This window comes from Culex pipiens, chromosome 1 (assembly GCF_016801865.2).
Source record: "Culex pipiens pallens isolate TS chromosome 1, TS_CPP_V2, whole genome shotgun sequence".
Lineage (NCBI taxonomy): Eukaryota > Metazoa > Arthropoda > Insecta > Diptera > Culicidae > Culex > Culex pipiens.
In genome coordinates, this window is record NC_068937.1 from 109,626,010 (window position 1) to 109,770,188 (window position 144,179).

At 38.1% G+C, this 144,179-nt stretch overlaps 1 protein-coding gene and 1 long non-coding RNA gene across 10 annotated transcripts; both read right to left on the minus strand.

Annotated features, from left to right (window-relative positions):
• Window positions 1–12,331: 12,331 nt before the first annotated feature.
• On the minus strand, window positions 12,332–66,846 carry LOC120425714 (uncharacterized). Of its 9 annotated transcripts, none has more exons than XM_039590313.2 (16): window positions 66,780–66,823; window positions 65,744–66,650; window positions 51,926–52,016; window positions 50,659–50,715; window positions 46,195–46,352; window positions 41,376–41,522; window positions 37,634–37,886; window positions 36,178–36,241; window positions 35,064–35,238; window positions 34,864–34,979; window positions 34,414–34,790; window positions 34,103–34,324; window positions 27,410–27,991; window positions 19,267–19,536; window positions 17,427–17,537; window positions 12,332–17,364 (listed from the first exon to the last, which is right to left on the minus strand). In XM_039590313.2, exons 2-16 carry the CDS (start codon window positions 65,798–65,800, stop codon window positions 16,937–16,939), a joined length of 3,108 nt encoding a protein of 1,035 aa, XP_039446247.1. In that variant the 5' UTR covers window positions 65,801–66,650; window positions 66,780–66,823; the 3' UTR covers window positions 12,332–16,936. The 9 variants fall into 9 exon arrangements, with proteins under 9 accessions (XP_039446247.1, XP_052562179.1, XP_052562181.1 ...); XM_052706219.1 differs by having other exon boundaries at window positions 65,744–66,396; window positions 66,780–66,808; XM_052706221.1 differs by having other exon boundaries at window positions 19,306–19,536; window positions 34,103–34,309; window positions 65,744–66,846.
• A 12,243-nt stretch (window positions 66,847–79,089) lies between these two features.
• Window positions 79,090–80,855, minus strand: LOC120425718 (uncharacterized). The gene is made up of 2 exons (XR_005606578.2): window positions 80,117–80,855; window positions 79,090–80,049 (listed from the first exon to the last, which is right to left on the minus strand). It is a non-coding gene; the product is annotated as an uncharacterized LOC120425718 (long non-coding RNA).
• Between the last annotated feature and the right edge of the window lie 63,324 nt (window positions 80,856–144,179).

Sequence of the window (144,179 nt, forward strand, 5' to 3'; positions counted from 1 at the left end):
GAATTAATCTTCTGACTTGTAGCTTGATTGTAAAAAGTTACTTTGAATGGTGTTTACCTTTTTTGGGGTGGCTTAAGCACGCAAAGTTGTCATCAATCTGAACGGAGATTTGAAAAAAAAATACGGTTTACTGTCGTCTGACTGTCTGGGAGCTAGCAAAAAAAAAAAAAAAAAAAACAGAATCGAGCATAATGTATTAGGTTAAATGGAATCATCACGATAAATTCAATCGATGTGAAATGCCGTTAGTGTAATTGCCGTATATACCTTTATTTCTATTTCAGTATGTGAAATTTCCCTTATATTTGCCCTAATTGATTATAACGGTGAATACAATTCAAATTGGGATAATTTCAAATGTCAGGCAACCATTTTATTGACTGGTTCTATCACTTCGGAAAGTGATAATTTAAAGCAAGATACTACTACCTAAGTTCGCATAAATGTCCAACTTAAAAAAAAAACAGCAAATTGAGAAACTCCAGGCATGTTTATCACACACATTAAGCTACGTGTAAAGTTTTCACGATAGTATAACTAATTTCATATAATATGTGAAAAAAAAAATAATTTCATAAAATATGTGAAAATGTATCATCCTTTTTTGATTTTGTTATCGTTATCAATACCCGATGTTTATTCCAGTGATAACGTTATCGGTTGAAATTCTTGCAAAAGCTATTAAACTTAACCTTTAAAAAAATATTTCATCATAAATTTTTAAGCTTTTAAAAACAGCCATGTTTTTTCACACTAATATGAGTTTAATTATTTAAAAAATCCGAACTGCTGATTTCTGTAACCGGAAAAGCAACACTGAATTATAAATAAATTTTCAAAACATTAGAGTTTTCAGTTCAAAATGCTCAAATTTTCACTAATCAACCATTTCTTGAACTTATGCTTTTATAATTTGCAACGATGCGTAATTTATATGGGGTTTTCTAACAAAATATTTCCCTACAATTGAAAATTCTTTCTTGTCTTATGCCCTTTTTCCTATGTTTACAGGGCCTCGTGACGCGGTGGTTAACGACTCCGATCCCTAAGATGCAGTGGCGCGGGTTCGATTCCCGCCTTATCATCCTGGAGCTTTCCGTTCAATGTTTGTCCCGTTAATATTAGTATTCAGGCTGCAAAGACGGTGTGACTGTCTTTTTTTTGAATTAAATATACTTTATTGAATCTTTCTTATAATAATTACATTTGATTTACATAATAAGTGGTCAGCTGTGGCTCTTCAGCTTAAGTTTGTTTTCGTGACTTAAACACTTTTCATTTTTATAACTTTAAAAGTATATGATTTATCATTTTTGTAACACTAGGTACAATGAAGAAAAAAATGTTAAGAAAACAGAACTTAACCTAAAACTAACTTAAACTTACAATAAACTAAACCCAGCCTTGAATCAAGGGGTATTCAGAAAAAGCACATTTTTCCCTGAATTTCAGACATTTCTATTGAATCTTCTGATCCAACATTTTTACTTCTGCTAATTCATGAACCTCATTTGATCTTGTCCAGCCAGGAACATTCAAAACCATTTTGAGTACCTTGTTTTGGACACGCTGGAGCTTCAATTCATGAGTTCTAGCGCAACACTCCCAAACAGGTACTGCATACTCAATTACGGGGTAAATTACTTGTTTGTAAACTGCTAGCTAATTTTTCAAAGAAAACTCTGATTTTCTGTTAATTAAAGGGTAAAAGCACCTGATGAGAATGCTGCACTTGTTCAATATTTTGTCTACATGCTGCCGAAACAAAAGTTTCGAGTCAAGTATGAGACCTAAGTAGACAACTTCCTTTGACCAGGGTATCGAAACATCATTCATTTTTATCAAAACATCATCCTTTGGGGCAAATCTGGCCGATTTGGAAAGAGGAAAAATGATGGGTTTGAGTTTTGGCTGCATTTATGCGAATTTTCCAGTCGTCAAAGTATTCGGAAAGAACGTTTAGACCCTTCCAAAGACGGCCAACTAAATATCTGGTTATTTTACCCTTATAAATAACGGCAGTGTCATCAGCAAAAAGTGACAACACACCATTACCAGGAGGAGTAGGCAAATCAGATGTAAAAATATTGTACAGAAGTGGGCCAATAATACTTCCGTGGGGAACCCCAGCATCTTACTTACTTTACTTTACTTTATCAGCAACAGGTCTATCGACCCAACGCTGAACTAATCGAAGATTTCCAGGATGCTCGATCTTGGGCCGCTCGTCTCCAGTCGCCCACAATGTTGGCCGCTCTTGCATCTTCGTCGACTGCACACAGCCAACGCGTACGAGGCCTTCCACGAAGCCGACGACCCCGTCCAGGTTCGCTGCTGAATATCGTTTTTGCCGCCCGCTCGTCCGACATTCTGGCTACATGTCCAGCCCACTTTAGCCTGTCGTGCTTGATGACTTTTACGATATCAGCATGTTTGTAGTCTTGGTACAGCTCGAAGTTCATGCGCCTGCGCCACCGGTCTCCTACTTGCTTGCCGCCGAAGATAGAACGCAGGATTCTCCGCTCGAAGACCCCAAGTGCTCTCTGGTCAGCCTCCTTTAGCGTCCACGACTCGTGACCGTAAAGAGCTACAGGGAGTATCAAGGTCCTGTACAGCGTGATTTTCGTAGGCGTCCTTAGGCTGCGGGACCTTAGCTGGCTACGGAGACCGTAGAAGGCCCTGTTTGCAGCACTAATCCGCCGTTTCACTTCGCAGCTCACATCGTTGTCGCACGTCACGAGTGTACCAAGATATACAAATTCATCCACCACCTCATATCTTTCTCCATCTATTTCCACCTCCGAAACACCATCACATGCACTGCCACGCGCTCTGCCAGCAACCAGATACTTGGTCTTGGCAGTGTTGATGGTCAGTCCGATCTTCGCAGCTTCCCGCTTGAAAGGGACGAACGCCTCCTCCACTGAACGACGATCAATACCAATGATGTCGATGTCGTCAGCGTATCCAAGCAGCATGTGTGATTTAGTGATGAGTGTTCCGTTTCTTTGCACGCCTGCCCTTCGAGCAGCACTTCAACGCTATGATGAACAGTAAGTTCGAGAGAGCATCGCCCTGCTTCAATCCATCCAACGTAACGAAAGCTTCAGATGTCTCGTTAGCTATTCGCACGCTTGATTTTGCTCCGTCGAGCGTTGCACGAATCAGTCTAATTAGCTTCGCCGGAAAGCCGTGTTCTACCATAATTTTCCAGAGTTCGTTTCTTTTGACTGAATCGTACGCCGCCTTGAAGTCGATTAACAAATGGTGTGTTTGCAGGTTGTACTCCCGGAACTTGTCGAGGATTTGTCGCAGAGTGAACATTTGGTCCGTCGTTGACCGACCCGCTCGAAAACCGCACTGGTATTCGCCGACAAAGGTCTCGGTCAACGGTCTCAGCTTGCTCCACAGGATTCGGGATAGTACTTTGTACGCTGAGTTGAGGATTGTGATGCCTCGATATTTGGCACAATCGAGTCTTTGCCCTTTCTTGTAGATTGGGGTGATGAGCCCGTCTAACCAGTCGGTCGGAAGCTGTACTTCGCACCAAATTCGCTGGACGATTTGATGCAGAATCTCGATCATCCGCGCGCTCCCGTGCTTGAAAAGTTCGGCCGGAAGTCCGTCCTTTCCCGCGGATTTCGCGTTCTTGAGCTCCTTTACGGCTTTTTCCACGTCCTCCAACGTAGGCGGGTCCACAGCTATTCCATCATCCTCAACGTTCATCCTGTCCTCGACGATTCCCTCTCGCGTCTCACCGTTCAACAGCTGTTGGAAGTGCTCTTTCCACCTGGCCGCTACCGCTGTCTTATCTGTCAACAGGTTACCTTCCCTGTCGTTGCACATAACAGGGGAAGGCGTCGCTTTCTTTCTTACACCGTTGACAGTTGCATAAAACCTCCGCTTATCGTTCGCGTTGTACTGTGCTTGAGCTTCGGCAAGTACCCCAGCATCAATGTTGAATAATCCAGGTGCAATCCCATTCAGAAAAACCCTGAACGATCTCTCCGAGGATAGTCCCGAGCAGACAGTAATAACAAAATTCATGTGATTTCAATAACAAATATTGTTAAAATAACAGAAAGTGTTATGGAATCTTCTTGAAAATTCCATTTTCCATAAAGGTTCAATAACTGCTTATGTTATCATAACAAAATTTGTTATTGGTCTGAAACTAACACTCCCACGACACGATAATGTTGAGAACCGCTCGGATTGCCTTCAGCTTAGGAAGCGTCGTCGATCCCTTAGCCAAATGCAGCAGGTAGAGCTGGTCACGGTATTGATGTCTTCGTTGCGTCGGCTCATTTTGTGCACGGCCAACACACCCAGTTTCAAAACTTTTAGTTTTTTTGAAGGGACTGACAAATTTATTGACAGCCAAAGCAATAATGATATCGAGAAGATCGAAAGCCAGAGAATCCACTGTAGTTTGTGAATTGGACTTTTTGGAAAAAAATAGGTACACAGAAAAAATCGGATTTTGTATTAAGTTTTTATCACTTAAAGTTGAAGTCTCACAATACTTATATTTTATTTTCGATTTTTCTGTTTATGGTACTTAAAAAAATCTTACACAAACTGGATAATCCGGAGGATGGAGAAGCGTCAACAAGTTGATGCCGTCTACATCGATTTCTGCAAGGCCTTCGATCGAGTCCCCACTAGCCAACTATCGCCAAACTAACAGCGCTTGGCCTACCTGACTGGGTTACTCGTTGGCTCAACTCGTAGCTGGTCAACCGTTCCGCCGATGTGAAGATCGCTGGTACTCTCTCGGCCTGCTACGAAATTCCTTCCGATGTTCTCCAAAAAAGCCACATCGGGCCGTTAATTTTTGAGCTGTTTATCAATGACCTGTGTTCCCGTCTCCAGTCATGCAAGCTGCTGACGACGTTCATGCTCTCCAGGAAGACATCAACATGCTTCTTCGCTGGTGCGTTCAGAACGGAAAAAGTGCAAGCTGATCTCGTTCTACAGGATTCGGAGTCCAAATCATGCGGAGTACAACATGGGCCGAACCAAACTCGAACGCGTTCACTCTATACGTGGACAATACTCCTAAGGACCTATAGCTTGTGAGTCTTGTGCTCCATGGACTGCAGTCACCAGTGCGCGGTCAGATTGATCCACACAGGCCGACAAACTTTTGCTTTAAAGATATCCTTTTTAGTCACGTTAAACATATAACAAAAAATCGAAAAATAAATAATTATGTATTCTGGGAATTCAATTTTAAGTATAAAAAAGTTATGTCTAGATGATCCTAGAACTTTGCAGAACTCAATTTGATCAAATCTGTAAATTTTGCGATCAAAAACATCGTTCCAACTTTTTTTTTCGCGTGTGAAAAAAATTCGTTAAAAATTCTGTGGAGGCAGTCGTTTAAAAAAAAGGTGGAACGATGTTTTCGGTCGCAGAAATTACAGATTTGTTTAAATCAAGTTCTCTGAAATTTTAGAATCATCTAGACATTCTTACAAATCACTGGAAACAAGAATCGTCCCGATTGGTCGAGTAGTGCCCGAGAACCAGCGAGTTGAAGTCACCTTTTTTGGGAGGCTTGGGTGTCCGTGTAAGTTTGACATGCTTTGGGCGGTCCAGTGTTAAGAAATGAGATTTTTCAAAGAGTATAACTTTTTTATGAATAGTGCTACACTTTGCAAAAGAAACCAAATCGATCACAAAATTCCATCTCAAGATACATATTTTCATATATTTACATACCCATGGGGTCGATTTGCGAGATCGTAGAGAACAACTCAGTAACAAGCAACATTATTGAATAGAATCTTGATTTAATTATTGAAAACTGCAAATGAGATATCAATAGTTCGCTTTTGGTTCGCTTTTTTGCTGTCTTGCACCATATAACTACTTTTTATTATAAAAGTTCAACTGGTTATTAATGTTTATCACAACTAACTGAGTACGAATCCGCTTTTATATGGGAAAATAACATTGAGGTGAGAAAACCTGTTTTTTTATCTTTTTGTTGGCAACATACCCACCGTTTTATTAAATACTTGAAAAAGTTAAAATAAATTCCTCGATACCGCCCGAGTCGGTATGGGTGTTCTTTCAAACACCACCATATTTTTAATACTGAGAAACAAAGCATAAAAACGTTGTATTCATGCTCAATAGAGACTAATTTTCATTAAACAAGCCGCTTTTAAGGAACGTACACTTCATTCAGTTTTTCTTCACATTGATAAAACACACACACACACACACACACACAGGCTTAGTAGTGGCTTGATGGATTTCCTTTCCTCTATTTTACCGCGCCGCAGTGACAACGACCAGCCAACAACGTCACCAAGGATCAACAGAGCAGAAACCTGATTGGCAATTGTGATGCTGGGGAGGTTCCATACGCGGGCCTAAGAGGACGATGACGCTTGAGCTTGAAGCTTGGTGTCAAGGCACCGCGGTGTCGCGTTGGTCGCACGTGGTGTGATTTTGGTGGAATGCGTGGAATGTCACGCCTACACACGTGGCCAAATTGTCTGAGCTGTTTTCCTAGCGAATTAATACGGTCCAGTGAATTAAAGTAACAATGAGAGCTAGGCGATCGGACTTGGTTTTTTGTTTGCCGTTTTTGCTAGATTCACTCAATAAAAATGACTTTTTTTCAGGGCTGGTCGTGCTACCTTGTCTCACTTGTCAGATGCAGTTTGACACTCTGACAGACAAAGTCATGTAAATTCATATTCTCAAATCTACTTCTAGAAAAACAAGCTTATCTCATCTGAAAATGTGGTTTGTGTGCAAGTTTTGGCTAAGGAAAGACATACATTTAAAATGCATCATCACAATGTTTTGGAATTTTGAAGAAAAAAAAATATATTGCTGCACCCAAAGTTAAAGATCGTGCGGATAGTCCTCCCGAAAAGGAACGTAAGGAAAATACTATTTTGCGAGAGTATAGACCTCTCACGTGTTCATTCGTTCATTGAAACAGTTCATCCCATTGATTGGCTTATATGGACAAATGACCACCTCTTAGTCACTGAACCATGGTGGTCCATACGGCAAAGGCACGGTTTAATATGCCGAAGGTCTTGGGTTCGAGTCTCGGTACAGGCACTTTTTTTTGAAAGATGAACTTTTTTGGAAAATGAACCCATGAGGAAAGTCAAAAAATCAAACCATCCACATTAACGACCCCCGGGTCATTGTGGTCTCTATTGCAAGTTTCTGCTCGAACCTAGGAGTCCGAAGGCTTGCATGGGGAGAGCACCCAAACCTCTTTCTACTCCAAGGAGCCTTGCACCCCATTGTTTGAACTGACGACCTTTGGATAGCGAGTCCAACCGCCGCCAGCGATTCCACCGGAGTAGACTTGGTTTGGTGTGTTGTTTGTACTTATGGCATGGAGACGACTCCTACACCTGGAATGACTTAACGGCCTAACAACCAAGGCCGGGACCGACATTTTACTTCCTCATCCGATGGAAGGTTGGAGCAGATGGGAATCGAACCCAGAATCATCCGCTTACACAGCGGACAGCGTAACCATTCGGCCACGCACCGCCACCATGAGGCATGAGGAAGTGCCACCATGAGGCATGACCAAGTACAGTACCATTTTACTACCGAACCGTGCTCTTTATCCTCTCGTATGCCGATGCCCAGTTCTGGGTGTGTTTTTGATATTAAATCACTTTTTGCCTTCCTCACTGAGGTGAGGCTATAATCCTGTACGAAAAATTAACTATGCATAAGAAGTTCGTAGACCCATCTTCATGTATACTAGGGTGGTCCAAATCCGGACTTTTTTGGGGCTACCCCCTGAAATCAAAGATTGACCCATCACTAGGCTAAATTCCAAATTTGAGCTCATTCTGACCACGAGAACCCCTCCCTCCAATCGCTTAAAGTTTGTATGGGAAAAATCGTCAAAATGTATGGAGAAAAGCAACTGTTTTACTTTTTTACCTGTGGAAGGCGCCATAATCATCCGATTCTTACCATTTCTCAAATGTAGAACCTTCATTAAATTTAGAACAACTTTCCCGAAGACACCATATTTTTAGGATTTTTTCCCGCGAAGTTATTAGCGCCCAAAACTGACCATTTTTGCGCGGCCAGCTGTAAGGGGCTACCTAACAACGATGTTTATTTCCAATTCACGCACGTGCTCTCTCTCAGGTTCAAATTCTCTCACGAGCTTGCTCGCCTGCCTGCCTGCCTGTTTGCTTACAAGCGCGCGCGCTGTTTCTTTGCTTGGACTTTTGTCGTCGTCGTCGTTTTCGTTTGCCGTCCGCTGCGCTGCGTTCCTGGAATGTTTATTATAATTTGCAACTAAAATAGCAGGTTTGATTTGAGATATACATATTTAGCATATAAATTCTTATATTATGTCAAAATAAAAAAAAAAAACACTGAAAAATAATAATTTAAAGAAAATACAGCTTAGCAAATGTCAGGTGAACAGGGTTTGTTTGTTTCTCCAAGCATTAGCCCATGTTTCTCGGCACTGGCTGAACCGATTTGACCCAAACCAATTGCATTCGTCTTGGTTTAGGATCCCGTTTTATATCGATCGAGTTTTATACAAATTGAAGTTTCGATAAGAAGTTCAAAAGTTATGTATAAAAATGTGTTTTCTAATTTATCCGGATGTTAGATAAATTGCCAGAAATTGATTCAAATACCATCATGTTACACATCGTTGGATAGGTAAGTGAAATACCTTTCTAACGAGTACAAAAAATTGATGATCTGGCAACACTGTCTCAAGTTATGACCACTTATGTGATATTTGTGTACTTTTTAAGGCTGGATCTCACTCAAATGTATTTAAACTATGACCGGATCTATCATCCGACCCATCGTTGGTTAGGTAATCGATAGACCTTTCCAACGAGTCCAAAACATTGAAGATCTGGCAACCTTGTATGAAGTTATGACCACTTAAGTGATATATATGTACTTTTTTAGGGCCGGATCTCACTCAAATGTATTTAAACTATGACCGGATCTATCATCCGACCCATCGTTGGTTACGTAATTGAAAGACCATTCCAACGAGTCCAAAACATTGAAGATCTGGCAACCTTGTATCAAGTTATGACCACATAAGTTATATTCATGTACTTTTTTAAAGCCTGATCTTCCTTTTTTGTAATCATCTCCGGATCATTTTGTCCGAATCCATCAACTGACCTTTTGTTGGAAAGCTTATCGAGATACCTTCCAAACGAGTCTGAATCTGGCGACCCAGTTTAAGTTATTATTTATGATTATTCCAAAGAATTCATAATTCAGATGAAATATATTTCCGGATAATTTTTTAGTAAGTAGTGAGGAAGGCATCAACCACATAGGTGGATTAAGTAAGTTTTTTATGTTATTTTTTTAGAAACTGTATCCCAAAAAAGCAACTAATCACAAAGTCACGAAAATACTAAAGTATTAAATTCATTTCATTACCCGGCATAACAAACTCTCCTCGAGACGGCAATAATCAACACAACACTCCCCTGTCCGTTGAGACCAGGAAGAACTTTTCGCATTATCGCCAAACGCTTTGGAAGAAAATTTCAGAAGATAAACGACGTTTCTGTGCTCTGTGTATAGGTCAAGCCAAACGACTCTGGTGGCGGTGTCAGCTGTTTCTAGGAAAAATTCACCAACATTATGAAGCGTTTTCCGCCCATTTGCCTTCGCTTTTTCACTGGCCAGTCAAAGACGGATTGCATGTTTAAAACGGTGTTCAAGACGAAGCATTAAATGAGTTCTTGAGAGAACTACAATTCCACCGCTTGCGGTCTCTGCCAGAGATGTCTGAGAGTGGTGTTCACTCTTAACCCTACAAGTTCAAAGGAAAAGCGGAAAATCTGTGTTCAAGAGAAGCAGAAAAAAACTCGAACATTATCAGTGGCAACATTCCACACGCACCAACACAACCGAGGTTCTTCCCAGAATTTTAATGGAAGAGCTAAAAAAATACATCAAAGAGTGGAGGAGACAGTGACCTCAATTACTTAAAGCGAGACGCAAAAGTACGACCACAACATGATGAAGTTTGTACAGAGTCAATTAAAAGGTTATTTTGATAAAAACAGCATCTTTTGATTGATCCTCATTTAGGCTCGTAACTGGAGGGCTTCGGGTCTATGAAAAATAAATAACGCAAACCTTGCCAGTAGGAGTTGCTTTCATCATTTACTTCTGTGCATTATGCCTTTGATAAAAATTCTTTTTGAGGCTTTATGAAATGTAGCAGAATAGATTGAAATGCAGTTCAGATGATATAGTTATTTCAGTCGAAGACCAAATATTTACAAAAAATCAGGCAGTAGAATAAACTATGCAAAAAAATCTTTGATTTATTGAAACTGCACTGAAAAAAAAAAAACAACTGGGAAATTTTGAATATTGCCTTGTTTCATCGTTATTGTGTAATTGCCCTTTTTCACATAATTTAAGGAAATTACATCGAAAAAAAAAACATTTTTCTACAAAGCAAAGACGCAAACGAAACTCTTTCAAAACTCAGTTTTTTAGTTACAAGTTATTTTTTTAAACCGCTATAACTCATGATGGTCATAAGCAACCCATACACCCAGCACTGGGTATCAGCATACGAGAGGATAAAGAGCACGATTCGGTAGTAAAATTGTACTGTGTGCAGACGGAGAGGATAAAACCCGAAAATACCGAGAGTACTCTACTCATTGTTCATCTTCAAAAAAAGTTCATCTATAAAAAAAAGTACTGGTACCGAGACTCGAACCCAAGACCTTCGGCATATTGAACCGTGCCTTTGCCATATGGGCCACCATGGTTCGATGACTAAGTGGCGGTCATTTTTCCATATAAGCCACTCAATAGGATGAACTGTTCCAATGAACGAATGAACACGCGAGAGGACTTTACTCTCGCAAAATAGCACTTTACTCACGTTTCTTTTGGTGAGGACTATCCCCTCGTTCTTTAACTTTGGGTGTACTTTTGTAAATTATCATCTTTGTAATTTTATCTTCTCAACAATTTTGTAAAAATGTTACCAGGAAATCCAGATAAACCATTTATCTATATTATTTTAAAATTGTCATGCTGTGGTTTAAACTTTTGTAATAAGAATGCCAAATATAAACGCTAGCTTAAAATAAAAAATAACATTTTACTAAGACAAACGTTAAAAATCACCGTCTGTCTAAGATCCTCCAACGCCCATTCATTTGGTACCTTTCATATAGGACATGGTTAAAAACATGACATTTATATCCTTTAAGCAGCTTTCGTCTTTGATGCTTTTTGTCATCACTTTTGCTCATTCACACACTTCGGTTCTTGCTGTTTGTCTTGCTCACGGCTCTGCAAATGGCTACGCAGAGTGAGAAATCACTTTTTGAATGCTTTCAAGAACACTTCAAGTGGCTGGTTGTCGAGGTTAGAACATTCTTGTGTGAGACATCATCTCATGAATATGCAATTTTTGCATTTATGATACGCCTCGAGTGCTGGTAATTGTTTATAAAATGTTAAAAACACAAAATTGGGGCGAAATCATCTCCTAAAGCGTTACTTTTTTTCCATTTACCTCCCTTTACATGATTCCAATGGCAACATTTTAAACCTCATGAATTCATTTCCAGCTGTATAAATATTTGAACAAGTTTGGTTTCCATAATTGAATGGCAGCGGAAACAGGCATCACAGTTACGTTTGATTTTGTGAATTATAAATCGCACAATCAGCCTTCGTCCCACAACTGATTGGTAAAGATGAGAGCGCCGAAATCGGGCTCTCTTGTTTGGAGAGGAGATTCAAACGGTGAGGTTCATTCTTAATTAATTTCACAGTCTTCCTCTAGTGTTATCTTTGAAGCTGTCCCTTTGCTGGGTAAGAACATGCCTTCAAGAACAGCGACAAAGCGGGCCCTTCCGGGAACAAAGCGGTCATTAACTATTTATAGAAGGGACTCGGTGTCACAAAATCAACAAGAATAAATTATCACGGCGGTGGGTGGTTTGCGGTGGTGGTCGCATACAAGTCAAGCAGACACCCGCGTTTTTCTTCCCATCGCGCCAATCCTGCAATTGTGGTAACGGAACTTTATAGCTAATTTCGCAGGTTCACCTGAGGTGGCTCAGCTAGGTTGGAATTTAACATACAAAATGATATACTAATATAAGTCCTGTCTTGGAAAATAAGGTGAGAATAAAAAATAAGATTAGTGACACACTCTGGCGATTTTTCGATGACAGATTTTTAGAATTGAACGATCAAGGTTGGAATTTCAGAAATCTTAGTTCAAAAGACCATACCAATATCATATTGATTGTTTCGGAGGGTTTCAAGTAAAAAATACAAGTTTTGCTCGATTTTCCAATCTATTTTATTTCAGCGATTTTTTTTCTCGCGATGATTTTCTTCTGTAGTAAGTAGTTTAGTTTAGTATATAAATTATTGAAGTAACTGAAAATGATTTCCAGAATAAATGTGAGTTTTTCCTCTCGTCTTCATGTTCGTATCATGCTTCCACAATTCTTCAAAAGTTCACTCGTTATCGTTCCACTTTATCCTTCACTTCGATACAGTTTGTAATATGTTACTTATTTTTTCAGCGCTTCCGAGCAGTTGCAAATTTATTGTTCACTTTTAAAATCATTGTACCTACTCGTAAGGAAAATCAAAACTCGAAAAGTAAATGAATGCCAATTCACTTTAGTGGGGTTCAGGTTCATCAATTTGTTTTAACTTTCTATTAGAATCAAATCTCGTACAACTAGTAATAAAAGTCTATAAAATCTCATAAAAATGTGTTTTCTTTTTGCGATCACAAACTAGATCCCATATCCTTTGGTTGCTTGCTCATTCGTCTCACAACTACAATTTCACTGAATGGTTTCAAAACATTGTTTTTTTTTATAAAAGTTTTGGTTTGATGAAATTATGTTTGCGTGGGGTGAAATAAAAGTGGCTCCTCATAAAAGTTTGGTAAAATATTTGAAACAAAATCGTTGAATAAGCTTAATTTTCTCGTGATCTCTGCAACAATTTTTAATTGGTTTATCAAGCACTGGTTTTGATTATGAATACAGTGTTTTTACTAAATTATTTAGCCTGTGAGACTTTTAAAGATACTTTGATTAACAAAACTAATCAATAGTTGTTTATTTCAGTAGAGTTGAACCTACAGATCTGCCCTTGCCTCATTCTAAACTGTGTCAAGTGTTGTAAATAAGGTGTGTAGTTTTTTTTTTTAGCCATTTTCGATTTCCACTCAATTCACAATCTCACAGTCTCGCCCCTCTTCTTACCTAAAATTGTAATATTTTGCATCATTTCCTGCTACGTAATGCGCGAGTTTAACAAAACAGTTGTCTCTCCAATATCACAAAGCGGAAACTAAGTTTATTTATTTGCGTGTTTTTGTAAGCAAGTTATGTGTTTTTTTTCTCTCTCAAGTTTCATTTCTTGTCTGTTTTTGCAATATAATATTAATACTAGTGACGAACAACAGGTTAAATTTGTTTTTTTTTTTCTTACTTGATTTAATTTTCGTTAAGTAACATGTAAATGCTGTGTGTGTGTGTTTTTTTCCTTTAAATAATGGATTTTTTTTGTTTACTTCTGTAACCATTTTGAATAGGATTTCTCACATTGATTTTAATCCCTCCAATAGTCGTTTTTGCCCCTTTTTCTAGTGAGTATTTAAAATATCCTGTTCTCTTGCACAATCGTATGTGTTTCTTTTATTGACCCAAGTTGTGGAATGATTTATTCTGTCAGCTAATTTGCTGTGAGGATGCGAAAGTGCAATGAGAGTTAGCCCATTTTGACTTTATAGCAGTGATTTTAGCGATTTTTCCACCATTTTCGGTTACAGAGTTATTTCAGCGTTTTCTTCTTTTCTGATCTGAAATATTCTCAAGATTTAGCCTCTCTAACTAACGATTTGTCCTTAACTTTAATGGATGACTGTGTAATGTTTAATGGGTTTTAGTAGTAATTGAAAATTAATATTTTTTTATTTGAAACAAAATAAACAAATGAAAGTAAAAAACTATAACATCTCAACCGTTTTTAACATGTCAAGTGATGCTTGTTAGTTCATGATGTCAATTTTAAAATTCTTTACGATGAAATATTCTTTATGCTGTTGAAAAAAACAATTTAAAAAGATTTTCCGAAAAAGCTAAACTGGCGCGGTTTATCTGTTTTGTTTTCCAAATTACCCTCTACATTTTGGTGGACCGAAAAGGACAAATCGTCTCACACAAAAAGCGTGTTGCTAGAAATATTTTTCGCTACGATATGCACTAAATCCTAAACGTTTGCCGGAAAATATACACGTTTTTCGAGATTTTACCTGGGGGGAAAACTGCCTTCGAAAACGTTTTGTTTTTTTTTCTAACTCACGCGTATAAACGAGGACGAAAAGCGGTTTTCTGTTTTGTATTGTATGTATTTTATGTTGCTTCTTTTGTAAATCTGGCGTTTTGCTGTAAGACTTGGAACTGAATTTGTGTGATGTATGTGGTTGCCCCAAAAAATGACACTCGAAAAATGGACGGGCCATTTTCAGTTTACTCTAGACCTTTTTTCCTGTGATTTAATGTACTGTTTGCGTTTTGGTGGATGTTCTTTTTTTTTGCATTCATTACTTTTCTGCTAGAATTGTTGTAGAAATCTGTGCTGCAATTGGTTGGAATCCTGACCTATCTAAACCCGCGCAAAGGACGACGCAAAGGTGATTTAATCTGGGCCAAAATCGACATGTTTTTGTTTTCTATTTTTTGCTGTGAATATCCTGCGTTTGTGTATTATTTGATTGATGTATAAAACTGTGACGAGCTCCTTGCTGCAAGATCAAATCAAGGAAATGCAAAAAAGTTTTCGGCAAAAAGCGATGTATAATGTAGACGGATGATGTTGTAGTCTGAAAAACAAATATCTATCTGTAATGTGTTCTCATTTCTGTGATCTGTACTTGAAATATTTCGTTGCAGCAGTCTTGTGTAAATTTAAAAACAATCTAAAATGTATGCAAATCTGAAGAAAAATAATTAAAATTTCAATTGATCCCTTTGAAATCTAATAAGGTATGCTCATTACCACCATTACCATTACCATGGCTTCATTATCTATTTCAAATTATAAAGAATTGTTGATCAGAGAGATAAAATTAACACAGTTGTTTATTTAATCAAAATAAACAGTAAACAAATGAAAAAAATACTTTCAATGTACCAATTCACACAAGACCGTTTCACTTTTTCTCCAGTTGTTTGATTGGTATAACGAGCGTGCCACCGAAGTAATCGTTCTAAGTGGCGTCGGAAAAAGGCTTTGCTGCAAAATAGGTCACGTTAATTTGCTTCATTGAGTTCTTCTGGATGACACACCAACACGCGCAGACCTACTTCCATCGAAGTCCTTAATTACGCCTGATTTTCTCCTCCGAAATGGGTACACTTCCACTTAAAAAAGAAATTTACCCCCCTCCAGCAATTAAGAAGTGGAGTCAAGTTAACTCTTGGCAAACTTTTTGCTGAAAAAATCTATTTGAAGTTACTTGGGCCTTCTTGGAAGGGCTCAGAATCAGTCTAATACAGGCCTGCCCAACCTTTTCGGCTCAATTTTCACATTTTTGATCGTCAAAATTACAATTGTTCATTTTTTCATGGTTTCTTTGATGGAATCGGTTCTCAGATGACCAGTGAACATAACTTATCCAAAAGTTTGAAAAAATATTTATACAAGTCGTTTTTATCTACATTTTACGTCAAAAATCAATCCGGCCCGCGGGCCGGACCAATTTTTCAATTAAAACTTACATAAAAACAACCTACAATCATATTTTTTCAAACTTTTATCAAAGTTATGTTCACTGGTCATCTGAGAACCGATTTCATCAAAGAAACCATGAAAAAATGAACAATTGTAATTTTGACGATCAAAAATGTGAAAATTGAGCCGAAAAGATTGGGCAGGCCTGGTCTAATAGAAAAAAATGTCACAATTTTAATTCTTTCTTAGCTTTTTTTGGGATCTATTATTGGACAGAAATAGATGATTACATTTCTATATTGTTTTGAATTATAAAGATATTCAGCACTCAATGTGTCTGTTGCGTACAAAGTTGCATGCAAACAATGAGACTTGCGTCCAAGTTGCATTCAAGACTTCCATGCAAGTAAGACATTTGGAGTGCGCGCCATCTGCTCTGAACTCTGCCTATTTCTCGTTCATTTTCGCGTTATGATCTTAATTAGTTCATTTTTAAATTTTCTATATTTTCAAGATCGTACAGGAAGGGTATGCTAACGATGGATTTTAAAAAAATCACTAGACAATGCCCCATTGCTGTTGCTGCTGCTGCTGTTGCTCCACCCGTGTGTTTCTAAACATTAGATAACAAGATGAACGCAGGTAGGTGAGTGGATGCAATACAGAGTGTGAGTTTTGTAGTTGTTGTTGTTGTTCGTTACCTGTCTTAGTGTGGTGTGCATGCTTGTGCAGTGTAAGAGAAATCTCGACGGTATCCTTTTCAAGGATTTTTAGTTTTGTTCTTTTCATCAGGAAAAAAAAACTTAATGCTCAAAGGTATAAGTTTAACATCCTAAGACTACCCTGTCACGATGGTTTATGATAAATATATTGAGTGTAGCTTAACTAGTCCAAGTGGTTTCTTCTTCGTTTCGCTGAACTTTGTTTGTTTCTAGAGAAAAGACGTCAAACCTTTCAATGTGCCAGATGAATCTTCCAGATTATAGGGAAAGGGGGAACGAACTCCAGACTTTGCAAGCAGAATGTGTTGAAAACCATTGATCTATCCACGCGATTTTCGTTCAGAACTTTGGCTGTGCTCTACAGCAAGCGGCCAAGTAGAGGAATGCTTGAGAAAACTACCCTACAAAATCCACGACGACTTTAGATTTTAAAACAAGCTCATAGACCATGTATCTCCGATTTAAGGCTCGTCCGGCTTGGAGCCGTCCGGGTTGCCCCAGAAGCGATCGAACCGGTCCCGGGCCTTGTCCAGCACGTCCGAGGCGACGTTCCGGTTCGTTACCGGCGAGTTGATATCCGCCGTATCGAACGTCGGGTCGTCCAGGCAGCGCAGGGTCGATCCCGGAACCGGTTTATCGAAGCGGGGAACTTCCGGAGCCGGAGTGCTTTGTGCTGGTTCGGCTGTGGCGGGAGCCTTGGTCGTTGTAGTTTCTGCCGCTGAAGGAGCAGCTGATGCTGCAGTAGTCGAAGCTGGCCCCACAGCCGACGTGACCGGAATGGCCACCGATACCGGATTGGCCGACGAGGTGACCGAAGATTTTGACTTCAGCAAGTCTTCGTCCTCTTCGTCTTCAGATTCCTTGATGGAGTCCGGTTCGAGTTTGCTGCCTGGAAGAGAAAAAGGTGATTTTAATATTTTTATAATATTTCCCAGTAAAGAACAGTCTTACTAGGCATTTTCGATTGTTCGGCAAGCTCTGGCGGTGCTGATTGTGGTGCTGGTGGAGGTTCCACCGGAGTTGAAGCTTTGATTTCGCTATGAGGTCGCATCATAGGATCACCTGCAGAAATTGAAGAAGAGTTCGTTAAGCATTGCCACGACCTAAGAAATATGGTAACACCATGCAATTCAATTAAGATCCCTACTTGATATATCATCAAATAAAAAAAAGTTTAATACTTATCAGTAGCTCTACAGATAATGTTTACTATGTAAGGAGCTTAGATTTAGATTTGAGCTAACTGACCGAATAATTTTATGTGTATTTGATACTTCCAATCCTTGCAGAAAAGAGTAGTACAAAATAAAATTTTGTTTCAGTATAAATTGCTAATTCAAATCCAAATATGCTAATTCCAAACCACCCACGATTTTGCAAAAGAATCAGTAAGAATAATTCACTCTGAATACAAAATTATTTTTTCCTCCCTTCTCTGAGGTAAGGCTACACAGAAAAAAATATGTAAATTTACACAGCAGGTAATTACTGTTTCTTATGTAAACTCACTCAATGTTGAAATATGATGTAAAGAGTAAAATGTCATGGAAATTACTCCAATGTAAATCTAAATCTAATGTAAATCATGAATCTAATGGAAACGTTGAGCATGGAAACTCAAATCTGATGAATTTCTACCCGTGTTCGGCTTCCTGTAAATTCCTATTTAACAGTCTGGACCCGAAGCCTGATTTTTCTGTTACATTCTTATTGGAATTCCATATAAACTGTAACGGGAATTGCAGGCACCGGGTCCTGACTATTAATGTAAATCATATATCCAATAGGGGGATGGCGTCGTTATTTTTAGACCACGTTTTCCACTTTTTCTCATCGAAACCGACTACTTTATCGACTTCATTTTGCTGGGCGAGATAGGACGCCGTCTATTTTTAGACGATGACTCAGCACTTTTACACTCTTGCGCTTAAAAAAACCAGGTAGCAGCACGATGTAACGCCACGTCCCTGTGTATTTCTGCCAAACGTTGACTTCAAAACTACCCGAACTAAAAATAGTTATACTTGGTTCTCTTTCAATCGCTCTCCTATTTCGCTTGCCCACTGCCTGAGCCTCGACCTGAACAAGTTGATGCTTTAGCCGCTCGTTTATAAAATGCGAAGATAGCTCAGTCGGCAGCGGGTAGAAGCAGTAACACCGAACATCCAACCCGTCGTCCGTTCGATTCCAGACCAGCGTTATTTCACTTGGCCGTCGACGAGAAAGCGTCCTCTACCTGTGAAACAACTTTTTAAAATCCGAATTTCCTTTTGCTGCCCGCTTCAATCATTTTAAAATAGAACATAGGCTACACCCTTTTCCTACTGCATTCCAAGTCGAGCTTCTCATTCCCATTGGCCAATCAGAATTAGTTGATTTGAACTAATGTAAATTCCAAAAGTAATGTAAATTCCAAAACTAATGTAAATTTTCAAAACTAATGTAAATTTCCAATGAATCTAATGTAAATTTCCAATGAACCTAATGTAAATATACATCATTTATCATGATACATTTTGGTACATGACAAATAATGTAAATTTACAGGAATATTTTTTTCTGTGTACAATCCAGCTCTTACAACTTTTCACGAGTTATGCATAAAAATGCTTACTGAATATAAATACTTTTAAATCCAATCTTTTAGCATTTTTCTGATTTTCAGACACCTCATCTCAAACCATGCAACCCAATTTATCACACATGACAGATTATATACCGCATGCCACTCTCACACGCGCTGACAGTCAAAACTAAAACCTTGTAATAAAAAAAAATGGAAGAAATTTACCCGCCGCGGCCACCGGAAGAATCTGCGACCCGTCCTCACCTGGCGGACACTCACCTTCTCTCACGTTCTGTGTCACGGTGAAGGTCTTGCCCGTGTCCAGCGGGACGGTCCAGTTGACCGGGTCGGGCGAGCGCATGATGATCTGTTCCGGCGATTTGACGCGGGTCGGCTCCGGCGGTGACTTGATGATCTGCTCGTTGATTTCCGGCGCCGGCAGCGGACTGGCGCTGGACACCGAAATGCAGTTGTCCTTTTCGGCGTCCTCTTCGGCTGCGTTTGTGCGGGTTGGTGGGAGAGGAACGGATGAGAAGTTGATTGATTACTAAGAGCTTTTTTGGCCTGGGGTGTGTGATTCGTTGGGATCAGTTTTGCCTACACGTGGACACAGCGGAGATTATAATAGAAAAAAGAATTGATTGTGAATAAATGGAAGAAAACGTGAGCAAACCCAATTAGAGAAAACCAAATTGTGTTACCAAAATATTAAAAAAAACTGAACAATGTGTGTGTTATTGTATGTAATAGCAAGCTACACTTGTGAACTTATTTACATCAAACTTGTAGAGAAAAGAAATATATATTAATAATATTTCCAACAAATTCATGTTAATTGTTGCTGTTGCTCACTTTTACATTTTGTACAAGATAATTGAACGCAATTTCAAACATATACTGAGTTTCATTAGAAAATAAATCATTGATTTTGATAATTTTAGTGACATATTTTATCTAAAAAAAAATAGATGGTTCGAAATAATTACATGTTTTTCGTCCATTCTCGATCGTGAATTGTATTTTTGGATGGTCAAATATTACCTCTTTTTTTGGGAAATTTTTTGCTAAATAATGCGTTGAAAAGTATTTTTTTAAGGAATTTATTAAAAAGTTTCCCTATTCCAGATATAAAATAACTTTTTTTGGCACAATATCTGTCACCATTCCTAGATGTAATATTATCATCATTTATTTACTGTGATAATGTGTCTTCTACTGGACAGTCATTTGTCAGACGCTGGCCAAACTTTTTCAACACTTCGACGTGATGGTGCTATCTTTGACGTTCTGACAAGAAACGCGATTGAATGTTTGAATAAACAAAAATTACTCAGTAAAACAAATGATAATGGTCTGTTGAATTTCACTTTTTAACACATGTTTTTTTGTAAATTGTCATAAAACGAGGAAATATTCAATTCATCAAATTTTCAACCATCTCAATTTCATATTTTTTTTTACTGTGTAGAGCACGCAAAATAAAAAGTAATAATCTTATGTGTCAATTATTCATGAAAATAGGAAAAATGAGACATAAACAACTTTGTTGAATTGTGCAAATCGCAAATCATTTTTAAAATTAAGTTTTAATTGAATTTTTGAATGCGTGGAATTTATTTTATTTTATCGTCTGCCTATGTGAATTAATCGGACCGCGCACTAGACTCACAATCCAGAGGTCGCCGGTTCGAATCCCGAGGCAGACGCAAAAATTCTAAGTGTTAGTATAGGTATTCGGTGCCCACGTGCCCATACCTTCACACTTAGGAGACCCTGAAGGCGGAGTCTTGTCGCGAAAAGAAGATACACGCCTGTGGATCCGTTGACGAAACCGCAAGGTTTAAGAGGGCCACATTATAAGGTGTTACGTTGATATAACGCTCAGAAATTGATTCAAGTTAAACAGAAGTTTCCCAAAAGCTGGTGTCTTGTTAAAAAAGCGCAATTTCGAGACCTAGTCCAATTTGGCCAATCAGCACTTTGGCTTTGTATAATAGTTGTCTCTTAATAACAAAATGCATAATTTATTGATATATAGACCCTCATATATCACACCAGTCATTCCCAAGTAACATTTTTTCCCAAGAGTTCTACAAGAGCTCTTCAAGATAGCTACAGCATAGCAGTTTGGACCGCGGTAGGATAAAATTCTCTTCAAGTACTCTTCCAAACTCCTGAAGAAGTTTTGAAGAGAATTTTATCCTACCGCGGTCCAAACTGCTATTCTGTAGCTATCTTGAAGAGCTCTTGTAGAACTCCTGGAAAAAATGTTACTTGGGATTGTATGCTAGCGATGCATAAAACGAACAGCGACGCAGCAACGTAGCAGCATCAAGAAAAAGGAAAGAACCCGGCAGCGTTTCGCGGCGCAACTTGGCAACTTGGCAAATTTGCAAAATGCAAAGTTTCTCTTGGGCCCTACTAAGGGCGCCAAATTGATTAACCTACAGCTCGGCCCTGGTTGATTTCTCGTTATTATCCGCGCACCACCAAACCGAAATGCGCATCTCTTCTGTTGCACGAAAAAATCTGTTGCGCCGTACAAAAAATTAGTGGTTTGTCGTAAGCGTGTACATCAGCCTGTGGCGCAACAGACTTTCACAATAAACATAATTTGAACAGTTAAAACTGAAAATGTGATGAAAAAAGGTGCAGGTGGTTATGTTACACATGACCAGTATGACAAAGAACTTTGCTAGATGATTGTTGAAATTTTCGATTAGAACGTCCGATCCAAATTTCCCCATGATTCCCTTATAATTACAAAAGACAACTCTTTTGTGGTCTATTTCGTGGCTCTGAAACAGGCTGTTTGATTTGTAAAGTTTTAAGACATAATATCAACGTCCTATCGAACTAAGGGGATGAAAATTGCAAGTGGAGCTGAACTGCCCTATTCAGGGCTCTAATTGATTACGAAATAGTTATTCTAAATTTCCAGAAACAGATTTCAGAAGTTTAACAGTCATTTTTCCCCAACTCTTATGGTTCGGCAAATGTTCCCCCATCGGAACATCCCCGGGGCCTCCGGCCACTTCGGAGTATGGCCACTACTGCCGAAATTTCAAATTTCATGTCCAGTATCAAAATCCATAAAGTTTAATACCCATATTGCAACAACTCTTATGATTCGGCAAATGTCCCTCCATCGGAATATCCCCGGGGCCTCCGGCCACTCCAGATGGTGGCCACTACTGCCAAAATGTCAAATTTCATGTCCAGTATCAAAAACCCTATAGTTTGATACCCATATTGCCCCAACTCTAATGGTTCCGCAAATGTCCCCCCATTGGAACATCCGCGGGGCCTTCGGCCACTCGGTATTGTGGCCACTACTGCCGAAATGTCAAATTTCATATCCAGTATCAAAAACCCTAAAGTTTGATACCCATATTGCCCCAACTCTTATGGTTCAACAAATGTCCCCCCATCGGAACATCCGCGGGGCCTCCGGCCACTCCGGATTGTGGCCACTACTGCCAAAATGTCAAATTTCATGTGCAGTATCAAAAACCCTACAGTTTGATACCCATATTGCCCCAACTCTTATGGTTCGGCAAATGTCCCCCCATCGGAACATCCGCGGGGCCTCCGGCCACTCCGGATTGTGGCCACTACTGCCGAAATGTCAAATTTCATATCCAGTATCAAAAACCCTAAAGTTTGATACCCATATTGCCCCAACTCTTATGGTTTGGCAAATGTCCCCCTATCGGAAAATCCCCGGGGCCTCCGGCCACTCCAGGTGGTGGCCACTACTGCCAAAATTTCAAATTTCATGTGCAGTATCAAAAACCCTACAGTTTGATACCCATATTGCCCCAACTCTTATGGTTCCGCAAATGTCCCCCCATCGGAACATCCCCGGGGCCTCCGGCCACTCCAGGTGGTGGCCACTACTGCTGAAATGTCAAATTTCATGTTCAGTATCAAAAACCTTAAAGTTTGATACCCATATTGCCCCAACTCTTATGGTTCGGCAAATGTCCTCCCATCGGAACATCCGCGGGGCCTCCGGCCACTCCAGGTGGTGGCCACTACTGCCAAAATGTCAAATTTCATGTGCAGTATCAAAAACCCTACAGTTTGATACCCATATTGCCCCAACTCTTATGGTTCGGCAAATGTCCCCCCATCGGAACATCCGCGGGGCCTCCGGCCACTCCGGATTGTGGCCACTACTGCCGAAATGTCAAATTTCATATCCAGTATCAAAAACCCTAAAGTTTGATACCCATATTGCCCCAACTCTTATGGTTCGGCAAATGTCCCCCCATCGGAACATCCGCGGGGCCTCCGGCCACTCCGGATTGTGGCCACTACTGCTGAAATGTCAAATTTCATATCCAGTATCAAAAACCCTAAAGTTTGATACCCATATTGCCCCAACTCTTATGGTTCAACAAATGTCCCCCCATCGGAACATCCGCGGGGCCTCCGGCCACTCCGGATTGTGGCCACTACTGCCGAAATGTCAAATTTCATGTGCAGTATCAAAAACCCTACAGTTTGATACCCATATTGCCCCAACTCTTATGGTTCGGCAAATGTCCCCCCATCGGAACATCCGCGGGGCCTCCGGCCACTCCGGATTGTGGCCACTACTGCCGAAATGTCAAATTTCATATCCAGTATCAAAAACCCTAAAGTTTGATACCCATATTGCCCCAACTCTTATGGTTTGGCAAATGTCCCCCTATCGGAAAATCCCCGGGGCCTCCGGCCACTCCAGGTGGTGGCCACTACTGCCAAAATTTCAAATTTCATGTGCAGTATCAAAAACCCTACAGTTTGATACCCATATTGCCCCAACTCTTATGGTTCCGCAAATGTCCCCCCATCGGAACATCCCCGGGGCCTCCGGCCACTCCAGGTGGTGGCCACTACTGCTGAAATGTCAAATTTCATGTTCAGTATCAAAAACCTTAAAGTTTGATACCCATATTGCCCCAACTCTTATGGTTCGGCAAATGTCCTCCCATCGGAACATCCGCGGGGCCTCCGGCCACTCCAGGTGGTGGCCACTACTGCCAAAATGTCAAATTTCATGTGCAGTATCAAAAACCCTACAGTTTGATACCCATATTGCCCCAACTCTTATGGTTCGGCAAATGTCCCCCCATCGGAACATCCGCGGGGCCTCCGGCCACTCCGGATTGTGGCCACTACTGCCGAAATGTTAAATTTCATATCCAGTATCAAAAACCCTAAAGTTTGATACCCATATTGCCCCAACTCTTATGGTTCGGCAAATGTCCCCCCATCGGAACATCCGCGGGGCCTCCGGCCACTCCGGATTGTGGCCACTACTGCCGAAATGTCAAATTTCATATCCAGTATCAAAAACCCTAAAGTTTGATACCCATATTGCCCCAACTCTTATGGTTCAACAAATGTCCCCCCATCGGAACATCCGCGGGGCCTCCGGCCACTCCGGATTGTGGCCACTACTGCCGAAATGTCAAATTTCATATCCAGTATCAAAAACCCTAAAGTTTGATACCCATATTGCCCCAACTCTTATGGTTTGGCAAATGTCCCCCTATCGGAAAATCCCCGGGGCCTCCGGCCACTCCAGGTGGTGGCCACTACTGCCAAAATTTCAAATTTCATGTGCAGTATCAAAAACCCTACAGTTTGATACCCATATTGCCCCAACTCTTATGGTTCGGCAAATGTCCCCCCATCGGAACATCCGCGGGGCCTCCGGCCACTCCGGATTGTGGCCACTACTGCCGAAATGTCAAATTTCATATCCAGTATCAAAAACCCTAAAGTTTGATACCCATATTGCCCCAACTCTTATGGTTTGGCAAATGTCCCCCTATCGGAAAATCCCCGGGGCCTCCGGCCACTCCAGGTGGTGGCCACTACTGCCAAAATTTCAAATTTCATGTGCAGTATCAAAAACCCTACAGTTTGATACCCATATTGCCCCAACTCTTATGGTTCCGCAAATGTCCCCCCATCGGAACATCCCCGGGGCCTCCGGCCACTCCAGGTGGTGGCCACTACTGCTGAAATGTCAAATTTCATGTTCAGTATCAAAAACCTTAAAGTTTGATACCCATATTGCCCCAACTCTTATGGTTCGGCAAATGTCCCCCCATCGGAACATCCGCGGGGCCTCCGGCCACTCCAGGTGGTGGCCACTACTGCCAAAATGTCAAATTTCATGTGCAGTATCAAAAACCCTACAGTTTGATACCCATATTGCCCCAACTCTTATGGTTCGGCAAATGTCCCCCCATCGGAACATCCGCGGGGCCTCCGGCCACTCCGGATTGTGGCCACTACTGCCGAAATGTCAAATTTCATATCCAGTATCAAAAACCCTAAAGTTTGATACCCATATTGCCCCAACTCTTATGGTTCGGCAAATGTCCCCCCATCGGAACATCCGCGGGGCCTCCGGCCACTCCGGATTGTGGCCACTACTGCCGAAATGTCAAATTTCATATCCAGTATCAAAAACCCTAAAGTTTGATACCCATATTGCCCCAACTCTTATGGTTCGGGAAAAGTCCCCCTATCGGAACACCCGCCGGGGACTCCGGCCACTCCAAGTGGTGGCCAATTCCAATTCCCGCTCATGCCGGCTGGCATGTCTTGGCGTGTCCATGCCTCCAGGCTATCTGCTCCCGGGCCTCCAGGCCGTCTGCAAACGGGCCACCAGGCCATCTGCTCCTGATGTGTTCTCGTCGACGGCCAGCAACAGACTGAATTTTCGGGACCGACCGAGCCGAGTTTTGTTAATTTAGATCGGGGACGTATGCCCCGCCTTTTTGCACCCATTCTCCTACATCTCCTTATTCGCTTTTTGCCGCGTCGACGATCCGAAAATTATGAGGTAGAGTGGGGGTGATTTTAGATACATCAATCTCACGTCTCTATATTGACTGATTGGGAAACGTTTGTTCAACCAACCAGCGTGCACCAAAAAGAGGGGAAATTGGCCGAGAGGGGAATTCGTCACGTAACGTTTTCGCTTCGCGAAAATTTTGGATTGACACCCCGTATAGAAACCTTAGGACAAAGTTCTTTGTCAAAAGAACGCTTAACGCTCTTTGTGCCTAAAATTTGAATTTTCCTCTATTAATCGAAAATTCAAATGCGCTCTTTTGAAAACCTTTACGAAGAATATTTTTACTAGGCAGCTTTTAAACATGTTTGCAAATTCGTCAATTGATTTGAAGGGTTTTTTTTTTGCGAGATTCCTATTCGTGTTAAATATATAAAATAATTTTTCGGCATGGCTTTGAATTTTGTATAAAATAGTCTCATTTCATATTACCAGACGGAGGTGTTTCAAAAACCATTTGATTTTGAATTTTTAGCAATTCTTGGTAATTAGGAGAAATATTTCAAAAAACCTATGGGAGAACAATTATCCTTCTATATTTGGAGATAAACTGTCAATGATATTTAATTTGACGGGTTTAGTACAATTTACTTTGATATCATTGTGAGTTGTGTGAGTTGATGGTGAGAAATGAATTATTGATATAAAAGAGTTTGAAATATGTGTTGACTGATTCCAGTGTAATCATTCAGACTGATTTACATGAAGGCCTAACAATTCTATGAACATGAAAATGACAATTACTGAAGAAGCGATCATGACAGAATGATGAATGTATGAAAAAGAAGCTATACAAACCAAGCACTAGAAACATCTACACACTAGGTAACAGGAACGCGTTCAGTACTTCATATTTCTATGTACACAGTAAAAAGGTTTAAAAAAATGGAAAACCAGACAACAAAACAAAACCAACACTCAAATACAACACCAAAAACACCCAGCAGACACGCCCAGAGCCTGGACTGACCCCAGCAGCATCGGCAACAGTACAGGGTGGGGCTACTTCAAGCTGGTCAGTGGCGTGCATCGGGGTAACATCAACGGAGAAGTGGGGTGGTAAGGGGGTCACTCTATCACACAAACACGCACTAACAACAGATTCGTACAATTTGTGTCCACGTTGTTTTTTTTTTTTTTTGTGAGGAGTGGTGTATTGTCACGTGATCTTTGTCAAATGGCGTCATTGTGTCAAACGCCATCGACAGATCAATGAAAATACACGCGCTCGAAAGAAATTTTAAGAGAATAAAGTGACAGTTGAGGGAACTATTTGACAGAGACGTAGGTCAGGATTTTGGGCGCAAATTTCAAAGATTTTTGTTTTCGTTGGAGGTGAATTAGGATGTATGGCGTTGAGCTGAGAAAGGTTTCGAAATTTTGTTTGTTTGTGGTGAAACGGAAGGAAAGGGAGTGGTGCAAACAGGAAGGGGTGGTGACTTTTTTTGCTGAGTTGTTGCGGTTGTTGTTGTTGTTGTTGTTGATGATGAAAAACACGCTACTTACTTCCGGCGGCTTGGTTTGGTTTGGTTCCCAATTTGGGCCTGGCGTGGCCAGTGACGGCCAGCTTTCGGGGTGGTTCAGCCTTTTTCAACACCGAACCCGGACCCGTCGCCGCACTGGCCTGGCCGGGATCTGCTGCCCGCGTGGTCGAGGCCGTTCGGGGCCGGTTCGGCGGAGGAGGCGGATGTGAGCCAATCTTGGAACCGAGCGTGAGCTTTGCGCGTGAAGGATGTTGCGAAGTGGTGGTGGTGGTGATGGTGGAGGGGGCGGAAGTGGGTGGCGATGGGTGGTAATTATTGTTGGGAATGGAATTGTTATTATTGCCTTGGTCGGGCTTTTGGTTTGTTTTGGCGGTGGTGGATGATGTTTGCTGAGTCTGATTGGGAAGATGATTGTTATTGGTATTATTATTCTGAACGTTGCTGTTATTGTTCATGTTGTTGTTATTGTTGATGTTGTTGTTGTTGTTGTTGGTCGCCGGTTGGGGTCTACTGGGGGGAGCGGAGTGCACTCTGGGAGCGCCACTGCTTTGGGGCAGAGTGTTGCTCTTAGAGCGGGAATGATTGGTGGTGGTGGATAGGGTTGCTAGAAAAAATAGTAAGTTACCGGAAAAAAGAATAGAAAACAAATTAATGAAATGTTTCTAACACACTTAGAAAGGGTTTCAGCTACTGAAGTGAATAACGGAAATAAAAAAAAGAGCGGAACTGAAGGAACTAAGAAATGTGATGTGATATGGTGTATTTGAAGTGGTTACGAAGAGTAATGAATTTTTGGGCATGAATTCTTCATCAATGGATTTCGAGCTTTATGCCTGAGTTGTCTTGAAAAATGGGTTATGTGGATTCAAAATGCCGTTTTATTCATGGATTTAACAGCTTTGCATTGAATTCAAGCTAGACTCATCGGGTTGTTTTTTTTTTCGACACAGTCTTATCATATTCCAACAGAATCAGATTTCATCAGCAATGCGAAAAAATAAGTGTGGGAATTGCTTACTTTTCTATACTGTTCACAACAAAATTTGCTAAAAGTATCACTGCGTGGTGTCACTAAATTTTCCCAAAAAAAATATGGTTCTTACTGGTTTTAACGTTTTGCAACGCATTTTTAATTATACAAAAAAAGTATTTAAAATTTAGTAAATTGTAAAATTCAGATTGTTTTCAAATATTTTATTTGCAACCCTGATTAACATGAAAAGTACTAAAATATACGTTATATTTCAAATAGAGATAATTTATTTTAAATAAAACACTTGTAGCTAATAAAACAACTCCATCATTATATAAATCCCAGTGTATAATAAAACAAATCAAAGCAGAAAACGAACCTCTTCCGGAAGGTGTCACTTTGGGTTTGCAAAAAGTCAAGTGTCGTCGTCACCAGGGCGAGAAACGATTTTAAAAAACGAGCCAGGAAGGAAGTCATGTCCTCACACTATGCTAGTACCCAACTATCTATCTCTATACACACATAAAATGTACCAGGGACTACAGCCCGAGCACAGAGCCCACGATTGTCCACACGTCCTAGAGACAATGGCTTTGCTATGCTTAGTCCCATTTGGTAGGGCTACATACTAGGGTAAAACACCTAACAAACAAAAAACGATATAAGGAAGTGGAAGTAGTTTGATATACGTCGGGAAAGTAGAGAATGAGACAGACATGTATAACATTGCGTCAACAAAACGACTAGAGTGTCTAGATGTATTTTTATAGGTGAAAATTGTGTAACCCGGAGAGATTCTTTTGGATTATGGAACAGGATAGCGGCAACGGAAAAAGGGACAAGATGAATTAAAGTGAGAGCTATTTTGAAAACGTTCTTTTTTCCCTTTCGAATGTTCTAACTAAGAGTAGGTGAGAATTTAGGGGTGGGCAGTGCTTCTCCTCAGCTGATGCCAATCTTCATTGCTTTGTTACGTCGTTTTATTACGCCTCTAGTAGTTATAGCTATCTATTCCAAGTTGTATGTGGCTTGTGTGGTGCCTCAATTTTGCACGGACTTTTCCATGCCACCATCGCACGTTTGACTCGTTTGGCAGGCCGTTGGGAAATTCGTTGATGGTAAGTGCTTAACATATGGCGTCTTGCCTTGGAATGTGATCAGGGGTTCCCAACTTCACAGTTACATGGTGCATTCTACGCTTATGACCATGACATGACCAAGCTTGATCATCTCTAAAAATATTTATTTTTCTAACAAATTAGAAAAAGTTCTATAAATTGGCTTTAAAAACATGGAATGTTGTACAATTGCTGGTAAGGTACAGATTCTTAAAAAAGGTATACAGGAAAAATTAGGGTTTCTCTACATCACTATAATAATATCGATTTTTTAATGACGATAACTCTGCAACCATGAGTCCAATCTTTCGAATTAAAATGTTTGTTCGAATTGATTTGATCGAAAGTTTGTGCTTTTCAGTCTATTCAAATCTAAGGGAAATATGCCCATCAATCTAAGCGGTGGTGTCTGAAGGATGCTCGACATTTGGGTATTTTCTTGAAATTTACTAAAACCAGGTACACTAAACAATAGAGTAAAATTTTGTGAACAATTCAGATTATGTTGATTTTTATCAAAAGTGATTCCTATAACTTTTTCAAGCATTTTACAACAACATTTCCAAAGTCTATTATGGTCAGACTAGAATTCACCGAAGCCCATGCAATTTCTATTTTTGGCCGAGTTCTTTTTTCTTTCAGCACACTTGGTGGCTGCCAGTTCATATTATTGTACACAACTTTCAGGGTTAAACTAACAAAAAGTAGCATTTCCAAAGGAAGTCTCCTGGCATCACTGAATCACTCGTACACGTCGTGCTAGTGGTGTTGCTGGCCGGCCTTTGTTCTTTATTTGCCTTCGCTTCTCTTTTTTTCCGTCAGCCATAAACGAGAATAGGTAAAACGTCTAGTAACGCAGGGCTATTGTTTTTTTTTTGAAAGCCCTTGCTAATTAATTCCATGTTTCGGGATTATGTTTCAAGTGAATGTATAAACCATGTTCAAAAGAACATGTTACCGGAAGTTAGAAGCAGTTTTATATCAAAAACGTTACTTAATCCACCTTTAGGTGGATGGTGCCTTCCTCTCATTTATATTGATTCCAACCCCCCTAAAGTGTCCACAAGTTTATGGATCTCCCCTAACGTTCGCAGCACCTAAGAGGTCCTAATAAAAATAAGTAATGAGTAAAAAACAGACTACCTACAGACTTTTTGTCAAGATTGTACAGACACGGCCTTTGAGGAAAATGGCATCCCTCTACACGGCTTTTTCGTGGCGATCAGATCCGACCAGTTGAGGTTATGTGAATTCAGACCATTTTTTAAACTGCTTGTAATTTAAGATAGGTAAGTCAGATCTTGAAAATTCTTACTCCACCTAAAAAGTCTTCTCATATGCTTTCTAAAATTATATAACATGTGAGGGTTTCATGAAAAAGCCACCCTTTTACCATAATTTTAATTTAATATGAAACAGTTTTTTAACATAACTTTTTAAATACATTATAAAACTGCATGAATTTAAATAGCAACTTAGGGGACGTTAAGACGGAACGATTAAACCCATTCCGGCCAAAATCGGTTGAGCCTGTGACGAGATATTCCAGTGACATTGATTTGGTACACATGTCTACATACAGCCAAACACATAGACATTTGCTCAGCTGGTGATTCTGAGTCGATATGTACAAATGAAGGTAGGTCTAGGAGGTCTAATTAAAGAGTTCATTTTCCGAGTGATTTTATAGTCTTTACTCAGTAATGTGAGGAAGGCAAAACGCTCTGGAAACGTAAGCAAAAGTGAAATTTTGATTGGCGAGATCCATTAAGCGGTTTAGTTCTCCCAGTATGCAAGATTGCATGTAAATTGACAAGAATTGGGGCTATTGATAGTAAGTTATTGGCCTCAACAGATATTTTAGAGCTTTAATTGAGCAACAAAGCAACCCTAGCCGAAGATAGGCGACTGACGAGAAAAGATAATATTTACAATACCCTGTATGAAATTTTCTGATCTGTTTGAAACCATATGATCTGGGATGGTCATAGCTCCTGCAGGTAAAAAAACACGTATTTAACAATATTTCTTTTCGATTGCAAACTAGATTTATATCTTAAGTATTTTGTTTTGTTTTTCCACAATTTCTAAAATTTTGATTTTGTCAAAAAAAAAAATGCCAAGTTGTATTTTAACCAACTTGTGCCATAACTCGTATTTTTGCTGGGAATCGTGCCTACTTCGGATTACAGAAGACCATCGCATCGGATCGAGTGCAACGCCGCACGAAGCTGACGATGTACAAAACACTGATTAGACCGGTAGTCCTCTATGGCCACGAGACCTGGACGTTGCGACAGGAGGACGAACGTGCCCTTGGAGTTTTCGAACGGAAGGTGCTACAGGTGTCAGTGCAGGTGTCTGACGGAGTGTGGCGAAGACGCATGAACCACGAACTGCACGCGTTTCTTGAAGAACCGACCATCGCCACCCAGGCGAAGATCGGGAGGCTCAGGTGGGCCGGCCATGTCGCCCGAATGGACGAGAGCCAGCCTGTCAGACTGCTTTTTGACCGCGCTGAACCAGCTGGCGGAACAGGCAGGAGAGCAGGGAAACCGCGCGCTCGGTGGGGAGATCAAGTGAATGGTGATATCCGGAAAATCTGTAACCTGGGAAATTGGAGAGTAGCAGCGCAAGACCGAGAAAGATGGAAGCGTCTTCTTGCTACAGCACGTGTACCTGGTGCGCTATGCTGATTGGTATGTATGTGCATAACTCAACAGAACAGAACATATCACAGAACAAAAACGAGAATTTTTAAAAATGGTTATCTTGCGTTATTCATTTTTTGTGCCTGAAAATTCGATTTTTTTTAGCAATACCAACAACTTTGTCGAAGACACCAAAAACTTTTTTTTTTGTTTTTGATAACCCTTTTAGTCAAGCTTTTAGATGGGCAACTTCCAGCATTGTTTGCAGACTTGTATGAACGCACTTATGATGCAAAACGTCTGCTTTGGTCATAGAATTAGCAAATACAATGTTCAATCCAAATTAAAAAAATATATAAAACATAACTTTTGGAAGTTTACTCATTTTTTGGAAATTTTGTGAAAGCATTAAAAATTCAAATCACAAAGTTATAATGTAACCCAAATCGATTCCGAATACCGTAAACCGGGGTGACATTGATTGGATTTCAATAAATTTTTGGAATTTTTTCTAACTGTTAAGGGTTTTTTCAAGAAACGTGTTTTGGGGTAGGCTACACAAGGTCTATACACTATTATTGAAAATTAAAATTTTCAACGATGCTTAAAAAATAGTTGCGTTGAAAGTTCTTATTTTAAATTCTGCGGTGATTTTGATAGTCATAGTTTTATTTGTTAAAATTAAATTTAAGGTGTTCAAATTTTATTTTAAAGTCAAATGTACCATCACTAAGGTTGCTGATATAGTTTTTAAGAGAAAAAATCAATGTGTATAATTAGTTAACTCAGTTTATAAGCTTTTCAACATGTTTTCAACAAAATACATAATTTTTTTTTTGAAAAAATTGTTAAAGCTCACAATGTTTCGTTTATAAAGTTATCGATTCATATTGCATTTTTAACAAAGCACTAATAAAAAGATTTACATTTTATTTGAAATTTGTTTTACTGAAAATGCCTATAAACTTGAAGATTTTTTGAATTGTATTTCAAAAATACAAAAAAATTATTATTTACAAACATATTTTACCTTCTCCTAGTGGAAAATTGTCCAAAGAATCCGAAAATGCATTCCGTTTTCCGATTTGAAATCACTTTCATCAACACTTTGAGAATATTAAAATAGTGCTATTCATCAACATTTTCTTAAATATAGCAAACTGACTTTGTAAACTTTTCTAAATTTTATGAAACTACTTTGAACACTTCTTTTTTTCCGTATCATGTTACTCCTAATATTTTTGAAAGCTTTTTTAATAAAAGGGATCAAGTTTCCACCCTCTCTTGTGCGAACATTTTTGAGCAACTTCAAAGATTTCAAACCATCAGTGTTAACTGTAACTCAAATCGATTCCGAATACCGAGGTTGGAAACCACTGACCACCACACTTGGTATGAGTCGCTGAAATGCTGCACTTTTGTGTATGTGTGTGGTGTGTGTTGTTTCGTGGAAAACGGAGGAATTGTAGTACAAAACATTAAAGAGAACTTTTGTACTCGTTCATGCTTTACATTGGGCGCTGGTTTAATTCATGCTTTTAACATTTAAGGTCTGTGTGTATGTGTGGTAGTGGGATGATAGAAAGCAAGTGGAAGTCATTGTGGGATTAAGTGTGTTTTTGTATATGTGTGTGTGTGTGTGTTTGTGAGTTATGTGTGGGATAGGATTGCGGATGCTTTCCGGTTGTAGGAATTTTTCATTAAAGTGAAATATTTTCCTTGTTTCGTGGTCTTTTTTGCCATTTGGACAGAGAGAGTACTTCTTGGGGTTTCGAGATTAAGAGGGGGTAAATGAGCTCAACAACAGTAACTGGTAACGTGTTAGGTAAAACAAAACTAAAAGGAACTAATAGAACACAGATGAGTGGGAACAAAAGTTGTAGAATAATCAGAAAAAGAAAACTCAAGAGTCCGGAATCTACTGGTTGACGGTCACGCGTACAAGTCGAGGTTTCGGATGCCGAGTCACTTACTTGGTCTGGGTCGGCGTTCCGGCTGGGAGGATGGCGTAGTGGCCGTGGTCGTCGGCGTTTTCTTGTTGTGCGCTTTGGCCGCCGACGAAGCGGTCGAGGCAGTGGCAGTGCTACCGGAGCGAATCTGACGTTTCGGCGAACCTCCACCAACGGTTCCGACTGTGCTGCCGTCGCTAGCTACGGCCGGTCCAACCGACTGTGATCGTCCTAAAATGGAGAGGTCTGTCGGTTAGAAAGGGGAGGGGAAGTTGGGATTTTGGTCAGTTTCTATTCTATAGACGTTATTTTTTTTAGGGCGCGCGTCAACCAACCTTTGTTGGACGTCTTCTTGGGGCTGCTCTTCTGGGGGCTTCCCTTCTGAGGACTTCCGTGTCGAGACAGCCCGGTCTTCTGGGGACTTCCTCGCTGCGGACTGTCCCCCTTGGAGCGAGGAATGGCCGGCATCAGCTTCTCCCGCGTCGGTGACGGCAGCAGGGCTCCCTCCTCCATATCTACGCCAGTAGTACGCTCCAGATGGTGCCGGACGTTATCCTTGCGGCTACGAGAGAAGGCCAACCCGTCCGGCAGAGTGCGGCCCATGTCAACGGGTCGTGCACTGCCGGGGAACTTTCCACGACCGCCAGCGTGAGGCTTCGTCGGCGAACTCTTCTTGTTGTTCTCCTTTTCCTTCTCCTCCTTGGTAATAGGTCTACAGAAACGAACAAAAAAACAGACAATCTCAATCTCACCCTGCCGAAACTTTCCCAGACAACTCATCGTACCTGACACTGGACGCCAACGAGAGGGCGCTCAGCGAACTCCTCCGGGAAACTTGTTCCCACAGCTCCTGCTGCTTGTTGAACAGCTCCGGATTCATTTCTACGCCCCATCCTCGGCTCTGCGTAGCAAACAAAAAAAAAAACGAACATCAATTTTCGATCGATCCCAACTTTCACCGGAAGAGCCCCCACCACACACTCACCTTGTATTCGCCGGCCTTCTTCCGCAGCTCAATCACCTCCTTGTACCAGGTGCTGTCGGAGCCCGCGTGGGCCCGCCCGTCCCCGCCGCCGTCCAGTTCCGGCTCGAAGCCGAACTTTTCCTTGTCGCTCCGGTACGCCTTCAGCTTGTGCTCCACGACGGTGGCCATGTCACGTCTGGAAAATGCGCACATATTAGGAGGCACTAATGAACCCCTCCATTGATGTGTGGTGGAGGGAAATTGCCGAAAAAATGGCAGACCCACTTTGGGGAATTTGGGAATGCTTTTTGCGATGCTTTAAGCACCTTAAAGCACCGGGATGCACTGAGAAAAACAACTTGCATAATGTTTAATCGTCAGATTGAAACGAAAACGAAACTATTGTTTGCGATTTGAAGCCATGTTATTATACCATTTTATTTGTTTTGGTTATATTTAGGATATTTTACCAAGAATATCGATTCCCTTTTCACCTTAAGATAAAAAAAAAATCGGCAAGCCAGGTATTTGGTACAATACAAGAAGGGCTATTTCTCCGGAGCAGTGTTATTAAAATATCAAACTATCAGCTCTCAGCAAATACAATTATTAATCTTGAATAGTCATGCCCCAAATACAACTGCTCTTCTATTTGTATTGATATACTCTGCGTTTTTGTGTTTACACACTCGCGTTGGACATTCTCCTATTCTCTCTAATTTCCACTTTCACGACCATCGCACCGCAACATCGTTCAACCACCAAAGCCGTCACAAAACCAATTTCGCAAGCGCAGTTTAATAGGACGTCATGCATGGTCACTCCTGATCGCCGTGACGGTCGCTATAGTCTCTGATGTTTTTGGTGCAGAGATAATCAAATGATAGTGTTTTTTATCACTCATTTGCAACACTGCCCAGGAGTTCGAAATATTTCGTCGGAGAACAACTTTTTTTGAAGATTATTTTTCAATTTCACAATATATTTCTTAGGAAAAGTCGCTAAAAATTGAAATATTTTTCTGTGCCTCTTCACTCCTCCACTGTGAAAGAGACCATTTTCAGTACATCCCGCCGCATTTTTTGGCAAGCAACAAGCAAAGTTCCAAACAATCTAGCACAAGAACCATAATTACTTTTCGTGCTGCGGCCTTTCAGCTTCGACGTCGTTCACCAGTGGTTCCAGTTCGTGGGCGTTTGCTGCATGTGGAGTGAGGGTTTGTGTGTGTGTATGCGGGAAGAAAAGTCGAACATCAAAGGTAAAAAAAGGAAAAAATATCGACGCCGAAAAAACATGAGAAAAAAAGTGAAAAACGAGAAGAAAAACTCAGCAATAAATGTGTCTACATATCGGTACAGATTCTTTTTTTTTTGGAGCAAAAATCACTGAATCGTGGAGCAACGTGTAACGTGATGCAGAAAAATAGTAGTTTTTTCTCTCGTTTTTGTACAGATTTTTGGTTGTTGTTTTACACTCGTAGCAATTTAAAACAGTTTCTTTTTACTTTTTACTTGACGAGCTGAGCGGAGAGCAGAGGGGGCAGATAGTACTGGGGAATGGAGACTTGTGTCTAGCACTTTCCTCACGTAACAAATCCAGTTAACTAAACTTGTGAATGGTTTCGGGGGATACTACTGATACTCACTTAATATAGCCGATTATGTGCCAATGATGTTGATTAAATTTTAAACTGTTTTTGTGATGATAGAAAATCTCGAATTTGATCTTGTTTTTGCATAGATTTTCCCTGAAAGTTTGGATAGAACATGAACTGATTGTGATAAAGCTTTCATTTTAAATGTTGTTTGTTTTTCCCGACAAAATTCTTTTTTTGTTTTGAATTGGAATAGGGTTTTGAGTAAAGCAAAAACGTTGACGACTTTTATCAACCGATAAAATGTTCAATGCAAGAGTTCTCTAATTACTGCAAATAATCAGATTCTGAATTTTTATCTCCACAAATCACATCAATTAGTGTACTGTGTATGAAGCTTTATCATAATCTGTGTCAATCACTCGAAACTAATAGTTTTTGAAACATCCTGCTAGATTGCTTATCAGTTGTTTTAAATAAAAATAACTTTTCAAATGAACATTATCAAAACTGTTTATATAACGATTATATTATCAACATTTCAAATATAAAAGGCACAGAATATCTACACTAGCAGCTACTTGGTTCGCGCGAATACACTATATTAGTAAATTAAAGATTCAACCAATGAAGGTAAAATGTTTTGATGAATGGACTGTTATGAATGAAGTAATGATTTCCAATTGGTTGAGCTTACATCTACGAATCGCCTGTTATATAGGCGAAAAATATATGTTTTCAAAATTCCTAAGGACACATTTCCTAAGATTGGAGCTAAAATACGAAGTTTGAAACAAATTTAACGTTGGCGGGGATGAAGTTCGAAAATGAGATGAATGTGTGTGTGTCCTGTCTAGCGGAAACTGAGAGAGGGTGGAGCCAGTCGAAGGGGTGGGAGGGGTTGGCTTGGTTAAGTGAATGAAATTGGAACTTTTTTTTTGGTTTGGTTTTTGAATTTGGTTCGGTTTTTGGAAGAAGGAAGTGTGTCTGCGCGCACCTTCTCGCTCGTTCGTGGTTCGTTTTTTGTGCACGGTGGGCACGTGGCTGCTAGTGGCGGCCGCCTGAGCGGCTTTGATCGCACCCATCGAGAGGGACTTGCGGGGTGGCGGCTCGTGTGGCGCCGCCGAATCCTCGCCATCCGGGGCGGCCCCCTTGATCGCTCTGCGCACGTGGGGCCACACGAACTGCAGGCGATACTCTGTGCTCAATTTGTAAATAGTTTTTTTGAATAGGCCACTTGACTCACCCGCCTGGTATCGGAGTTGGTGTAGGTTTTGATGGAAAGAGAGGAAAAGAAAAGAAGTAATACAATAAAAATATTAATTAGTCATTTCCATGAAGTTTCCTCTGGGGAACGTTACATAATGTTAAACGGTGTAGCTATCAAAATATAAAATTTATAGAAATGATGAAAAGTGGAATTCAATGTCAATAAATCAAGATTCGATTAGCTGAAAATTATGTGATAAGTTTAGTAGTTTCAATATACTTCAAGGAATATATTAACCCTATCAGAGAAACAATCATCATGGAGCTTGGATCATGGAGAATAATTTGCATAGCAGTTTGACTGAAAATTGACAAACAGCAGTTATCAGGACTGTTTTGAAACAGGTTTGCTACCTGGATTGAGTTAAGGACGTCATTTTGCATTGCCCATTGTCTCACATATTGACCTTTCTTAGTGTAGTAAAATAAAATATTTAAAATTGATATTGTTAAATTAATGAAAAAAAATACTTAATACACCTTTTGGTGGGTGATCCCTTCTTAATTTTTGCTTTACTGTAGTGCCACTGCGCTTCAAGTTACTTAGTAAAATCTTTAAGTTACTTTTAAGCAATATGCAATGGATTCTGGATAGTTTGAAATAGGTTTTATACCTAAGTTTTTGCAATGAAAATTTCAATTGTAATCAGTTATTCCCCCTATTTTTTTTGAAAAAAAAAACTTGACATAAAATTTGCAATAGTCAAAACAAAGACCCATTAAAGTTCAGTGCTGCCACATGTCAGAAAACTTAGGGACGCGACGGTAACGTAACGTGACTGAGTTAAGAAGTTACGGCAGAAATTCACCATTTCTGAGCGGTGTTAATTCTTCCCACTCTTCCGGTTACAGGATATTCACTTTCAAGAGAGCTATCAAATTAGAAAACAAAGTTACAAAATTCTATGATAGGATCACATACCGGGTAGGTGGAAATAATAAAACGGTGGTCATATCAATAACAAGTCCCGTTAAAATATCCGATTTTGTTATCGGAAAATCATGACCATTGGTAATGAGAAGAAAAAATAATAACATCCCCAAAACTTAGGCTATAAATTGTTATTGAACAGATCTTATGAGAGAATGGGACAGTAACAACCCAAGTTGTGGCACTTGGAAAATCATTCAATCAGCAGTCATTAAAATGTGTTGTTATTATACACAGTAAATAAAATCATGATAATATTACATCTGGTAAGGGGTACATCTTATGTCAGAAAAAATGTGTAATTTTACCTCTGAAAATGTGTAATTTTACCACTTTGCTGGTGTAATGTCAATTTTTCAGTCTAAATTGAGGTAAAATTACATCATCAAAAAGGTAATATTCAACCTTCCAAAATATCAAATAGCAATATACTGTGTATATTGCTGAATTTTACTTTAACTATAGCTTATTATGTTGCGAAAATTTTGACCCATTTTATGAAGGTCATAATTTTGGCCATGAAATGTGGTTTTTGTATCAAAACTTTTATAAAAAGCAAAAATATTAAAGCAGATTTTATAAATTGCTCATAATACCCCCCAAGGAAATCAACAATAAATTTGAAAATTTTCTAATTGCCAACAATCCAATTCGTTATTCATTTTGTATTATGCTTAATCTGTCTAGAATTATGGAAAAATTATGACGAATTTTGTTTAAGACAATATTTTGGCCATTTGCAGACGATGGAATTCAAACCTGGCACTCAAATTGCAGACTGGCGCTTTACTTAAGGGAGATGGCGTCGCTATTTTTAGACCACGTTTTCCACTTTTTCTCATCGTAACCGACTACTTTATCGACTTCATTTTGCTGGGTGAGATAGGACGCCGTCTATTTTTAGACGATGACTCAACACTTTTCCTCTCTTGCGCTTAAAAAAACCAGGTGGCAGCACGATGTAACGCCACGTCCCTATTCGGCTATCAGATCGTTTGATACTGAGAAGGATAAACGTCTATATCTGCTCGACATTTCAGTTTCTTAAGTAATCTCTGGTTTTTTTAAGTGCAAGAGTGGAAAAGTGCTGAGTCATCGTCTAAAAATAGACGACGTCCTATCTCGCCCAGCAAAATGAAGTCGATAAAGTAGTCGGTTTTGATGAGAAAAAGTGGAAAACGTGGTCTAAAAATAGCGACGCCATCCCCCTATTATATGTGTTAGTGAGAACTGCAGATAGCTGACATGTTTACACGCGGGCAAAAATGAGCTATGAGCTTGCTGCAAAAACAACTGTTATAAAATGTAACACTTTGTGCAGCAAATACATTGTTGCAGATTTTGATGTTTTTTTTTTTCCTTTGGGTGCAGGACAAATCTTAGCCAAGTTGGAGCTATTGATTTGGATTTAAATTGAGATGAGAATGCCATTTTGTGCAAACTTTCAATGTCTCACTTTTTGATTTTTACAGATCTCTGAAATTTGTTTTCAATATTTACCAAAAATTGAAAAACCCGGTGTACTGTTGTCATATTACATTTAAAATGTATTTCCGATCAGATCGTGTTATCTTGAAACTCCCTGCAAATGCGGCAACTTGCCAAAGGGAATTTAAGTCCCAGACCGTTTTGCCACTATTGCATGCACGTTTACTGTTCCCATTTTCGATGATAACTCGGGACCAATTCAACCAAATTTCTAGACAATGCACATAACGGTAAACCAACACAACGTGTTTCAGTTTTTGTTTGTTAAATGTCAAACAAAAAAACGCGTTTTCTTGGAACGTTAATAAGTATACGACATGATTACATGACCACGGTGATTTGAATACATTTAGTCTATTTGGGCGTATTTTTTCAGTCTAATTGTCCCATCGTGAAACTTAGCATCATTGTCCGTTTTTCAAGTACCAATTATTTATACAAGAAGTCTTTTATTTTTTTAAGATGTTAAGTTGTATATTTGAATTGAAAAGAATAGTAACATAAAAATGACAAAATAATCTTGAATTAAAATGATTGAAAAAAAAAAAAAAGATTGTGAATTATTGTTGGTTCATATATTTGTTTCCTTTATCGAGCTTATGACATCTAAAGCAGTGAGTAAAATCAAAAGCAACATATATAGTGTAAAGTGTAAGTGTAGTTTTGGTGTGAGCTATTCACCATCACTCAAACATCAATCACTGTACAAATCGTGCTTTCCATTTCATTAGGGCACAAAACTTTTGTAAACAAGAGTGTAGCCCTCTCACACCTTATGCAAACTGTCATTTGAGTGAAAGGGATACACTATTGTTTACAAAAGTTTTGTGCCCTTTTGAAATGTTAGGCTCCAAATCGGCAACACTCTCTCTCACTCGAAGCACCTCACAACATCACATTAGATCTGGTGGTGTGAGTGTTTAGTGTCGGTGTATGTGTGTGTTCTCAGGTGTTTTGCGCAACGACATTGACAAAATGAAAAAAAAACTTGAAAACTCGCACATTCATTTGCTCTGAATCTGTTGGGAAAGGGTCGGTCGGTAAACGTTACCTGTTGCTGCACCCTGCCGCCGCCCTCGACCGAGACCGGCTCGTGCGTTCCGTTAGCGATTCCGGTTCCGGTCGGAAGCCGTCCGTTAGCGACCCCTGGCGGTCCTTCCGATTTACTGCGACGGGAAGGTGTTCCACGCTCTTCAGACTGTAATTAAAATGAATACATTGCTTTTCTTCGTGAAGTTACGACACTCGCTGAGGAAATCTTTTTTAACTTTTTTTTTTGCTATCGAATGAGGAAATCCAATTAGGTACGGGTTAACTGTCGACTTCCTGTCGTAAATTGGAAATTTAGAATCAACAGGAAATAATTAACAATAAATAAACATGACCAACGGAATTTTCTATGACAGGGGTTATGTTTCGCAGATTCTAGAAAGGCAGTTTAAGGGTGTAGGAGTGTACTTGTGTGCTGTATGATAGCATTTTCTGTCTGTTTGCATGCTTTTTAAGTCAATAGATTTGATGAGATGATGAAAAAAGTATTGATAACAAGTTGAATTATGATTGCTAGCAATGAAACATATGATTTTTGTTAAAAATATGCCAATTAATGTTTTTTTTCGTAGTAGTTTTTACCCTTATAATGCTTTTATAGATATTTTCAAATAGATTGAGTTCTTTGGATTGAAATAAGAAATGTTTTTTTTTTGTCGTTTGGTTTAGTTTTACTCACTTGTAATCCGATTGACATGATTTTATCATGACAACACGTCAAAACATGACAAGGATTTATCCTGACACAGATAAAAACAATCCAGGGTTTTTCTTTTGAAAATTTTATGACAAAAAATTTGCTTATTTTACAGTCATTCTTCTTTTTATAAATTTACAAAAAAACATAAAAGCCAATTTTCTTATTAAAAAAATATACTTTTTTTTAAATCAAAAGCTTCAAGATTTCGGAAAACTTGGGTTTTGCAAAATGTTTAAAAAATTGTTTATTTAAATCAGGGCTGTGCAGTCGGAGTCAGAGTCGTTGGAGTCGGGTCATTTCGATGACCTGGGGTCGGAGTCGGAGTCGTCAAAACTCGAATAGCTGTAGTCGAAGTCGGAGTCAAAAATTTTTGATGTAAGGAGTTGGAGTTACCAAAATGTTCACGAAATATAAACTTTTTATTATTGATCAGTATTTTTTTAAAATAATGCAATTTAATTCACAAAACATCATTCTCATTTTAATTTTTTAGAAAATTAGTTATTGCAAAACAATTGTGCTAGGGAATAATGCATTTAACAACACCTCTTTCATTGGAATTTTGAAATCGTGACCGTGTTATTTGAATTTGCATTTTCCCTCCTCTCTCGACTTTGGCCAAAGCCACATATTCACTGTTTTTGGCAATCTGAAAAATAATGGTTCGCTATCAGTGCTTTACTAAAATAATGTTCCCAAAACATTTAAAACTTTCACTCTCCAACGAATGTTCGAACAATCTGTTACTTGAAAATTAACATTCATATTTTGTATGCAACTACAAAAAAAAAACAAGGTGTCTTTTTGCAAAAATATTTGAAATTGACAAAAACTTACAAAAAAAAATGTTTTTGAAAAAATCATTGTATGTTTTAAAGATAACGATTATCTTAAGGTGAAACTGGACATTGTCCAATAAAAAACTGAAACTGGTGGACCTTCCCGTATCCCCTTAATGTTTTCTATTTCTTCAAAAATCTAAAATTGTTGATTCTTTGGCAAACTATTTTGATATTGTTGAAGCAAAACTCAAGATTAATAAAACAAAATATTCGCGCAAATGTGAAACTGAATATTTGGGTGAAGCTTACGGAACAAATTTTCATTTCTTAGATATTCTAATACTGAGTAGGTGTCGGAGTTGGCGTCGGAGTCGACAATTTGTTGTAAGCTGAAGTCTGAACAGGAGTCAGAGTCGGCTAGAGTTGGTAGGTCGGAGTCGGAGCCGGAGTCGACTAAATTCAGATGTCCGATCGGGCCCAAAATTGGTGCGGTGGTTCCTTGGCCAAAATAATTAGACCTTTATTATTTTGTTTGGCCATAAGGGTGACCAACGCCGTGTAAAGGAGGTCCAAAAGATACAATTTTCTTCGATTTTCGTAAAAACCACATTTTTCAAAAATTCATAGCTCCGCGCCATTTTTTTTTTTCAATTATGCTACTTTCGAGGGGAATTGCTGTATATAAATATTATTGCAGTTCAGAATGTGCTCTAGACATTCTTAGATGAATTATCGTTTTAAAATGCTACTGTTATTAAGTCTGAGTGGTAAAATTGGCTCATACAAAACTACTGAGATTTATTAGACCAAATCTCACCCCCAGACCCAATGTAACCCGTGGTGACGGTACTGAACAAATGAAACAGGGAGCTAAAAATTGGTTTCAAATGCAAAAATATATGTTTGATGCTGAATATTCGAAATTCATAAATCAACGATAAGGAAAGGTAAACGATTGAAAATTATTATATTAGTTTCAAGAGATTTTTTTGCACTTGTCTTTGAAAATTGAAAATTGATAATTGCTGAATAACATTTTAAAAGTCATTTAATTGATTATAGCTTCTGGTTCAACTCGACGCATCTAAAAGTTATGGAATAAATTGCGATTTATGATAGAGCAAGAACTATATGACTAATTACAGCACATGCAAGAACAACGTAACAAACGGTTATGACATATTAGAAAAGCGAATGAGAAAATATAAAATCGTTAGTTAATGTTATCAAGATAGATTAATGAATAATGTTTTTTCTATATTTGGTATGAATATTAGAAACGGGATCGAAACAGGTTCACTTCAAAATAACGTATTCATTTTAATTGACATTCTTTACGGTGTTTCCGCACAAATACAATCGACCACAAAAACTTGACTAACAAATAGCTATACGATGTTTTAAACAGCCTTTACATATTGTTCTAACGTTGCTTTTCGCCTTGATATCTACTACAATACTTTCAACTGATTACGTGATTTGAGTAATGAGAAGCAAACTAGTTTTTAATTGTTAGCAAATTTTTACTGTGATGTGATGTATGGTGAATGTAGTGATGTGTGCATGTAAAATGTGAGTTTATTCGTTGTGTGCTGATTTCTAGAAGCGCATTGTGATAGTTTTGTTTGAAATGCTTTTAAAGTTTATCCTGAGTGGTAGTAATATCATCATTGCTTTCAAAACACAATTTCAACGCCATCAAATAGATGTGGTATTGCGAAGGGGTGTGTTTTACAAGCTTAGCTTAACGTCGAAATGTTAATTATTATCAAATAAAACCAAACAAACAACAATAAAGGCAACGAAATCATCAATGGAGGCACTCGACTGGTTGTGACGTGGGCAACATCTGTATTGGGTTGAAAATGAAATTTACCTTAGTATTTAAAATCTGTTATTTTGTATGACACACATAAGCATCAAAATAAAGTATCTGAATCCTAAATAGTTTTGGTAACAATTTTTAAAGAATCTTCTTAAATATCAACTAAGCTAAAAAATAATCAATTATATCAAACATCAAAATATCATTTTTTTCAACTGGTTTATCCTGTCGCTTGAACCCACTAAACCAATCGCCCAACTGACACATTTTCAGTGCCCTCGAGAGAGAGAGAGCAAAAAAAAGTGCATGCAACCAAATGTCTGTTCCAAATTGCGTGTCTATTTGCATTTTTGGCGAGCTGCATGCACTCCGTGTCTTGTGCCAGCCAGCCAGCTGGTTTTGACTAGAGGCAACCTACAAAAACAAACCACCAGAGACATATTCAAACACACACACACACGACTTTGCCGAAACGTTCTAAGCTTTTACGTCATTATTGATTTTGATCTTCAGCCAAGTGGTGGTCATTTGTGCTCTGGATTAAGAATGTCATTGGACCGTTTGTTTAAACGACTATATTTTCATTGTTCTGTGCGATTTTGGGTAAGATCAAATCATAACGTCTTAATCTCTTAAATTATGGAAAGAAAAGGGTTAGGGCAATTAGATATCATTTATCAAATAACCTAAAGGTTAGGTCATTAGGTCAGTCCAGGTGTAGGAGTCAAACCCATGGTAAAAAATCTACTTCAGTAGATTTGCGGTTCGGCAGTAAGACTTACAATCCAAATGTCGTCAGTTCGAATCCCGGGTGGATGAGAGCTGAGGTGCAAAAAGAGGTTTGGATTGCCTCACCGTTTCAAGCCTTCGACCAAGGTTCGAGTAGGAATCTTGCAACCGCCAAGAACATGCTGCAGGGTGAAAAATGTAATTATTTTTACCAAATAAGAAAATATTGAATTGCTTTGAAACCCCCAAAAAATATTACATATTTGTATAGAAATACATTTTCTGCTTTCACAAGATAACCTAAAACTTGAAAGTTATGGCTGGTTATGTTGCTATGCACTATTACTACATTGTTTTCAGTAGACTATTGATACTTTGTAAAACTTTCATCAGAACGTCTATTTGAAATCAGGTCCCAAATCCTTCCAAAAAAAGTTCCGATTGCCCCCGTTGATGACTTCGACAGTTGCCAGACTAAATCCAAACGATAACAGAAAAAGTGAAACAAAATACAAATGTAACTAAAAAAAGATCAAAACAAAAAAAAAACGTTTTTATTCAGCTCATCTGGAACTGGGGATGAACATGAAAACATAAATCTCTAGTGTCGTGTCGTCTCGGTGGTGTCTGGGTGATGATGACGTTTCGGAGGAAGCCCAGTTTTCATCCTGGATTGTTCTCCGCCATCATTCCCGCAGAACCCCACCCTCGGACGATCTACCTTACTCTAAAGGAAACAGGAGACAACAGCTGGACTACTCTACCCTTGCACCACCACACTTACCCTTGCACGTGAGTGAGTCGTTGCGGCATCGGGCCTGTCCTGGGCGCCACCGGTTCCGCCAGCGTGCTCCTGGCCCCGGCTCGACATGAACTCGTGTGACCGGTAGGCCAGCTCGGGACATTTTTTCCGTCTCGGCAAGGGCGGTTCGTTGATCGAAGCTGTCGCGGGAGGGGTCCATGAAAAGAGAGGGGGAAAATTGACGGTTGAGATTTGTGGATGGGGTTTTACAGAAGCAACAGCAACCGCATTTTCTACTGAGATTTTTAGGTTGTAAAATTTCTATCACTATTAGCAGCAAAGATGAAAGGATTCGATGTCCAAGTCGTTTTAAGCCAATTGCAATAAAAATGAATTTCGATAGACATTCGAACATTTGAGGCTAAGTAAAGAACAACATGCACTATGTAGAGTTAGTAGCAGCGTTATCTACTTTTTGGATGTGTTTCAACAGCTGAAGAATAGAATTCTAAAGTCAGTTTACAAACCTAACAATATTTTGTGCATTCCATATTTCAATTGCATATTTTCAGTTTTATACTATCCCATCAATCTTTTAAAGCTTTTTTGGCACTAACGAAATGGAAAAAGCGGTTTATTTGGTCCCTGATTGATTTTGCGCAGCCTTTTCCGAACACACTATTCAGTTTTTAAGAATCTGGCAGTTTTTCTTGCCTCCTGCTTCGTGAAACTGCCACGCAAGAGTTTATTTTTAAGAGTTGTTTTCAAAGTTCTTTGTCATAGCGGTCATGTGTAACATGACAACTTTTCTATCATTTATTCATTTAAAGTATTATTTGCATGAATTGTGATAATTTAAAATGTTATTTAAAACTGGAAGCTGAATTTTGACAAGCTCTAAATTCCTTTAAACCGCGTTTTTCATCAATAAAGGTAAACCAAGCTTGAAACCTCTGCCATTTTCGTTATTTAACTGTTAAAAAATCGTCAGACATAACTATCTGAACTAAGTTGTTTTTTTTATTTGCAAGAATTTAATTCCTTTAGTTTCTTCAGTTTCAGTAGCTTCTGTATTTTGAGTTTATGTAGTTTCTTCAGTTCTGTAGTTTCTTTAGTTTCTTTAGTTTCTTTAGTTTCTTTAGTTTCTTTAGTTTCTTTAGTTTCTTTAGTTTCTTTAGTTTCTTTAGTTTCTTTAGTTTCTTTAGTTTCTTTAGTTTCTTTAGTTTCTTTAGTTTCTTTAGTTTCTTTAGTTTCTTTAGTTTCTTTAGTTTCTTTAGTTTCTTTAGTTTCTTTAGTTTCTTTAGTTTCTTTAGTTTCTTTAGTTTCTTTAGTTTCTTTAGTTTCTTTAGTTTCATTAGATTTATTCTGTCCTCTAAGATTTGTTCAGGTTTCTTTGAAAGGTTTCTCAAGAATTTGGTGGGCATATTTAGAAGCACCTTAAATGCCAAATCCACTCATGTTACCTTGCATTAACTCTAATAACTTAAGAGTCCCATCAAGCTACGCTGAAGCTTCTCGTAACCGTTGTGCTTGCCATAAATTATTACCATCAGACGATGAAAGAAAGTGGTGGTGGCGGTGCAATCTCCGGATCCTTGCTCAACCTCCATTACGTCAATCTCGACAGGTTGGCATAAGCAGTAAATTAATTCATCACCATCCCATTTCATCCACAACATCTCATCATCGTCATCATGTCTGAGAACACGTGTGAAAAGGAAAAAAGCTCCACCACCAGCTCAGACAAAGCCCGCGGGCGATATTCCAAAATTATGAATCCACTTTGGAAGGAGTGGGTTCTCCCATCTGTGAATCAGTTTCGAGCCTGCAGGGCGTGCGATAAGCTGGGGTGGTGTATTTTAAGCCTGAAAGGAAATCCTGTTGGTCGAGGTTTTGGGAGCTGTTTAGGCTCAACTCGTGAGGAACAGCTTTTGGCACATTATCGGAGTAAGCAAACTTGATTCTAAATATGGAGCTGTCAGCAGAGGACGTTTCAAAATGTATCAGCATTATTAATAACCAAATTGCTAAACTTGACTGTCTCGCACAAGCGTGGTGCGATACCGCTATAAATACAAATTGAGGTAACTGAACGTGAAACGAGCTTCCGATTACATCATCAATCACGGAAAAGGAACCAAATAATTTTTTTATAAAAATACAACATTGAAGTGGCGCAAAACTCACAAGAAAACACAAGTGTTGATGTTGAATGTGAGCTCATTTGATATAATGAGACAAATTCGTTTTCACGCACGAAATAAAAGCTTCTAGCGCGAAATGAAAAAAAGAAATCCTGCCAAAAGAAGGTGAAAAAGGTGAATACACGACTTTGTGCTTCCACAAGGCACAGAAAACGAAACTCACAGGAAAGGACTGAATATTTCATCATTAATTGAATGTGACATGACAGCAGGGGACCGATACAATACAACCTGCGAATAAATAAAGGAGAAAAGTCCTTTCCCGGTCACGAGTCGATATATCTCTCTTCGGTAACGGCAATAACTGGCACAACATTGTCAAAATAGGGTGGACTTATTTTTTTTTGAAAATAATTGATCGAAACTTTTTTTTGTAGTTTTGGTTGAAAATTTAAAAAAAATTATAGTTTTTAATAACAACCAAGAAAAAAATCCACATGCAAACACCAAATTTTGTGCCGCACTTGCTGTCGTCACTTAACTCCGGGGAGAATATAAATCACAAAAGCCTTTTCAGCCCCACGGTCGGGTGTCACCGCCACGGCGTTTGGCCGGTTGGACACAACTAGGTGGGCTATAATTAATTATCTTGTTTTTGCGGCGACAAAAAGAATGGAAAATGGATCAACGACATGCCATGCGACAATAAATGTGAAAAATGGGTGTCTCCTAAAGACTACTTCAAAGGGACTAAGTTTGTTAGTATTTTTTCTTATTTATTTGAAAAATAAGATCTTTGGTATTGTTCAGAAAAAGAACGGTCGGTTGTCATTCTACCGAGATTCCGATCATCTCTCCCACGATCGCATTCAAATGACATCTGTCACCACGCAGCAAACACAAGGAAGAGAGAGAGAGAAAAAAACGAGAGAAAGAGAGTTCGGGCGGCTGCTTGAGTGGTGCTCATTTTTCGTTCGTTTCTTCTTTGTGTTCATGTTCACCGACCGTCGCCAGGCAATGACAATCATGATAGGCGCTGTTTGTGAGTGATCAAATTTTGTATTCGGAAATGATCGAAAATTCTTTCAAATATCGAGCAGTCCCATTCAGTGACAGAACCCTTTTCAAGCATTGTAGGATTTTAAGTATGTTTCAAACACAACTTTCCGACAATTCCAACAAATCGCCTGTTGAACAGAGAAATTTCAGTGAAAGAGGTCCTGGATATCGCCCATTTTATGAATAAGTGTAGGAAATTTGAGTAAAATTTGAAGATTTTTGGATGAAATTGTTGTAGATTGATTACTTGATGTTCAGGTTCCACAATGATTTTGCGATAAATAACTTATTGTTGATGATTGTTGAAATAAAAACTATTGAAAAATATTTTTTTAAGATTACATTTTTTTCAAAATAATTTGTTCAAATAGTGAAAAAAGAGAAAATTGGATGGAAAAACGACCGAAACTTCAACTTGCCAAACATATGCTCCAGGCTACAATTAATTTTGTTGTAAATGTAATTGATTTCTCTCCGTGACGGTTTTCCAATCACCCAACTTTTCTGATGAGGCACCAACAACGTGGCGCCATATACAAAATATATGTAGACTTATTGTTCGCTGATTGTGGCGCCATAACCATTTATATGTAGATTTCAATCAACGTTCGGTTTCGATGGTTCAACGAGGGTGGAACATACCAATCGGTTGGGGCTCTTTATTCTAGCTCAACGTTTTGTTTACCGAATCCATTATTCGATGAGTGGATGTGCGATAGGTTTGAAGCCTTTGCAAATATTTGGAGAGTGATGCTTTCTGGATTTTGAGATGAACTAATCAATTTTTTTTGGAAATATTTCTTTTGTTATTATAAGTTGTTATATTCTCAAAACTTCCATTTAAGATCTGCATAACACTGCTCGCAAAAAAATGCACCCTTTTACGCAATTCACCCCTTCAGGAAATTTTTTTGCATGTTTCAGCATGTCGTTGCTTGATAATCATCAGGAGTTAAGAGAGAACAAAAAATCAGATCCAGCTACAGAAAGGGGATTCAAAAAAAGTAGTAGGGAAAGGATATGAGTCAGGCACAACTTGATAGCATAAAAGGGGGAGGTGGGGGCCAAGCAAGCAAACATGCATTAATTCCGACATTTCCATAATTTTTCACCATGTTGTATAAAAATTACGCGTAGGAGGAAGAGGTTTGTGCAATGAAAAAGATCCATTGCGCAAAAATTATAATCAGCAGAGAACAAGAGCTGGATAATGAGCAGCAGAGGGGGAGAAAATCTGAGAAAAAGAGAAGCGACTGCAGCAAAAAAGGGTGTGATGAAGTTACAGACTGACAGAAAGATTCACCTTCGATGAACTTATCATCCTCCGTTGATTTAGAGAAAAAGTCCGCCTTTGAGCTGGCTGTTGATTAAGGGTACAAAGAAAGTAAGGTGAGCAAAATTCTTAGGAAATCATAAAAAAAAATCAAAAAGTTCCACTTGATAGCAATACAACTAACTTTTAATTTATGAGAAAATGTTCTTCTGGATAAAACATCCTATTTCTGATTTTTGTGATATTTTTTCATTTTACGACTTCAACTGGCATGAAGCATAAAACACTTCACAAAAACAAAGTGGAGCACAACCCCGTTGAAACACAGACTTTGAATGTTTCCCAAATTCCCAGCTGTTGTGTGCCAATAGTCTGTCACATTACCAATTTCCTTTGCTTCATAAACCCAAGGAAAAGTGGCGTCAAGCTTGCCACCATCGATCGTATCACGTTTTAACACAGGTTTAGCAGGAAGGTATGGAAAGCATAAACATAAAACATTTTACGATCGTTCCAGACAACTTTGTCGGTGAGTAAAAGTTCCTTCTAAAAAGGAGGAACTGCTGGTAGCATTCGATTATGTCACATTCCAAACTTTTTTTGTGAGCTCCTTGTAACATGCAACGAGTTTGATGTTTCAATTAATATTTCCTTATGAATATTATTCATGGTAGTGTTCTCTGATTGCCGCTCATTTTACACGTTTTACGGTAACTTTTATGTAACATTTTAAGTAAGACAACGCAATAGAACAACTGATCAACCTCTTGAGAAAAGCATTTGCTTGTAAAAATAAATTATAAAATAAATTGCACTTTTGTTTAAACGACCCCTTTTTACATAAAAGTTACCATTTTGTTGCTACAATTGCTATGCAACAAGTTTTCAGTATGTAGTTGATTATAAATTTGAAATCTTGTTTTGAAATTAATTTTAGGTCAATGTTATCTTAACAAATGGAATTCATAACAGGTTATCCTTTAAAATCTATCTAATGAAAATTTAAAAAAATATTACGAAGAATAAATGAATTCGTTCAACTGCAAACTCGTTGAACAGTAATGAAAGAAGTAAATTGAAGTACAATGAACTGTGCTAAATGTTTGCTAAACTTTATCGTTTCTGCAGTTGAAATCTGCTCTATCAACTATTTAGGTATGCAAATCGTATTCCCCTAACGGCAGGTGTAAGAGAGCGTGAATGGCTAGAACATGGAAAAGTGTGACCGAAAAATAATCAAGTTGAAAACTTTCAGTAGTAAGCGTGTGAGTGGCACACGGTGGCCACGTGTAGTTACCGAATTGGTTTGGCACAGGTGGCTTGCGGACGACCTCGGGACCCCCGGTGTACTCGTGCCATCGATAGGTGCTTCTATATTCCGAATGGAGCTGCAAGTAGGAGAAAGAAAAAAGGGAGAGCAGATAAATTATGATGTAATAACAGTTTATTTTGCTGGAGAACACGCCAAAGTGCCAAACTGGACCGGACGACCGGCTGCATTAAAATGGATTTAATATGGAAATGAGGCGGGGATTTTCCTCGGTGTGCTGGCTGAGAACCATTTTCCTGGAACGGGTTCGCTTGGGGTTCGCCACAAAAGTTTTCCCAAGATACACAAACTTTACTGGTGGGATAGAAGCATGCAATAATCTAGGAAAGGGATTACAAATATTGGACAAGTTTCAGGTTTCCCAAACGAGCAGGATTTCAAAAAAATGAGCCTGTTTCCATTTGCAAAAACTATACAGCGTAAAATGTTGAATCATAAAATCAGTGAAGAGATTTTTCCTTTTGATTTAACATTTCTCTAACGTACTCTTACAACATCTTATATTATGATAAATCATAAATCATAAATCGTGGATCATGGATCATGGAGCATGGATCATAAATCATAAATCATAAATCATAAATCATAAATCATAAATCATAAATCATAAATCATAAATCATAAATCATAAATCATAAATCATAAATCATAAATCATAAATCATAAATCATAAATGATAAATCATAAATCATAAATCATAAATAATAAATCATAAATCATAAATCATAAATCATAAATCATAAATCATAAATCATAAATCATAAATCATAAATCATAAATCATAAATGATAAATCATAAATGATAAATCATAAATCATAAATCATAAATCATAAATCATAAATCATAAATCATAAATCATAAATCATAAATCATAAATCATAAATCATAAATCATAAATCATAAATCATAAATCATAAATCATAAATGATAAATCATAAATGATAAATCATAAATCATAAATCATAAATCATAAATCATAAATCATAAATCATAAATCATAAATCATAAATCATAAATCATAAATCATAAATCATAAATCATAAATCATAAATAATAAATCATAAATCATAAATCATAAATCATAAATCATAAATAATAAATCATAAATCATAAATCATAAATAATAAATCATAAATCATAAATCATAAATCATAAATCATAAATCATAAATCATAAATCATAAATCATAAATCATAAATCATAAATCATAAATCATAAATCATAAATCATAAATCATAAATCATAAATCATAAATCATAAATCATAAATCATAAATCATAAATCATAAATCATAAATCATAAATCATAAATCATAAATCATAAATCATAAATCATAAATCATAAATCATAAATCATAAATCATAAATCATAAATCATAAATCATAAATCATAAATCATAAATCATAAATCATAAATCATAAATCATAAATCATAAATCATAAATCATAAATCATAAATCATAAATCATAAATCATAAATCATAAATCATAAATCATAAATCATAAATCATAAATCATAAATCATAAATCATAAATCATAAATCATAAATCATAAATCATAAATCATAAATCATAAATCATAAATCACAACGAGTTATCAGAATTCGACGAACAAGTTTTTGCCTTCCTCACCTTACTGAGGAAAGGCTATAAAATCACTCGAAAAATGAACTTTTTAATTAAACCTCCTAGACCTACCTTCATTTGTACATGTCGACTCAGAATCACCAGCTTAGCAAATGGTTGTGTGTTTGGCTGTATGTAGACATGTGTACCGAATCAATGTCACTGGAATATCTCATCACTGGCTGAGCAGATTTTGACTGTATTGGCCTCATTCGATTCGTCTTGGGGTCCGTTAAGTCCCTATCCAAATTGATCAAATTAAGTAAAGCACATCAAAAAGGGTGGTTTTTGCATAAAAACCTGCCATATTATATATTTTTAGAAAGGTTCTGAAATCACCTTACTTGTGGATTAAGAATTTTCAAGATCTGACTTACCTATTTGAAACTACGAGCAGTTTAAAAAATGGTTTGAATTTACATAATCTCAATTTATTTCTCCACAGAGAGCCATGTATGAGGGATGTCATTTTCCTCAAAGGTGGTGTCTGTATAATATTGATAAAAAGTCTGTATGTAGTATGTTTTTTTACTCATCACTTATTTTTATTAGGACCTCATAGGTGCTGCGATCACGTTAGGGGAGATCCATAAACCATGTGGACACTTTAGGAGGGTTGGAATCACTCTATAAATGAGAGGAAGGCATCAACCAACTGAAGGTGGATTAAGTAACGTTTTTTTGAAAAATTGTTGGTTTTGACCATTTTTGACTAGTTTTTTGAAGTTTTAACCCTTAAACCTCAATCGTGTGCTTTTGAGCAAATTTTGCATTTTTTTTTGCTTTGTAAACTGCGTTAATAAGCTTTTGAACATAATATTTTTAAATGTTAGGTAAATTACTAAAAAGTCCGAATTTTACCTGAAATTCTGTAAACTTGTTTTGTTCAAAAAAAGATCGATTTGATCGGGGCAAAAAAAAATGAAATGAGTAATTCTCGCTGAGAGTGGACCACTATTTACACAAGGTGCTCAAAAATCAAAAGCAATGTACTTTTCCAATAGCCCCCACCAAGTTATGAATGAAACCATGTTTGGTTGGTTAAATTTGTCCTCACCTCGGCGCCACGAAGCCAAAACTTTTTTTTAAATTGGTAATTTTGTGACTTAGACGCGTCTACAAAATTGCTCATAACTTTGCAAAACTTCAACGAACCCTTGATTTTTAGGGGTGTTTTGGAAAGGAAATGAGCAGAGCTTTCGAATGAACTTGTCAGAAAAATACCGTTCCATACATTTTTTAGCCACAAAACACCAATGTATTTTTAAAAGTCATTTTTGAAGGCCGGCGCCCCGCTTTATCGAAAAACTGACAAATCCATTCGAAAGCTGAGACGATTTTACATATAGGACCAATAAATCTAAGGTGTATGTTCCTCCTATCTTTTTTAATCTAATTTTGATTCTGCGAGCGCAGCGCTCCGTTCGCATTTCGGGTACCCAAAATGTTGCAATTTGCTTGCCCCATTTTAAGGTTTTGTCAAAAAATAAAGGTGCTCACTTTTTAAATGATAGTTTATTGTCCAAGGATCAAAATGCACTTTCGATAATTGACCAATATTTATGTTTTTGTGTTCTTCTAGGCAATTTAATGTCGAAAAATTGTGTTTTTTTTACTTTTTTTTTGTAAAATGCTCACTTACAATTGGGTGGACTTTTTTTCAGTAGAAATAATGAATGTAGCATGTAGGAAATTTCACCACGGAAATTTTTCTCTAAAAGAAAACGTAATTTTGATACTCCAGTGCCAAGATATTTTAGTTTAAGTGAGAAAAAAATGCCAATTTTACAAAGCACGGCCTATTATTTACATGCGGCATATGTTTTGGAGGCCAGAGTATGGTTTCTTCTAGTTATTTTGGTCGCTCAATTCGGAACTGTTAAATTTCAGATTAACAGTTAAATTTGGAGCCACGCCCAAATGTTATTTGCGGTAATATGCTGTAGTTTTAATCGCTAGTGAATTCGGTCATATTGCATCTTTCGCTCACCTTTAATTGATAATTTTACTTACGGATTTTTTTTATGGAGATTGTTTTTTCAACTTCTGATTGTTTTGAGAGCCCTCGTGGCGCGGTGGTTAGTGGCTTCGGCTGCCGAACCCTAAGTGGCTATGGGGAATACATGCAAATAATATTTGAGCGTGGCTAAAATATCACTGTTCACTGCTTATCTAAATTTTGATTCCAGATCCGAATTCAGCGACCAAAATAACTATAAGAAACCATACTCTGGCCTCCAAAACATATGCCGCATGTAAATAATAGACCGTGCTTGTTAATTCTGAGAAATTTGTAAAATTGGCACTTTTTTTCTCACTTAAACTAAAATATTTTGGCACTGGGGTATCAAAATTACGTTTTCTTTTAGAGAAAAATTTCCGTGGTGAAATTTCCTACATGCTACATTCATTATTTCTACTGAAAAAAAATCCACCCAATTGTAAGTGAGCATATTACAAAAAAAAAAGTAAAAAAAAACAATTTTTCGACATTAAATTGCCTAGAAGAACACAAAAACATAAATATTGGTCAATTATCGAAAGTGCATTTTGATCCTTGGACAATAAACTATCATTTAAAAAGTGAGCACCTTTATTTTTTGACAAAACCTTAAAATGGGGCAAGCAAATTGCAACATTTTGGGTACCCGAAATGCGAACGGAGCGCTGCGCTCGCAGAATCAAAATTAGATTAAAAAAGATAGGAGGAACATACACCTTAGATTTATTGGTCCTTTATGTAAAATCGTCTCAGCTTTCGAATGGATTTGTCAGTTTTTCGATAAAGCGGGGCGCCGGCCTTCAAAAATGACTTTTAAAAATACATTGGTGTTTTGTGGCAAAAAAATGTATGGAACGGTATTTTTCTGACAAGTTCATTCGAAAGCTCTGCTCATTTCCTTTCCAAAACACCCCTAAAAATCAAGGGTTCGTTGAAGTTTTGCAAAGTTATGAGCAATTTTGTAGACGCGTCTAAGTCACAAAATTACCAATTTAAAAAAAAGTTTTGGCTTCGTGGCGCCGAGGTGAGGACAAATTTAACCAACCAAACATGGTTTCATTCATAACTTGGTGGGGGCTATTGGAAAAGTACATTGCTTTTGATTTTTGAGCACCTTGTGTAAATAGTGGTCCACTTTCAGCGAGAATTACTCATTGGTATTTCATGAAAATTTAACATGTTATCAAAGGAGTTCAAACATGGTAAATATGATTATGAACGCAGGAAAATGCATTTTAACTGGTTATCAGTTGATTTAACTAAAATTTTCATAAAAATTTGGATTTTTTTTCGAAAAAAAAAAATTTCGGCCCCTGATTAATCAGGCTGACTTTGAGGGGGGGCGACAAAAACTTTGAAGAATATTTGCAACGGCCTTAATTATAGTTGACTAACTATTTAAAACATTCTCTTTGAAGTACTTTAAACACGTCTCTTCCACGGTCAGTATGATTCCATACCATTCCATACTATTAATTTGTACTCTACATGTTTCCCCGGTTTAAGGTACATTAACATTCCTCCAATAAATATGTTCACATAAACAAGTATTCGTTCAATCTTGCGCTCAAATATATTCTACGCCTAAATACCGAAGCTTCCATCAAATCCTCAAAATTGCGAAATCCAATCCGACCCGCATTTTTTGTCAACGTAGAGCCCCCCTCCGACCGGTCAAGCGGGAGCCAACCCAAATGACGTAATTCTTGTGAAATATTGACTTTTCCTTGGCCGGAGCCAGCCAGTCAGCTCTCTGCTCTCCTTAATGTGTTTGCTCACATGTTTGGAGAAACTTTTTTGATAGCTCAACCGACGACCCTTGGCCTGAGAGTCCTCTTTTTTCTGTATTTATTTTTTTGCTGGATTTTCACAGTTAAAAAGAACTTAAATGGATTGTTTTCTCAGATATTTTTTTTTTGGTGTAGTTGAGTTATATTTTCAATAGCTTTGAATTCAACATTGCAGTTCATGATGCAAAAAATAATAATTTTATGGTGGTGGAAACACCCGATATTTTTCTCTGTGCCTTTTGTACGAATTGGTTTGACGAAAAGTACTAAAAAGGCTCGGCCCCAGGGAGAACAAAAAAAAAAAAAGAAATACTGGATGCATGTTTGGAGGCGAATTCCAAATCAAGATTGAGGTTATTACAGTCATGCCACTGGCAGCTGCACGCGACCACGACCAACAACCGAACCCCGAGAGCCAGTGTTTAGCGTGTCATGCTGCTCCTAGAACGAAACATCCAGTAAGAACTGAAAATAAAAGTCAAAATCATCGAGAGATATGCAATGTTAGTACATACTGCAGGATACATCGTTCTCCCATGGCAAACTGGGTTTCAACGTTAATTCAGTTGTCAAATGTTGAATGAGCTCGTAATATATAAGTTGTTTTAATTTTAGAAAACAAACACAATGACATAACTATTGATTCTGCCAAGAAATTGAAATAATAAACTGATTTCTGCCAAGAAATTGAAATATGATTTCCTGAAACCATCATTTTTATGATCCATGCTAAAACCCGTATTCATTCCGTAAACCCTGCAGAATCTCGTTAACGGTCTTAAAATGCCATTTATTATTTCATGTAATCCTTTTCAGCACATTTTGCTTCACTTGACCTTTTGCCGGTTCCCCCTTTCGTCGGTGTGCGTCATTAGCATTAAATTTCCGAAATGATCCTAGCAAAATTGAAACACAACCCTCCTTGCAAAGTCGAACGGGTTGTGTCTTTTTTGTAAGGCAAACACCTGCCGTTAAGGTACACCCACTAACGAGAGGATAGGATCCGGAAATAATTTTTCTGTTTCCTTTTTGCACCAAATTGAGTTTACATAATTTTGGGTTGAAAGGAATCGTCAACTTCAATTTTTTATTTTTTTAAACAAAAAAAACAAAAATAAAAAAAATAAAATAAAATTTTATGTAATATTACATGCATTAACATGTAGCCCAACAGTATGGAAATATAACTTGATCAGAAGTCAAACTCATATGAGTATACTATACACTAATTTTTCTCACAATGGTGATGTGCATGCTTTTTCGAATTTTGATATTTTGATTTGATTTTTCATATTTTGCAGTTACTTATGCTTTGATGCTCAGATTTCCCAGCTGACAGCTGACCTTTACATTTGGTGGATAGGGTCTTGAGTATCAAGTAAGCAGTAGAATAACTTTTTATGTGATGATTTTCAACAATGTTCGGATTTTTTACGGGTTTTATGTATATTTCAGGATTTAAATCATTTTTTTTTGCAACTCCAAAGTGAATGCCGCAACGGCCTACTTTTCTTAACAAAAATAACAGAATCGAAAAATAATACTTTTCGATACAAGAGCTGGAAAATTCAGCTTTTTTTTAGCAAGAATGTTGAACAAATTTGTAATTTTTCTACGTCTACGAGGTCTATTTTAGAAGTTCATTTTCCGAGTAATGTTAAAGGCTTTCCTCAGTAAGGTGAGCAAGGCAAAAAGATTGACGTATTGACGACATCGACAACAAGACGCGACCGGAACTATTTTCAGCTGAATTGTTCAATCCACCGAAACATTTTACATTCGTGACATCATGTCTCGGTCGCAATGGCAAATACCTCAAATTTCATACAGCCTTCCACGAAGGAAAAATTCGATTATGCTGGCAAACATCGTAACGGCTAGTGTACACCAGACATGAGCATCCAATTCGCCAAACACGAAAAAATTCCTTCCCACTTGGAGACTATCAAGTTTTTTCCACGTAGATGGAATATATTTGGCAGCACTTTCAGCAAACAAAAAAAAGAAATTCTTCTTCCAGTCCGACAGCGCCGACAGGATGCGGCACCACGAATCATGTGTTTTCCACCACAACCAAAGGGCCTTTGCACGCACACTAACACAGCAAGAAAAATCTACTCACACAGAGGCAACATTTCCCAGTGTAAGGAAAACGCAGCCTCAAGTTGTGTGCGTGTGTTTGTGTGGTATGAAAATGCCGGTGTAATTTTCCAATGTGCGGCTGTGCTCTATTAGTCCTTCCGACGGCATTTTCCCCCTCCCCTGCCACTCTTTATCAACCCGCAGGTGTGTCGTACATTGGCGTTTAAGTTTCGGTCGAGGGTTTTTTTTGCTCTCGAGGGAAATGAGCATATGTACGGCGAACAATGGGTGGAAGAAACCTCCCCTGGCGAGAAATGAGTGGCGAAATGTAGGTGAACGGATTATGGCTCGCTGGTTACATAAAAGTGGTTCTGAAAGTGGTATTGAATGGGAAAAGCATATTGAGAACCAAAAAGCTTCTGCAAGGTAGAAAGGCTCGTTGAATCTCAAAGGGTGGATTTGAAAATAGAAAACTGTTGCTACATATGTGTAAGCTGAAAAGAATTCAAAGAGATTCTTACGCATACGGTTAAATATCGATATAAGCAACAGCAAACAACATGCCCATTAGTTTTGGTGAGTAAATTGAAAGACTTTAAAAAATCACTTTGACTCAATCTCACCCCCACTGATTCCAGAAAATTATAAAACATTGCAAAATGCTTAACCCTCTACAACCTAACCCCGCCTTTAGACGGGCTTCGATCTAAAAAATCGCCAAAAATCCATTTTTTAAACCAATTTTTGATCTTTAAAAAGCATTGGAAAGAAGAAGTCTAAAAAATTTGGAAAATTTATGGGCTGGAAGTTTTACTTATTTTATGTGACTTTGCCAATGTTTTTAAAAATGAAATTTTTCTAGGGGTCAACTTTGGCTGTGTTTTTAACCAACATTTCCTATAATTTAAGCAAAAAGAAGTATGCAGTAATTTTTGTAGTGTCCCAGACTATGCCTCTACGCATTTTATTACAATTTAAATGATGATGGTGGCATTCTACTGTAAAAACGTGGAAAAATTAGTTAGGCAAAATGTTATTATATTAGGTGGTAGAATAAGCCAAATACTACCAAAAACAAACATTAACTAAACAAGATAAATGCAAATTAAAATACTAAAAAAAAAAACAAAAAAAAACATAAAACAAGAGAAGTAAAGTTTTTCGTAGAACAAAAGTTGCTCAAAATAACCTCCTGAACACGGGAAAAATAAAAAAATTCGAAAAAGAAATTTGGACAGTAGAGGGTTAACAAATTTTCTTTCAGCTATTGAAATTTTAAGCAAATTAGATTTAAAAAATCATTCATAATCAAAACAATCTTTTTCTAAAGTTTCATGTTGGATGATATTTGACAAAGATTTTTTCAAGCGAAACAAAGTAAATGGGCCAATGTAAGTTTGTAAACAAAAATTGTATCCTGCTCACGTCAGAGGATAATTACATTTGGAGTAAGCAGGATACACTTTTACTTTAAAAACTCACTTTGTCCCTTTAAAATTGTTTTGCTTGATTTCGAATTTCGTGGCATTTTACGGTATTTACCAAATTTCACGGCAAACGTTACGAATAACGTGGCTGTCTGGAAATCAGGATGAATCACTAGCCCTTATCATAAATGTTTCCATACAAGTCTCAATGTAATGTTGGGAACTGGTAAGGGTTGCAAAAATATCAAACTAGGGGAACAGCATCTAATTCCAGCGTGCCTCTAATTTTGGCAGGTCAGAACTTTGTCATTCAATTAAGGCTGATTAAAAGCGTTTTCAACTGAAATCGAGTGATAAATAGCTCAATAAGAAGTGAGCAAGCAAGATTCTATCAAAAGTTTTGCAAAATTAGTTGTTTAAATAGTGAAAATCAGCAAATTGGATGGAGTTATGAGCGAGTGCTTAACCTGCCAAACATACGAGATTTTCCCCTATCAGCTCTCAGTAACCCGAAGCAAATATTTTTCAAAGTTTTTGTCCCTCGGCTCTGGTCACGGTCGAGAGGGGGAGGGGGGGGGTGGCATTTTACACTAGTTCAGTTGTTTTGCAATCATTGCTTTTCAAAAAAATGTAAGATTTGACGAAAACAAAAAAAATAGCTAAAAAAAACTTTTCCCGATGATAAACATAGAAAATTTTCAAAAATTCAAAAGATTTTTAAATCAACCCAAACATGCTTAAAAATGATGACAAAAACTTGTACCAGCTTTATCAAGCCTGAAAACTCATGCCCCAAGTACAATGGTCGCTTTTTCGCGAAAATTGACTTTATTTTTACCATTACACAAATGGTAATTTGACGAAACGATGTTCGAGGATTTTTAAGGTTACCATTGCTAACCACCCTCATCTCAAACGGTCGAACTTTAAGAAAAATGGTAGGGTACCATTTCCGATATGGTATTTTAAAGGTTTTCCTACCATTTTTCAAATAGTGGTTACGATCTCTGAAATGTTGAGAAAACCATTTAACGCATAGTTTTTTTAAAGTTCTCGTTTATGCGGGAACTGCTCTTCTCTCTGTATTGATACTCTCAGCGCTGAACATAGCCGAACACGTTTTTGTGTTTACACACTCGCGTTTAACATTTTCCTTTTCTCTCTCATTCCCGCTTTCACGATAATCCAACCGTAACAGCGTTTAACCACAAAAGCCGCCACAAAAACCGATTCGGCAAGCCCAGTTTAACGGGACGTCAGGCGTGGTCGGCTCCTAATCGCCGTCTCACGTTCTTTCATGGCAGTTTTCGGAGAGATTGAGAGACTCAGTGGTGAGCGTAGTCGAGGAAAAGGGGAGGAGTGATAGAGAGAAAATTCCATCGCTACAGTGACGGTCGCTAACTCTCTGCTGTTTTGGTGCAGAAATTATGAAACGCTTTTTCTATCACTCATTTGCAACACTGGGGCTGGTCATAAAAAATGGGCATATACATATTCGAAATAAAATATCTCGAGAAAGGATTTTCTGGTCGATTAAGTATCTTCGGCAAAGTTTTAAATTATGATTAAACCCAGTCAGAAAAAGAAGAACGTTTAATAATACAGTATTGACCATTAAATTTGTATCGCTAAAATGTTAATGCCCAAAAAACGGGAAATAGAAAAGGCTTGTTTAGCACTAGAGTTTAGGATGGAAATCTGGTACCAGAGATATTACATTTCTCTAGCTCTCACAAGAACTACTTTAAAAAAATCTGAAAAATTGGAAGCATTCATACATTTAGGGAATATGGAAAAAAGACGTAAAACTTAAAGAAAATAATAGCTTTTGTTTTGAATTCTTAAATATTTTGCATTTTTATTAACAATTGCATGACTGTTATCATGCCATAAGAACATTGTGATACTGTTTTCTTGGAAAATTTGACTATTCAGCTCCATTTGTAATTTTTTGTGCTAGCTCTAACATATCCGATGATTTTTCGAACTGCTTTTGCAATTGTCATTCTAAAAAAGAAAAACCAACATTTTCCAAACAAAATTCCTCTCGACCTAGTTCGCAAACTCATAACCTATCATCTAAACCCCCTAATCTTATGCCCCTACCAGCTGTTTCTCCTTCCAGAGGATCTCTTTCGAGTGAAAGGAAAATCTCGAAGGAAAGCGCAATTCGTCGTAGGAAGCCAACCGACTTCCAACCAAACGATGATAAATGGGCAATATTCTGCAGAACAAATTCCGCCCCCTTAGATTCCTTGCAAGTAGCGGAGTGTAAGCGCACCTATATTGTGACTGACTGAAGCTAGCATTCGTGAATGACGCATTCGGTTCTAGATATGAAGCACTTGCCATTTCCTGAGAGTACCAGACAGGAAAATATGTAGAACAAACACAGACGCATTCGCACCCTTAGGAAAAAAGGGGAGGGTGGCCCGATTCAAAAAAATGCTCGCGGAACGTGGGGTGAAAAATTGCGATTATTCTTGGAGGGCTGGCTGCTTGGAAGAGTGTGCAGGGCAGGATTTTTTTCCATTTTATGAGAATGGATTTTGATGTTGCTAAATTTAAATTTAAAATATTTAGGTGAATGGTTACTTTCTATTATCATACAGAAATTTTGTTTTGAGAATTTAAAGCAGGCCTATGGAGTCGGAGTCAGGGTCGGTATAGTAGGCTATTTTTGGAGAACTGAAGTTGGAGTCGGAGTCAGAGTTACTTAATCTCCAGAAGCCGGAGTCGCTAAATTTTCAGAAACCGGAATCGAAGTCGGAGTCTTAATCGTATGCGCTTGAACTTTACAAAAATTTCATTTGATTTTTCTCTTTTTTATAATAACATTATTTCTAGAGTTTTTATTAAAGGTCCCATAAGCTATTATCTTTAATATGTTTGTAAGACCTATTAAAAAAAACTCTAGATTTTATTATTAAATCTTTGCATCAATAGGATCGTTTTTATATCAATTGGAATAAATCGGGAAATTTGCATTCCAAGCTTGTTTACAAACAAACGTTGAAATAAACAGAGAGCAATTTATTGTTTTGAGAATTACGAAATATTTTCTGACGACGCACTGACATCCAAAGGAACCTAAACTAAAGATCAGTCAGATCTCATTCTGGGACAGCGGGACATTGGTACAGCGGATTTAGCCATGTGTGTGTACAATAAACTGTCCCCCTTCAGACTGTAGTCCCGATTCATCCCAGTTGACGGATAACTATTTGAGATTTGCGGATATCCGAATGGCTGAAAGATTCTGATACCAGAAGTTTTGAAGTAGCTAGAGGAATCATCCGGATACTCATGGATAATGAAAATAATACATGAATCTGGAGCTCCAATTTTTTTTGTCTGTTTAGACATCAGTTTGCATATTTGTTTATCCGTATTTATACCAAATTCCAACCAAGTGCTAAAAAATTTTAAGTATTGATTTTTTCAGTTTTTTTTTAACTTGATTATTAAGACGATTCAACTTTTTGTTTTTGGATGCGTTTATCCTAATCCTAATTTACAAATATCCTGATTAAGATCTAGCTGATATCCGAAATCCAATCCACGACAATCTGGATAACTATCCGCACTATCTGTGAATCTTGATACCTGATAAATATTAACGATATGAAGTCATCCTAAGAAATCATGTGATCACGTGAATCCCAAATTTTAAGCTAGTTTACTCCGTATCCATGGAAAGCACGTACAATTATTCAGATATGTGTTGATGCGGACAGTATCCGGATTAACAATCCGGTGTTGGATATCTGGATATACCTATAACGATTATATCTGATTTAAAACCACATCCCTGATCCCTGAATTCAGTTCTTATTTTTATTTTTGGCATTCAAATTGTTTTCAGATAAACAATTTTGAACAGTCCTCAACCTGTTAGGGGAATGATTCCAATACCGTAAAACGGGGTGACTTTGATAGCCGGGGTGACTTTGATAGGTTTGCGATTTTTCCGCAAAATGAAGAGTACAATTAAAATACCTAAGGAATGGTTTAGAATCATACTGACCGTGGTAGAGAAGTTCAAAAGTTTAAAAAGTTAGTTAACTATAGTTAAGAAAATGTTGATGCAAGTCATTATTTTAAACTTCTCTAAGTGTCATGATTTCCTCAATAAACATGATTTTGAATCGGAAAACGGAATGCATATTCGGATTCTTTGGACAATTTTCCATAAGGAGAAGGTTAAATAAGTTTGTAAATAATAAATAATGTGTGTTTTTAAAACACAATTAAAAAAAATCTCCAAATTTATAGGCAATCTCAGTTGAACAAATATCATGTAAAATGTGAAAACTTGTGATTCGTGCTTCGAATTCAGTATAAAATGCAATATAAATCGATAATTTTATAAACAAAACTAGTTTTAACAAATTTCTGGTAAAGTTCTGACTTTTTAACAATTTTACATAAAATTTATATGTTTTTTGTTTAAAAGCTTATAAATTTAGTTAACTAAATATAAACATTGTTTTTTTTTCTTAAAAACTATATTAGCTACCTTAGTGAGGGTACATTTAACGTACAAATAAAGTTTGAACATCTTAAATATGATTTTGTCAAGAAAAACTATGGCTATCAAAGTCACCCCAAAATTTAAACTAAGAATTTTTAACGTAACTATTTTTCTAAACACTATTGCAAAAACTTTTTTTCCAAAAAAGTGCATGGACTTTGTGTGGCCTACCCCAGTACATGTTTTAAAAATAATAATTTTGAGAAAAACCTTACCTGTTGGAAAATATTACAAAAACAAATTGAAATCCTATCAAAGTCACCCCGGTTTACGGTACCCAATTTATGAAAATGTCAGAGCGTGACAACACTCGATCGCACTCACCTTATCTACAGGCATTGAAGGACACGCTCTACACAGATTCCAAAATGATCCGATCATGAAGGCTGGTTTCCCTGGATAAACAGGTCACACACCAAAGAAGAAGAAGAAGAAGTTGTGAAGCAAAAAGGACTCCGCGGTCGACTAGGAGGTACTCTCGCTGAGCACGCACACCAGAGTAGTGAGAGTGTGTACTGACGAAGAGATGTCCTGAACCTCTCGACTAGGTGATGCTGATCCCTTCTTTATTCTTTTCGTAAGGAAGTTTCGTCTTCCGAATATTTGCTCCGCCGTTTGCTTGCGCACGGTTGAGGGGTTGTTACGTATGGGCCTCACACGCGTCACCGTTGCCGTCTGTCCGCCACCCAAGTCGATAATCCGCGGTTATCGATTTTCTTCCGGGCCCTCCTCAATCAAACGCGACCGCTGCTGCTGCTGACGAGGGTAGTGTTGCTGCTTCTTCTGGAGTGGGCGTTCAGTGAACCAATAAATGAGATCATTTTCCACGGGAGGCGCTTTTCTTCAAAGTAATCCTTTTAATTTTTAATCTCTCTGGTGGAGAAGCCTCCAAAGGTACACCGACAAGGTCGTTTTTCCTTCCTTTTTTGCACACGCACTTTTGATAATTCACCACATGCTTCCACGAACAATTTTCCCTGCAACGACTGTGTAGGTAAGGGGTTTACCCACTTTTCCTATCGGGACCGTCGAACGCGCAGCAGACAGAAATACCCAATCGATAAATTTTCTTCCACAACACTTTGGTGAACCACTTTTGCTTGTTCTTTCACTTCTTCTTGCAGCAGGAGGGGAAAAATGGGCTTTTCCTTCCTTTTTTCACCTCCACTAGACGGGGGGTTAAAAAGTCCCCAAAAATTGGGAAACTCCCAAAATTGCGCACGAGAAAACCCTAAATTTTAAAACCACGATTCAAGTTTTCCCAAATTTTCCAACGAAAGAAAGGAAAAATCACAGTCACACACACAAAGACACTGCCTGCTGGCTCTGCCTCTGCAGATGTATCGATTGTATGACTGACTGACTGCTCCTTGGCTTGGCTGGACGATGTCGGCGATGTTGCACGGATGGTGGCTGGTGAGGAATTGAACGCACAAGGAAAAAGGACGTCCCCAACGACGTCCTCCAAGTTGGCTCGACCGGTTTGGGATAAAAAGGGGTTGCGCGTTTATCCGGAAGTGCCGTAAATAGAGAGAGCGAGTAAAGTGAGAGTGTCAGTGGGAGAGGGGGTGGAAAAATCGATAAAACTCCGTGCGAGAGCTTTTATCTGACAGGAGAGGGAGTGGGAAAAAGCCGGTTGTCGTTGTCGGTGATCTGAGCAAAATGATGTTAGTATGCGTTATTGATAATATCGTTGGAATGTTTAATAAAGGTAACAAACAGATAAAATTGAACAATTAATTAAAACAAAAGATTCAGCAAAGTCATGAAATATGCTTTAATTGTTTTAATCACAGAGAGAACAAGGAAAACGACAAAATTGAACAATATTATCCCAATCAATAACAAAGCTTACACTACTCCTCACTAGATGTCCCCTTGACAATTCTTATTATTTGCTTTGCACGAAACACCCAAATTTGGAAAAAATAATCATTTAAATAAAACGAAGTTAATTTTATTGCTGCCCGTCACTGTTGCTAATACACTAGTGTCTTGGCCTTGGCTACTCAGTGATTTTAAGTAAGGCACGGGGCGAAGGTTCCGAATATCCATATTGACATTTATATTTTTTTGGGTATTCCACACGGGTTTTAAAACATCATTTTAACATGTTTGACAAAGAAATGTTAGATATAGTTCAAATCAAACTCTTTAAAAATTTAACATAAAAATATCTTAGCGCAAAATCTTTAAACAAAGACAAGTTCAAAGTATTAAAAATTCTGTTGTTAAATCATAATTTAGAGAAGATTAAAATGGAAATGTTGAAGTTTAAAATAATGATTCGAAAAATATCAAGTGCAAAAAATATCTATGCATAAGCCCATTTAGGGTGCCTAATGAGCAACTCTCTACGAAATCGGCCGATTTCGACTATTTTTATTTTTTGTATTTTTTGATTTGACTTAAACTTTGTGAGGGCCTTCGCTATGACCAAAAAAGCTATTTTGCGTCATTGGTTCACCCATACAAGTCTCCATACAATTTTGGCTGCTGTCCATACAAAAATGGTATGTAAATATTCAAACAACTGTAACTTTTGAGTGAATTTTCTGATCAATTTGGTGTCTTCGGCAAAGTTGTAGGTATTGTTGAGGACTTTTGAGAAAAAAATAGGTACACGGAAAAAAAAATTTGCAGATTTTTTTATCAACTTTTTTTTTCACTAAAACTCAATTTCCCAAAATACGTATTTTTTGATATGTTTTAGGGGACAAAAATCCGCAACTTTTGAGCCATAGAGAAACATGGTCAAAAAATCTGCCGCCGAGTTATGAATTTTTGAAAAAACAGTGATTTTTGGAAAAAATCGAAGTTTTATGCAAAAACAAGTTTGACATTATTTTTTAATGCAAAATTGAATTTGCAATCGAAAAGTACTTAACAGATTTTTTGATAAAGGGCTCCGTTTTCAAGATATAGCCACCGAAAGTTTGATTTTAGCGAAATATTTGCAGTTTTTCAATTTTTAAAAAATAGTGACCATAAGTGACCATTTCTAAAAATATTTTTTTTTTAAAAGTTCAGAAAATTTGCTATAAAATTGTCTAAGAGACATTGAAGATTGGACCTCGGGTTGCTGAGATAGAGCCGCTTTAAGAAAAAGAAACACGAAAATTGAAGTTTTCTTAATCTCTAAAATGCTTATCTTGATTTAAAAAATTTCAAAATATTTTTTTCGAAAAGATTTCACGAATGTTTCATGTATTAACATTGAAAATCGGACCATTAGTTGCTGAGATATGGTCATTAGAAAATGGTGGGTTGTTTTGGTGAGATTAAGAAAACTTCAATTTTCGTGTTTCTTTTTCTTAAAGCGGCTCTATCTCAGCAACCCGAGGTCCAATCTTCAATGTCTCTTTGACAATTTTATAGCAAATTTTCTGAACTTTTCAAAAAAAATATTTTTAGAAATGGTCACTTATGGTCACCATTTTAAAAAATTGAAAAACTGCAAATATTTCGCTAAAATCAAACTTTCGGTGGCTATATCTTGAAAACGGAGCCCTTTATCAAAAAATCTGTAGAGTACTTTTCGATTGCAAATTCAATTTTGCATTAAAAAATAATGTCAAACTTGTTTTTGCATAAAACTTCGATTTTTTCCAAAAATCACTGTTTTTTTCAAAAATTCATAACTCGGCGGCAGATTTTTTGACCATGTTTCTCTATGGCTCAAAAGTTGCGGATTTTTGTCCCCTAAAACATATCTAAAAATGTTGAAAATCAAAAAATACGTATTTTGGGAAATTGAGTTTTAGTGAAAAAAAAGTTGATAAAAAAATCTGCAAATTTTTTTTTTCCGTGTACCTATTTTTTTCTCAAAAGTCCTCAACAATACCTACAACTTTGCCGAAGACACCAAATTGATCAGAAAATTCACTCAAAAGTTACAGTTGTTTGAATATTTACATACCATTTTTGTATGGACAGCAGCCAAAATTGTATGGAGACTTGTATGAGTGAACCAATGGTCATAGTGAAGGCCCCCACAAAGTTTGAGCCAAATCAAAAAATACAAATAAAATTCATTTCCGGTTTTGGTAGAGAATTGCTCTAATGGCTTTCAAGTTTTTATTTTTTCAAAACGTGAAAGTCAATAGGTTAGGCATTAATATCTGCACAAATTGGCGTTCTTAACTCAATTTATTTACGGTGAAATAAAATTAAAGATGCTGAACAGAACCGTAATACCCTTACAGCACTACTGATGACAAGCTTCGACGATTTGGTGTTGTTTCCCTTATCAACATCATGTATGAATGCGCTTAAAAGATTGCTTGAACAGATCAGTTGCTAATAGGTAATGGCCACCAATGGCGCCCGTCATGTTAGTTTGTAGATCTCGATTTTAAGGGACAGAAATGATAGTGAGCTCAGGTCGCTACAATGTCGCCGAAAAAGTAAAAAAAATCTTCAAATAGAATGTTATTTTTTTTGTTAACAGCGCACAGTGGTCCAGATCGCAAAATTAAGTGAACAATGGATTTTCCGAAAAATTCTGAAGCTTTAAAGCTTTGTTGTCTTCAGAAGAAGAGTTGCAAATAAAACGAAGCACCTTTTGGTTTGGTTAAAGATTAGAGTGGTTTACGATTAGGGTGATATTGATTATTTATTGATTGATATTGATATTTTGGGTTTTTTGGTCTTGCGAAAAGTTGTTGGGCTTGTAAATCCAAGCAACTTTGTCCAAGACACCAACATTTTATCTCGCGATCTACGCCTTCTACGAGCAAATTTAGAGAAAGCATCTAAGCAAACCTTCAAGATTTTTTTTTTTTTTGAACGTAGCAATTCAGGGTTGAGGGGTTACATAAAACGAAGTTGACTTTATAGCTGTCGGCCACCATTGCTAGTACCAACCACTAGTGTCTTCCTTTTTATCTACAAGGACTTCGCCGCCCTGGGCTCCTAAGTGTATGAAAGTATGGCACGGAGCGACGGCGCCGAATACCCATATTTACACAAAGAATTTTAGAGCGCCCGCCGCGGGATTCGAACCGGCGACCTCTGGATTGTGAGTCCAGTGCGCGGTCCGATTGATCCACACGGGCGAGACAACGAAAAAAATCGAGGGGTTACATACATGTAGAAAATCACAAAATTTCATATTAAAGAAAGTTTACTGAATTCACTTAAAAGATGGTTTTCAATCACTCCTGAAAGTAACATGATTAAATTGAGATAGAGACGATTTTAAGCTCAACATTTTGCCGTGCGCAAAGCGGACTGTCAAACTTTCTGAGCGTTTTTCTCTAAACACCGAGTTGATTTACGGGTGCCACGATATTTCGATATGGGATGGACCAAATTGGCTGAAATTCGGGGTAAAGACTCTCAAGATCACATATCCCGTGTGCATGACGAAGCCCGATTTTGAAATTTTGCTTTTTGAAAAAATACAAAAATCAAAAACTGACGATTTTTTATATGAAATTCAAAAAAATATTTTTATCTTTTTTTAAAATAAGTTTTTTGAAAATCGAGCTACGACATGCACACAGGACCAGTATAACGTGTCTTCACCAAAATTTTGAGCCAATTTGGTCAAGGCAGTGTTAAGATATCGTGGCACCCGTTTTTCAAACTGCTAATTTCAAATAGCTATATCTCGGCAATGATACAACCAAAAAACTTCAAATTTGTTTTAATAATATTTCATTTTCAATTTCAAGGTTTGCTTAGATGCTTTCTTTAGTTTTGGGCGTAAAAAGCGTAGATTGCGATATAAAATTTTGGTGTCTTCAACAAAGTTGCTTGGATTAGCAAGCCCAAAATTTTTTAAGAAAACAAATAAATTCCCAAAAATCTTCCTGGAAAGTTGATTTTCAATATTGTTAATCGTGAACCACCCTGATTTCGAATAAAACCAAAAGTTACCCCTTTTTGCCTTCCTCGTCTTACTGAGGAAAGGCTATAAAATCACTCGAAACATGAACTTCTTAATTTAAACTCCTAGACCCACCTTCACGTATACATATAGAAAAAAAAACATGTACATATAGACTCAGAATAAAATTCTGAGCAAATGTCTGTGCGTGTGTCTGGATGTGAGTCCGTGCACCGAAAAAAATGCACTCGATTATCTCCGGACTGGCTGAACAGATTTGGACTGTTCTGGTCTCATTCGATCCGTCTTGGGGTCCCACAAGACCAGGGATGGAATAATCGCGAAAAAAACAATTTCGCTTGCGAACTTTCTTCACCCGCGAAAGAGAGAGGAGGCAAATCACGCAAAAGAAAATCGCTCCCGAAATTCTCCAAGAAAATCAATCTGCTGATGATTTTTTGTGAATTTCCTTGTCAGCACCACTCAAAAATATTTATTTCACTTTGTTTACACACATTGCCCATCTACAAAATGTGACAGGTCATTTTTCGACGTGTGACGTTACACTTGCAAGTGTAGTAGTGAAAAAGATGTTCCGCCGAATAATCAAGATGATGATTTTTTTTAGATTTTTTTGGATCTTACGTGCGCGAGAGAGAAGAGCCATGCTCCCTTCGAATTTTTTCTCTTGATGAACATCCAAAGATTTTCTTTTGATGATGGTTATTCCATCGCTGCACAAGATTGTAGTAATTTGTAAATAACTTCAAAATTTATGCTAAAAATATGATTTTAGTAGAAAAAGTCCGGAAGATAGTAAAAAAAGTATTTTTTGTAAGAAAACCCGTCATGTTACACATTATAAGAAATTTATTTAAAAGACCTTTCTAACGCGTCCAACACATTGAAGATCTGACAACCGTATCAAAAGTTATAATCACTTAAGTGTTATTTATACACTCCGGCCTATACGGATCTAAAATATTTTGATGAAAACGTTGAACGTATCTATCATGAGACCCATCGTTAGGTAGGTACCGTAAACCGGGGTTGACTTCAATTTGTTTTTTTGAATATTTTCCAACAGGTAAGGTTTTTCTCAAGATTATTATTTTTAAAACAAGTTCTTTTAATAGTGTTTAGAAAAATAGTTACGTTAAAAAATCTTAGTTTGAATTCCGGGGTGACTTTGATAGTCAAAGTTTTTCTTGTTAAAATCATATTTAAGATGTTCGAACATTATTTGTATGTTAAATGTACCATCACTAAAGAAGCTGGTATAGTTTTTAAGAAAAAATAATCAATGTTTATATTTGATAACTAAGTTTATAAGCTATTAACAAAATACATTTGAATTTTAGGTAAAATTGTTAAAAAGTCGGAATTTTGTCTGAAATTTTTTTTAAACTCGTTTTGTTTATAAAATTATCGATTTATTTTGCATTTTATACTGAATTCAAAGCACGAAACACAAGTTTTCACATTTTACATGATTTTTTTTCAACTGAAATTGCCTATAAATTTGAAGATTTTTTTAAATTGTGTTTAAAAAACACAATTGTGGCAGTGCGTGGCCGAATGGTTACGCTGTCCGCTTTGTAAGCGGATGATTCTGGGTTCGATTCCCATCTGCTCCAACCTTCCATCGGATGAGGAAGTAAAATGTCGGTCCCGGCCTTGGTTGTTAGGCCGTTAAGTCATTCCAGGTGTAGGAGTCATCTCCATGCCATAAGTACAAACAACACACCAAACCAAGCCTACTCCGGTGGAATCGCTGGCGGCGTTTGGACTCGCAATCCAAAGGTCATCAGTTCAAACACTGGGGTGGAAGGTTCCTTGGAGTAGAAAGAGGTTTGGGTGCTCTCCCCATTCAAGCCTTCGGACTCCTAGGTTCGAGCAGAAACTTGCAATAGAGACCTCAAAAGACCCGGGGGTCGTTAATGAGGATGGTTTGATTTTTGATTTTTAAAAAACACATATTTTTATTATTTATAAACTTATTTAACCTTCTCCTAGTGGAAAATTGTCCAATGAATCCGAAAATGCATTCCGTATACCGATTCAAAATCATGTTCATTGAGGAAATCATGACACTTTGAGAAATAATGACTTTCATCAACATTTTCTTAACTATAGTTAACTAACTTTTTAAACTTTTCAAAATTTTATGAAAAGTTCTTCTTGAGGTACTTTGAACATCTCTCTACCATGGCCAGTATGATTCTTAACCATTCCGTACGTATTTTAATTGTACTCTTCATTTTGCGGAAAAATCGCAAACCTATCAAAGTCAAAGACACCCCGTTTCACGGAAATTAAAATACCCTTCCAACGCGGCCAAAAGATTGGTGATCAACTCTATCAAAATTTACGAGTACTTAAGTGTTAATTTAACACTTATCAGAGGCTAGATCTCAGATATTTTGATGAAAATCCGGATCTATCGTGAGGCCCATCGTTGGTGGGTAATCAGAAGACCTTTCCAACACGCCCAAAAGATTGAAGATCTAACGACCCTATTGAATGAAAAATATCAATGTGAGGAAGGCTTCAACCACCTTAGGGTGGATTAAGTAACGTTTTTATTTTTAACAATTCTTCTCACCAAAGCTCCAAAGCTTCAGAATTTTTCAAAAAAAAACATTTTCCAATTAAATTTGCGATCTGGACCACTGTGCAGTGGAAGCAAAAACGTCTTTCACAACGGCAAGATAAGTTGAAATACTCAAATTACATAATAAAATAGTAAATTAATTTTTCATTCAATGTCACAAAAAATAACGGGATAAATAAAAAAAACTAACGTGGACAAATAGGAAATAGAGCACATCCTAGAAAAAAAATGACTTGACCTCGACCTCGACCCCTCTTTTACATCCGTGAAACTTTGCACAGCTAAAAAAGTAGTAATCCAGCAGCGTGTAAAAGGCCAGGGTGTGAAATAAATATTGCATTGTTTTATGCAACTTTATGTAACTTTTCACCCTGAAATATGTAGCCCATCAGTATGGGAAACTTACTTACTTTCAGCATTAGATCGGTCTGATGGCCGAGTGGACTAAGGCAACACTCCTTTCTGTTGGAGCTGGGTTTGAATCCCGTCGGTTGCAACTTTTTTTTCGTTTTTGCAAAAATTGTACATGCAGTGTAAGTGTCTATTTTGACGAAGGTAATTTGCATGCGATTTTACTCTCGGATATTTGGCTGTTTGCTTTAGAGCTTAATTATGGTCTCTGATTACGAATCCAACCCCTTTAATTTTTTATTATTTTTACTATGACACGTTTTCAGAGATTTGTAGTTAAAAGTCGTGAAGAGTTTGAAATTTGGTGTCAAAGAAAGTGTAGTGTGGTGTAACATTGGTCGCCCAATTTGATGGCGTACACGAAATTCCAAAAAACGTTTTTTTAAATGCTGCCATATCCCGTTACATTACCGTCAAAAAAGCTATTAAAATATATTTTTTAACTACTCCATAAATTTTTAATGTTGTTGAACATCAACACTAAATGCATAATTTTGTCTGGTTGTGTGTTGCATAAAAATAGGATATTTGTTCCACTGTACATAACGTAAAACAGCCGTGCAAAATTTGCTACAGGGTCGTCCATCGTTAAACACGCCTGACAGACATAACGTACACGTGTAACGCATAAAGTCGCGCGACATGCGCATGCCCTAGCCTACTCAAACCAATTCCTCTCCCGTTCCAGTCTCTCTCTCTCTCTCTCTCATATTACCCCGCAAGAACCTTCTTTCTCACATGTACGCAACATAAGAAATAACACCCACACCACCACACCCGCAATCACCTGTGCAGCAGACGCCGCGTCTAAACAACATCAGAACTGTCAGTCTGCTACGGCAGAACACACGCACACTGACACATACTGCTGCTGAGACATTCGAGTCGTGAGCTGAGCCCGTGTTGTTGTCCGTCTCTCGCGTTCATTCGTCGTTGGACTGTCCGTGCGTTCGGTCGTCTTCTTCGTCGGTTGGCACTCCGGAGTTTCAACGGATCGGTTCGGTACTGGAAGATTCTCCCCCCTTGACAAGAAGATTTGGGCGTTTGACAGCGGGTTGAGCGGCTGTAAAAAACAGCAGTTTCGGTGTTTGTCCTTGTCTTGTGACAGCGGCGTGCGTCAAAGTTGGCCCCGTGTGTGTCCTGTATGTTGTGATGTTTTGCACTGTTCCCATTCCCTTTGACGCTCTTATTCTCTCCTGCTGAGCGTAGTGCTGCGGTGTTGAGTTGTTGGTGTGTGTGTGTCTCTCTCTCCAGAAAGGGAGAAGAAAAGATGTTTATTGGATGTGATTAAAATTTGGTGATTTTTTGGCCTCCAGTTGGGGACACGTCAAGAAGAACGTGTGTGTTTTGGGAGAAATGTTTTGAACAGTGCAGTGATTTTGCAGTGAATTTGGTGCGTGCCCGTATCCGGTCCAGTTATTACAACCCACTTCGGGTCATCGAATATCTGTGTTTGTCTGTCCGGATTGGAACAAGACTACAAATAGTGAGCAAAAAAGAGGCCCCTTCTGGAGGAGCGGATGACCTCGTTGCAGAGCAGTTCTTCATTCCACACGGCAAATCCGCGTTTCATTGTATTGGAAGATTGCTACCAAAGAACAGAGCATTGATACAAATCCGTTTGCTAAAATACGATTACATCTTCATCGATAATTGCACATTACCCAACGAGCTGGAAGCTGCGACGACGAGAATACAACTCAATCCTGATACGTCTTCATCAGCAAATCAAAAGTAATCAAACTACTTTGTTTAATCTTACAATCATCCATACTTTTAGAATGTATCAATCCATGTGGGCCAAATCACGGTCCATAGATTATTCAGTAGACTTCTCTGTCCTAATATTGATGGTTGATTTCCCTGTTTACAAACACAACTATATTATCAATTCCAAAGCTTAATACTTTCCATCATTCAAATTGTTTGCTTTGACTATAAATTGAAGTTAGTTATTTGGTTTAGCCCCTAGTGATTCGATTGACATGACTTTTACGTGATTTTTTGTTCAAGTATTCAAACTAAAGTTCTCAGTATTACATACTGGAAGTGTTATTTGTTTATCATTACAAATTATTAATATTAAACACTATAGTGTAAACAGGAATTGCGAAACCTTCAAGAAATTAATAGTTTAAGCAATAGTTACATGGCACTGAGGAGTAACGATGGCATTTTCAGTTCTCAATTATGTTTTTAATCGAAAAATGAAGAATTTTTCAATTCGAGATAGTTAACCCCTTCCCGCCCAGAGCAAAATCGAGATTTTTTACGTTTTTCACCATAACTCGTAACTAGATCGACCAGATAATGGTTATAAGTTAACATTATATATAAAATAATGCAGGTTGAACCAGGTTGAAAAAATGCACGGTTGCAGAGAAATTTAATTTTGAAGACATAAATTAGTGGTGCTCTGGAGTAACCATGGGCGTTAGAGGGTTAAGGCGGCTTAGTAACAGAGCCTTGTTAGATTATGTAGTCAATATTTAAGACATCGCAAAATGGATCAGATTGTTAATTAATTCATGTTAATTGTGCATTTTGAGTGCACAGTGGTTAAAATAAAAAAAATCCAATAAGAAAGTACGCTTTGAACACAATCAGCTGGTCAACATAAAAACATAAACCGGGGTGCGCCTCATTGACCCAACACACGGGTTCGGTTAGAGCAAACAAATCGACTGGAGAGTCAGGTTTCGAGACTGACCATAGTGACCCATAGTTAAGTTTCGAGTTGAAATTGGCATATCTGTTGCCAATTATGGAAACATGATTTGATTGATTCGTAAAACAAGGCACGGTCAACGGTGCTCGATCTTTAGCATCCTATTTCAAGAAGTGGCAGAGATTGTTGTTTATTTCTGGCTATGCGCTACCTATGCGGTTATTCGCTGCCCATGGCAGAGATTGGTTCATACTTGTTAGAAGAAAAAAAAACGGTCAAATAACATTTGAGAAGGGAAATAAGACATTTGAATGTGAAAGACACAATTAGAATGCAACGGAAAGTATAGTCCATTCTTATGACACATTGGAAAGATCAAAACAACGAAAAATGATAGCATACAAACCAAGCTTTGCTCAACCACGGTGTCAATCAAAAATTTCCCTGGTTGGCTGAAGAGCCATCATCCCGTGCGCCAACCACTCTGACGACGATTGATGGGTGTCAGCGATGCCATTTCTCAGTCCTTCTACTCCTTGACGTTGTTCCCCTAAAATCGTGCACAAGAATCACTGGATGGGTGCCGTTTTAAGTTATGTGCATGGATTAACGGTGATTTTTCGCGCTATTACCCTCAACTGTTCCAAGTGTATGTTGTGCGGTCAAGAGTGTGCCACTTAAGGTTTTCGGCGCGGTGCTGGCACGGTGCCAGAACTTTTCAGACCCGAGCCTACTTTTCTGTCAAATTTGAGTAAATTTGTTGAGCGTGTAATATTTGAAGTTTAGAAACGTCAGGATCGCGCTGTTGTTTTTTGCTCGAAAAACATTAAGTCGTTGCCCGACTCGCGTATAATTCCGCAATTTTGCGCAATTTCCCCGAGAAAAAGTAAAAATTTTCTTCAGTTTTTTTGTTCTAGGTGTGCTCGTCTAAGTGAGGCTTCGATTACCGGTTGAAAAACCATTTTGCAACGCTTTCCTCCGTCAGGGCCGGGCAATCAATCTCACCCGGGATGCGTCCATACGGCCCCGAAAACTACTTTCCGCCCGCGGGTACACTCCGCCATCTGCCTCCGAATCCGGGCGGTCCCGGTGTACCAATGCAGCCGGGCGGGTTCTAGGGTGGACCGCCCGGGAATATTCGCAGCTCGCCGATGCCGAGCAACGCACCCGGAGGAAACAAGCAGCGGACAATCGTAGTGGTCAGCAGCCGCCGAAGAGTGAATATCCAACTAAAATGAAGAAAAAGGGGCGCAATCTGGTTCCGGAATCGCAAGCCTTTCAAACACCTTTTATCCAAGCAAGGAAACGGGAGAGGCCGGCGGTGCCGTTCGTGGTGGTGAGAAATCCGTTGCTTCGTAAGAACTCCGTCGAGGGACGTCTGCTGGAGGTTAAGTCCGATCCAAACAAGATCCAACCCAAGTTTTTTAGTTTCTTCAAGTCGCTGGTACATCTGGTCGAGTGACACCGAACTCATTCCACCCAGGAAACGGATGGGTTCCAGGTGAAACGCCCAGGAGGTCGTAACATGCGTTGCACAATCCTACTGCTGCTCGACCAATAACCGTTTCAGTTCAAGCTGGATTCGCGTTTGGCTCGTCTGCCCTTCCGCCCTGTGGCAATACAGTAAAACGAACAAACTCCAAGATTCCCACGTACGCGAGTACATCACTTGCGACAAGTATCTCGAGCAGATCTTCAGCTGCCAGCGCATGAAAATCGCCGTAATCCCACAGCGCATCAACCCCCTACTTCACCCACCAGACCCAATCTTCATCAACCACGTCGTTACGTTCGAGGGTGGCCTCGAGAGCAAGCGAACGGCATCGACGTCGAAGAGAATGACACCCTGAAAACCAGATGAACAACTTCCTCCTGAGCACCGCTTCCCAGCAGGATATTTAAACCTTCACAAATTACTTTAATAGAACACGGTTCAAGTCCTGGTCCTGATGACGGTACTTTTGAAGTTGAATTGTCCAAAAACAATGTGGAAAAAAAACAAATGAAAATCGCGAACAGAATACGGAAAAATAAATTTGAATGTTTTTGATTTTTAAGAAATGTTTTTAGACTAAAGCTTCACAAAGAAACATTTCCAAGTGATGGAGAAAAAAGCAGGTTAATATGTAAAGTATAATAAAAAATAAATTTAAGAAATTATCTTTATTAAGTTACAATTTTTGAAATATTTATACCCATATACATATCAAAAAAGATGCTTGAAGATATTCAAACTCTGAGAGAAGATGCAGTTTTGGTCACTGGTTTTCTAAGAAATGTGATATTATCATTTGTTTGATTTACATTTTGCTGCTCATTTACTTCTACGCTAAATCATGTCCACCTTTACACCTCTTTCTCAAGTCGGACGACAAGTGCATCAAGTGACCTTCAGCAAGCAGTCGATAAGGTGCGCCAAATAGCCGCGCTCCTAGATGAACTGAATCACTCTGGCCAGCGAGTTCATGTCCAACAGCATGTCATGGACGTGGTCAGCATCGTGGTCTGCAGATTTCGTCGTGCAGTCGTGGCACAGGATGTCAATCAGTTTGATGACCATCTCGAAATGAACGTGCGACCCGCTTAAAACTCATGTGTCATCCCGTCAAGCGCCTTGTCCAAACTCCACCCCAATCCGCTTGTTCCTGTAGTAATTCAGCTGCGCCACGATCGCCTTCTTGATCTGCCACTCCAACTCGATCTACCAGCATTCAGAACAAAACAGATCCTGCAGATGCAGGAGGAGAAACTCAAACGATTCGTGATGCACGCGCTCCTGCCAGGTGTTGCCCAAGGCGAGGTTTCCGAGTCAGCACCATTGCGAAATAGTGTCATCTTAGACCAACGTTCCCCCTCACCCCTTATCATATTTTATTATAGAATTGTAAAGAACATGGAACATGGATTATACAAAAAAAAAAAAGAATTTAAAAACCATAACGTGCAGCTCACATAAACTCCCAAGCTCGAGCAAATGGGAAATTTGTAAGAAAATTCCCCTTTTTTGGATGACTTGGCTGACGATCAGCCCGGAACACTTGCCCGCACCACAGTAGCAGATCTTCTTATGGTCGCCGAACGTCTCAAAGTTGTAGTTGAAGGCCCTAGCGTAGAAAAGAGTAAGAGGAGTTAGTTGCAGGAAGTGTATTTACCGGGATTTTGAGAACTTACCACCTTGAGGTCCTTGAGGGCAAACAGCCCCACGGATTGGCTTCCGCCGACCTTCCACAGCAGCGTCTCACAGTTGGGCTCGCACGAGTGGTTGAAGAACCGGGCCATGTTGCCTTTGGGCCCTCCTCCTCCTCGTATCTGGCCGCGTTGCGCCCTCTCAGCGGAGCAACCTACTTGTTGAACTTGACTTTCACGTATATCGACAGTTTAAAGCTAAAATCGTCCGGGACCGATTCCTGGGAGTGAGCTTGTTCTGCCTGAAGCGCAAGCAAATGTCCGTTTGTTCGTGCTGCCGCCGGAACACCACACCCAGAACCATTGACGGGGGAATCGCAATAGCGGGCCAGAACTTGAACACGGAATATTTAGCCCTGACGATCTCGTCGCACAGCGGCATACGGCCGGATTCGATTTCACAGCAGATGAGACTTCCACCCTTGCAGCACAGGAAACACCAGGGGTCGACGTCGTCAGCAGCTGGGATCCGACGGCCAGGAATCCAGGTGGTCCGAAAAAAAAACGCGTGCAATCTTCGCATGAAAAAACGGGTTGGGTTTTGTTTTGATTTTTTTGGCTGACAGTGACAGCTCTTGTGCGGTGCACGCTAAATTGATTTCCAAAAATCGGCTACTTTTTAATCAAAGTTCCAGACACGGTTCCAGCGCGGTGCTGGCTCCGAGTTCGAGGTTTCAGCTCCAAGCTCGAGGTTCCAGCTCCGGAAGAACCGAAGTGTCACCCCCCTAGTGTGCGGTTCAATTTGACACTCGACATGACAAGTGGAACGAGAATGCTGGGTGAGCTACAAAGTTAAAAAGTGTGAAATTACAAGACGATTTGGCTCTAGTCGCTGCCTTTTGCCGATTCTGATGGCAACGACAGTAATTGGATCCTTACTCGAAATAATTGAAATGATTTGATTGCAGTGTCTCAAGGAGAAGGCAGAAGGCTAATCAACAACTATCAATTGTAGCAAGATTGATTTCATTTGCTGGCATGTTAATTGAGCTGAAGTTAGTGCTTAACATTCCAACGCCCAAGGCTCCAAAAAAGTTGGAACGGTAACTTCAACTCAATAGTTCTCGGGCATAACTCAACCAATCAAGATGATTCTTCTTTCCAGTGATTTGTTAGGATGTCTAGATAATTCTAGAACTTTGCAGAACTTAATTTGATTAAATCTGTAATTTTTGCGATCAAAAACATCGTTCCAACTTTTTTTTCCGCGTGTAAAAAAAAATTCGCCAAAAATTCCGCGGAGGCAGTCGTTTTAAAAAAAGGTGGAACGATGTTTTCGGTCGCAGAAATTACAAATTTGTTCAAATCAAGTTCTGCAAAATTTTAGGATCATCTAGACATCCTTACAAATCACTGGAAACAAGAATCGTCCCGATTGGTTGAGTAATGCCCGAGAACCAGCGAGTTGAAGTTACCGTTCCAACTTTTTTGGGAGGCTTGGGCGTCCGTGTAAGTTGGACATGCGTTGGGCGTTCCAGTGTTAAATGGCTTTGCTGGAGATAAAGGAATTTCAACATAGGGCTTCGAGATGGTGGTTGATTACTAAGTTTGGCTTTATCTACACCCACAATTCATAGTCGAGAGAATCGTTCCTTCAAAATTTATTGAGAGCTCAGAGCCAAAATCAAAAGGATAATGCAAGGCAGAGAGTCATTGGGTTAGTTGTCAAAGGTCTCCGGTTCGATTCCCGTAGTCGAAAACTTTTTTGAACTTTTTTTTGCAAATGAACCTCGCCCATCACGAGCTGTGTTCTTTGTATTCGAAAATAGTACCACTATTCTCTCGTCTCGAGGCCATTATTCTCACGGACGAGCGCTGGCCAGTTTTGGGTGTATTTTAATTTGATTGTTTACCGGACAGTGCAAATTTTATTAAAAGTTTTTGCCATCTTCCACTTCAATGTTCAATCAGATTTGCAATTGTTCAGCAATTATTTTATGTTTGTCAGACTTCTGTCTGTTCACTTCAATTGAAATTTTGAAGGAAGTTGTACAATCGATTTAAACTATTTAGAATACATTGCATTTCGTTTATAACCATTTATGAACTATGGGACCACAGATCGGAAAAAATCTTTTTTTTTATAAATTCATCAATATTCACTAGAATTTTAAGCGTAGCCTAGTTTTTGTTCTAAGCGTAGTAGTTTAATTTTAAAGAAATATAACAAAATCAGTATTATACAAGGAATTTTCTGATCAATTTTTACTACCAAATCTCTATCGCAAAATACTGATAATTCAGTTTTTTCATATACTTTTGTAAGGAAAGTCACCTTATCTTTATCGAGACTTGAAAGGAGAAACCTGTAATGCATTTATCTGTGAAAATAAGGAACAGAACTCAAGAGTTTTTTTTTAATGGTTGTATAAACATATGAAAGATAATAGTTTATATTACCTTTAGAAACACTCAAGAAATAAACATAGTTACGTTAGCGTTTTTTTCGATAGACCAGTGGATTTTTACTGGTTCAGTGTTGTATTTCGCTGACGTCTGGTTTTTTTTTCCGACGGTAGTCACGTATGCAAAAAAATCCCAGAAGAATGTTCTGCTGGTTTCAAGAGAAAATCCGTTGGTTCAGCGGAATGGACCAGCGGTTTTTTTGTACTGGATTTGCGGTTTTTTTTACAGATTTCGTAACGTAAGCATCTAAAATAAACAGTACTGGAAGCTATGTCAAACGATAACACAATAGATATTTAGAAAACCTGATGATTTACAAGTAATATTGATATTTCCGGACCAGTGAAATTCTCTGCAACAAGTTTTAAAATCATAATTCTATTTGTTTTGCAAAGTTAATTAACAAATTCTTCCTTCATTGGTGTTTGTTTACTGACGCGTTGATTGAGGTTAATAAATTTCAATTGATTTATCAATTCCACGATACAGTCATCCAACATATTCCGAACACCCACACACGCGAAACACTATTGTGATAATTTGTCGAAAGCATGCCACATGCATCTTTTATGCAGACCAGGGATGGAATGATCGCAAACACCCCATCCCATCGGGGACAATTTCCAAACAAATAAAATCATTTTTTGTATGGAGCGTGGACAATCGCCAAACCAACGCCCCCCCCCTCCCCCCCGTCCCCTTTAGGGGCCAACGTGGTTTATGGATGGTCCCTAAACAAAATACTGCATTTCAATACGATTTCATCCAGAGCAGCGAAACACTATAGGTATACCTCTACAATTGTGGAACACCTGAATTTAACTGATATTTTCACACAAAAAAAAATATCAGATCATTCATCACGGCTTGTCTAAAGGTTATTTTTATAAAACTTGAATGAACCTCGGTAATTCTTTCTGGAGGTTGTTGGGGGGACTGTCCCGAGTCAGGGAAACTGATTTTCAAAAAATCCTATCGGTTAAAATTGATTTTATCTCATTTTGAAGTTTTTATACTGTATATTTAAGCTAAAATCATGATTTTTTAAATAAATTGATGAAATTATAATGTTTTTTGGTGTTATTTCATCAAAACATCAGTATCGAGTTCCCTGAACATGTCTTTAATATGTAAAATGAATGATCATGGAAAAATGTTTATCTTGGTCGTTAGTTTCGATAATGGCTGCAAAGTAGTTTTTTCCTATATTTTTTATTCATCTGGAAACATCAACTTCATTCGTGTTTATCAAAACTCTTTTTTTCCTGGATTTTTTTTCAAATAACATTCAGAATAAATTTGCAGAATAAACATGCTTTTACATCAAATCTCTGAAAAGTTTATCTACTCAAAATAGTTTTATACATAATTTTTGTTAGGTCATAAGGGTGGTTCCTGCCACGTCAAGGTGGTTCAAAGATGACAATTTTGAGTATTTTTTTAAATCATTGTCAAACGCCGTTTCAACTGAACTAATGCGTATTTTTTCTTGAAAGCCTTATTAGTCACTTTTCTTTTATAAACCAGATAACTATAATTGGTTGAAACAATTTCAAGTAATGGTTTTGGAAATGTTTTTTCTTTGCAAAATCGCCAAAATTGCCATTTTATGGCCCACCCTAATACGGCAGGAAACACCCTAATTACTTAACAAAAAATATGTATAAAACTATTTTGGGTAGAGAATCCCGAATATTTGAAGCCGATCCGAGCACTTTAGAGTTTGGCCATGCATTTGCGTAGGAAATTGTTGTATTGGAACACCGTAAATACAACATTGTTATTCAACGATACACTTGTGTCGCTTAGCAGCATTTTTTAAGATGTTCAATAATTTGTCAAAGTGTTTTTTTTTTCTTCAAATAAAATAAGATTAACATCCAACTCAGGATTTTTGATTTGTACTCCTGAAATTAATAGTAGTATTAGTAGTAGAAAGAAAAGGGAATACATATCACAGAATTTTTAAATTTGCAGCTTTCTCTACACTAAAATCGATTTTTTAGAGATTTGATGTAAAAGCATGTTTATTCTGCAAATATATTTTGGATGTTACTTGGAAAAAAAAATCCAGGAAAAAAAGAGTTTTGATAAACACGAATGAAGTTGATGTTTCCAGATGAATAAAAAAAAATAGGAAAAAACCTATTTTGCAACTATTATCGAAACTGACGACCAATATAAACATTTTTCCATGATGTAGGATATTGAAGACATGTTCAGGAAACTCGATACTGATGTTTTGATGAAATAACACCAAAAAACATCATAATTTCAGCAATTTATTTCATAATTTTTCATGATTTTAGGTTAAATATACAGTATAAAAACTTCAAAATGAGATAAAATCAATTTTTACCGATAGATTTTTTTGCAAAACAGTTTCCCTGACTCAGGACAGTCCCCCCAACAAGCTCCAGAAAGAATTGTCGTGGTTCATTCAAGTTTTATAATAATAACCTTTAGACAAGCCGTGTCATAAAATATAACAATTAGGATGTAACAAAAATGACTTTTTGGCGGACATTCAAGGGTTTGTTCCGGTGGGCATACTTAGCCCAAATCCAAAATATGAGCTTGATTGGACGTAACGGGAGCTGGCGCTTTGCACTTGCATTTTAAATGGGATTTAACCCGTAAAAAAATATTTTTTTCAAAAATGTCACTTTTTGAGGCATTTTGGCCACTGAAGTTTGGCATTTTTTCGAAAAATCAGCCCAGGCAAAAAAGATATGCGTGGGTTAAATCCTATTTAAAATTCAAATGCAAAGCGCCAGCTCCTGTTACGTCCAATCAAGCTCATATTTTTGATTTGGGCTAAGTATGCCCACCGGAACAAACCCTTGAATGTCCGCCAAAAAGTCATTTTTGTTACATTCTAATAACTATGCTTGAATTCCATTGGTTTCAGTTAGAAAAAAAGTGTTCCGAACTTGATGATTTCAAGGGCTCATGTTTTTATTTAAAAACTTGATATAAAACTTAAAAATTTACAGTACGACGATACATTAAACGAAAGAATGAAAAGCTTTCACATGTGGGTAAAGGCAAATCATTATGTTCAATCATCGATTTTCAATTGCTTTTTGGACATTGACCGATCATTTCTGAAGCTACCCTTTACATTGAAATTTCGTTAGTTTTACTGTTGTCAGACATTTTTGGCATTAATGAGCGAAAATAAACCATCAAACTAAGCTGCTAGTTTAGAGTTTGCTCAGCTGCTAGTCCCAGCGGAAAATTTCGCTGACATTTGCAAAACAAATCTCTAACAAAATCAAACATGGAAAATCTCTCTACTATGTGCGAATCGAACGAAAAGTTTAACTAGCAAAATGTTTACTGCTCTAACAGTTAGAGTGAAAATCTCACCAAATTGCATGAAAAATAAATGTGATGTCTTAATGGTATTTATACTTCATTATCTAATGAAGACTTGTAATGAAAATTGAATAAGAATTAAATTTAAACCCAGGAAAACCATCAGTCTCCGTTAATGTAAATGCCCCTTTGAGGCTTGTTCATTTCCAGGCAATCGTATTGAGATGGTACCATGCTCTACTTTCTATCAAACACAAATCTCGAACCAAGTCCCAGACTATGTGCCAAAGTCGTCACTCGGTTTATCGATCACATTACGCCCCCGAAGCCATTAAGAAACCAGTGCTCCCCGTGGAAAGGAAGCCTGGAAAATGGTGATGGTATAGGAAGCATTTCGAATACCTTGCAAGGCTTCTTGTGTCTTTTTCCAGTTTCTTCGCTCACTCAGTCAGTTAGTTCAACACCGCCATCGGCACATCAACATTGGAAGTTTGTACATGTAACCATCGGTTGTGTCACCAGGTCCTTCCAGAAAGTCTCGCAGGGTCTTCCTTCGCAGCAGAACAATCTTCATTTGCTGCCTGCCCGAGCGAAGGCGAGTCTTCGTGAGCAATAGGAAATTACATAAAATTGCAATTCGAGCGCTGTGACGCCTTCCATCAAGGGAGTGCTGATATGGTTCAGACCAAAGTCAGTCAGTCAGTCAAGAAGGCAGCAGTTGGTTATGTATCACACCACCATCCAGTTACATACGGGCGCACGACGAATCGAAGTGACAGAGAAGTGAAGTAACGACCTGCCCCAACGGCTCAGCTCACGTAATTAGAATGTCAATATAATACTACCTATATTGACCTAGAGCGGTCGACTTTAAGTGTTTTCTGAGAATGGTGGGCCAAGATGAAAGCGTTTTCGATACTAATGGATTGTGTTCCTGAAATTTTGTGTTTATCTATCGATGTTGAGTGCAATTTTATAGTTTTTTTTTTATTGGCGCAACCACATTTTTTGTTGCGATGTAAACAAGGGCGTCTACGTTACATTTTCTTCTCCCTCAAGAACCGTCACAGTTCATCGACCTTTCTTCAAATTTAACCACTTCGCGACAACCGTCATGCTTTACTCGAAGGGTTGAAACTCAAAAAAATTCCCAGCCAGTTCATTGTTTTACCGACATTTCAAGCTCGTCGATGGCAACAGGCATTTGCACCCTTTTTTGCATCACTTTTTCATAAGAGAGGTGGGCCTTCACCACGCATTGTTTCGGAAATTGTGATTAACGAGCTGCTGTGTGCGGTTTTGCCATTGTCGCATACGCTTGCCGGCGACCTGGCCAGGTGTAAGTAATCTGTAAATCGAGTGCTCCCCACCCCCAGAGCTGTAACTTCTATGGGGTAGCCGCCGCAGCAGTGACAACCATTGAGAAGCTGACGCAGGGCCGCCGTGGTTATTCAGCTCAATTGAGCATCCCAGAAGGGGGTGATGACGGCCGATTATGGTTGATGAACAGATGCATTTGACGCTCAAAATATTGTTTAGAATCATTTTTATTTAAAGATTTTTTTCCAACAATAAATTGACTATGTTAGGTAATAAAATTAGTATGCCAATCTATACTAAACCTAACCCTTACACCACTGAATAACAGTTACTGAGCATTTTTAATTACCCCCAGCACAGCCGGTTAGTCTCCGCTGCCAGTGCTCAGTGCACACAGTTTTGCACTTAATGTGTGCGCATTATTAGAGGTGCTTTTTTTTATTTTTACTGTAACCACTGCCGCTACTTCCACTATTTGTCGTTGCACTAATGAATGTCTACTAGACCTATTGCACCATTGCATTGCATTGTGTTGACTGCGGCACAGGAAGGTAGAGAATGAGAGCTGACCAGCCAAGCTGTCAAAGGTTAAAAATAATTTTCCTTTGCGACGGTCTTTAGAGATTAATTTGCACGGGCTCGCGAGAATTGAATTAAAATCGCATAACGACGTCGTCGTGTTATCTTGTCGCACCCGCCATTTGGACGTTCCGAGAAAAACGCGTTTTAATATTTTACCTTGAATAAACAAAAACGAAAGCACGCAATGTAACCAATAACAAACACGTTTTGTTTGGCTGACCATTCTATGCATTGTCCCGAAGTTTGGTTGAAGTTGATTGCTGGAGTCTCGAGTTATAATTGCACATGTTTACGGTAGTCTAACTTGTACGTGCGTCAAACGCGTTCTGACCTGAAATCCCTTTGGTCAGTTGTCGCACTTACATCAATTTTCAGGGAGTGACAAGATAGCACGACAAGATTAAAACTACTTTCATATGAAAAGTGACAAAAAATTTCGGAGCTTTTTTGGTTTTCATTGAATATCTCAGGATTGAAATCGAATTTTGGGAATCTGTGAAGGTCAAAAGATGAGACATTGTGAGCTGCGCAAAATGGCGTTCTTAACTCAATTTGGCTCAAAATGCATGCACGACAAGTTAGCACGACGGTGACGATGTGTTATGACAAAAAAATACAGATGAGGTAAACAATTGAGGAACGATGTGATAAATTATCTGATGGGGAATTAATGTGATGAGCGTTCACAGGAATTCAAGAATCAGGGATTTGTACGGTAAATGATGAGAAGCGCCTGTGGAAATAATATTTGCGTATAGAAAGAAGAACTGATCTTAACGTAGCATTGAAATGCAAAACACAACTTTGATTAAGAGGTTACAAACATGTAAAACTAAGCAAACATTCGTTTTCAGAAAATCGTCTACATTGAATTTGAGAGACACTTTTGGTTTTCAACCAGGGGTGCCAACTTCGGGGGAAACTCTGTCATGAAAATACAGCAACCTATTGCCTGGATTCAAATTTGAGCATTAAACAATGCAAAACATAGATTATGTAATTAATAAGTTGTTAATTACCCAATATGTTTCCAACATTATTTTTTCAATCTTCTGCCATATTACATCATTACATTTTGAAACATTTAAAAACCAATTACATTGTAGAGAACATTTTACTGAAAAAGTTCCATAGAACAGGATCAGTTTTGGTTCAATGTAAGCAGAGATATTCCTTGATTGGTGCGCTGGAAGTGGGGACGCGAAATCGTGATTATTCAGGTTAATTTTTTGTGTGCTTTTGTGTCGCTGTTCGTATGGGGTGAGTGCATAATTTGTAAAGGTGGTGTAAAAAATATTCGGAGTGAAAAGTGATTTTTTTTGTGTGCCTTTTGTCGTGAATTGTGTGTGTCTTAATTTATTGTTTTGGGATTTTCAAAGCCCTTCCTATATCACCGAGTCATGTAGCCTAGTGGTAACGCTTCCGCCTCGTAAGCGGTAGATCGGGGTTCAAATCCCGGCTTGGAGCAACACAACTGGTGATCGGTTCTCTTCTAGAAACGATTGCTTAGTAAAGGGAAGGTAGTGCATCGTCACAAGCTGGACCTTATCAACGACAAATTAGGAAGGCGAACTATGGAATGTTAACATTCACCTTAACATGTTAACATTAATTGTGGTTTGGTTGAGCGTTTTAGCAGAATGCATTACTGTGAATACAAAGAGACGAGTTGTTCCTTTTAATTCCGCTATATATTTTTAATATCTTGACAGATACGTATTTCGTCTACTACTTGCAGACAGCTTAAACAGCCACGTTGAGCCGTTACCTGAATCCTTGTTGAGTAAACGTTTGTTGCCTGCCTTGAAGATTTCCAAACTTTCGGCGACAGCCAGCTTCGATGGGTTTGTGATGTGTCTTAAGATGACCGCGTCGCTAGTTGTGATGTTATGTTTTTCCTCGATGATGTGTTCGGTTACTGCTGACCTGAAATGGGGGACAAATCCTTTCCGTTTTTCCTCCTTGGCAATTCTGACATATGTGTTTATATGCTCATCCAACCTGGTTTGCAGCAATCTCTTAGTTTGTCCAATGTAGCTCATATCACAGTGGCCGCAGGATACCTCGTAGATGCCTGGTTTGCCTAAAGTCGGTATGGGGTCTTTCGTTGAACCTAAGATGGATTCCAACTGGCTGTTTCTACTGCTGAACACTAAATCGATGCCAAATTTAGCCAGTTTTTGTCGTAATGGGCGTGTTATCCTGTAGTCGAATTCTACTGCTGCTCTTCGTAGTGGCTCTACTGATGGCGTAAGGGTTGTGAGTGAGGTTCTGTGGAGTTTTCTTTCCTTTTTCTTTGCCACTGAATCCGCTTTGTAAATTCCGGCCCCAATACTCTTCAAGGGTGTTCCCCTCAGGAACTGGGAAAGATTTACTTTTTTTTTCTATATCATCGTTGATCGGAAGGCACGGCGTCGGGTGGATTGTGTTTAAATTTATTTGTTTGCGGTGAAAAAGCCATTTCTTTATAATGATCGAAAGACGCACTGACAATTTGGATCGTCGAGTTAATAGTGGAGCAAAATAACTGAGTGTGAGTGATTTTGTGTGCTAACCAGAAAGACCTTCCCATAGCATCGTTGCTTGGAAGGCTCGCCGACGGGTCTGTTATGAAAGTCCTCCCCATAGCGTCGTAGCTCGGGAGGCATCGAAAAGCCAATACCTTATCCTACTAACCCAAAAACATATTAATCACGTGATGCTTGAAGGAGATGCTGTGGATTCAACGGTCTCAAGCGGTATCAACAGGTATATAGCGAAAAACTATGTGCTTGATGAGTCTGCAACTTCAACTATCGGACTAACATTCCTCCCTTTCGTTGAACTGCAGGCTTCTTGGGAGGGCGCCGGTGTTGACTAATAAAGTAGGGATCTTCGGAGGTTAAACAGTGAACGGATGGTTGGCTCCCACTGATCATTTTTGATTCATTGTTTAACTTCAGTCAATAATGGAGTAGCAGCTCATTGGCAGTCAACCATGCTCATGCTCATGTAAGCGGAGATATTCCCAATTTTCTAAAACAAATAGTGACTTTCTCTAAACTGTTTTGATTTAATTCCCTTTTGCACGATGAAGACTGCCTACTTAGATATTTTTTGGATGATAATATTTTATTGGAACATTAAAATTTTATCAAGTTGCAGTTCAGCAGATCCTCACGTTGGAGCAAGTCCAGGTTTTCGCTGGCTGCTGTGTTTTTCGTTTTCGCGTGGAAGAAGAAGAAGTGGGAAAGTGAAAACAAAAGAGAATTGCTCAGCAACTTCTGGAAAAGATCGCGTTGCAGAAAGTCCTAAGAACAATAAAAATGCCTTTATTTATCACTATATACAAGCTGATCCCTGTTTTGCCTGATGGGATTGGAAGTTTAAAGATAGATCAGGGACCCGTCTGGTTCTTGCTTCTATGTTTAGGCGGGGCCAGACAATGCCCAATGACCTCGGAGTTGGGCCGCTAGGATCTCTGCCATTCTGAAATGGGTCATTGGAAGCAGCGCGAGGGCTGTCACCACCTAATACCCGGGACTGAGATAAGTTGTATCAGCATAACCCAAGTCTGATACAAACTATACTTTCCCATAATTTCGCTGCCGGCCAGCGGGTATTGGGTTAGACCACACACACGCACACAACATCAAAATTTTATCAAGTTTTGACAGAATTCAAGGAAATTATTCTATAGCGTTCTTTACAAAACTCCGAAGGCAGTGTCCGTCATGTGAGAAGTTATTTAATACAGAAATTTTGGAGAAAGTCACTATTTATTTTAGGAAATTGGGCATATCTCTGCTTACATTGAACCAAAACTGATACTTTTTATGGAATTTGTTCAGAAAACTGATTGATTCGAAAATGTTTCAAAAAGTCATGATGTAATCTGGCAGAAAACTAAAAAATAATTATGGGAGTATTGGAAAATAAACAGCTTATTAATTAAATAATCTATGTTTTGCAATGTTAAATGCTCAAATTTGTATCCGGGTAATGTGTTGTTGTATTTTCATGACAGATTGTACAAAGTAAAGATTTATATTTGGTCGTATTGGGGTTTCCAGCTTGGATTTTGGGGTAATTTTAAAGAATGCTAGAAATCTGGTAAATTTGGTTCGAAAACATTTTATTGGATGTCAAATATTGGTTAAATATATAACGTTAGAGTCTCCCAAGGCATATTCATAAGAAATTTGAGTGATATCAACATGAATGCTCCGAAAATCGAAAAATAAAAACATAGAAAAAAAGTTTTTCTAGACCCCCCGATAAAATATTTCAGTATACCCTGCAAAATGTCGGCAAAGAGATTTTTTTATCCTTATGGTCTCGAAAAAATACACCGTGATTTGGCAGGAACAATAAGACCGGTTGGGAACGATGAGACACTATTCGAAAATCGATACTTTTCGAGCTTTTGTGTTGTATGATTCTGTCACGTTCCCCAGAAAACCATTCCCCAGAAAAGTTTCTTTCTCGAAAAATATTAGGAATTGATGCAAAGTTATTTCAAGGATTACATTTTTTAGGAAATTCTTAGAAAATACAAAAATTGGACAAAATAATTTTATCCATGCCAAGAAATTTTCCTTTCTTTTTTTGACAACAATTCTTGAGAAAATAACAGAAAATGTAAATTCGGCATATGACTCGTTCTACTATTCTAAGAAGTTTTTCCTTCTTTATCAGTCATGTTAAATTTGTTATACAAATGCCGAATAAATTGCAGTTTCTTTTTATTTTTTTGTTTTTCCGTGAATGCTATTTTTATTTTGCAAAGAAGAAAAATGCTTGTTAAAATTAAAATTGGATTATGGGTGTCATTTGGTATAATTCCATTTGACATATTGGACCTTTGGCATATTGCTCATTTTGCATGATGATTTAAATTTTCAACAAAAAACATTATAAGAATCGCTTTAAAGAAGACTTTCTAAATTTGTTTTAAGGTGACAAAAAAATTGAATTTATGTTTAAACATTTTTTCTAATGAAATTCTATAAATTCAAGATTTCTTTTGCCCAAATTCAATAATAAACTTAGGATTGATTGACATTTTGATCATAAAAACATGCGGTTTCCTTGTAACCATCACGAGATATCAAAAATTTATCCGGATTTGTGATCAAAAATCGAAACTTCCCCTTAGAACAAAGTTCCATGCATGCATCGTGGAGGGGTCGGAGCAACTTTATTTATTTTCTGGGATTTGGCAACAAATTACCCAAATATGATGATAACGATTTTCCGTTGCTAATCAAAGAATTTTATTTTCTATTTTCAGGTAAGAAAGCTGTCCACCACATGAATTCTGTAAAATACTGCAGAAGTAAGTTCAAATTTAAATTCAATAAAATGGTAAAATCAACATGTTAAGTATGATATAATACCTTTAAATATAACAGATATCATAAGTATAATCCATAAAAAAGTACTTCTCACCCGAACAAATTACGATTTCTTAGCACGCAACAATTGCCCAATCACTGCGTCTATTATTTTGATAAATGAGATAACTTTATCCACGATAAAACAAACCCAGATGTAGCAAAACGTCTCACTATGGACTCATTTCATCATATTTTTGTTCATAGTAGGAAAGCCCATTCACTTTCTGCCTTCTCGGCATGTTTAACGCCATTGTTAGCAAATTATTATGGCCCATTCGCAGCAAGGGGGTGTGAACCAATAATGGGCAAAGTTTATGTGACAATTGGACAATTACTAATTAAGCACCTTAGCTGTGGGTGGTTGACTTTGTCAAACCAAAACTGACACATTTCATTTGCGAATTTGCGATTTGCGAAAAACTCTCCAAAATAACATAAAAGTCGAATTTCGCATGCAAATTTTTGCCCGCACCGGGTGATCTATTGCCGCAGCGGACAGCAGCATGAAAAATTGTTTTCCTAATTTCCATAATTCACCACCCACACACACACATACATCCGGCAGACTAATCACCTAATGACAACTTCCGGCGAAATCTCACCCGGGGCTTTTGTGCAAGCAGCATCCTCGTCGTTTACCATTCTGGGGGTGAAATTAAGCTATAAATCCTTCACGATTGGTTCCATGCTCTTGTTTTCCCCCGTCCATCCCCCCCGAGGGAAAACGCAGAAGAGCCCAAATTGGTTTGCTGTCACTGTTGTCGGTGCTGTTGGTGACACAGGTAGGGGGAAAAAAGCCAAAACTAGTTTGGCGGAAAATAGTAGCTTCAGGTTACGCGGGTATCGGTGAGCAATTGGTCACTCTAGGTAAAGCTGTGTAGCTGATAGAGTTATGTGGTTGTTGCTTAACTTATATTTTCAGGTGTTTTTGTTGTGTTTACCAGGTAACAGCTAGTCTGCTATTTTGTTGTTTTAATTATTACTTTAGAATTAACTTCACTACCGACTATAAATATGCAAGAGAAAATGAAAAAAAAAGTTTTGTTGGCATTACTTTTTTTTGTTTAAAAAGTTTTGATTGATTTTTCTACGAAAACTATATTGCTATCTTTATAATTAGAATATTTCAAGCGATCATGATTTTGCGATTGTATATATGATTGCGTTTAGTTTTAAATCCAAATTGAAATTGAAATTGCTTGGATCTAGATTTGATGCCAAAAATACATAAACAAATTTGCATGAAAACTTATCCAATCACCCAATACATCACATTTAACAGTCTCAAAATGGCTTTACCATCACAGCGTTCCCGAAAAAAAAATAAACAGCAATACCCAAAACAAGACAGATTACAATCTCACTGACAAATCGAGAATCTAGCCAATAAACACACCAAGCCATAAAACCTGACCGTCTAAAATGTATACACTCCCAGATGCTATACGCTGCCTAGGACAGGAGACGCACCGAAACCACTCAAACATAAATACAAATTTTATTAGGTGACCACGAGAACCGCGAATGCCATCATCGAAAACGTACGCTCACCCGGAATGTTAATCTTCCGGCGCCTGACAACAACGGGCCAAACTCCGAAACACCGTGCATTTGGGTAAAAAGGGACAACAATTATGATTACAACTATTAATAAAAAAAAATGTTTTATAATAACAAGTTTCAAATGTTTCAAAATCTAATCCTTTACACCGTCCGTCGTTGAACTCGTTTTTTCTAGACTGAGACATTTTACGGTACGTATCGAATACGGATCATCCGAAAATAACCGCCGAATCATGTCCAATCGAATTTGTCCGGCACTCGATTGCCCACCAGCCCGTTTTATTTTATTAAAATCAACATAAATTTCATTGTTGGTCAATAACTTTTAACCGAGATATCGAAATACACTTTCTCTCTCTCTCAAAACCATCCCTTCCCCATGACCGCAGACTTGGGAGTCGTTGGGGGATGAACACAAATTGCACAAATTCAACCGTCAGTCGTTTTGCTAAGTACGTTTGCATGCGACCGTAACAAATCCGGACCTTTTCCCCCCTTTGGTGGGAGGCCGCTTCCCAACCGGCCGGTGTTCGCCGGAAAATCTAATTTGATCCCCCGGCCCCAGTGGGACGCGCGCGCTCTGGATTGGTTCTCGGGCCGTTCCGGTGGTTTTCAAATGAAATTTAGTTCTTTTTTTTCTTGTGGGCGAGTTGCTTGGGCGCCGCGTGCCGAAAGCGGGTTGTTAAGGGTTCTCTCTTTCTTTTTAAATGTGGTTAAAAAAGGGTTTAAACTTGCCTTAACCGTGTGCTTCAAGAGACTGGAAAAGAAATCAATCGGTAATCGGTTGCCTGAGGCTTGGTTTTTGAGTAGAAAACGCGAAGAAATCAATGGTATTGCAATTTTCGCTCTTCAAAATTAATTGAATTTTTGTGGCAGTGAAGCAGAACGCTTAAAAACTGAGTTTTTTTTGTTAAATTTAATTGAATATTTTTCAATTTCACAAGACGCATAATTTTCATGGATTTTTCAACCGGATCATTTTTGCAAACATTTATGGACGAAATGGTATTTAATTTAAATTTTCATTTCAATACACATCTTCTTGAGCCAGGCAGGATTATCAGATATGAATAGAAAAAAATCTGGCAGGCCAAAATAGTATTAGAAAATTGTGTATTTCCACTTTTTATGTATTATAGCTTCACAAAATAAACAAAATAAGATTTATTTAACTTAATCTAGAAAAATATAGAATTATTTATTTCAAATCGTTACTCAAAGAATCCAGCAGTGCCAGATTTATCTGGCAACCTGGCAACCCTGGACCCATGCGTATTCAACCAAATGGGGTGATCTGGCTACCATATTTTAAGCATTTTTGTATCAAGCAACATTTATTTTTTTCACTTGGATTGATTAGAGAGCCTATATGGAGAAGCGAATTGTTACTCTCTGGGTGTCAATCGAACGACAAGACCTTGCAAGATTGAGGTTGAAATCACTTGAAAACATTGTTGATCAAAAAACGAGATTTCAAGCATCAAGCATATTGTTGAACTGTTGTTTAGAATTATTGATATTATTTCTATCAAAATATATTCGTTTTCGATCACAAATTTGTTGATCAGATTCCAACCTTTTACTGCAAGGTATTGTCGCATGATTGGAACCCTGTTTTAACAGCTCGATTAGAGCCCAGAGAATATCAAATAGAGAGTCTCTATATCCAACAAATTGCACTGTTGCAGATTTTGATATATATTTTTCCTTTGGGTGTAGTAAAATTACATCTAAAAAGGGATACGTCTTTTATGTCAGAAAAAAGCTTTATTTTTACCTCTAATAATGTGTAAATTAACATCTGGCAGATGCTTGGCAAAAATATCTGTAATCCCAAAAAATATCAAACCGTCGATAGTTATATCTAGATTACCAAGTCAGCGCCCCAACCCCCTCGTCCAACTAGCCGCTGTAAAAATTGAATGATCAAAGCCGATGTACCTCTGCACAGCAAAAAATTTCTGTGTAAAATCGCATGCAAAAGCATGCACATCACCTTTGTGAGAAAAAGCATGTAATATTGTATGAGAAAACGTGTACACAAAAAGCATGTACAGAAGAAAAAAAATCAGGTCTGCTCACCCCAAAAATAACATCAATCTGGCGAGAGTCATAATTAGAATACCAAGTCCGCGCCCCAACCCACTCGGCTATTTCGCCGCTATGAATATAATTGGATCTTCACCGATGTAGCTGTAGGTTCCCCATACATCGTATGCAGTTAACACAGTATACGACGTACGGAAAACCTACTGTTACATTGGCATTGATCCGACTATTTTCATAGCGGCGAGATAGCCGAGTGGGTTGGGGCGCGGACTTGGTAATCTGTATATGACTCTCGTCAGATTGTTGTTATTTTTGGGGTGAGCAGACCTGATTTTTTTCTTCTGTACATGCTTTTTGTGTACACGTTTTCTCATACAATATTACATGCTTTTTCTCACAAAGGTGATGTGCATGCTTTTGCATGCGATTTTACCATCGGATTTTTTGCTGAATACGTATCTCGTATATCGTGTATGTACCGTATATGCAGTAAATGAATCTATGACATTTCCCCGAAACCCATATTACCGAAGGGACATTTCCCCGAATTCCATTTACCCGAATTTCCCATTTCCCCTAATCGTCCACATCCCCAAATGCCATTTTCCCGAATGGGCCACAATCCCGAATGCCACTTACCCGATTAGTCATATCCCTGAATAGTCATTTCCCTGAATTCCATTTCCCCGAACGCGGTCAAGCGGAAATGCCCGGTTCGGGAAAATAGCATTTTATAAGAAAAAAATTGATTGCAATTTTTATCACATCAAGTTACATATAATATTTCTTGAAAGGTTAGTATTGGCTCTGAATGATCAACTTTCTTTTTGGCTTCATTCAGAACAGACGTAGCATTTAAGAGGGGAAGGGGTGTTGAAAGGTTTGGTACGATTCATTCAAATACAATGAATATTGTTACAGACTTTTTTTTTATATATTCTCAACACAAATAATTTTTTTCTTATAGACATGATAATAATAATGCAAAAGAAGTTTTGTTATTTTTTATGATTCAAAAAACATACCGTGCGATTTTCGTAGTACAGAATCCCGTTCACACTGATCATTTTATTCACATTGCTGGTTTGGGATTTGGCGAAAACTATAATCAACAAAAACATTACATAAAATTTGTTCGATTTTTGGGTTTTTGAACAAAATTCGAAAAAAGACAAATTTCCTTGCAAATTTCTCAAAAACTACATCTTATTATGCGGTTGAATACAAATCCAGAGTTTTTTTTTTTTTTTGAAAAGGACCAATAAACTATTGTTTTTCATATGTTTATAGGACCTAATAAAAAAAAACTCTAGAAATGTTAATTGAACAAAAAAAAATCTAGTACAGTCCAGACTCGATTATCCGAAGGCCTCGGAAAAAATTCACTTCGGATAATCGAATCACAAAAAAAATTTTTTTCGATGCCTAATTTGTTTATTGTCGAGCTTAAGTATGACCCCTAAACTACGTTATAGTGATTTAAAACTTTTAAATCCAAGATGGCGGCCAATATGGCGGTGTTGAAATATTGAAGAAATGCATTTTATTATTTAATAGGCAATCAACTATTCAAATTTGACTAAAATGGGGTTGAAGAACACAAATTTGATGTTTAAAAGAAGGAAAAAAAAAGAAAAAAAAATGTTGGTGATTTGATTATCCGAAGTCCCATACAAACCTTCGGATAATCGAGGCTTAGAATAATCGAGTCTGTACTGTAATTGGGTCCTAAAATTAAGCTTAAATTTGTGATATTATTGTTCACAACCAGAATGCTTATTTTTCTAAGTACAATGACCCTTTGAACGACCGCAAAGGATTTAAAATGGATTTTAATTCAGTTTCTAAAAATTCACTTCACGGCCCTTCTTGGCAGAAAAGCTCCTACTTGACAGCTCGTTCCAAGGGGACCATAGTTGATCCATCGAAAATATGTTGTCTTGTCAAAAAAAATTTTGCGTAAAAATGAAAAAAAAAACGTTATCAGAAATGGTTTCTTACCGTTGTTCATAAAAATTGACAAAGGGCTTTCAACCCAATTTACAACATTTAATCAACAGCATACCCGAAAAAGCTGTTTGTTCGGTAACATTGAGAAAGAAAATAACTGTTATTCATGGAAAAAGGCTTTAGCGAAAATGATGATTAGGAGATATGAAAATTCGGGAAAATTTAAATTTAAATAAACGGCAATTGGCATAAGTGTCACTTCGGGGAAATGGCATTCGGGGAAATGGCCGATTAGGGGAAATGGCATTCGGGGATATGGCATTCGGGTATGTTGCTGATTAGGGGAAATGATATTCGGGGATATGGCATTCGGGGATGTTGCTGATTAGGGGAAATGATATTCGGGGATGTGGCCAATTAGGGGAAATGATTTTCGGGGAAATGGCATTCGGGGAAATGTCATTCGGGGAAATGAGCTAGACCCGCAGTAAATACAGTATACAATGTAAGGAACACATAGAGCTACATTGGCTTTGATCGTTCATTTTCACAGCGGCGAGTTGGCTGTGCGGGTTAGGGCGCGGACTTAGTAAGCTAGATATAACGATTACCGGTTTAATATTTTTTTTTGGGATTACGGATATTTTTTCCTAGAATCTGCCAGATGTAAATTTACACATTATTAGAGGTAAAATTGAACCTTTTTCTGACATTAAAGATGTACCCCATTTAAGATGTAATTTTACCACGATTTTTTTTACTGTTTGCTTAATAGCTTGGAAGGTATCGCAGAAACTCATTGGCTGTCAACCATCTCAAATAATATTGATTGAAAATTTGTTCGTTGTTAATAAATATTCAGATAAATCTTGGATCCAACAGTCAAATCTTCACCTTAACTTTGATAACTCCTCACTAATTGAATATCCCCGCGTGAGTACGCTTTAGTAAGCACACTTGCGTTAATTATTCCTGAGCGCGAGCTTCCTCCAGAGTGTCGTGAAACAAAGCGACACAGGCCAGGTCAGCACATCATTTATTCAATGGCAACGTTCTAGCTCTATTGCACCGCTCTCGGAACTGAACTCAATAATGATCCACTTCCAAGCTGGAGACCACCTACAAACTCCCAGGTCCCACGTGGCAGCAGCGGCTCCCCTTGAAGGAAGGGTACTCAAGCTAATAACCAATGAATCAATGTGAATTTCACTCACGTGCGTGACACCGACGTCGAGGACGCGCAACTATGACAACGCCGCCCCGTAAGATGGCTTCATGATGGTCCTCCTTCTCGGTGGTTAAGTCACGCACAGGTCCTCCCCCGCGGGGGAGCAGCGGTTGGTCAGCCACCACGTGGAGTCATAACAATGTGCGATGCTGCAGCAGCAGAAGGAGTCGTCGGTCGTGCTGTGGCTGTGGCCCGTAAAAACTGCTGACTTTTGGTCTGCTTCTGGAGAAAGATGACGACCTAGGCAGAAAGAGGCGAATCCTGCGCTGCGGCGGCCTCCACTCGTTTGTTGATTCAGAGTGGTGACCGCTTGCAATGAACCCTTGAGCTCTGAAAACATTGGATTAGAGTCTTTCGAGTACACTGTTGGGCAAAATTATAATTAATTTTTGACAAACTCATCAAATAAATACAATACTTATTTATGATAATATATATTCATTTTTTTTAGCAATTAGCTTTTGTGCTATAAAACAGTAGCAAATTTTGTTCAAATTTTGTCACCCAGTGTAACTCGTTGTAGGACTTTGGGTGTTCAGGAAATCGTTAGGTCAAGCCTCAGGATGGCGGTTGGAATTACCGTTTGTTTGTTTTATTCTCCCCTTGGCTGGCTTTAGGACGTTTGTACGTGACTTAGGCGTATCAGTGGGATTTTAGTCGTCGATTCGTCAAGTTATGTCCAGATACAGAAGCATAAAGGTTTAGTAGAAGTAGAAAGTGCAGTCTTCTAAATTGAGCTGCCCAACTGGCCATTTAGAATGTTCATGAAATATTATATAAAAATAAGTCAAGTACTTAAGTTTCAAAAATAAATTTGAAAATAAATTTTCATATTTTTAATCAAAAATTTATTTTTAAGAATACTTTTTTTGTTTGTTATACTTCAACAACCAAATCATACTGATTCAAAAAACAATTGATTTTTGAAACATGAATATTTATGTTCCAAATTCAATTACAAAACTTTTTATTTGGTTTATTCTGGGTTATTCTTAGTTAATATTTTCAGATCAGTTATTTATTGGAAAAATTACACCAGAAAATAAACTTTTCCATTCCGTTAAAATGTTAAATATTTGAAAACTTGGGTAGTTGGCAAAAAATGTACAGAAGAAAACTTAATTCGAATTTCAGCTAAGTTTTAATGCATTTTTTTTTTCAAATTGAAGTTTATATTTTTTTAGGAACATGCATAAAATTAACATTTTTAATCATTCATTACTAAAAAATATGTCTTGTTCAGAATAACTTTTCAGTGATATAATTTTGCTTCAATAAAACTTTTAAATATAAAAGCAAATTCATTATTCATGAAAACTGTTTATATTTCCCACATTGTTAAATTTTGTAGTAAATTTGAAATGTTTTTTTTTTTTTGCAAATTATTGGAATTTGAAATAACATTTTTAAAAAGACCTATCAACATGGGTAGTGCGTCCATCCCGGGAATTCCCGGGACAAAATTCCCGGGATTTTTCCAAAACCGGGAATTCCCGAATCCCGGGATTTTTTGTTTTTTGTCCCGGGAAATCCCGAAATTGGAAAAAAATATAATTTTGTTCTGGAAATTCAGCTTTAATTTTTTGCTTTTAAATTTTATTTATTTTTTAAAAGACTATTTATGATTTCAAATTTAATATCATTTTAAATTATTTTTCATGAAACATCTTTGGCAAAATAAGACAAGTTTAACGAATTTTAACAGCTGTTTTAGTCATTTGTTTGCATAATGTTTTGAATTTTTTGATTGATTTAGGTTGAAACAGGAACAGAAAAAAACAATTAGTACACCGATTTTCAAATTAATTGCTCTAAAATCTCCTGTACCTATTTCGACTGTATTCCCGATTTTCCCTAGTTGGCGGCAATGACCTTAAGATAATTTGTAAAATATTTTTTGATATAAAACATGAATGTCTAAATTTATCTAAAAATTTACTGGAATAATTTTATTTGTTTATTTTATATGTTATTTTAGACATTTAAAAAGATTTTTTAGGCTTTTCCAGTCATGTCACATAAAAAATATAAAAAATATGTATTTATAATAGACTTATTTAATTTGAATCACATTGGATTAGAAATTAGATAAAAAACCAAAGCACAACAAAGAACAAAAAAAATCTTTCAATCTATCTAAAAACTGCTATCCTTGTTTAGATTTAAGTGCAGATAACCACCAATGAATAGTATTGAGCTAATTCTATGATTTTAAAATGTCAAATATAAAGAAAACATAGATTTTATTACTGTTTTAAAAATTTCCCGGGATCCCGGGAATTCCCGGGATTTCAAAAATATTTTTCCCGTTTCCCGGGAAATTCAAAACCCGGGAAAATTGGACGCCCTAAACATGGGAAACTCATGACGAATAGGACCTTTCATAGAAACTGAGTTTCTATAAAACTTATGATTGCAAAACAACAGCTTGTTTTTTTTAAATAATATTGTGTGTAAGGAATTTAAACCTATAAAAGCTTTGTGCAATTGTGAAAGTTGTTTTAATGAATATTTAAAAAAAATGGTATTTAAATGCAATCGACAAACTCAATTTATATTTTTTAAACTATTCGAAAAAGGAATAAGTTAATAAACTTCTTATTTTAATCTTTTTTTTACTGTCTTTCATTAAATAAAAAAAAATTGTTCAAAAGTCATCAAACATTTTGACACTGTTGAGTTTCTGACCGTTAAATTTTCAATTGAGGGAGTTTGAAAAAGATTTCTGCCTATTGTCTGTGCTATAACTGAATCGATCCCACTTTAGTTTGGTCAAGTATATTTGAGTTAAAAATTAGACTTTAACAGATTTTAGATAATTCCCCTAATCGATCATAATAATTTTTCTCTGATTCTGTTAACGATACAAATTAACATTAAAACATTAACTCAGCTCAAATTTTGAATTTAGCCTAGTGATGAAGCAATCTTCGATTTCAGTTGGTAGCCCCAAGTAAGCCCGGATTTGGACCCACCATAAATCTGACGACAATTTTGTTGCATAACAAAAAACAAAGCAACAGTTAGTTTTGCACCCAACGATAAACTGGAAAACTTCCGGTGAAATGAACCTTTTCACTGTAGTTTAGTACCGCATAACCGCCAACAAGCTGTGTAACGGACTCGCTCAATTGTTACTGTAAAATAATTTAGTTTAGGTTACCACCTTTCAACTCCACACAACTGCGACACAACCACAACTGTCCCGTGCGTTCTGTTATTTCAGTTCGTCAACCTGTTTTGTGGAGTTTTAGAAATGTTACCCAGTGTGCACGGCGTGGGTGCTTTGAAGAAAAAAAAATGCAGTTAGTTTTCTATAATTTCATGCAATTATATAATAAGCTATAAAAAGAACTTTTCAAACAAATTCAAACACAAATTCCAAATTTTTCAAAATTCAACCCCACCGCGTAATTGTGTCAACTGCGTCAACACCATATTCCATACATTCCCACACAGAGAGTTCATCGTCGTCGGTTCCAAAGGGGTCGTAAACCCTTCGACATTTACCTTTTTCGTTGCGGGATTTGGCCCCTCATATGTTGGCGTCGCGAACAGAACAAAACAGCGCAACAGAAGAGAGAACTTCATCTGACCGCCGCCGCCGTCACCCGTCACATGGACATGCCCATTGGCCCCAGTGGCTTGGGATGTTTTGATTATGCAAATTAATTTAACTTTTATCGGAAACAACTATTTGAATTTCAATGCTGGCTCGTTGCTACGCGCCCGCAAAAACTAACTGTTTTTGGTTGAGGGATAGCCGCGGAATCGAACACAAAGTAGTAGAATAGTGCTTTGATTACGTAACAACTAAAACATGATTTATTTGTAGGTTTTTGGTATTTTTACATACAAACATCAAATCACTTTTCGTAGTTTGAGTCAAACTGGAATACAAATTATGTGCCAATCGGAGATTCACGCGTTTGAAGCGCCGATTCTGAAGTCGTGCCATACCGCTGCTGCTGGCTAACATCTTGATTACTGGTTTTGTGACTAGAGCCAGGGGTGTGGCTTCGCTAATGGTTGATATTTGGTGACTGTTTGTGACTAGAGAAAAGGCGAAAATGTCAACAACCCCGCGCTGTGAACCGGTGCTGGGGATAAAATTGTTTTCGCAAAAAAAAAAACTAATATATCTTGCTTAATCCCTGAATAGCCGAAGAATGGTTGTATTTGTCTTTTTCAGCAAGTTAAATTGGATGGTATTGCGTTGTATTGGATTGTATATCAACATGAAAAAAATACTTTGACCGGCCCATGGATAAATAGCAACGGCTACGTTTTGATTGGTAATCTGGGACTCTAGTCATTAGACCGCCTAGGTTGACTTTTTGAGTGAAACAATCGGTAAATATGAACTACAGTATAGCCCTTAAAAAATGCGACATTCTTATTAGGTGAAAATCGGGCCGGTTTTAGTATTTATGATGTATGTAGCATGTGTACATGTTGAATAGGTTCAAAACAAACAATCAGTACCTTTAAAACCATTCCCTTAGCATAAGAAAGTTAACAGCTCATTGAAAATTATAATTTTTCCAACATGCTCCACGTCCAGGCCATAGATCTGGAGAGCCTATAATGATTTTTTATGGAATACAAAGTAAACAGCTATCAAGGTTACTGTTTATGAGAGTTTTAACAATTAGTTCCACTGATTTTTACGCAATTTTGAAATTTTGTTGGAGCCTGCAATGTTTCAAGGAAAAAAACAAATAAAAAAAAGTAAATCTTTCCCAGTTCCTGAGGGGACCACCCTTGAAGAGTATCGGGGCCGGCATTTACAAAGCGGATTCAGTGGCAATTTCATTCTCAACTTAATGTTAACATGTTAAGGTTAATGTTAACATTCCATAGGTCGCCTCCCTAAGGTGTCGTGATAAGGTCCAGTTTGTGACGATACACTACCTTCCCTTTACTAAGCAATCGAATCCAGAAGAGAAACGATCACCAGTTGTGTTGGTCCGAGCCGGTACACAGAAAAAAATAATGTAAATTTGGAAGCTTTAATTTTGGAAGGTTGAATATTACCTCTTTTATGATGTAATTTTACCTCAATTTAGACTGAAAAAGTGACATTACAACAGAAAAGTGGTAAAATTACACATTTCCAGAGGTAAAATTACACCTTTTTTCTGACATAAAAGATGTACCCCTTCCCAGATGTAATATTACCATGATTTTTTTTTTTCTGTGTATTTGAACCCTGATCTACCGCTTACTAGGCGGGAGCGTTACCACTAGGCTACGTGGCTCGGTCAAAAACAAGTGCTACTTGGTAATTGATACAAATAAATGAATTGATGTGACTTTTAACAGTATTTTAGAGTCATCGACATAGGTTTAAAGTTATTGATAAAAAAAAACGTAATTTTTCACTAAAATTGTCAATCTTAGCAAAATTTAAAAACATTATTGATTGGGCGTATTTAAGAGTGACTTCTAACGATGCAGGGTTGGATATTCTCAACTGTTTCGTTTGGAGCACCCTGGAGCTCGGTACAGACCTTTAAAGTTTGGCATTTTTTTTTTTTTTTTTTTTTTTGAAAAATCGGCACCGGCAAAAAAGATATGCGTTGCGCCTCGCGACTTCCTAGACGCCATTTGAGATTGCTGGGGTAAATTTTTCGAAAAAATGACAAACTTTGAAGGTCTGTACCGAGCTCCAGGGTGCTCCAAATTTCAATGTTATATATACTAAAAGATGCACAAGGATCTGCACGCCAATGATGTTGAAATAAAACGCTTCAGTGGCCAAAATGTCTCAAAAAGTGAAATTTTTGAAAAAATCTTTTTTTGCAGGTTAAATCCGATTTAAAATTAAAATGCAAAGCTCCTGTTACGTCCAATCAAGCTCATATTTTGGATTTGGGCTTAGCAAAAAAAGCAAAGCAATCCACTTTAACGACCCCCGGGTCTTTTGTGGTCTCTGTTGCAAGTTTCTGCTCATTTCTAGGCGTCCGAAGGTTATGAGTCACCCAAAACCTCTTTTACGCAAATGGACCGACGTTTTACTTCCCCATCCGATAGAAGGCCAGGAGGATAAGGCGGGAATCGAACCCTCCCCCGTAGCAACCAAGGGATCGGCAGCCGAAGCCGCTAACCACCGCGCCTCGAGGCCCTTGGGCTTAGTATGCCCACCGGAACAAATCCTTGAACGCCCGCCAAAAAGTCATTTTTGTTACACTCTAAATTGCACTTGTCGTATTTTTTATGGGCTGTAATGTCACGAAATCACTTATTATTTAAAACATATATCTCATTCACATCATACACCATTTTAAAGCAATTTTTCATGAATGATTCGAAAAAAAAGTTTCTCCGATCGGACTCAAAGTTGGTGCAGGGGTTCCTTGGCCAAAATAATTAGACCCGTATTTTTTTGTTCGGCCATTACGGTGACCTACGCCGTGTTAGGGTGGACCAAAAAGTTGTTATTTTATGCGATTTCGCAAAAACCGCACCATTTCAACCGATTTAAGCCATCTTGGACGCAAATGACAGGTGATTGTTTGGGCTTTCAGAGAAAAAATAGTTTGGAGTTTCAAAAATGTAGCCTAATATTTTAAAAGGTCGTATGAAAACTTGAAATGCGGTTTTGGTGGCCTCGGAACCAGAGAGCCCATAATTGAAAATATTTTTATCGGATTCTTCGGACAACTTGCAGTAACAGGATTCCAAGATATGATTTTTTCAAAATAAATAAATATTTTTCCGACACGCCACGCGCAAAAATTACAAAAACGGCAAAAAACTATTTTTTTGATATCTAGTGACGGAAGGACGGTACGATCCCTTCCATTTTTGAACATGCGAAAAATAACATATTTTTCAATAATTAGCAGCCTGAAAAGGAGATGAGATAGAAATTTGATGTCAAAGGGACTTCTATGTAAAATTGGAGATAATCAAATCGGGCGATGACGTACTCAAAAATCTGATAAAAACGTATTTTTCATCGAAAAAAAAACACTTAAAAACTTTTTAAACCCCTGCCATTTGTAACGTACTTTTTTCATCTGACATAACCCAGAAGGGCACTTTTTTCATTTAGAATATTTTTATTTATTTTAGAATTTCGTGTTTTATCTTACTTTGCAGGGTTATTTTTTTAGAGTGTAATTATGTTCTAAAAATTTGTAAAACAGACAATTACCAAAATTTTGATATATAAATATAAGGGATTGGCTTGTAATCATCACGAGTTATCGCGATTTCAAGAAAACATATTGTTGAAAAAGTTACTTTCAATTTCCCTTAAAATAACATGTTCCAATTTTTTTACAGTTCAGTAACAAGTGTAGAGTTTAAGAAAAAAATTGGGCTGCAAATCATCGAAAAACATGTTTTTTTTCGCATGTTCAAAAATTGAAGGGGTTGTACCACTCCTCCGTCACGAGATATAAAAAAACGGTCGGATACCCATATTTACACAAAGAATTTTAGAGCGCCCGCCGCGGGATTCGAACCGGCGACCTCTGGATTGTGAGTCCAGTGCGCGGTCCGATTGATCCACACGGGCGGGCACAAAGTTTCACGCAAATCAAAGCGGGGTCGAGGCAACTTTTCCCGATTTCGTGTGAGTTGGTAGAGAATTACCCATATTACTTGGAGCGTTTGGTACGGTATGTCCACGTCTCCTTCCTTCCCTTGGTGATTCTATGAAATGTGAGTCCGTTCTTGAATGACGCCTGTTTTCGACTTTTTCCAATTAAAAAAACAAATTTGAAAATCCAGCTTCTTTAGTTTAACAGATCACTTTGGACATGGTAAATATCCAAACTTTAATCGTCCATAGCTCCAATCATGAAACATCTTATTGAAACTTTCAACATTTTTAAAATCCGGTCAACATAAAAACTATTTTCATGGCGGAAGCCTTTCTTCCAAGGAATTTCAAACCTCAAACATCACCAATAAATTTGGGTGTTTTTCAATTACCACCGCAGATTTGGCACTTTTTTCTCATGTTTTGCCTGAAAACAAAATTGCAGCGCACCAACAATCAACAGTTGTTTTTCTCCAACAATGCTCACACAAACACCGTTGCTGGTGATGACCACCAGCTAGCCAGCGGTTCCACAGTCAGCGAAAAGCTTCCCGCCGGTGTGTTTGCGTTGCTGACCAGCAGCTAGTAAACATTGCATACTGATTGCTACTTGCCAACCCCAGTGTTGTTTGTCTCGTGGCAGTAGATGTTTGAAAAACAGCGTTAGACAGGAAAATGTGCTGGGCTTTTATTTTTCTTTTGAGTTGTAAATTTGAGTCTCCAAGGTAGAAGTTATACACAAATTGTGTTCAACGCCCCAACATAACATTTTTGGACAGCCATCACACAATTACGATAACGAGTACAATTATTCCGATATAATCAAACAGAGACTGTTGCTGGTGCAGAGCGCTATGAGGTATAATTTCAAGTCAATCCCCCGATAATTACTGATATTATCGTTTGTCCCATACGGGACTTGCCTCTTGCCGGGGTGGAAGGACTCGTTCGGACTCGATAAAAGGAGGCCAATTAATGCCAAATTATAATTCTTCCCGTCCAATTAGTGCACCTCCTCTGCCGGTCGGTACGCCTGAAAGCATCGAACAATAGTCGTGCACTGCAAAATTTCCGAATAACTTAATTAACATGGTTTCGATTCAATTTTTGCTTCAGCACAGATTAAAAACTTCCATTCCGAGAGAGAGTGTTTCCGTTCGCTCTCATTTAATTTTGCTCGAGCGTCCCTTTGGGGGATGGGGGGTCGAGTTCGCGGAAAACTATCCTCCCATTTTTCCCCGGGGCCACTTCACGTTTGGCTTTCAAATCGTTTTGTGTGTGGCGAGGGGGAGGAGGAAGGGGGTCTTAAAGAAGGCCAATCTCTATTTTGATGGAAAACTTTGTCTGGCCCTTCATTCTAAGTGCAATAATCTGAAAAGTGACGAAAGTGCCAGATTTATGCCGTCGCTTACGTCACTTTTCCGAGACAACAATAAGTCAGTGCAAGAGAGTGATGGGGAAGGGGAAATCATTAAAGTAACTGCAAATAGAGCCATTCCCCATCGTTTCGGAATCGACACCCGACCCGAGCTTTTGCTCAATAACAATAGTTTGAGGAGGACTACGACGACAAGGACGGAAAATGGAAAATGCCGAGCCACCATCGATATATTGAATTTCTGCTTGGGGAAATTGTTTGGATTGGGTGGGGCTAAGATGGGGAAGAAGAACGTCTCTTTTAATTGTGCAGCCTAGTTTTGCGCTTCTCGTAGTCGTTGTCGATAGGATCCACTCTTAAACTCAGTTGCATTTTTATAGTCATGATTCAAATTTCAATGACAAATCAAAAATTGAAGTTTTTAACAATTTGGCTTTAGTAACTCGTATCAAATCTGTGTTAAACTCAATTAACATCATCCCCCCAAGGTGTCCACGTGGTTTATGGATGGTCTCCAAACGAGGTCGAAGAGTTCTGGCAACCCTGTCTCAAGCTAGGACAACTAAAGTAATATTTATGCCGAATTTCTTAAGCCGGAGCTCACTTATCTGTACGAAAAATGTGTCCGAATCTATCATCCAACCTATCGTTGGCACGGTTATTGGCAAATCTTTCTAAAAAGTATAAGAGATCGAAGATCTGACAATTCTGTCAATATTTTTTGAGACTAGATCTTAATTGAACTTAGTTGATTCCATTACTTAAACCTTGTTTTTTGCTCACTTTGTGTCCAAAAAGCTTAAAATCCAGAAGAAAAATCATTCATGTGGCCTAAATTTGGTTAGAAGTGAGGAAGGCACCAATCACTTAGGTGGATTTAATTTTGTGTTTTGCTCAAATTTTGTTTAAATGGTTATTTTATTTTGTTTCACACAAACAGTTTTTCTTTTTAATGGCTTAAACTAGGTAGTGGCCTTCCCTATGACCAAAGAAGTTTGTTTTTGACTAGAAGAAAACATTTTTTTTTTTTGATTTTTACAGATTGTGTTCATGAGTGTCCATTTCCAAACATATGTTTTAATGAAAATTTCCAATAAATTTGTCTAGGAACATTAAACCTTCGACCTCTGGATGCTGATAATACAGCGAAAAAAAGAAAAAAAAACAGGAAAATTAATTGAAACTTGTTGTTTTCTAAAGGAGGTATTAGACAATGACAAACGAACAAAACAAACAAACGTGCCCTTTTTAACAGTTAGACAGTTTGTCTGCTTTGTTTGTTTGCCTTCATTCGTTTGCAGAAACGTCCGTCTGCATACATTTTGCTTTGTTTGCATTTGTTTGTTTGTCATAGTCTAATACCTTCTTTAAAATTCCACTTTCCGATGTTGAAGAATAAAAATTTGTAATTTTTTCTGAACTCTTTAAAACTAACATTTCGAAAGGGCGTAATATTGCAATTTTTGACATTTGGGTAATGTCTTGGTAATTATTTCTTTAAAAAATAACTCGGGGCAACATTTTGGTCCGTACTTCTTTATAGTTTAAAAGTTGCGAGTTTTTGTAGCCTAAGGCCGATGCCAATATTTTGCAAAGTTTTTGTCCCTCAGCTCAGGCCGTGGAGAGAGTGAAGCCAAAAAACAAGCCAGAATTTCAACATTTCAATGAAAAAAGGAATAGAAAATGCATTATAAAGCAGTACAGTCGGTTTGCAATAATCAGCTTAAAAAATAAAAATTCAGATTTTGGGAAATTGATTTTTCTTGTGAAATGAAGAAATTTAAAATTGGCAAATTGTTTTTCTTGTACCATTTTTTTTCAATTAAATTTTGGACGGCTGCACAACATTGTAAGGAGCTTTGAATGGGTGAACCAAAAATGGCCTTTTTAGTCACAGGGAAGGCCCTACTAAGTTTGAGCCAAATACAAATTACAAATAAATAATTGTCAAGTTTTGGTGGAGAATTGCTCACTTGCAGCGATGGAATAATCATCATCAAAAGAAAATCATTGGACGTTCATCAAGAGAAAAAAGATCGAAGGGAGCATGGCTCTCCTCTCTCGCGCACGAAAGGAATCTAAAAAAATCATCATCTTGATTATTCGGCGGAACATCTTTTTCACTACTACACTTGCAAGTGTAACGTCACACGTCGAAAAACGATCTGTCACATTTTGTAGATAGAAAATGTGTGTAAACAGAGTAAAATAAATATTTTTAAGTGGTGCTGACCAGGAAATTCACAAAAAATCATCAGCAGATTGATTTTCTTGAAGAATTTCGGGAGCGATTTCTTTTGCGTGATTTGCCTCCTCTCTCTTTCGCGGGAGAAGAAAGTTCGCTAGCGAAATTGATTTTTTTATGATTATTCCATCCCTGCTCACTTGTCAAAATTGCTTGAGTTCGAGCCAAATTTTTCACTGGGAATGGACCCAATATTCAAATGACTTATTAGGGTGATGAAAAGTTATGATTCCTTGAGTTATTAATCGCACTTATAAGACATTTTTTAAATGGCAATTACTCAAATTTCATTGGACAAACCGTACTGAGTTTTAATTAAAATTTGGAAAAATTTTAGTAATTTTTTTAGGAATTCAAACATGAGCATGAGAGACCACCCATGGTTGCCCCTCCGTTGCTGAACAGAACCGTAATATCCTTTCAGCACTACTGATCATACACAGCAAAAAATATATGTGTAAAATCGCATGCAAAAGCATGCACATCACCTTTGTGAGCAAAAGCATGTAATATTGTTTGAGAAAACGTGTACACAAAAAGCATTTACGGATGAAAAAAAATAGATTATGCACACCCCCAAAAATAACATTAATCTGGTGAGAATCATATCCAGATTACCAAGTCCGCGCCCCAACCATCTCGGCTATCTCGCCGTTGTGAAATTGTCTGGATCAACACCGATCTAGCTGCAAGTACCCCATACATCGTATACAGTTAATAGGGACGTGGCGTTACATCGTGCTGCCACCTGGTTTTTTTAAGCGCAAGAGTGTAAAAGTGCTGAGTCATCGTCTAAAAATAGACGGCGTCCTATCTCGCCCAGCAAAATGAAGTCGATAAAGTAGTCGGTTTCGATGAGCAAAAGTGGAAAATGTGGTCTAAAAATAGCGACGCCATCCCCCTATACAACATACGACATACGAGAAACTTATTGGTACATCGGCGTTGAACGCATCTATTGCAAGACGGTGGGATAGCCGAGATGGTTGGGGCGCGGACTTGGTAATCTGGATATGATTCTCACCAGATTAATGTTGTTTTTGGGGGTGTGCATAATCTATTTTTTTTTTCATCCGTAAATGCTTTTTGTGTACACGTTTTCTCAAACAATATTACATGCTTTTGCTCACAAAGGTGATGTGCATGCTTTTGCATGCGATTTTATCATTGGATTTTTTGCTGTGTAAAGATAGAACCAAGATCATTTGTATTTAAAAAATGAAGAATTAAACAGTCTAACTTTTAAATTGCGGAAAGGCATCGCAAATCGGACTGCATTTTTTTAGGAATTAAAACAAACAACAAACTGAAAAATAGAACATTTGTTAATATAATATTTTGACTTTTATATTAATGCAACTGATTGTACACCCTTACACCACACCCTTGAAAAGTTTTCTATCCTACCTCCCACACCACGCGTTGGAAAAACTTTTCTCCTGATTGTTTGATGCACTGTGAAAAAAAGGCAAAATATGTCAAATATTTGAAGAAAAAATTAAACGTATCTTCTTGAGTATTTTACACTTGACATATTTCCTCAAACTTAAATTTCAAACATTTTTTTACATAATTTAAAAATTAATACCAACAAAAAAAATTCAAATATTTCTTCCACTGTCCTCCATTAGCATTACATTTTCCCTCCACGAAGAAGACTGAAAACTTTTTCTGCGGTGCAAATTTCCTCACGCCCCCCACAAGGGACTTTAGCTGGACCTTGCAAATATTCCCCACACCACACCCGAGTGGACCACCCTCCAACTGGAGGCAAATAAAAATTCAATTATCGGTTGTTCAATGTAATTGCAGCGAACGCGAGGGTGGATGGGGGCATGGAATGAAGACGAATTGCCCTATCGGATCCGATTCGTTAAAGTGGTTTTGCGAGAGAAGGGAGGCAGTGTTGATCGATACCGACGTCAGCCTAGGTTTTTTCTGTTCACAACAACTTTTTTTTAAGATTACGGGACCATCGTTGGGCTCTGAGATTCTGCGGTTTCAATCAGTGTGTTTACCCAGATATTTTGCCCAGATTGTTTGCCATACTAATGGAGTGGAAGGATTTTAACAATTAATTTCCCTGTTTGTTTAAAAAAAAAATAGAAAAGAATAAATTTCCTAAGTATTGAATTTATTAGTTATCGATTGTAAGAAGAATGTCGTAATTTGTCTTGTCCAAAAACATTTACTTTAGCAAATTTCAAAGGAGCTTCTTAACACGAAAAGTCAGAAACAATTCATTCCCAACCCATCCAATATCTCAGTAATGCACTTAAGTGCACATCACCTGAGCTTGCAATAAATCCAGACAGAGGTCGGGATGAGAAAAGTACAAACCTTGACTTTTTTTTGATAAGGTCCTATAAACAAATGTAAACATTGAGTGTATCCCTTTCACACCTTATGTCAAAGTCCATCGGAGTAAGCGGGATACACTCAATGTTTACATTTGTTTATCGGACCTTATCAAAAAAAAGTCAAGAAACCTTTTGTGATATCCAAAATCTGCACATCCCACTTCCTCTCATGGTCGGTGGGCTAACCCTTTATCCATCGACCTGTCAAATCCAAACTAATATTACTTATAGCCAACAAACAGACGTCATACGGCAGCAGTCAGTTTTCCTCTGGTGTTCGTTCAATGGAATAACGGTTCAAACAGTACCTTTTTTTTCTTTTTTTTTCTCTACCTCAACTCACAATCCATGGCAGGGGAAAGGATGCACTGCTTCCGGTGCCGTACCAAGAAAACAACAACACACTGCACCGCTACTGGCAGCATTCGAGTTCGTCAGTCCTTCTGCGTTTCTTTCTTTCCATCCTAACTCATCCAGACACAAGCCTGCAAATCCATTCACTTCATTGTTACATAAATGTCAGGATGGATTGGAGTGTTTGTTTAGTAAATTGAACGAATCAGTTTGCAGTGAGCGGTTTTTCTTTTTTCTTTATACCATTTTCCATCATGTAACATGGGCAAACACCTAACAGTCACTGTCGCATAGGACCTCCTCCTCCCTCACTTACTCTATAGGACTTGTTGTTGTTGTTTATTTCCTCCCTGTTTTTGCGAATATGCAAACACGTATGTTGCTGCGAGCTTTTGTGTTTCATATTTCCATTACGATTTCAATTTCAGCTTGATTGGGTGCAATGTGCTTTTTAGCTTTGAAGCTGCATCGAAACACTGTTTGCTGCCTTTCGTCCGGGCAAACAATGTGGCTAAATTAATTGATTGAATGTTGGTTTTCGGTACACCCAAAACTGGGCAGCACTTGTCCGAGAGAATAATGGCCTCGAGTCGAGAGAATAGTGGCACCATTCACGGACACAGAGAACACAGCTCGAGATTGGCGAGAGAATTATTCTATCGAGGTTCATTTGCAAAAAAAGTTCATCCGTCAAAACAAAAAAAAAACAAAAGTGTCGACTACGGGAATCGAACCAGAGACCTTTGACACACTAACTCAATGACTTAACTGCCTCGGCCACCACAGCTTGGTGAATAAGGAGCGGTCAGATGTCAATGTATGACACTTGTTGGAGATTCATTGTTTCAATTAACGAATGAACGCATTTGTTATGGTGGTGTGAGTTGGTAGCATTATTCTCTCGATTTTGGCGCTGAGCCCTCAATAAATTTTGAGAGAATGATTCTCTCGACTCGGAATTTTGGGTGTAAATATTTAAGTTGTTGAAAACAAATTTGAGCTGGAAATAACTCTTTAAAAAATTAACTTGAAATGCCGAGAAGCGTTGGCACAATCAATTCATCCATGCAAGGGGATTGTAGTTTTTTTTTGTTGGTGTAAGGCGTCAAATTTTTCCGGGTTTTGAATTTTTTGAATCCCTGGAAATGTTTGAAACAATCATAAAATCTATGTTTTTCATTATATTTGTTTTGCTTTTCAAGCTTAAAATCATAGAATTACTCAATACCACAAATTGGTGATAATCTACACTTCAATCGACACAAGGACAGCAGTTTTTAGGCACACCCAAAACTGGGCAGCGCTCGTCCGAGAGAATAGTAGTACCATTTACGGGCACAGAGAACACAGCTCGAGATGAGCGAGAGAATTATTACCTCGAGGTTCATTTGAAAAAAAAAGTTCATCCGTCAAAACTTAAAACCAGAAGTGTTCACAAGAAGAATCGAACCAGAGACCTTTGACAGACTTACCAAATGACTTAACTGCCTCGGCTTATTGGAGATTTATTGTTTCAATAAACGAATGAACACATTTGTTATGATGGTGTGAGTTTGTAGCATTATTCTTTCGATTTCGACATTTAGCCCACATTAAATTTTGAAAATGTTAAAATAAAACAAGAACCGACAACAAATTAAATGATCCTCCGCTGCCGGACGCAGTTCCGGACGGAAAATCGAAGGATCGCCCTCGACCTGCAGGAAGCAGCAAAGGAAGCAGTGGCAGGTTCAAGATCTGCAAGACCCGCTTGGACCAAGTAACCCTCGTCAGTAACATGATCTCCAAGTATGGAGTGTAAGGAGTTGTTTTTGATGTGTATATTTAATACGTTGATCGATCCTCGGTCCTTACCTGCTCTTAGTACCTAAGAGGACCTAATAAAAATAAGTTTAGAATAAAAAAAAACAAATTAAATGATTCTATTTAATGTCAACATTTAGATAAGTTTAGATTTCATGATTTAAATAAAACATATTTAACAAATTAGCTTTTAGTCGCTACCGCCAACTGGGGAAAATCGGGACTAAAGTTTGAATAAATACAGGAACTTTAGAGCAATGAAAAAACATAAAAACATTATGCAAAAACATTGCTTGAACTGCTGTCTTAATTTGTCCCAAGATGCTGGTGTTTAATGAACAATAACTATTTCTTTTTTTCAATTTTATGATCATCAAAATATGCGTAAATATAATAACCAGTCTATGTTAAATTCATGAAATTTAATAGAACATATTTTGGGCGCTAGGCATTTTGCGGATCCGTAAAAAAAAAGAACGATTCTTCCTAATAAGCCAAATTAGTGCTGATTTATGCCGAATAATAATTTAAATGCTTTAAAATTCTTATCGATTACTATGTATTCAACTGTTTATCTATTTCCAAAACCAAATCTGAATTTCCAGAACAATTTTTTTTTTCAATTTCGGGAATTTCCGGGACAAAATATTTAAAAAAAAATCCCAGGATTCGGGAATTCCCGGTTTTGGAAAATCCCGTTAATTTTGTCCCTGGAATTCCCGGGATGGACGCACTATTTTTAAAGTTTTTCTACATAACTAGCTCTTGGATCGACCAAACTGGATGCAATTTTTATGGTTATAATGTTGGTTTAAAAAGGTTGAAATTATGCATGGTTGAAGAGAAATTGATTGATTTAGAAGACAAAAATTGGTGGTGCCCTTCTTTTCTAATTATTGAAGTGTGGAACACTTCATTTTCACAACCAAATCTCAATTTCCGACCAAAATATTTTTATATATTCCTGAATTCCAAATTTGAGCTTATTCTAGCCATGTGGAGACCCTTCCCTGTAAGCCCTCGAAGTTTGTATGGGAAAATCGTTGAAATAAATGGAGAAAATCATCTGTTTCATTTTTTTTTGCCTGCAGAGGGCGCAATAATTGACTGGTCCTTACCCATTCTCGGATGTAGGATCTTCATTAATGTTGGAACAACATTCCCCAAGACACCATATTTTTAGGATTTTTTCCCACGAAGTTATTAGCTTCCGAAAATGACAATTTTTACGTAAACGGGTAAAGAGGCTATTAAAGAAGCCTTGTTAGCAGAAGGTGATGGATTCGATTCCTGTCTGGCTCTGAAAAGTCTACTGGAATACTGGAGGTCATGAGTTCGATTCTCGTGCCGGGATGATGACGAAGTTTGGAGGTTCAAAAACGTCAAAAATCTTAAAAAGGCTGTAAGATTTTACATAGAAAAATGAAGTTGAAAAAATTTTGCGACCAATATTTCAATTTTTTTTTTAAATCAGTATTGGTTAAAAAATTCATAACTCGGTCAAAGATTTTTTGCACAACCTGAAAATTTCTGAAAAGTTGGCATTTGATATCCTCTAAAACACATAAAAAAATTAAAAAAAATTAAAAATAGTGTTTTGGCAAATCAAGTTTTAGTGACAAAAAGTTAAATAAAAAATCACCAAAAATGTTTTTACCGCGTCTTATTTTTTCCAGTGTAGCCCGTATCCATACCTACAACTTTGCCGAAGACACCAAATCGATCAAAAAATTCCTTCAAAAGATACAGATTTTTGAATTTTCATACATCATTTTTGTATGGACAGCTGCTAAATTTGTATGGAAAATTATATGGACAAAGTAATGATGCAAAATGGCTTCTTTGGGCATACCGAAGGCACCAACAAAGTTTCAGTCGGATTAAAAAATACAAAAAAAAATCGAATGACCGAAATCTGAGAGAACTGCTCAAATAGTAGTTTCAACCAAACAGGCTCATATTTCGGGAAAGGTGTGTCTACAGGATACACGTCTGCCACAATAGTGGCTTTGGTTATGGAAGCTCCGTTGAAAAGTTATTCATTAATGTTTGATTCTGGGGTGTAAAAGTAAATTATGGACAAAAATTAATTTTTCGCTCGTAGGCTGCCATAAACACCAAAACTAACATTTCTACAGATTTTTTTTGACGTTTCATAGGGAATGAGTTGGGCTACAATGTTTTTTCATTAGGTTTGACCAAAATTAAGAATATACCCAGAATCCAGGGCTGCCTCATTGTTCCCCACTTTTTTCAGCCCATGGGTAACAATGAGACACTTTGATTTTTCTTCAATAATTTTTTTAAAATCTATGTACTGCCCCTGATCGCATAAATGTCCCATATGCATTTTCATCACTTTTGAGATACTTATGCAGTTTGGTTCAAAATCGTGTGCTCTTTCAGAAAAGCCTATAACATCCAGTACTTTGTTCTAGAAATGAAGAGGAAATCCGGGTTTTTCGCGAAAACTTAACACGTAGCCTTACGTGTGGGACAAACTTGTTTTGCATTTTTCTCAGCTTGCTGTTTTTGCATATGGGACATTTATGCGAACATGGGCAGTGTAATTCTTTCAAAACATGAATTGAAAGTGATTTTTGGCATATTTATTGAGTTTTAACTCAATTTAACAAAAAATATAAAGTAATTTGGTGTAAATATATGGATTTTACAAAATTTAAATACTTTTTAGTATAACTTTTGTTAATTAAAGTTTCAAGTTGGTAAAATTGCTTTAAAATAATTGAGGCAAGATACCTGCAACGGAACAATACAAAAACATAAGCATAAGCATAGGTGCCCACCCGCAGTTGCTACTCCGTTATTGACCAGGACCTCCAGAAGTTACATCCACGAGCCGTGGAAGATGAGTGGGTGCTATCTTTCCTCGCTTCGCAACTTCTCAAAGGCCCCTATCATGCTGATCAATACCGGCGCCGGCCACGACCAGTGGTAAGGTCACGGGGAAGTGGATGGGAATGTTAGTCCGATACTTGAGTGATAGAGACCGCCCAATCGACTGCTTCTCCGACAAAGTATCACATGAGTTTTGGGGGGGTTAGTAGATGGGTATGAGGTCAGGATTCACGAGTGGCAGTGATGTGACCATGAGCATTTTGTTTATCGGTTGAAAGTTTTAAATCTTAGGCAGCCGGCTGCGGAAAGATAAATAATTGATTATTTAAAAAGTTTTTTTTTTAACCGAACGCGTGCCAACCGAGCAGTAGTGCTATGGGCTGGACTTATCAATATATTTTTACTGGTTGAACAATTTAAATAACGCGAGCAAATTTCAAAAATAGTAAATAAAAGACGCTTTACGCTTCATAAAATCGATAGTTTGATGAGTTAATACTTAAACTTGGACAGTTGGAATAAATTATTACGATCAATGAAAATAAACGAAAAGAAAAAAAGGACACCACGTAGCAGACTGTAATGAAATGAAAACAATAACTTAAACGAACTAAACCGGCGGCGTGCCTTCCAATCAACGATGATGAAAGAAGGACTTATGAAAAATAAAATATCAAATAAAGGCTCTAAAAATACGTTGTAGAGTATCCGCGAGGTCCCGCTACACAAAAAACAAACGCGCACTAATTGTCTATCCTAAATGTCAGCGCGTCTTTCGATAAACGATTCTATAGAAATGAGTTTCCACCGTGCAAATTTAACACATTATTTGAAAATTTACGATTTACCCGACGCCGTACCTTCTGATCAACGGTGATATAGGAAGGGCTTTTAAAATCACAAAACAATTTATGTAATCTTAATAAATAAAAGACGCAACTGATTCAACAAAATTTTACGAACAATTTTTTCGATTAGGTGCGCGTATTTTTACCACTAGTTATGAACTTAACCTGAAAAACCTGGAAAACAAATTGATTAATATATATCAAGCTCATTCATACCAACTCTTACACACAACTCATTATACCAGTAAACCTAAATACTTTTAAAAAAGTTAATCAAACACCAGATCATAAAAACCATGAGATTTTTTATGACATATTAATAAATTATTCAATAAAATTGATAATTGTGACTTACGGGAAACCTAACGACGATATTTGTTGAATAATTTGAACGCGTAACAAAATGAGCGCGGCCAAACCGACAGTGTATACAAGCTAAAAAATTTTGTGTATCCAACCTTGCAATGAAAACAAAAATAAACGGATACACTCACACAAACATCGTCAATTGGGCCGAAACAATAAAAACATCGATTATTTCAACATTACAAGCAACAAAAAAAAAAGCAGCAGAGAAACCGAAGTTTTTATATTTGTCAGTACCCAAAACATGGCACCGCTCCCCTAATTAAAAGTTATCTAGATAAGTTGTTTCAGCCCAGTTTCTCACTCACACTCGCATACTCATTCACATCTGTCAAAAGAATATTCTTATTGGAACTTGCTCACCCGGTTCTGCATGCTGCTGCTTCAAAGGTTGACCTGGCCGCAAGTCTGTAAGACCCGGAAAAATCTATGCTTTTTAGCACAAATCGCTCGGTGCGGCGTGAAAGCCTTGTGCATCACATTTTCGCAACTCCCCGCGTTGAGAACAATCGTCCTCTTACACGCCGGATTGTGTTGAGCTGACGTTCCTATTCACTGCTTCACCAACACAAACACATATTTTTCCTCTTCTCTGGCTGACTTTTCCTGGCACGCTTCAAAGCTGAATATTTCTTTTAAAATTCACTTATTTTCTTTTGAAAATCGGGAAAACTTCATAATTCCCTAAAACCGCATAACAAAATTTTAACAATCAGCAGCAGTAGATAGAGCCGCCAACTGCTTTACCTCAGGGACAGTTTAATCACTTGATTATTATATTATTATATGGTATTTAAAAGGGCAGAGTTCGTCGTGCACCCTTATTGAAACAACTTTTTCCTAGCAAAAACCAAACTTAACACTTTCTCCACATTTTCTTTTCCTTCTGTTTCTACTACAAATAATTTACAGTTCACATTTTTACAATTAACGAAAATTGGAATGTCTCTCCTATTAATCTAAAGAAAAACAATCCCTGCGGGAATGACGTATACTCGAAGTAAGCCCTCTGCACTTTTCTGCAGGCCAACGAGTCCCGCGCTCACTTTCCGGCAGGCCAACCAGAGCGCAAAAATCAAAACAATGCTTGAAACTTAAATTCTGAATCGATTTTTTTTCCACAAAATCACTTAGAAACTTTTAAACTTTTATTGTACGCGGTAATCTGGCACCTTAGCTCGGCCGTTAACATCGAATCAGAACTGACAGATGGTCAAAACAAACACAAAAACGCAAAAATGTACGGACCGAAAAAAAAACACTAAACAGATCCGGGCAGTGTTGCCAATCCCGTCTGCAACGGAACAATACAGAACAATACAAAAACATTACGATTTACTAGAAAATTATTGATTTTCGTAGAATGTCTCATTGTTCCCCAGCTGTCTCATTGTTCCTGCCAAGTGCGTCTACATTAAGACAGTTGAATAACTCGGGCTGTAGACGTAATGTCGAAGTCATATTTTGGTCAATATTAGAAAACATTCAAAGAAAGTAAAACATGCTGATGAAAAAAATACAAATATCGTTGAATGTTAAAAACCAAAAGTGTATCATTGATGACTACCCTACCCTATCATAAAGCTGGTGCGCACCTTTGCTCCGTACATGTTGATATTACGTTGAAGAATAATTAACGATTTATTTGGAACATTTTCAGTCGAAAAGTCTCTCGATGTTCCGATACGCTTGTTGTTTGTCACAATCAAAAACTCCTCCCGGTTCCATAACAATTCTTGCAGCTTTGCCAACAAATTGAAATTCGAGGCAACATTTTCGAGTGCCACCTAACGAGTTCTTTCGCTGAAATTGAGCCCCCACGAGATATCCCTCTTCAAAAGAGATTCTTCCGAAATAATGCGTACCGTACAATCAACACTTTGTTAGTCCCCGGCACAAAAAACTCGCCAGCAAATCGATTTATCTAGCTAGCTGAAGGATTCTTTGTTGCGGATTGCTGTTGTGTGTTGACTCGGATGCCCCCCTCTTATCCCGGGCGCAAACATTTGCGCCAAAAGTTTTGCCCAGGAATTGCGGACCGTGTCACTCACGGAACGTCGCCTCCGTACAATGCCCGCCACCAACCACTCACTCACTCACTCACACGGAATCGAATATGAATGTTTGTTTAGGGTACCACGCACCAAAGCTCTGGCAAAAGGGGTAAGCCACGCTCGTACGCACAGCATCAGCAGCCTCGTCAGCATCAACAACATCAGCCCAATCCATCATCGATGAGTCGGTCGGAGTTCCCGGAGTTGTGAACAGGGAAAAAGAATTACTCAATGCCACCGCATCCCCGGTGCAGCTGGGGTGACTTTTAAGGCGATTTTTGTTTGAAAAAAAAAATCATATCGGCGACAAACAACAGCTCAGTAATGTCGCAAACCAAACTTCAGGATTAGAAACGCTCGAGTTCAAATCTCATGTTTTCAAACTTTAGTTTTATTTCGTATTTTTTGTTTCAAATTTCCTTAAAATAACACCGTGCAACCGCTCTCGTTGGTCATTCCGATGTGGTCATGTCCGGCAACGAACCGAGCTGTCCGATGTTCCAGAAGACGGCTCATCTCGGAACGAGCAGCACTACGGCAATCAATTACACCAAGATCGGCGGCCAGAAGCGGACACTGGCGTGAACGACACATCCATTCCGGAATAAAACAACTTTGTGAACAACAATGAAACGCGGTGCCACGTGTGGGTCTGGTAGAACAAAAAAAAACTTGCACCCCTTTCGAGAATGGGCCAATTGGGTACTAAAGCCATATGTAAATTTTTATGTACAACGGTAAAAAAAACGATTAAAAACCATTTCTGATCACTTTTTTTTTTTCATTTTTATGCAAAAAAAGTTATTGACAAGACAACATTTTTTCGATGGATCAACGAGCTGTCAAGTAGGACCTTTTCTGTCAAGAAGGACCGCGAGGTTAATTTTTCAAAATTGATTTAAAAATCCATTTTAAACTCTTTGTGGTGGTACAATGGGTCATTGTACTCAGAAAAATAAGCTTTATCGCTGTAAACAATAATATCAGCAATCTAAGCTTCATTTTAGGACCCAATTGGTCCAGGAGCAGCAGGACGAGTTGGGATGCATCGGGTATTCTGGAAAACATGACCAGCGAGTATTCCACAACGATGAGATAACCAAATCGTTGGCATTGTGATTAGTTGTCACAATCATTATTCTAGTTGAGTTAAGAATGCCAAATATATTTATAAAAATCTGTGCAATATTGCCACACCTCATACATTTTTTTGTCATAGAAAATGTGATTTTTGTTCACAATGCGTTAAGATAGCACAACCTCAGCAAACTACGAAACGGATGCGGCTGGACAGACAAGTTGGCGGACGGTTCCGCTTGTGCAAACAGTAATTCATCACAAAATTCGATCGATAATCCTTTTTGGCCAGCAAGTTGTCGCTGTCGTGGGGCCGCAAGCAACAATGTCAAGACGTAACGCGACGACGACGCGTCAACGGCAAACTTCTACCTGCGTCAACAGTGTGACGACCCCTCCCTGCTAATTTGCCGAATTTAAGGGGCGAAATATGAGACAAATTTCCGACCAGGGCAATTAATCATGACTCGGTTTGAGGAGTCATCATCAATCAATGAAGAAGGTCGCAGTTTTGAGAATTCAAAATATGCTCGAATTTCAAGTTTTCATTGTGGTTTTGGTTAGCAATTCTAAAGTAGCTATTTGATATTTTACCATTTTATACGCAAAACTGTCAAAACGACCAAGCTTTATCTTCTCGAAGCTAGCTACAACCGCAAAAGTAGCTCTGAACTTAATTGCATTAACCAAAGGAAACAGGAAACGGATAAGGGCTTGCTTTAGAAGACAACCAGACCGCAACGTAAACCGTTATGCCAGAGCTTGTTCGCTGGCAAATTAAGTTCAGTGAGACTGTCACTTGTCTTGTACCTAGTAAAATCTATAACGGATTATAAAAAGTGTCATTGTCATACTCTTTTAAACATGTAACAATGGACTAATGCTTGGCTTTTTTCAGGTAAGAAGCCCTGTGACCGGTGATGTCGTACAGCGTAGCTTGCATGAAAGTTCACTGGCATCAAGGTTCATCCTCACAATGGTAAAACAAAAAAGAAACGATAAATATAATAAAAAGGGTCATTCTTGTTTGACCTTATATAAATTTAAGTTCGATGAAAACTTCCACCAAAATCCACCAAAAACAACAGGCCAACCTGTTTGGATTACGGTTTTGAGGATATTTATATCGTTTATAGCTTAGACCTATTGACTACATATCAAATTTCAAATTATTACACATCAGAATTTCAAAAAACATCATCGACCTGCTCTCGAGACCACAGTTCTGCTCAGCCTCACCGGAAGTGTATCATCCTACACTCAATCAACAAAACCCACTAATGCATGAATGTATCACAAGAAGAGGGAGGAAATAAACGGAATTGAGCGCCAAAACAACAAATCGTTTCGTTGACACTCTTACCCATTGAATCCGTTCAAAGTGCGTTAACTTTCACCCCTGCCCCCCAGAATGGCTGTTTTACTTCCTCTCGAGTTAAATCGGTCGTGGCCGCAGCGTCCCAAGGCAAAACCCCCGGACTTATGGCGAAAGCAAACCGAAACCGTCGGATTAACGTTATTAAACGTGACATATCAGTCCGATACCTTCCTCTCATAAGTCGATAATGCTGGCAGTGGGATGCTGAAGGCGTTGCTCTCCGGGGCCAAAGCAAACAAATAAGCTGAGCGCTGCTGCTTCGACTTCTATACGTGCCACACAGTTTGCTGGCCTTTATTTTTGGGAAAAAAAAAACTTTTTTTCGGGAGCAAAACACTCACGTCGACATGTTCTCGTGTGTTGGCGCCCCCTCCCGAGGCCAGATTGCTACGGGGGATAATGTCCTTGTCACGAATTATGTTTCAATGGCTCTCAGGACGATTATTGATAACAAACAGACCAAGGCGAACCAAGGTATAAGCAGGATTAGGAGCTTGGCCTGTTATGTGCTTTGTCTTGAATTTGTAAACTATAATGTTTGCATGGCGAGTGTTAATATATGCACTTGAAAATTATTTCCAGATTGTCAACAGAGAAATGTTAAAAAAATTATTTAAAAAACTAAATTGTTCAAGTTCAACAAATATTTCAGATTTATAAAGTGTTTTGTCATAATGGTCATGTCTGTAGCATAGCAACCTGAACAAAATTTTAATGAAATGATGTATGAGGTGTGGCAAAATTATTTGGAGTTTTACCTGCCTCACCTCACTGAGGAACGGCTATAAAATCACTCAAAAATGAAATTTATAATTTCATTTTTGAGTGATTTTATAGCCTTTCCTCAGTGAGGTGAGGCAGGTAAAACTGTTGTTGATGTTGATCAAAAACATTTGCACTGGATTATCTCGGCACCAAGGGTCCTGATTGCTCAAAATCAACCACTCCATTCGCGAGCACAAATAGCAGGCGACGCGATACTGCCCTGATGAATTCCTAGCGTTTGTCACTTTCAAACCATTCGCTACCGAACACTCTCTATTCTACTCTCCTTCTCTCTCTGATCGGCTCAGTCTCCGAACGGCGCAGGCAGGCCAAACGTCACCGATCACTCTGAACTGAACACATTTTTTCTCTGATGCGCTGCGTTATACTCATTGATTTGGGTTGCCTAAAATCAATGTTATCAATTAAATTGTGCATTTATTTTGATTTCATAACATTATAGACACCATTCAAAGAAACTTCCATCAAGAAAAAATCAAATTGATGGCAAACTGAGGGCGTGAAGACAAAAAAACTGCCGCGCTGGCATTTTGTGAGAGTGGCTCTTCGCTGAGCATGGTAGTGTGTGAGTGTCGTCGAGCGACGGAGTAGGCAAATATTTTCACGATGTATTTGTTCGCTGAGTGAACAGTTCGGGCCACTCGCTGGCTGCTTGCGAGTATCATTCGCTTATGAATGCTAGCGGGTTAGAATAGGCGACGATTGGATAGGCGATGAGTGAGTGGTTTCTGTTCATTGAACCGAAAATCAGGACACTTGCTCGGCACTGGCTCAACCGATTTTGTCTGTTTTGGTCTCATTCGATCTGTCTTGGGGTCACATAACACGCTATTGAAAATTATAAATTTTAGATAAGTACTTCAAAAGTTATGCTAAAAAAACGATTTTTACAATAGTCCTGAAGATTGTAAAAGGTTGGTTTTTGTTAGAAAGCATGGCATGTTATACATGTTTAGATAGATATTCAAAAGACATTTCCAACGAGTTCAATAGATTGAAGATCTGACAACCCTATCAATAGTTATAAGCACTTAAGTGTAATTTATGCACTTTTGGAAGGCTGATCTCAGATATTTTGATGAAAACATTGTACAGATCTATCATGCGACCTGCCGTTGGATAGGTAATCAAAAGACCTTTCCAACGAGTACAATAGATTGAAAAACCTGACCACCCTATCATAAGTTTTAAGTACATAAGTGCCCTGAATTATGATGATATGACTGCCCAATCTGATGGTATGAATAATGAGATTGATTGAACACTGGGTGGATTGAGTAACGTTTTTTTTATTAAAGTTTTATATCTCAGGTTTGAAATCGAGTTTTGTGAATATGTAATCCGAGTTAAAAGCTCCTCTAATTGGCGCTCTCAACTATTCAAATTGTTTCCAAAAGTTTTAACGATTACAAAAACGACACTGATTTTCAGACAAACAAACCTAGGCTCCCCACTCAAAACACACTCGCCAGAATAAATATTGACCATGGTCAGCTCAAAATAAGGCCCCCATCACGATTCGATTCTGAGGGTGATCTCAAAGCCCTTTTTTCTCAGCCCTTCACCCCAAATCCGTTCCGCGTCATGTTTCGCCCATCAATGTTGCACTGCCATCGAAGCTTTGTTTATAGGCCATCGTCCGCCGATCGCTTTGGCCGCCAGCAGCAGTAAACGGTTCGGAACTCAAATGTGCTCCTTGTAAAAGCTGGTTATTACACTGGTTCTAGTTAAAAAAAATGAGGTTTGGAAATAAGTGTAATTTGATACCACCGAATTTTTTCAAAAACATTTTATTTCCAAATTTGAAAAAAAAAAACTTATTTAATGTACTTAAAAAAATATTTTTTTCGACCCAGTGCCATCTTCTACAGCTGCGTTCTTCACGGAAAGAGCCTCTCTGCCAAATGTTGATCCTTTCCGCGGACTGCCATAAAATGCGATGCAGTCGGTTCGTCCGGATGGGCCTGGCAGAATTTGTGGGCCCACACGAATCATGGCCGAGCGCGCGCGTACAGCAAGGATTATAAAAATATTGTTCGATGCGATCCTCGAACTCATAAAGCCGCTGGACACGTTTTGATGACGGGTTCGGGAAGTTTGCTGACCGTTTTGGGGTTGTTTTTGTTCGGTTTTTTTTTTTTCTGCGGACCACGCCGATCTGTGAGGTAAAACTTTCCCAAGTGCCGATAATTTAACGAGGTTAGCTTTTACGACCAGACACAGATGCTTAAGCGTGCCCGGTGGAGAGCTTGCTGAATGAAAATCTGGTCAAAGTCGCTACAAAGGCACCGTCAATATTGGTTATTATGGCTTAGAATTTAAAAATATATTGATATTTACTGCATTTATCTTTGTTACTGAAAAATCGTAATGAGCCCCGTTTCAAAAAATTTAAGTTCTTTACGTCGAAGTGCCTTCTGAGCAGGATGTTACGGAATCTTTATTTCAATTAAGATTTATTTCTTTTAGAATCGAGTCTATTGGAACAACCGTCAACGTGCCTCCCGAGTGAAGATGCTATGGAAAGAAATGATTTAGGAATTACAATTCAAAGTTTCATTTAAAGTAAAATTAAGACCTCCACCTTTTTCAATATCTCAAGATATTTCAATAAAATTTCTCCTTTAGAAACTTATTCGCAAGTGAATGCAAGTTTGAAACATTCTGAGAAAGATTTCTCCAACACAACCGTATTTTGATACGTTTGTAATGAATGTCTTCGAGGTTTTCGCATCTATGCCCTGTCATACATAATAGAACTGTGGATTCTGCGCCTTCCAATCCACCATCGCAAGGATTTGCTTCCTCTTGATGACTCCTTCAACGACGACGATGATTGCTTCCGTTAGAACGGTCGTCTAAATGTTGCTGTGCCGCACTCGTAAGCAAGGAGGTTATCCTCCGCCCGTTCTACCCCCTAAAGGTAGACCTCATTCAGTGAGAAAGGTATGTACTAGTAGGTGTCCCGACTATGACGGCATCTATGGTAGTGTGAACAGATAATTACGTTGTTAACATATCCTTTTCCTGGCGAGGACGACTAAGGTAGAACACAACAACAACGACAGCACAGAGTTGGTAGAAGGCATCTTGCAAGTGAAGCAACCTTTGAACCTGCTGCAGCAACTGATTATTTGCACTGAGCCTTTCATGGTTGGAGACCGAGCAGGGATGTATTCAGGGATCAATTACAACATTTCATAAAATTTAAAGAAATCAAGATGAGAAAGGCCAAACTGTGTAACAAAGTTCACTGAATGCACTCCTGAACTTCCGGAAGTAAGACGATATGTCCCGAAGACCCGAGCCGGGGGCATCAAGTTCATAAACATGCAATAGAGGATACAAGAAGAAGGGTAGTGAGCTTCCTCTTATAGTGGAAATCCTGCAAGTCAGCGAGCTTGGCAGGTGTATGATTACAGTGATGCCATAGCGTGCCTTCTACGTCGAAGAGACTACACAGATTCTCGATACCCCACCCTCCCCCTTTAACGTATAGAAAGGAAGGTAGTAGTTTGCGCTACATCCACCAGGCATGGAGGTACAGGACGACGTGTGGCTAAGAACTTTGAAGTTTCTGCGCTGCTGCTGTAGGTTCTGATGTTCCTGGGTGAGCTTTCCCGGTTTTGCCCGGTTCCCGCCCAGTCCAGACGATTACGGCGACTCCACAGTCTGCTGCTGGAATGTGAACTTGGCCCAGATTAGCTGCATAGATCTTTTTGATGTATAAAATATGTATGCTGCACATGATAGCTTCCCGAACGACGACGATGACGACGTTGGGAGCTCCTCCTTTCTTGCGAAAAGGTTGCCTGATGGGCGGCTGCTCCAGCTAAGAACGGGGTATTGAAACCTTATTACACGGCTTCGCATAGTGTGTTGGGGGCATCTCGATGCCGTGAGAGTGTGAGGATAATCATTAAGCGCCTTTGTACACCTCTTGTGCTGGTGCAGTGAGATTTCAGTTTCCTGTGTGAGCCATCCTGAACATCATGAACTACCTGTGCTGCACTCTGCTGTGCCCAAAGTGGAGATAATTGATGAGCTTCAGAGCGCGATAATGGTGTACTAAAAATATCAAGCTAATAGCAGCGGCAGCTTTTTTATGCTCATGGCACAGACAAAATGCGATATTTGCACATCATCGTTGCACTGATGGCCGTATTATGGCACTGCGGAATGGATGATTTTGGGCCAACGGTGGCAAAAAGTGTGAATTTTGCTTCCGAAACGTTGGAAAGGATATATCTCTCATCACATTGCATCTGTGTCCTAGAGTTCTTTAACGTTGTTGAATTAAATTAAAAAAAAGACATTAGTTCCTGGTGATTAAGTTTTTTAAAATCACTTTGTTTTAATATTGGTCTTTATAAGTATTTCACACAAGTGAAAGTATTACGATGATTACATCAATTTAAAAATTATTCCTTAAAAATTGATATACTTCTGGGTAATTAGGTCAACAATTAATACAATAGACTTCCTGCGTGAAATAATGTAACAAATTTAGTTTCACATTGAAACCAACCAAAATCCGACTTCCTGGTACACATTTTCCACCGGCTTAGAAGCCACCAAATTCGGAACATACGACCACATAAATTAAATCGCACTAAAACAATGAATCTGCCAAATCCGCAAATCATTGTGTACCAAAGCGCATAAAACCAGATCATCACATACATACACACACACCCATTGACTACACCACAATTACTTGCTTGCAAAGTACAATATAGCGTGCTTGTGCGTGGGACGGTTGGTCCGCGCTCAGTGGGCCATTTAGATGCTAATTAAACCACTCATTACTGGAGCTTGGCGACAGTTTGATTCAATATTCCCAACTGTGAATGGACGATTGTGGTGCCATAAATAGGAAACCCCGGCCAGGTTTTGATGGGCGCGCGCTTTATAGTGGGAGTGCAGATTAGTTAATGGCTGGTGTTTCAATGTTTTGTGCAGGCCAGATTAGGCTTTTGCCGATTGGTTTGACAGGTTTTTTTTTAAGAAAAAATGTTTGTTGCGAACGGCGAAAGTCGGGAGAACCGGGCACCGGGTTCTCGAACGGCCCAAAGAAAAAGTCCTTAATTTAGGCACGTTGAAACTGTAAAATTTATTACAATTAAAATACACAAAAGTTCACAAAATTACAATTACTTACAACTTCGGTGTTTTACGCAGCTGAGGCCAGGATTATTAATCCATCAGCTGCGCCCGCACTACCGCTCGCTTCGAATTGTTGTTTTTATTTGATTCTACTTTGAGCAGTAGCACGGGCACCGAGAGTTGCAAGCACACACAATAGAACGGAACACAAAGATCTTCAGCAGCAGTGTCCGAGGGGCGCGTCACTCTGCGTTTATACGCAACACTCCCCCCCGTAACACTCCTGCTTCGTTGAAGTTGGAGTTTTTCACAACTACCAGTGACGCGTTCCGGAGCTGCTGAACTTGGTCGTCGTTGCCTGAGTTGAACTTACTAGCGACGTCCATTATGTCGCTCTTCAGTTGCTCTGCTATAGCCGCCGCCAGTGTCTGCCCCCTCGCTCCTATTCTTGATGAATGCACCTTGACGGATCCCACACGAACCACATTCGGCGCAGCGCAGACCCGCTAGCTGTCGGCCGTGGACAAATTCCCGAAACGTTCCTCCGCCGGGCCTCCGTTTGTAAGCTGCTGACGTGGAGATGACGGATGGGAAGAAGCGACCTGGGTGACGTGCAGTCCTGCCCGTTGAACCTCCTTTTGGACGCCTCATCGTCCGCCATCTTTTTCCTTCGATCAGCTTACTTCACCGTTGCTACGTCCAGATGGAATTGATTTCGGCTTCCACGCACATCTGCATCCTGCTCCGTGGTTCCGTAGTCATCGATTTCGCAATGTTCGCCGAAGTTTTTCAATGTTGCGAACGGCGAAAGTCGGGAGAACCGGGCACCGGGTTCTCGAACGGCCCAAAGAAAAAGTCCTTAATTTAGGCACGTTGAAACTGTAAAATTTATTACAATTAAAATACACAAAAGTTCACAAAATAACAATTACTTACAACTTCGGTGTTTTACGCAGCTGAGGCCAGGATTATTAATCCATCAGCTGCGCCCGCACTACCGCTCGCTTCGAATTGTTGTTTTTATTTGATTCTACTTTGAGCAGTAGCACGGGCACCGAGAGTTGCAAGCACACACAATAGAACGGAACACAAAGATCTTCAGCAGCAGTGTCCGAGGGGCGCGTCACTCTGCGTTTATACGCAAATTTAATCACGTCAGAATAAACGGAAAATTTAAAATGTTACGAGAAGTGGTCAAGTAACAGAGTTTTCCACAAATTTGAATCCGTTTATTCTGACGTGATTAAATTTTCCCTACAAATACAAATTCAGTTGATCAATCCAGCGTTAGGGAAGAGTTTGAACGAACTTACGTTTATGCCCTTTATAACCGTTCAACGGCCGGAATGCATGCACTGACGGTAGGTCCAACAGCGAGGTTGTGGCTTACTGTTAGAACAATAGATTTGCATGTAGCTCTTGTTTAGGGATTGAATTTAGAGAAATTACCTTAATATTTATACTTTTCTAAGCCGTTCATCGGCTGGGATGCCTCGCACGAGGGGAATTCAATTTCTACGAGGACGATAGTATAAGTGTGAGGGCGCAAAAATCAACAAATCTAGCCTAATCGTTACCTAATTATTGCGCTCGATCTACGGGGATCATATTAGCGTGGCGCACAATTTGTTCTGGGGTACAACGCGCAGTAGGGCTAGAATGGTGGTCAAAAATATAAGTACCGCAGCGTGTACAACATATAGTATGCTTTTTCACCTGCGATCGTAAATTTAGGTCACTGGCATGCACAATATTCTACGATCTTAGTCCAGCTTTTAACAGCGCGTCCTCGGTGTAGTACTTTGTAGATACAATAGAAGCTATTACAAAGGCCTACTCATTTCAAGTTCAAGATCACTTCTTATTCCTACTATTTCTCTTCTTTCGCTATTGCCGATGCGTTTGATAACGATCCCTCCGGTGGTGCTGGGTGTGGCCGAACACTTTAGAGCTGCGTCGTATTTTTCTGGAACCTCGGGCGAAGAGTTCGGCGGTTTGTAACGGAGGCTACGTCGCCAGATGACGTAACAATGTTATTTTTGAAAACTAAGGATGCCATCATAGTTTGTCTAGTAACCAATAACAACCCTTGAAATCCGACCAAAACAAACAATTTAATCTTAAATCTGGATGAGTAGACAACCCTGAAGCAGCACAATTATAATAACAGAACCTTGGTTGGTTTAATTGCGGTGACCCCGAGAGCTTTTGTGCGATGTTTATCTAGTCAGTTAGTGTGGGTATACAGGAAAGTTTAACGACGTGCAGTTTTTTTCTTTCGCAGCGTGTCGTAAGGGCAACAAAAAACAGGAACATATGAAAGGGAAACTGAGCGATTCTTTACGAAATCGGTCGATTTCAACCATTTTTATTTTGTTTTGTATTTTTTTATTTCGCTAAAACTTTGTGGGGGCCTTCCCTATCATCAAAGAAGTCATTTTTTATCATTGGTTCACCCATACAAATCTACATACAATTTTGGCAGCTGCTCATACAAAATGGTACGTAAATATTAATTTTTTTCATATGTAGCTTTTCTTGGAATATTTTGATTGATTTTGTGTCTTCGGCAATGTCGTAGGTATTGATGAGGACTATTTAGAAAAAAAGGTACACGGAAAAAAATGGGATTTTTTAATTATCTTTTTTTTTTTCACAAAAAAATCAATTCCCAAAATCTGATTTTTTTATTTTTGAAATTGAAGTTATTATGTTTTAGGGGACAAAACCCCGCATCTTTAAGCCATTCAGAAAAATGTACCAACATTTTGCCGACGAGTTATTTACGGCGACCAAAATTTTGCCGACGAGTTTTATTTAAAATATTGAGTTTTTTAAATATTAAAAACTTGTACTTAAATTTTTTCGAACTCATTTTTTAATGTAAAATTAAATTTGCAATCGAAAAGTATTCTACAAATTCTTTGATTAAGTGCACTGTTTTCAAAATGTAGCCATTCAAAATTAAATTTTGTCCGAAAAATTCCGGTGGTTTTTTTATTTTTTTAAATAGTGTCCATGGTTGTCCATTCCTGAAAATATTGTTTCGAAAAGTTCAGAAAACTTGCTATAAAATTGTCTAAGAGATACAGCGGCTTGAAGAAAAAGAAACAGGAAAATTTAAGTTTTTTAGTCTCACCCAAACAATCGTCCAATTTCCAATGTCGATATCTCAGCAACTAACGGTCCGATTTTCAATGTTAAAGTATGAAACATTCAAGAAATTTTCGAAAAAAAATTTCAAGACTAACATTTTAGAAAGGCCAAACATTCAATATTACGCTTCAAAAAACTTCAATTTTCCTGTTTCTTTTTCTTCAAGCCGCTGTATCTCAGCAACCAGAGATCAAATCATGGACAGTCATGGACACTATTTTAAAAAGTAAAAAATCGAAATTTATCGGACAAAATATAACTTTGATGGCTATATTTTGAAAACGGTACGCTTAGTAAAAAAATTAAAGTACTTTTCGATTGCAAATTCAATTTTAAATCAAATAATGGGGTCAACAAATTTGAAGTACAAGATTTGAATTTTTTACAAAAATCAGTATTTAAAAAAAATGATAACTCGTCGGCAAAAAAACAATAAAACAACAAAAATAAAAAAAATTGGTCCATACTTCTGATGGGGTTTTTGTCCCCTAAAACATATAAATAAAATACAAGGATTACAAGAATACAAGAAAGAAAGAAACATATAAATAAAATGCAAGAATTAAAAATTCATATTTTGAGAAATAGATTTTTTGTAAAAAAAGTTAAATAAAAAATCACCATTTTTTTCCGTGTACCTATTTTGACAAAGAACCACGGTTTATGTTTTTTGAAACTTTTTTTTTCTGATAATCGCAAAAAGATAAACATTCATAAAAGATACAATTTTTACTCAATCTCCCTCAAAAAGAAACAGCATGTTAAAAAACAATGGTACAGGATAGTTCTCATTCCATACTCCAAGTATTTACCTTTTTTTTCTAGACACCACACTCACAATATTGTACCAACCACGTGCAAGCAGCTTTCGCCAACTCCGACGACGACGATAGCTTGGTGGGTTTCCTTGTAGCAGTAGGTACTTATAATGCGAGAAAAAATAATCTTATCTGCTCCATGTCTGTCAGAATAAACGTTCCGCGGGCACTGCTGCAAAACGCGCAGAAACACACCAATCCCACCAGCACCAGTGTCTTTGCAGCCATTCTTGGGTTCTCTCCCAAGAAGGACCACCACCTTGCCACGTGGCGCGGACACAACAACTCTCGAGATTAGCTCACGTTTGGAGAGGTACCCACGAATCTTCCGACGTCGTGGACTTGGACTTCTTAGCGCGGCCGCGGAACGAGAAACGGTCGTCGAGATTCGCTCTTAAGTGCTTTTCCGCTGCAAATCCCAGCTGACTCCGAATGGCAGTTAAATTACAGCCCTGAACGGGGCCTTCTCCCCCCAATCCACTTTATCGTGCTCTTGAAAAGACCTCGAGGGGCATTCCCAACCGTGTTAATCCCGAGCGCCTTGATTCTGCCCTCTTCCGACGACCTTCGTGCTCGTGCAACTCCTGAATGATGTAGCGGTTCTCATCGCGAGACGACGACGACTCCTCCGCAGAATCCTTCGTCTGAATCACGCGAAGGGGTTTGTGCGGAACTTCTCACAAGATTGATGATTTATTTATTCTCGGCTGTGTTTTTGTTCGCCGGTTCGTTTCTTATTTTTGAAGAAACAAACTCGAAAACTCGTTTTTGATGTTGCATCCGACCTCCCCTTTGCGCCACTCCTCGTAGAGTCTTTACCGGTGCAATATTACGGTAAAACATCGTTTATGAACATCCAAATATTTTCTCTGCTGAAATGAGAATTCACCGAAATGTTTTTCACTGTTCTCATAAACTGAAATGTCATCTTTTATCTCTTTGTCTATGTACACTGTACAGACTTGATAATTCAAAGCATCAATTATCTCCCGAAAATTCGGATCATCTAGTCACAGAGGAATATAAGCAATTTTCGACACCGCCATACTGGTCGCCATGTTTGATTACATGTTTCTAAATCTCTATTGAGAATATGTTAGGTCCTAAAAATATTTTTTTTACATAATACAAAATATAGTAATAGTAGCAGTTATTTTCGAAAGTTTTTTCTGCTCTCGCTTTACCGATTGAAACTGAATTTATTTCATCCAATTGATTGTATTTGAATTTATTTGTAGTTGTAAGGATCTCCAAAACTCTGCATTCTTTTATTAGTTAAGTAAATTGTACTCTGATTAGTACAACAAATGAACATGAATTGAATTGAATTGACATAAGACAAAAATATGTATTTTCTCTGCAAAGCTCACGTTCTTGGTTAAAGGCAATCAACAACTTGCTTCAAGCTGCTTTTTCCTTTGAGGTCCGGAAACAAATCAAACAGCTTGGTGTTGAGTATAGAATCTCAAGGAAATGGCAACGGAAAGTCGATCCACCTTTGAATGAACCAACTGTTTCTCCCCCTAATTGGACCACCGGATTTGCCTTTGTAACAAAAGTTTTGCTTATTGTCAAGGTATGGAAATTTGTCTCGAATGGTTGGTTGATTGGATTTCCGAATTGTTTTGATCAGAATTCGAGAGTGGCACTTGATGATTTGGTTAAGGTTCGTCTACAGTAATTCGACGCTATCGTGCTAACTTGGCGCACGTCGCTCTTTGAAGTTTCGTGAAAAATGCGTTTTAATATTTGACCTTGAAGAAAAAAACGAGAGCACGCAATGTTAACAATAAAAAACACGTTCTGTTTGGTTGACCATTCTGTGCCTTTCCCTGAAGTTTGGTTGCCGGAGTCCCGAGGTTATAATTACAAATGTTCACGGTAGTCGAGCACGTACTTATGTCAAACGCGTTCTTACCTGAAATCACTTTGCCCTTTGTCGCACTTACATCAATTTCAAAGTGTGTCAAGATAGCACGATAAGATTGAAACTTCTTTCATATGAAAAGTGAAAAAAAGCACTGAGTTTTTTTCGGTTTTTATTGAATATCTCAGGATTGAAACCGATTTTTGGGGATCTGTGAAGGTAACAAATCTGAGGTACGACTCCTTCCATTTGGAACATTCGACAGAAAACGTGTTTTCAATAATTTGCCATTAGAAATGGTGATGATTTGGAAATTTTGTGTTACAGGACTTGTGTGTAAAATTGGACGCCGGATTTGATGGCGTATTCAAAATTCCATGAAAAACGTAATTTTTATCTTTAAACATTTGAAATTTATTTAAAAACACCACCATTATTTATTTTGCAACTGTAAAAAAATTATTGATCTTCTTCTGCCTCTTGTAAACATAAATGTTTTTGTTTCAAAACTTTTTTTTCGTAAAAACCCAAAAAAAAAAGCAAAGCAATCCACTTTAACGACCCCCGGGTCTTTTGTGGTCTCTGTTGCAAGTTTCTGCTCATTTCTAGGCGTCCGAAGGTAATGTGTGGTGAGTCACTCAAAACCTCTTTTACGCTAATGGACCGACGTTTTACTTCCCCATCCGATAGAAGGCGTGATCAGGCAAATCTTTTCTCGAAAAATGCCACCGGGTCCGTCTGGGATTGAACCCAGGCCATACTGGGGTGAGAGGCTACCACGCTAACCACTGCGCCACCGGACCCCCCGAATACCCCTTATGTCTATATATCAATTTTTTTGTAATTATCTGCTCTACAATTTTTGTAGAACATTGTTACACTCTAAAAAATAACCCTGCAAAGTTAGAAAAAACACGAAATTTTAAAATGTAAAATTTTGTTCTTAATGAAAAAATTACCCTTCTGGGTCAATATAGATTCGAAGAAAACATTAAATTTCCCATAAAATGACATGTTCCAAAAATGTTTACAGTCGAATAACGGAAAATGGGAGAATTTATAAAACTTTTTAAGTGTTTTTTTCGATGAAAAAAAACGTTTTTTCGGAATTCTGAGTACGCCATCAAATCGGGCGCAACGTTGCCAGATTATTTTATGGGAAATCTGTATTTTCTTAAAAATAAATCTGTATTTTATCTGTATCATGTCAAATTCGAGGCAAATTTGTGATTTTTGGGATCAAAAAATCTGTATAATACAGATTTATCTGTATATCTGGCATGGCTTAAAAATCCCTTTGACACCAAATTTCTATCTCATCACCGTTTCAGGCTGCAAATTATTGAAAAACACCTATTTTTTCGCATACATGTTCAAAAATGGAAGGGGTCGTACCGCCCCTCCGTCACGAGATATCAAAAACGGACCTCGGATTCGTGATCAGGGACAAAAGTTACCCCTTAGGACAAAGTTTCACGCGAATCGAAGAGGGGTCGGGGCAACTGCTGTGTGAGTTGGCGGAGAATTACCCAAATAAATTTTACTTTTGTGTTCTCTGCCGGGACCCGTAGCATTTTTCGATACGGGATTTGTCTGATCACGCCTTCCGTCGGACTGAGAAGTAAATGTTGGCCCCGATCTAACATAGAGGTCGTTAGCTCAGTCTAGGTGTAGGAGTCGTCTCCTTAAGTCCTGGCTCGGTGGAGTCACTGGTGTGCAGTTGGACTAACAATCCAAAGGTCGTCAGTTCGAATCCCGGAGTGGATGGAAGCTTAGGTGTAAAAAGAGTTTTGCAATTGTCTCAACAATCAAGCCTTCGGACACCTAGTTTCGAGTAGGAATCTTGCAATCTAGAACGCCAAGGCAATGCTGTACTGCCGCTCAAAGCAAGTCCGTCCCATATGTAATTTCGTTAATTTTGAAGTAATGATGCAGTTTGGTTCGAAATCATGTGAACTATCAGAAAAACCAATAAAATGTTGTACTTTATTCCAGGAAACCAAAGAAAATCAAGTTTTTCTTGAAATTCTAACACGTAGCCTTGGGCGGGACAATTTTGAATTGCATTTTTCTCGGCTTGCTGTTTTTACATATGGGACGGACTTGATTAGAGCGGCAGTGTAGATCGAGTAATTTGATTTTTTTTTGTGTTTTCTATTCAAAACTACTATTTTCAGCATCATTTGAAGAAATGAAAACAATATATTATTTTTTTTCATTTCGTAGAAATGTGGAACATATAAAGAAAAAAAATGAGCTATACAATGATCGGATAACAATATACCCATAGCATAATTTTATATTTTGTCCCTGCTTTTACTTAAAATTTTGAAAATCATCATTGTCATCATCAAGAATTAAATTTATTTTTTTTAAGGTATCAGAAATAAATGTTACACTGAAATAAATAAAGTACCAAATTCCTAAATTCTAGGAATTTTGCTTCCTTTTTTTATAAAGTAATCCAAAAAACCCAAAGTAAGGAAAGGAGCCAAAATTCCCAGAATTTAGGAATTTGGTACTTTTTTTATTTCAGTGTATCATATTAATAATTGTAATCTAATCCACCAAATTGAAATAAAACATATGCAAATATTTCCCAATGATAATATTTTTTCCATTGTTTTCCTTTTGGGCATAATTAAAAAAAATATATATTTTCAAAATATTGTAGCTAAGATTAACCGAACCGTTTTGGTAAAGTTTGATTCCAAACGATGTTTTATTTAAAATTATGATTGCAAAACAACAGCAATCATTATCAAGAGTTTTGAAATTGCCTGTTAAAACTTTAGACTTTCTTACTTTAAGCCAATTAAGTACGGAAATAATCTAAAAATTCTTTTCGTTGCAGGGTACATAAACAAAACAACATGTCATGAAAACGATGTATTATATTGTATTGGGGTAAGTGCAGATACGGTTCATATTAAATTTAACATTTTCTAAAACTCTGGTTTTATAATACTATCGTCAGATTCTGGACATAATTCAGAAAATTCGCAAAAAAAAACCCTTCAAACCCGCAAATTCTCCGTCCGATTAAACTCCCCAGATAAGCCAAATTTGGGCTTTCGAGGCAAGCTGAATTACCTGATCCGCCGGGTCGATTGCGACGTTCCGGCTCACCCGTACAATTACACCGGCCTAGCGGGCCGGAGTCCCAACTGTCCAATCCTTGGGATAAAAATCTCTCGCCGGCAGAAGGACAAGCCCCGCCTAGAGGGCTGCCATTTTTCTCGACATTGCCTCGACGTTTTCTTATCTCGCTACCCTCCACCACATCCGAAGAGGTAAACGAAATGAACGAGCACCGATCAGAAAACATCAATCTCGTCGTCGTCGTATGCATGCTCCTTGGAGCATGTGTGTGACCAATGCCTGGCCGAAGATTGACCATTTGGGCGGTATCCCTTGGCTTCTTTTTTGGAATGAGTGTTAAAAAGTTTAGCTCTGAGTTTAAAAGAAAATTTGTTCAAAATTGTTTTGCTTTTTACAGTGCATTCTAAAGCATCTTAGCTCAGGTGGCACGTCGATGAGATATAAAAGCTTTAAAAATTAGATTTATATTTGAGATCTAAGGGTTCAACTACGTTGTCCCACCCAGTTCGTTATATGCCCTGATTTTTTTCGGGGTGGAGACTGGGGAACTTTGTCACATTTTGACTCATTCGGTGACGATATCATTACGTACATAATTTGACCGTCGGGTACGTCGGGCGATGCAAGGCTTCGGCTTTCTTTGCAAAAACTTCTGACGATCCTCAGGTACATGAAAAATTAGCTTCCAAAGATTGGCCAGATGTTTCTCGGGGTTTGTCCAGGGGTGAAACGATTTTTTACCTTTGATTTCATAATTATGGTTAGCCTTTGGAATCAAATAAGCACCAACATCGTGCTACTTTTGAGCAAAATTCCATTTCTGATAAAGTTCAAAAACCCTAATTATTCAACCCTGGCTCTCGGTGCTCCGTGTATTACGATACGACCGTCCCCGGCGGCGTCCAAGGCGAGAATGAAATATTGCTGATAAGTATAAGGCACTTTTCTGATATTGTAAATGTATATATTTTGAAATTATTATTATAAATAATAATAAATACGGTCGGCATGGGATGAAATACCCCCCGAAGATGCGTCCGTCCAAGCTGCATTTAAAGTCAAAAAGCTCTTGGTTCATCCACTTGGCGGATCTGATCATGATGTTGGGAGCAAAAGTTCTTCGTTCCCGTGGTTGTTGTTACCATCATCATCGTTGTAGCAGCTTACACAGAAAACAGTAGTACACCGATGGGGTGTCCCAGAAGAGGGGTAGAAAGAGGATGGGAGCAGCAAAAAGTACTTTGTTACCACCACCGGAGCAAAGTCAAGCTCTCCGAAGCAATAATAATGCGACCTGGGACCACTTTAGACGGTTGTCGTCGTTTTCTTGGAGCTCTGCTCGGGATGGAAACAAAGTTTGAACTTGTTCACGTAGAGAGGTCGTGGGGATTTTCTTCTAATTTTATACCAATTTTGCTTTAGAAAAAATGACAAGTTAGTTTACCATAGCCTAGGAAATCTGAAAAATCGCACAAAATTTTGAATTCAATATCCAAGCAAAACCAGATGCATATTTGACTAAATTATTAATGCGTTCACATTCTAATCTCGCTGATTACACCAGACGTAACGTCTAACGTAATCAATTATAAGTCTAAAAGCTTTTTAATGACATCTCCTGCCAAAAATAACATCTTTTCCCGGCTAAGAAAGGCTCAGCCTTTGCAAATCTCCTTGCCGTTATTATCCAACTCCCCTTCCCCATTACCCCCCCTCAAACTGGGATAAAAAATTGCTAGGGGAGGGTAGCAGTGGGGTGAGGGCCGGGCAAATTCTGCGGTAAGTCCACGGCTGTGTGGGTTACTTCACATCAATCTCGCATCAGTGCCGCTGCCATCGTGTCCTCCTCCAGTCGTCGTCGACTTGTTTTTCTTTCATTCTGAAGGTTTCTTTCTTCAAGCCTTCGTCCGAGGTCTTACACACGCGTTCCAGGTAAACCGCTTGTGGCTGAGCTGCAAAAGTACCACCAAAGTCATTGTACCGTACCGGGGCGTAGCGGAAATTCACCTTGAAGAGGTGGGGCGAACCGGGAGCATCTGTGTGGAGACCTGGGAACCTCGGGTTGGATGTTTCTGTCGACGATGATGCACTTGTGTCTTTTTGAAGTAGCTGCAATTTTTCAAAATAAGTTCTGGAAGACTATCTTGCCGCATACACACGCACTTGAGATGCTCATGAAGAGAGCTTTCGTGCAAATAAATTTGTTCAATTGCAATTGATTGCTTTCTTCGAAAATGAGATTACGGCCCGCGAATGATCTTTCTGTGCCATGGGCTGTCTGATGTTTGGTGAATGGAGGATTTTATATCGGACTCAGACGAGGCAATCACGATGCTCCATTGAACTCTGATTAGTGTTTACTTCTTTGCCAGACCGGAGCAAACAAAAACAATCAAGACTTAATCTTTGAAATCTTTCGTTTAAAAATATCGAATGTTTGCAAACTGATAAAAAGCAGTGAATTTTAATTTGATTTTCGACTGTTTTTGCCTAGAAAAGGTATCACTTTCAGGCACAACATATGTGTGCAGTGTTTTCACTTTTCACCTTAAATAGGTCCTTAAGGTGAAACATATCCTCAAAATAACGGAAAATCCATGATATTTTTTTTGCATTGCACGATAAAAACATAAAATCTTCTGCAAAAACGTGTATTTTCCAATTCCGAAAAAAATTGCTCATAACTGAAAAACACAAAAAATCGTAAAAAAAGATAGAGCAAAAAATCCGATAGTAACATCGTAGCAAAAGCATGCACATCACCTTTGTGAAAAAAGAAACTTGAGCAATTCTCTACGAAATTGGCCTTTTCCAAACCTTTTTATTTTTTGTATTTTTTTATTTGGCTCAAATTTTGTGGGGGCCTTCCCTATGACCAAAGAAGCTATTTTGTGTCAATGGTTCACCCATACTAGTCTCCAAACAATTTTGGCAGCTGTCCATACAAAAATGATACGTAAATATTCAAACAGCTGAAACTTTTGATCTAATCTAATCTAATCTAATCAGACCCTAGCGCAGCCAATCTTTCGAAGGGATCCTGGAGAGTGCCTTAGGTTAGATGACGCCTAGCACTCTTCTTGTCATTTATTAACTTTTGCAGTGCGCCATTGCATCGGAATGCATTGAAACATCACAAGCGTTAAAGCGGCCAGGCCTACTGCGTAAAGCCGTATCGCAGAGATGACTCGTAATTGGGTTGAGTTTGAGCACTGAATGTTCGAACAACAACACAATTTTGAATCGACAGGGGAGGAAGAAGCGTGGGGAAACACCACCATACGCTCCGAGATTTGGTTGTATTCGTTGGGAGCACCATGCTAAGAAGGTTTGGTACTCCGGGACCCTCTGGGATGGGACATAGGGACGTGGCGTTACATCGTGCTGCCATCTGGTTTTTTTAAGCGCAAGAGTGGAAAAGTGCTGAGTCATCGTCTAAAAATAGACGGCGTCCTATCTCGCCCAGCAAAATGAAGTCGATAAAGTAGTCGGTTTTGATGAGAAAAAGTGGAAAATGTGGTCTAAAAATAGCGACGCCTTCCCCCTATTGTATTTCCACGAATGCCCTGGACACAATTTGCCGTGGTTATAGCGCCACAACTCGCTCTCTGTAACAGTATTCCTAATTCCAGTCCACGCTCAACAAGTCGTCATGGCCTAGTGGTTAGCATTTTTGCTTACCAATCCAAAGGACGGAGGATCGAACCCCGCCTTGAGCGAATTTGATTTTTCTTTGATATTCATCATTTAAAATTTTATGTGTTCTTAACTTTCTCGTTGGGAGCAGATGGGAATCGAACCCAGAACCATTCGCTTACAAAGCGAACACCGTAACCAGTCAGCCACGGCCGCTCCCCTCAAACAGCTGAAACTTTTGAGTTAATTTTCTGATCAATTTTGCAAAGTTGTAGGTATTGTTAAGGACTTTTGAGAAAAAATAGGTACACGGAAAAAAAATGCCGATGTTTAAAGAACTTTTTTTTCACGAAAACTCAATTTCCCAAAATACGTATTTTTTTGATTTTCTTGATTTTTTGATATGTTTAAAGGGACAAAAACCCGCAACTTTTGAGCCATAGAGAAGTATGGTCAAAATATCTGCCGCCGAGTAATGAATTTAAAAAACAAATAGTGATTTTTGTAAAAAATCTGAACTTCATTCAAATAAAAATTTGACCTCATTGTTTATGCAAAATTATATTTGCAATCAAAAAGTACTAGTACTACAGATTTCTTGAGAAAGGGCTCCGTTTTCAAGATATAGCCGCCAAAAGTTTTATTTTAGCGAAATTTTTGCAGTTTTTCGATTTTTAAATATAGTATGAGTGACCATTTCTAAAAATATTTTTTTTGAAAAGTTCAGAATTTGCTACAAAATTGTCTAAGCGACATTGAAGATTGGATCTCTGGTTGCTGAGATACAGCAGCTTAAAGCAAAAGAAACAGGAAAATTAATGTTTTTTTAAGTCTCACCCAAACAACCCACCGTTTTCTAATGTCGATATCTCAGCAACTTATGGTCCGATATTCAAAGTTTAAATAAGAAACATTCGTGAAATTTTCCGATCTTTCCGAAAACATTATTTACAATATTTTTTAAATCAAGACAAACATTTTAAAATGACCGAACTAATAATATTACGCCCTTTTGAAACGTTAGCCTTGATTCCAAAATTTAAAAATTTTGTTTTCGAAAAAAATCGGAAAATTTTACGAATAATTCATATTTTTAGAATTTATTAGAAACCGGTGGGTTGTTTGGGTGAGATTTGGAAAACATCAATTTTCCTGTTTCTTTTTCTTTAAGCTGCTGTATCTCAGCAACCAGAGGTCCAATCTGCAATGTCACTTAGACAATTTTATTGCAAATTTTCTGAACTTTAAAAAAAAACTCAGAAATGGTCACTCATGGTCACTATTTTAAAAAATGGAAAAACTGCAAATATTTCGCTAAAATCAAACTTTCGGTGGCTATATCTTGAAAACGGAGCCCTTTATCAAAAAATCTGTAGATTACTTTTCGATTGCAAATATCACTATTTTTTTCAAAAAATTATAACTCGGCGGCAGATCTTTTGACCATACTTCTCTAAGGCTCAAAAGTTGCGGGTTTTTGTCCCCTTAAACATATTAAAAAAT

What these genes read in the sequence shown, in the direction of transcription:
- LOC120425714 (XM_039590313.2), bottom strand. Translation starts at nt 65,800, where the DNA reads ATGATCGGATCATTTTGGAATCTGTGTAGAGCGTGTCCTTCAATGCCT. An exon ending in GCGGCAGGGTGCAGCAACAG is followed by an intron (nt 37,887 to 41,375) that starts GTAACGTTTACC and finishes CTCCGATACCAG; the next exon opens with GCGGGTGAGTCAAGTGGCCT. An exon ending in CGAACAATCGAAAATGCCTA is followed by an intron (nt 17,365 to 17,426) that starts GTAAGACTGTTC and finishes TTTCTCTTCCAG; the next exon opens with GCAGCAAACTCGAACCGGAC.